The sequence below is a fragment of the Eutrigla gurnardus genome (genome assembly GCF_963514095.1).
Source record: "Eutrigla gurnardus genome assembly, chromosome: 19".
NCBI classification, from domain to species: domain Eukaryota; kingdom Metazoa; phylum Chordata; class Actinopteri; order Perciformes; family Triglidae; genus Eutrigla; species Eutrigla gurnardus.
In genome coordinates, this window is record NC_139930.1 from 318,041 (window position 1) to 426,746 (window position 108,706).

Consider the following 108,706-nt stretch of genomic DNA (forward strand, 5'->3'; position numbering starts at 1 on the left):
TGGTGGAGCGACGCTGTGTGTGTGATTGGGACAGGTGTGTTTGGTCGCTGTTCTCCCTCTCTGCCTCTGCTGTGCGGCGCGTTCGGTGAGCGGGCTGGCGTGCATGCCCGAGTCTCCCCGTCATATCACTAAGTGCTCGGAGCGGCGGTGAGCCGGAGGGAGCGAGCGGTTCTGGTGGGCGCGTGTTGGGTGCAGTAGAGCTCAGAGGTAGGCTGCTCTAATTGTCTGCTGTTGCAGTTTTACATCATTGCGCTAGTTGTGACACTGTCTCTCTCTTGCTTTACAGCGGGGCGCTGTAACCAGCAGCCCCCACTCTCCTAGTTCTGCACACTATCCTGCGTCCTGGTGTGTTCCGGTCATCGGCCACCATGATGTTTGCTGCTGTTTTGTTTGGCTCGATTACATGGTTTTGATTAAATGATTGTTGTTGCCGATGATAGTGACCTCGCCATTGATAATTGTTTAATTGTTTTCTTCCAATTTGTATTTGGATATTTTAAGAAGACTTTATTATGTTTAATTTGGTTTTGTATGATAAATAATCTCTAATTGTTTTTGGTGTGTGTGTGGGGAGGTCAGCTAGACTGCGGCCATCTTAATTTTTCCCTCTCTCCCTGTGGACAGGTGCTGTAGTCCAGCGCGGCGGCCCAATCCCTGGTGGTGGCTTCTTCACTTCTCCATTGCGTGTGTATGCAGTGTCACGGGTGATATTATTTTCTTGGTTTGTTTCTCCTTCCCCTTGGTTTGGTTTAGGGTCGCCGTGGCTGGCCCAGCCCGGTCCATTCCCCTTTCTTTGGCCCAGTCTTTTGTGAATGTGAAATATTTTGGCAACTATTGAAGTTTTATAGAAATAATATTGTGACAATAAATTATTATTCTTTTGATACCTGAACTCTCCCCTGTGGTGATTCGAGCCTGCGTGACCTTTTTCATTTTTATAAAAAAACAGTAACTATTTCCTGGGGCGAAACTCCCCAGGTGGCGTTGTTGGCAACCACACACCACTACTCACCACTCCACCTCGCCACATTTTGGCGTTGTCGACAGGATCACCACATTTAAAGGGGCAGGGACGTGTTTTTTTGTTGTGTTTGTTTTTTTTGTGTTTGTTTGTTTTTTTTTTTGCTATTGAGATTGATTTATTTTTATTTTTCATTGATATTATTGTTTCTAGTTACAGAGTCAAAACAGCAGCATCCATCCCAAGAACCAGACTTCGGTATCGTGAGTATTGGTGCTATTTCACAGCCATCATGGCGGATGAGGTACAGCGACTTAGGGATTTAGTGTCACAGCTAGAGGCAGACAATGAGCAGCTACAGCGGGAGCGCACTGCTTCCCGGGACGTGCCCGGTGGAGCTGTTGCAGGTCCCTCCGGTTCAGCTAGCTATGCCCCATCTAGTGCTGCTACTGTCACGGAGCGGTTGGTTGTGGTTCCCAGAGACCGTAAATGTCCTTTGTTTAAGGGGAAGACAGGTTTAGGGATAGCTGAGTGGACGGAGGAGATCGAGGCATGCATGCGGGTTCGCCACCTTTCCGCCGCCGACAAAGCCCTGTTCATTTTTGATCATTTAGATGGGGAAGCCTGAGAGGAGATCCGGTTTAGGCCCAGCACAGAGCGAGGAGATCCCGCTAAGATTTTTGCTATTCTGAGGGAACTGTATGGCTGTTTAATGGAGCAGGTTGAGCGGTGCGCACCCGACGGGATTCCTAATGCTGGGGATCTTTTGCGTGACCAATTTGTAGAGCATGTTCTTGACAGTTCTCTTCGTCGAACGCTTAAACAGTGCGTCCGTAGCAAGCCGACCGCTTCCTTGTTGGACGTACGCGCTGAGGCTATCAGATGGGAAAGGGAGGGCCAATCAAGTGGGTTTAGGGGGCGAAGCCATTCGTTACCATCAGCTTACGGTCTCCAGTATGGGGTGCAAAGCGACTCCCACCCACGTCATCCCGTTGCCCCTCCCAGGTCAGAGATGAGTGATTTAATGGAACTTTTGAAGCGTCAACAGGCCCAACTTGACCAGCTCACGCAGACTGTGGCTGCTCTGCAGGCCCCACGACCACCAGGGAATTTCTTTCGAAATGGTCCTTTAATTTGTCGAAGGTGTCAACAGCCAGGCCACATCGCACGGGAGTGCCGGGGCCCAACCGTACCCCCTCGTGCACGGGCCAACTCTTTTGGTGGTGCAAACCCTCAGGTTACCAGGGCGACCTCCTCGGCTCATCAGCCGGAAAACTGACACCCTCTGAGTCGGCGGGCCTCCGCTCAGATGGGGAAGTCAAGGGCCCACAGGAAGAGTTAGTTGCTGGTTTGATGTCGTCATGTCCAAAAATTGATGTTGTGTTTAGTGGTGTTCATGTCCCTTGTTTGGTCGACACTGGGTCTATGGTGTCCACCATTACTGAGAGCTTCTTTCAACAGCAGTTCTCATCTTGGGACCAGGATCGGCTTCGGTCGTGCAATTGGCTGCAGCTGCGTGCCGCTAACGGGTTAGAAATTCCCTATGTTGGTTACTTAGAGCTTAATGTTGTATTGTGTGGAAAGGTCATTCCTCGCTGTGGGGTGTTAGTCGTCAAGGACCCCCCCGGCACTGTGTCTTCCGTCCCTGGCATTTTGGGGATGAACGTCATTCGCAATTGTTACAGAGAGCTTTTTGGAACTCATGGTTCTTCCTTGTTTGCCTCGCCACCCGTGTCGCACGCTCCAGGTCCAATCTTTGAAGCGCTGCAGCAGTACCATAAGTCTTCAGTCAGCGAGCCAAACCCGTGCACAGGCACTGTGAGGGTCGGGGGTGAGTGGACGATACGAATACCTGGTGGGGTCCTTAGGCTTGTCGCCAGCACTTGTCCCGAGCAGGCCAGCGATCAGGCTGTGCTTTTCGAACCCTTGGAATCTGGTCTGCCATGTGGCTTGCTTGCTTCTCCCTGTCTTGTTCGTGTCATCCGAGGCACTGCTTACATCCCGGTGATCAATGTGGGGACGACAGATGTTCTTCTGTACCCTCGGACTCGTCTTGGCTCCCTCTGTGGGGCCCAGGTAATCAGTCTACCTCCGGGCGTGACTGAGGTTAAGTCGATCACCGCCAGTGTTTCTGCCCAGGGAGCAACCAGTGTAGCACAGGATGAGCTAGCATCTATTGACTTGGCTACAGTGTCTGATGAGGACCAGAGGGAGGTGAGATCATTATTGCAGCGGTACCGTTCTGTCTTTTCCACCCACGATGGTGACTTGGGTTGCTCAAATCTCATATCGCATAACATACCACTGCTGGATGATGCGCCAGTCCGGCAGCGTTACCGCCGCATCCCACCCTCTGAGTACGAAGAGGTGAAGTCTCATATCAACCAGCTTCTTGAGACCAAGATCATTAGGGAAAGTTGCAGTCCTTATGCGTCGCCGATTGTTTTGGTCAGAAAGAAGGACGGGAAACTTCGACTGTGTGTAGACTATCGTTTGTTGAACACCAAGACCCGGAAGGATGCGTTCCCTCTCCCTCGCATTGAGGAAAGTTTGGATTCTCTCTGTGGTGCTCGTTGGTTTTCCAAGTGCTACACACTACACCACCGTGCAGCCCGCAGAGACATATGATAACCTAATAAAAATGAACACCGCCACAGCAACAGGCGAATAGGTAAATGTAGGAGAACATAAGTGAATCCAGTCATATTATTCAGATTAATATCCACTGTTATCGAGGATGAGGAAGTGGAGTTACAGCTGTCTTCATTTTAAACCTATTAATCAACTCTAAACCAAAAATAAATCATCATTGGAAGCATTTCTTCTTTTGAAAATCACTACAGCCAGGTCTATTTGTTACAGTGTACCAGCTCCATGTTCTATTTCTGATTTCTCAGATATTTAATCAAGATTAGTTCCTAAAACAGATAAAGCAGTTGTTGTAGGTTATTTTAATATTCATGTGGACATTTATAATGATAGCCTCAGTGTCATGGCTGACGAGAGCTGGACCTACAATGTAGACAACAGGGCCCAAGAAATAGTTGCAAAAATAAAGTCTTTAATGATTGTGGAAAGTTTTAAGTTCTTGAGTTGGGAAGTGGTTCACTACAGCTCCGCCAAGCTCCAGACAAACACACACAAGGCAGGGAAAACAAGACAAGACACACGCCTACAAAAGGGAAGGGAAAACAAGGAAAATACTTGCAGTCGAATAGTCAAAAAATTAGGTCCTAACTCCTGTTCCTAATTCCTATTCCTTGACCTTTGGAGAAAATGTCACGGGGTTAAGGAAAGGCAATAGGAGAACTCAAAAGGATTTAGGAAAAGATGGCCGCGGTGCTCAGAAAATCCGACTGGACTTTCACTAAGCTATGTCATTATAATGCAGCCACTGATGATTGACAGCTGATGATCGCCACCGTTGATTGACGTGCGTCTGCACTGGAGAAACTACAATAATGGACTACAAAAAGCGCATCGTCCATTTCTCCCCATGTTGTTGGTTTTATAAGCAGCTGGTTCACTTGAAATAAATAAAAATATTCAATTATTATCACTGTCCACACACATTTATGACAATATGTCTGCATGAAAGTAGTTGTTGAATATGCAAATGCACATTATTGTTTGTTTTCATGAACTAATCGCCTGAATAGTCTTGCTCTGACTGAAGAAGTGACCCGGAAGTAAACAAGTGGCCGCCATGATTAGAGCCATTTGAATTCTCTAAATGTAAAGGAAAGGAGCTCCAATGCTTCCTTTCAGAACTCCTTTAGCATCGGATGCAACGGACCTTCCAATATGAAAGGAAAGGAGATCACGCCGACTTGGATCCTGATACTCAGTACTGCATTGACTTCATTATTGGAATCAATTAGCTTCTGTCGAACCATCTCACTGATTTGACCACATCCTCCACCTATATCGAACATATGGCATTGCAAATTATATAATAGTCTTTCCACAGAACCCTGTTTTTATTTTCATCATTTATAACTTGTTTGGCCTACACGCTTTTAGGCAAAAGTTTATAAGCGAAATATCAATCTGAAAGTGCTGGAGCTAAATTTAAAGAGGACTTGTTATCCTCCTTTTTTGGTACATACTTGTATTTTTGGTTATTACTCAAACAGGGTTACATGCTTTCATGCTCAAAATATGCTCCCTCCCAAAAAGCCCAGTCGGCTGTGATTGGTCAGTTCTGTTGTGATGGGTCAACTACTTACTGCGTTTATCTTGGACTTTGATCTTTTACATGAACAAAAAAACATTTTAACAAACATAATAGTTCCTCTTCATATGCTGTAAATAAGAAGTGGACGCGGTCATCGTTTTCCAACACGTTTCTGGACGGGGCCCAGTTTTTCAAAGAGTTTAATCTGGATAAGAATGAACTAGATTTGGACATCCCATTTTTTGGTATCCAGGATCAGGTTATCTGTTTTACTTTTGTGTTGGTTTTTCAAACCAACATTGGATTGGATCACGCTGATCCAGATTCAAAGATTTCAAGATTTCAAGATTACCAAATCCAGATAAGTGGTGCATTTTTTACAACCGTCACCCCCTGATGGCCAGTAGAGAGAATGCAAGTTTGAGAAGTTAGATTTGGCACCACATTTCAGCCGTGGTAGAAGAGGTGATAATTCTCTTTGGCTTGGTCACAAATGAATGACACCTTTCATTTCTCACACATTAATGTGATCTGCTCATTATTTAAAAATGTAACGGCCATCCATATCCATCCATCCATTGTCTACCGCTTATCCTGTATTCAGGGTCGCGGGGGGGCTGGAGCCGATCCCAGCTGTCATTGGCCGAATGCAGGGTACACCTGGACAGGTCACCAGTCTATTGCAGGGCTAACATATAGAGACAAACAACCATTCACGCTCACATTCACACCTACAGGCAATTTAGAGTCATCAATTAACCTGTCCCCATCCTGCATGTCTTTGGACTGTGGGAGGAAGCTGGAGAACCCAGAGAGAACCCACGCTTACACGGGGAGAACATGCAAACTCTACACAGAAGGAACCCGACCCCGGAATCAAACCCGGGACCCCCTCGCTGTGAGGCGACAGTGGTACCCACTACACCACCGTGCAGCCCATGGCCATCCATATGTCTATTGGAAAAAGCTCTTTATATCGCATCATGTCAAAAACAGACAGAGACATGTGTGGCTGAGACCTTTTCTATTGTTTGGATTATGACATTTAACTGTCTTTAGGAAATGTCATTTTGAAACAGGACAACAGATTGTAGGTGTAGTCATGCAGACCTGCTATCTCCACAGCACTGTGTCAGCATCAAAGAAAGATATGGCTGCACACATGATCATTCTGGTGAAGGGGAAAAACCCTCTGACTTGTTTGTATTTCCTCAGGATGCAGCAACGATGCCCTTGAACAATAGATAGGTCAGATAGAGATGGTAAGCCCTGCCCCTTCAGTGGAGCATCATGGGACCTTATTTCGGAAAAAATCTGTACAGTTGTCAATGGTGGGGGAGAAATAATTTTTACCGAGCCTGTTTGAATTGTTTCATGAGTTACAAATATGATATTTGTCAATTTAAAAGATAATTTTGCACATCGGGAGGTGTTCCAGGCATGCCCTACCGGGAGGAGACCCCGAGGAAGACCCAGGACACACTGGAGTGACTATGTCGCCCGGCTGGCCTGGGAACGTCTTGGGGTCCTCCCGGAGGAGCTAGGGGAAGTGTCCGGGGAGAGAGAAGTCTAGGCGTCCCTGCTCAGGCAGCTGCCTCCGCGACCCGGCCCTGGATAAGCGGAAGACAATGGATGGATGGATGGATGGATGGATGGATGGATGGATGGATGGATGGATGGATGGAATTTTGCACATCAAGAAGGTCACATTTTGTCATAAAACTGTTGAAATATAGAACTGTGAAAATACATAATAATGACTACACACCCAAAGTCGCGCAAGTGACCTGTCTCGCCGAAGCCACAATGCCTGCGTGTTCGGTACCAGGATATAAGATTACTCACACTAACAACAGGTCTCATCCTTTTGCTTCCTGGCTGATAAAAAGAGTCGCTGGATAAAACAAATCACGTCAAATAATGTTACATTGTGATGGAACATAGCTAAGTTAGCTAAACAGCTAGCAAGTCAAGCTAACAGCAGTATTGGTGATGTACATTGCAAGTAGTAGTTCAGTCAGGGGTTTCACACAAAAACTAAATGGGACAAAGCTACCAGCAAAATGTGACTTTCTTGATGTGCAAAATGATCTCTTAAATTGACAAATATAATATATGTAACCCCTGACACAATTCAAACAGAATAAAAAATGTTGTGCCTTTTGCGTTTGACGACAGCACATATTTTTTCAGAAATACAGTCCATGGTGGACAATGTGACTTAGCCTCTCTATGATGGAAGCGGCAGAGAATGCAAGTCGAAATAGGCAGCCAATGGCAGAGTCATACTCAAAGTCTACATCTGATGAGTAAGACTGCTTGCCGCGTAACAAGAGAACACTTTATTGTTGAACAATTATCCTACTATATTTCTGCATGTTTTTCCCCACTTGTTTTTATAAAATCACAAGTCGGCACAAAATGGCCTGCTCCAGGTTTTGTACAACATTAAGTCTACTGTAATACAAATCATCAGATATGTTTTTCAACTATTCACACATGCATCATTATGGGCGCTCTGAATGTTTCCTGGTTGCCAAGGAATACATGAAAAATATCATTCCAACTCTCGTGGTGTAAACCACCAGTCTGCATGTCACTGCCAGCTGGTGACAAACGCCTTTCAGACTCACCTGAGGCCGCAGGTCATAGAAGGACAAGCCTTTATACACTCCTGGTCCTCGCAGGCTGCTAATGGCGCTGCAGACAGGTGTCAGCCATCTTTAATGCTTATGACAGAGCTCTTTTTCCTGTGTGCTGCTGATGTCATCAGTAGCCTGCTGTTATGAATGGATAATGTCTGGTAGCGGGAGCTAAGGTTTCAGTCCAAGTTCAGGCCTAAAATGATTCCACGGCTTTAAATGATCGCAACAGAAAAGGAGCTCATTATAAAACAATAAACAAATCATCATGAATAGGCGAAACAACTCGCATAACACAGGGGCCTCATGCAATGACAGACTGTAAAACGGGGCCTTGACCTTTATCATGAAATATTTGGTTCATATAGTACAGCATTTTTTGCTTTGGAAATATGTTCTATATAAAATAACATTATGATACACAATCATCATTCATTAATCATTTAAAGTGGGAAAAAAGTTTTCTTCCGGGTTTCTTCAGATTGTCGTTATATGACTTGGAGTTTTCTATGTTATGAGAAGCCGCAGCCTCTGAGACTGGCCTCCAGAAGTTGAGACAAAGGCTGATTACATTACAAGCCATTGTAATTATGAAGGGAGCAAAGGAGGAAGTCAGGTCATGTTATTGCCGTACGTTCTGAAGGAGCCAACAGGACCACATCATATGCAAAATGTAGGGGTACATTTCTGAGGTCCCCAAACCGGACTCTCACCTCCATCTGTGCCTTGATATCCTGTTCATCAAAAGCGCAAACAGGATCAGAAGGTAACGAGGTACAACCCTGATGGAGGACGTCATCCACTGGGAACGTGTTTGACTTGATGCCAAAAATACAGACATAGTTCTCACTGTGGTTACAGAAGGGCTGGATGACTCATAGCAACGAACCTGGTACCTCATATTCCTTTAATACCCCCACAGGACTGGTGGACCAGTCAAAAAGCCTTCTCCAAGTCCACAAAATACATGTAGACTGGATGGGCAGGCTCCCATGTCCCCTCCATCAGACCTACAAAGGTAAAGAGCTGGTCCACTGTTCCACTGCCAGGATCAGTCTGTAACCAGTGTAGCGTTAAAAGATTAGCAGAGGTAGCTAACTAGCCAGCTGTCCACCAGGTAGCTAGCTTGTTAATTCTGCTACTTTTATGTTGCACGCTCAAGCTTCTGTACATTCTGAACATTTTGAAGATTGATTCATGCTCATTGTTATCATTGTCAGTCTCTTGAGTCAGAATGTCTGAATTGTGTCAAAGTTGAGTGGAGTGAAAGCAAGCAGCAGAGTATGATATGACGTGATTATATCTTCTCATCAAATAACATTGGGCGTGTCCTTGCAGGTTTGGGCATATCGGACAATAGTTTCACCTGAATTGTAATAAGTCAAGAGTAAAGTTCCACAAATCAAAAATACCCAAAGGTCCCCATCAAAGGATTAGTCGCAGTAGCCATTAGTGGCTGATATTTGACAAAGAAATGTGGAAAGAAATAGGACAAGTGAGATTGAAAAGTTGTTTTGGAGAATGCAGTCAGGGTCTTTTTGAAGTCTACCATATTCTACACACTTCAAAACAAAGAGGCAAAAGCAGTCAAACAAGAAATGCCTAAAGTGGCAGCACTGGTTCTAAAGAAGGGGGTGAAAACCGTCAAACATGGAGAGCGTGCACAACTACCGGCCTTCTGGCAGCCAATCATCCATCTCAGACTCAGACTCAATTAGTGTTTCTCTCCGAGGTGAGGAGAAGTATGGTAGTAATGTGACTGAGGGCAACAGGTTAGAGATCTGAGCAGCAAGTTCTTTACCAGATCCGCAGAGACCAAGGTGTCAGCCAATGACTCGGGGTCAGCCAATAGCAGGGCTGCTTTTAGACAGCTCAGGTATCCTCAGGGTAGAGCTGTATTGTGCCTGCGTGTAGCGGCTCAGCCAGATTGACTGCTCTGTTCCCTCACACCTGTGATGTCAGATTACCACAGTGATAAGATGCAAAGAAATGGCACATTGTCAGAAGCTGTCTCACAGCTCAGTGCAGCGAGTTCTGGGCGAACGCCCGGGGCAACCTGCGACAGACACTCTATTTATCTCATATTTACACGAGAGCACCAGAAATGTGGCATGTGTGAGGATTAGAATTCCTGTGAGATCAAACCTACAGATGTGTGAAGAGGCTTAACTGCCTTCACTCATGTTTAACAATCAAAGCTCACCTGTTCTTCACTGCAACTCACAGACCTGTCTGTTTGTTTCAAAAACTCTTCAACATGAATCTGATTCATTTCTGAGCTTAACTTCCAACTAAGATCAATTTAAAATTTGCTCCAACAAATGAACATTATATTTTGATGATGATGTTGACAATGTTACATGTGTGATGTGAATTTTAAATTTAGTGATGAGTTACACTGATGAGTGGCTTCGAACACCACAGACAAAGTTTGCCGTACGGAACAATGCTTCTCCGATGACACATCACTAACATCTGTATAAAAAGCCCTTCTCATGACTGAAGAATTGGTCAGACTCTTGAGGAGTCTGCCCCTATCTGGCCAGATAATTTCCTCTGAAGCTGTATGTTGGTGACGCGGCCCGCTTGGACACCCTGTTTGCAAGGGCAGGATAAATGCTACTGCATTTCAGCATCACCTGAAGCCAGGAGACTGGGTGCTCATCAAAGATCAAAGGAGAAAACACTGGAAGCAAAGACGCTACATGGGTCCCTTCCAAGTTCTCCTGACCACTGAGACAGCAGTGAAGGTGGATGGGAGGGCAACTTGGATTCATAATAATAATAATAATGGATTGGATTTATATGGCGCTTTTCTAGACACTCAAAGCGCTCTGACAGGGTTCCGGGTTCCATTCATTCACACACAGTCATACCGGTGGTAGTAAACTACGATAGTAGCCACAGCTGCCCTGGTGCAGACTGACGGAAGCGTGGCTGCCATTCAGCGCCTACGGCCCCTCCGACCCCCACCTCAAACATACAGCATTCATACACATTCACACGAGGCAAGCTGGGTGAAGTGTCTTGCCCAAGGACACAACGACCATGACACAGTGACAAGGGCGGGGATCGAACCGCCGACCCTCCGAACATTGGCCAACCCATTCTACCAACTGAGCCACAGTCTCTGCTCGTCTGTACGACGGCGTATCAGGGCCACTGTATGAAAACAATGGAGCCGAGCGAGGGGGACAATATTCCGGGGAAAAAAGTTGCAGATTTGCTACTTTTTTACGATGCTAACAAACAACCTCTAGCTAACTTTCCATGAATGTAGGCACTAGAATATGTACTACAGCGCGCGTTGTTTTCAGTGGATTCGTCTGGATGCAGATTTTTTCTTGAAACGACGCCAAGGTAAAACGGAGAAAAAAAGTTTGGTACATGTGGACGGCCAGGCAAGGGTGAAATAACGCCTTCCTCCACCAGTATCATGCCAAGCTCCGACAAGTGACAGCTGTGCTGAAGACCTCTGTCTCCACCGACAGTGAGTAGTCAATCACATCACCAGAACACCCTGGTGCTCAGGGAGGAGTGCAGATTGGGTTCTGCCCACACTCCGAGCTTCAATACACTTCAAGAAGGTGTGACAGTTGTGGTAGGAGACGTTCTCTGTCCAACAATGCAGCCATGGCACCCTTTCAGGTGGCATGGTTGGAGTTTTAGAGTGTTAGATCACTAACTAGTTATGGTACTTTTCCTCATTGAGTTCTGTGCAGGAGGGGATGTATATGGAGTCATGATAGAACTGGAGAGAGCCCTGACAGAGCCTCAGATCCGGGTGGTGTGTAATCAGACTCTGCAGGCCCTCGTCTACCTCCACGATGACAAAATCATCCACAGAGACCTGAAGGCTGGCAACATCCTCCTCACGCTAGATGGTGACAATGATGATGTGTTCCCAGAGGTGCCTCAGAGTAGAGAGTATCTTGTCAATGGCAGACAAAAGAACACAGGCAAACAAACAGAGGAGGAGAGATACTGTGAGTGCAGAAATCAATTATATGGCCAGATAGTGTGGTTATGAAACGGAGGAGGAGACCAGCAGTAAGGAGGAGTCTCCGCAGGTCAAGTCTTCCTGGTCGGAATCAATGAACCAGCTGATAAGGAAACTGGATTAGCTTAATCTAGACATAGAGTGGGCTCTGAGAGCAAACTCCTCCCCCTCCGACACGCCCTGCACCACCCACAAGAAACAGTGGGGTGCTGTTTCAAAGTCCACTTTACACCAAGCACTGAATGAGTGAGCTCTCCAAAGACCAGACAGAAGGAATCACCCTAGTGATGGTAATGAAGGTAGACATTTTTGCTGTATAGACACAACATTTGTGTCATTTGCATCATTTGAAAATGTACATATTTGTGCAACTTGAAAGCGAGAAATGTGTGCTGTGTCGCAAAAAGCCAATCAACATTGAGATTCTGCTCCCGTCGTCACTGAATCAGAAATTGAGGAAATAATGATTGTATCCATCCGTGGTCATCCATTGACAGTTTATGATAAACCATAAACTTGCCGTATTTATGTCTAGATTACTTTATTTTGAGTGTTGATGGGGCAGCTACAATGTTAGCATAGCATAGCACAGACCAAACTTCATTCAATAAAAAAACATTTTAAACTTTGTGTGCTTGTAGTCTTGCAGACAGACCGAATGAAGTGTGATTTCAGACTTTTTATAAATCAACATCATGTCGTTATTTCAGCCTACTTTTTATGGATATTGTAATTAAATCGTAACTAAATAAATTGAGCTGTAGAAAACCAGCTGACTTCTATTGCTAGCTGTCCCTCCTAGAGTAACATGAGGTGAATTTGCTTCAGCATTTGTTTTTATCGGTTGTGCTCAAACTAATTGCTGTTCATTGATCATGAAATCTTAAAACCTTATGATAAACATTTAAAATACATGTCATTTCTTTTGTCAGGTTTCTGATTAAAGCCCAGCGGGGAGTTCTGTGAGCAGGTTTTGTCACCTTGGCCTCTGAATCACCTGAGAAATGTTTGCCGGTAACACTGAGGCCAAACGTTGTTGGGCGGCAGGTTTCATCGTGCAGAAAGCCACTGACATCTGTCTCCCTCTGTATCTTCCACCTGACTTAACTCAAACCATGAGCACTCTTTGTGTGCTGCCGTATATATGCATCACTTTTTTATGATCAATTGTTTGGCAAAGAGGCAGCTGTTTGTCTTTCACCCAGCAGCTTGACGGGGCGGAACAAATGGAGTTATTCCACTCATGCACACTCACAGCTCATACAGAGGAGGAAGGGATTTGTTGCGCAGTATGTCAATATTGTTGCCGTCTGTCAGTCATGAAACTAAGTAAAGAGGTAGGTGTACTACATGTACATTTAGAGACCTATGTACGGCATGTGCATCTGCATGATTATTATTATTATTATTATTATTATTATTATTATTATTATTATTTTATATATTTTTTGCAAACAAACCACTGGCTTTGAAATGTATTCAAAAGCTAAACATCTTATTGACCCTTATTTGAGCCCATTAAAGAACCATATCACTGTTACTTGAAGACATTGTCCAATGACAACATTGGCCAACTAGTTTACATCAACCCCTACTTTGTTTGTTCGTTTTGACCATATTCAATGAATGTTACAGAATGTACATGAAAATGTTTGCCAATGTTAGTTAAAATCCTCCTTCTAGCTCAAATTGTCAAATTGACAGCTCAGAGGGCTGAAGCAAAGTAAAAAGGAGGTCAGCCATTGGCTGAAAGTTGGACATTGGCTTGTGTGAATTTCAGGCTTGTACAGATACGACTCAACATTCACCGTAAATTCTTGATTGTCTTCCTCATATTCATATTAGGACATGTAAGGAAGTTGTTCTCTGACCAGGATCTTCTTCTTGACATTGAATTGCAGATCTTACAAGCGTTGTTTATCTCACTGCTTCCTGGTTACAAAGTCCAATCAGAGCCAGCCAGAGAACTTTTGGCCAATGGGATGCACCCGGGGGAACATGTTGTCCTTGTGCCGAGAGGGTGTGCTTGTTATCGAGGTCGACGTAGGCTACTCTGAAATGAGACTCTCTTGAACTTGATATTACCAGCTAGCTCCACCCGGCCCGCTAAGGGGACAGTTCCCCTTAGGGAATGAGCCGGATATTTACAACAAGTGAAACCAGAACCTGCGTTAAGCTTCAAACGCAGATGTGATTTGATATCAATGCACACATTTAAATGGCTTTTATTAGAGTAATACAGAAATGTTTCATAAAATAAACAATGCAGTGATTTTGATTTTCACGAGGTTGAATTAGATAAACCCAGAAACTTAAGTCTTGAAGATTTTTTTTTTTACACACTGTTTCAAAATGAATAGAACAGAGGTTAAAACAGGCCGAGAATTAGACTGGGATGGTCCTTTAAACAGCAAACAATGAACTACCCTTCAAGTACAAAATAGAGACTCAGAGATTACAGAGATTATAGAGATTTGTTTGAGTAATTGATCATCGCTAAAAGTAGTTTTTCATTAAAAAAGAGAATTTTTTTTCAGAGCATGAATTTGAGTGTTTATTTGTCGATAAGAGGTGATTGATGATAGATGGATAGTTGCAGTCCCATTATTCCTTGTAAGAACCTCTGACATGTAAAGCTTTTAGACAATGAGAGGGAACATTAGTACAGACCATTCAAGGGCATAGAAAATTAATACATACAAATAAAATAATGTAAAATTAAGATCAGACGAGGGACTTGTGGACAATGTTCCAATGGTCCTTCAGGTACTTTAACAGGCCGCTCCTTTGTTTAGTAGGTCCATGTAGTCCTCCAGGCAGGACTCCTTAGAGAACAAGCTACTTTATGTTACTTCCACTTGAACAGAATATTGTTACTGGAGAGATATGCTCTGCTTTTTGGCCCAGCAGACATTCTATAGAGCAGCTAAGCCACGCCCCTTCCGAAGAACCTCATGGGACTTTATTTTGGGAAAAATATGTATGGTAGGCAATGGAAGTCACAAAATTTTGATCCCATCTTACAGTTTTTCTCCATTGGTTTGGCTCATTTCTTGAAACAGAAATTACATTCTCAAAACTCTAAGATCATTTGGCAAAACAGTCTTACAGTTCAGCACAACACCATGGTTCACCTGCAAAAGCTCATATCTCTCCCAAAACAGTTCGCTCATGTAAATTCCTTTCTCATATAAATAGTCAGTGCCCCCAAAATGCATTGTCCCTTTGGCATTGTGTAAGCACTGCAATTCAAAATGTTTAGATGTTTTGTCACTATGGCAGAGGACAATTGAAATATCCCTCATGTCCACCACTAAGTCTTAGCCCAGTCCTTCATTGACAATGGTTACTGTACTCGTTTTTTTTTTTTATCTAGCTAACAGAATACAATTGTGTGTAAAACTGAAAAAAAATAGTAAATAGGATTTTACGGTAAGAGTACCCACCCGTGCCAGGTTGTCGTTCAACATAGAATTCAAAGGACAACACTCCATTCGTAATGTATGTCTTATGTATTTCTTACAGAATGAGTTACCAATGAAATTGTATTGTTGCTTTACTTTTTACCACTATTCTAATGCATCACTGAACAGTGACTGGAATACTACTGTATCCCATTGAGGTACATTACTGCAGGGCTATAACACACACACACGCACACTAAATGAATAGGTAAATGCACATTTCTTGCTTTATGCACAGTGTCCAGTCCTACAGTATACAACATATAATTCAATTATTGACTGATATGAGTACATACCTGTTTTCCCTGCGAAAGGTTTGGATGATGGAGGAGACTGTAGAGCGAGGCACATTAGGCTGCACTCTGCGACCTGCCTCCACCATTGTGAGACGGTGGTTGACAACATGGTCTATAATTGTGGCCCGAATTTCATCCGGGACAACATGGTGTCTTCGTGCTACTCGGCCTCTTCCCCCTATTCCACCACCACACACCCTTACTCCTCTTCCTCTTCTTCTTCATGGAGCAGGCAGTTGCCCTTGTTCATTTGCTTGGCCAGGTGCCTCCATGTTCAGAAATGGTACTGGTCCTGGTCAACCTTTATATATACTGTATATGTTTGGCAGCATTCAAAATCATAGACAGCACCTGTCAGGTAACTAAACATACGGTTTGATTGGTCATCTGAGATGAGTGAAACTCCTCCTTCGTTAGTCAAGTTCTAGTTTCACCTGAATTACTGTACTCAATTTATCAAACGTTCCAAGAGATTCATATATGGTATTCATGGTATTATGTTCTTGACTAATTTTGACAATTGATCAGACTATTGTGCAAGTGATGACTTACACAATGAAATGATGCTGACATGTTTGGAAGAGAACAACCATTAGACTGAGAATCGACAATCAGTTTAGAGCAACAAGATCTATCCATCCATCCATCCATTTTCTACCGCTTATCCTGTATTTAGGGTCACGGGGAGCAACAAGATCTATTCACTTGGAAATTGTGCTAAATGTAGTCTACCTGTACTTAATCATTTGCAAAGATGTAATGAGATATTGAGACATGTACTAAGACAATTGCAATTTGATTAATGAATGAGAAATGCAATTCTGTTGTGGACAATTGGTTTGGAGATTTGTCCATGTTGTTTTGAGAATGTAATTTCTGTTTCAAGAAAAGAGCCAAACCAATGGAGAAAAACTGTAATTGCACCATGAATTTTACAATGTAAATTTAAAAGATCACTTTTCAACTCCGGGCTGCACGGTGGTGTAGTGGGTAGCACTCTCGCCTCACAGCAAGAGGGTCCAGGGTTCGATTCCCGGGTCGGCCCGGGCTCCTTCTGTGTGGAGTTTGCATGTTCTCCCCGTGTAAGCGTGGGTTCTCTCTGGGTTCTCTGGCTTCCTCCCACAGTCCAAAAGACATGCAGGATGGGGACAGGTTAATTGGTGACTCTAAATTGCCCGTAGGTGTGAATGTGAGCGTGAATGGTTGTTTGTCTCTACATGTCGGCCCTGTGATAGACTAGCGTCCTGTCCAGGGTGTACCCTGCCTTCGCCCAATGACAGCTGGGATCGGCTCCAGCCCCCCCATGACCCTGAATACAGGATAAGCGGTAGACAATGGATGGATGGATGGATTTTTCAACTCCAGAAAGTCTCAGTTTGTCGTAGGTTGGAGTATTGTTAAGTTTTGTGAGAAGTAGCTCAGTGAACTACACCTTTCGTCACACACAACGTATGTCAACAATGCAGCCGTTAGCTTGGCTTCGAGAGAGACTTCAGCCCTATGCGACTTTTGGATGTGACGTCTTTCTAATTATATATTCATAGAAATCTTGTACTTCAATTAGTTTATGTGACTTTCATGATGTGCAAAATTATCTTTTAAATTGACGAACATCATATGTGTAATTTTTGGCACAATTCAAATCAAAAAATGATTTGTCTCCAGCCATTGACTGCTTTTTAAAAAAATAAGGTATCATGGGGGGAACCCAATATTTTGATATGATGATAGTGCCTCTAACCAGAAGGACGGTCCCAAAGCAGGTGGAGTAATGACAAAAACAACAGTTAAAACAAAGTATAAATAAAAAATATTGATTTTGGATTAATAAAAACACCTCTGGCATGTAAAAGCCTTTACAGTAGTATTATGGCTTGCTGTAGGTTTAGTTAAGATCAGCATAATAATCAATCACCAATAAATGTGCTGCCTTCGGGGAGAAAAAGGAGAGCAAGAGAAAGGAGAAGGGGAGGATGAGTAATGGAAGTCACTCCTCCTTCGGGGTACTGAAGTGGTGGTAAAATAAGAAAAGAGGAACCGGTTCTGAGAAGCAGCTGCTTATCAGGATAGATCTCGGCATACGTCTGGGAGAAACGAGGTGCAGCACAAGAGTAAAGCTGATCTGCTGTCAGCATGATGGAGGAGCTGGCCAGGTGTTACCTAACATCTCACACCTCAGGCTAAAGTCTCACATAGTGATTCCTGTGAATTTCTCTCCTCTTCTATTTCTCTCCTCTTCTGTTCTCCCCACTCGTTGCACTGTGACTCTCTCCCTCCTTGTCGTTATCTCTGCCTCTCATCTCCTTTTTTTCCGTCTGCTTATTTAATTCCATCCCAGCTTGTGGGAAGCTTCACTCAAATTACATTTGAGACAGGATTCTGTGGTTGGTCTACCTAAGCATAGACTGTGGCCCCGTCCACACATACCAAAACAAACATTTTTTTCTCCATTTTTCCTGAAAATCCACTGAAAAGCGTGCTGTAGTACATATTCCAGGCCCTTATGTGGCGCTGTTTCTGCTGCAAAAGTACACCAAAAATGCAGAAGAGGAGACGGAGCTTAACCAGATGTTTGCCGTTGCTATGGCAACACGTAAACACTATGTCTACTATCCACCCGACCACCCGATCAATAAACACCCATAAGATGAAAATTTGGCCTGTATGAATAAAACCAACAATAAGCATCAACAGCCGTCAGCCTAAGGACGAGGTGTTGTCACACATTGGGATGTATTACAGTTTTTCTCCATTGGTTTGGCTCATTTCTTGAAACAGAAATGACATTCTCAAAACTCTAAGATCATTTGGCAAAACAGTCTTACAGTTCAGCACAACACCATAGTTCACTTGCAAAAGCTCATATCTCTCCCAAAACTGTTCACTCATGCTTCAAAACTAAATTCCTTTCCCATATAAATAGTCAGTGCCCCCAAAAGACAAAAGATCCTTCTCAATTGCTTTGGCTCATTTCTCGAAACAGACCGGACGTTCTCAACACTCTTGGTGCTTTTGCCAAAATAACCTGGATGGTTCAGCACAACACCATGGTTCACCTGCAAAAGCTCATATCTCTCCCAAAACAGTTCGCTCATGTGTCAAATCTAAATTCCTTTCTCATATAAATAGTCAGTGCCCCCAAAATGCATCATCCCTTTGGCATTGTGTAAGCACTGCAAGTCAAAATGTTTAGATGTTTTGTCACTATGGCAGAGGACAATTGAAATATCCCTCATGTCCACCACTAAGTCTTAGCCCAGTCCTTCATTGACAATGGTGTACTCGTTTTTTTGTCTAGCTAACAGAATACAATTGTGTGTAAAACTGAAAAAAAATAGTAAATAATAAAAATAATAAATAGGATTTTACGGTAAGAGTAGCCACCCGTGCCAGGTTGTCGTTCAACATAGAATTCAAAGGACAACACTCCATTCGTAATGTATGTCTTATGTATTTCTTACAGAATGAGTTACCAATGAAATTGTATTGTTTGCTTTTTACCACTATTCTAATGCATCACTGAACAGTGACTGGAATACTACTGTATCCCATTGAGGTACATTACTGCAGGGCTATAACACACACACACGCACACTAAATGAATAGGTAAATGCACATTTCTTGCTTTATGCACAGTGTCCTGTCCTACAGTATACAACATATAATTCAATTATTGACTGTTATGAGTACATACCTGTTTTCCCTGCGAAAGGTTTGGATGATGGAGGAGACTGTAGAGCGAGGCACATTAGGCTGCACTCTGCGACCTGCCTCCACCATTGTGAGACGGTGGTTGACAACATGGTCTATAATTGTGGCCCGAATTTCATCCGGGACAACATGGTGTCTTTGTGCTACTCGGCCTCTTCCCCCTATTCCACCACCATGCACCCTTACTCCTCTTCCTCTTCTTCTTCATGGAGCAGGCAGTTGCCCTTGTTCATTTGCTTGGCCAGGTGCCTCCATGTTCAGAAATGGTACTGGTCCTGGTCAACCTTTATATATACTGTATATGTTTGGCAGCATTCACAATCATAGACAGCACCTGTCAGGTAACTAAACATACGGTTTGATTGATCATCTGAGATGAGTGAAACTCCTCCTTCGTTAGTCAAGTTCTAGTTTCACCTGACTGTCAATGACTGTACTCAATTTATCAAATGTTCCAAGAGATTCATATATGGTATTCATGGTATTATGTTCTTGACTAATTTTGACAATTGATCAGACTATTGTGCAAGTGATGACTTACACAATGAAATTATGCTAACATGTTTTGAAGAGAACAACCATTAGACATAGGCCGTTTCTCAATACCCAGTACGCCAAGTTCGAACTCGTGAACTCCGGGAGTCTAGACTTGCGGAGTTCAGTTGGAAGAACGAACTCCCGGGGTACGGGAGGACGGGAGAACGGGAGGACGGTGTTTTTTCTGCATTTGGAACAGGAACGTACTTGATGACGTCATCGTTTTTGCCGGTTGACGGCGTTCAACTTCCGGTTATTTTCACTGGTGAAATGACATTCCCGCAAAAATACATAAAAACATTTATTCACCCCAAAACAGTAGAATTTCAAAACTTCTAACGTTAACTTACAATTGTGCGTCTTCTCCTCCGCCATTGCTTTATTGAAATGCATTCTGGGATACGTAACTGCCCAAAGTCCACACAAGTCTCCTCCGATGCATCCTCGGTGAAATGGGCGGGGCAAGAACACATCCGGGGTATTTGACCGTACTTGGCCAGATGCGAACTTTGAATTGGAACAGTACTCGGTCCGACGCTGATGACGTTTCTCAAGTCCACAAGAACAGAAGTACAGAGAAGAACGCATATTGAGAAACGGCCTGAGAATCGACAATCAGTTTAGATCAACAAGATCTATTCACTTGGAAATTGTGCTAAATGTAGGCTACCTGTACTTAAACATTTGCAAAGATGTAATGAGATATTGAGACATGTACTAAGACAATTGCAATTTGATTAATGAATGAGAAATGCAATTCTGTTGTGGACAATTGCCAAGTGGTTTGGAGATTTGTCCATGTTGTTTTGAGAATGTAATTTCTGTTTCAAGAAAAGAGCCAAACCAATGGAGAAAAACTGTAATTAGAACAATAAATGTCTACATTCATGGGAAGTTAGCTAGTGGTTGTTTGTTACCATCGTAATAAATTAGCATACCTGCAACTTTTTTCACGGAATATTGCACCCTCTCTCGGCTCCGTTGTTTTCATACAGTGGCCCAGATACACCGTCGTACAGACAAGCAGAATATCTGCTACGAGCACATAGGCCGCCGTTGTTTTTGTGGTTGTAATGAGACGTGGCGGGGAAGAAGTCAGGCTTGAGGGCCGAGGGGCGGGCTGATGATGTCATCATATTCGTTTTTGCCTTCTACATGAAATGAACATAAAACGGAGGGTTGCTGTTTTTTTCCTTTTCACCCTGAGAGCTGGTTTCAAAAAAGTGCTTTTTCAGGCAGCAAAAACGTATGAACGGCCAGCCGAAATGCACAAGATTTCTGAGTTTACGCACAAAACACATTTCCTTATGGACGGGGCCTGTATTTAAGAGTTCGGCATAGTCAGTGTGACGTCACCCATTGGTTTGCAACCAGTGAACGGAAGTGACCACATTTGAACTGGAGAGGAGCGGCAGGTGGATCTGATGAACAGAAGTGGCAGAGCAGCACCCAGTGGATTCTGGTGTGAATCTGCTAACAAAGTTATCTTTAGAATTCAAGGTCAAATTTACAGCTAAGTGTTAAAAGTCATATTAGTCGCTAATTTCAATGGTAGCGTGGTAGTGACCTGTCAATCAACAGGTAACCCCGCCCCAAAGCATCCCCTGTTTTATGGTTTATTTGACTGTAAATTGGACCATAATTTACTAAATGAACATCATGCTGTATAGAAGAGATTGGGACCATTAACTCATATTTACAATGTTTAGTGAGATAATATATCAAGTGATAAGTAGTTCTTTTGCAACGAGCAGGGTCTAATAAAAAACATTTTGTTTTGTTCGAACCTTTGTCAGATCATTTCCCTACCAATGTTCATAGAAAGTTTCTTGTGTAATTCAACAAATGAAGACAAGAATTCAAGAGAATGCTTTTTTTTAATTTCAAGTACCAACGCTTGGTAAGTTAGCAAATGTAAAATGCCCTCTTGATGATGTCCATATGATCTCAGAGGAAAAATAAATAACAAAGCAATTTACACACTAAACAATGCAAATACCATGATAAATAGCAGAATCAAATAATCAGTTAATAGGATGTATTTTTTTCTATTTTACAATGGGATCATATTGCCTTTTAAATAGATTTTTTTGCTTACCAGCACATTGGTGAGAAATAAATACATTGCTGTCTATCCAACATGCAAAAGTGGATTTTTTTGAAGAACAGTGATTAAATTTAAAACATTATATACATTTAGCAACAGGTATCAATCTGACTCACAGACTGCCCTATTTTACACCAGGAAACATTGGTAGTCAACTAAAATTACATCACTATATTTTCTTAATTACCCCATTAAAAAACAACATACACCACCATTACTGCACCTATTAAACTGTTTTACATACTGAGAAACATGTAGCAGAATGTATCTGTGACAGTGTTTGATTTGAACTAAAATTTTCCAACTTTTCATACCTCACCACAGCTATCGCTCCATTATATATACCCAGATGAAAAGTTGAATGCTTCGAACCTTCCTGCAGATGTGAAGTTTCAGTTTCAAGTTTTCCCTTTCCTTTGGCTGGTGGAGGTCAGTCAGGTATATTTGGTGGCTTCTGTCCTTTTCCCTGCTTACTGATTCAAGTCTGACATTGTTGTGTGCTCACCTGTCCATGTCCATGGACCATGACCTGGGATGTGGTGTGGTGGGTTGGGTGGTACAGACTGTCATAGTGTGTGTGTGTGTGTGTGTGTGTGTGTGTGTGTGTGTGTGTGTGTGGGGGGGGGGGGGGGGGGGGGGGTCTCAAGAGGCAAAGTATGAACTCTGCATGGAGTACAGGTGGTCGATGGGGTTCCCCGCCTGAGCCTGCAAGGAGCCTACATCTGGAGTGGCCATAAAGCAGTCACTTAGACTTGTCAGGGATGTGTCACTGTCAATGTCATGGAAGATGGAGTCAATGCCTGTGAAGAGCAGAGACGAGATGAGGAAGTCAACACAATCGCTGTGGTGTTGGATATGAAAATATATGATTCAGTAGCTTCTGGAAAGCTGTACAAAGCAACAGTTTTTAAGAAGTCCCTTAATGTCAATGGTTGGTGAAACGCAACAAAAGGCGAGTCAACTAAAAATAATGTCATGATCTTCACAGAGATGAGAGGTCCAAAAACACTGAATCCCATATTTCCCATAGCGAAACTGGATAGCAGCTGCAATCAACATATTTCACATCTAAATACACAATTCCCTACTATAGTGAGGTTGGTGGAACTGGTGGCTGCCTGGAAATATGAAAACTGCTCCACTGTAGGGAAACACTTTTGGACAGGTCTCCAGCTGGAGAACACTATTGGACAAGAGTGTCCCTGTCACATTAATAAGTGAGGAAACAAGAAGAATACAGGGAAAACACAGGTAGAGCCATTCCGGAGTGTGATGCTCACCGTAGGGGTTCATGTGGTCACCAGGCATCTGTGGTGGCGTTAGGCCCTGCTGGAAGGGGTCAGTGTTGTAGCCGCCATGATCCATGGTCACCAGAGGCTGCTGCTGGATAGGTAGATGCCCCGAGTACGAGCTGAGCAGGCCCTCCAGACACCCTGATATCACCTCTGTAGACGGAGGGTTATAATAAGTTTGGTCTCTCTGAATTCAGTGGACAGTTCCAATTTATACTAGTCATTTCAAGTGTCTTGTATCCAGATCATGGGATCTTCTAACCACATCACAATCTTGGTTTTCCCAGGCACATGAATCTAAGGAAATACCGAAGCTGTTGAATGAAGGATGGGTCATGGACTTGAGCTATGAGGAGCTGTGATGTTGGTCGATAACACTAGAAATAAAAGCTGGTGCCGGACCATAACGTTTTCATATGGAAAGGATTTGTTTAGGGTCATTAAGTAATGATCTTTTTCAATAAGTACAGTATTGTAGTTCTCACCCATATGACACTATCCCTGCGGACACCTCAGTGTCTAGAGGCTGCAATGCTCCCACAGAATAAATTAACTTCATTAATTGTGAAACCGGTCCGCTTCCGCTCCGGTCCCGCTCACACCACGAGTCTGAAACCCAAGCCCGACCCAGAATCCCGCTGTGTCCATACACAGTTATCAAAGGTATCTTCAGTCATAAAACAGCTCGATAGTGGGGTTGAACATGTCATGTCCACGTTGCCTACCCGTGTATGTGCTCGTGCATCTTTAAAGATTTCATACAGAATATGTTTTATTAAGTAGTTATTCCTTTGTAAGATGTTATTTAAAAAAAAAACTAATGTAACATTAACTTGATATTGGTATTACAAATGTTTTAATACATAATTCTGGTTTTGTTATGAATTAGGATGTTATGGTATTAATCTGAAAGGTAAAACCATCTCATTTTACTCAATGGCCTTTGTGCCCTGTTATGTGGCCCTAAAAAAATGAAAGTGAAGGCCAAATGGCCTTGCCCCTAAAATGATGAAATTCCAACCCTGGTGCGCTCACACCCACACAGATCTCTCAGTGGTTGGACTGATTAGGGATCAAATTAATACCACAATGGCACATTACATATGACAGTAGCCTATGGGTCACAATGAGTGACAGAAAACAAACAGAAAATTAAAAGACAGTGTAAAAATTCTAACGATTATCTATATGTCCTCAGATCATAAACCATCTCTTATGCTGTAACTGCATTTATTATTGTTAATTTATAATCAGATAGTTGTCCAGTCCAACCAAGCCACGTGTGGTCATCTGGAGTCTATATTCAAATGTATATCAAATAATGACTTTTATTTTAATATGAGACAGTTGAAATGACAATGGACTTTTGTTGCTGGGCTGTTTCTGACTGTTTTAACAGTCATCCATGGACATGAGCATTAAGCACCAAACATCACTATAGTTGTGAACACAGACACAAAATGTTCTTTCTGCAGACTATACATGCTGTACAGCAAATGCTTTTCAAGCATATACTGTAAATATATTGTCTAAAGTGATTGTTTGATCTTAGAGATATCTCAACAGTCATCCGTGAGGCTTCATCTCATCTTAACATCAATTTCAAACAACCCCCAGTTGCTGGTTTGCTTAGCTCATTTGGTTAACAACAGCAGTTTCCACTATAATAAACCCCGCTGCTATACCAATATTGACATGCTGGAAGTCCCTGAATAGATAGAGGCAGTGCTTGCCAAAGCACTGAGACACTTATCTAAACTGTCTGCTCATATAACGCTGTGAGACCACAGTGGCAATAAGCCTTCAGCGTAGATGAGCTGTGCTGCAACGAGGAATCATGGCTATGGCCCACACTTTATATCTCCGCCATCAGAAAACTATATATATATATATATCAATGGTGATGTCACTCTGACTTCAGAGGATGGGAATCATTCTAAAACCTACAAAACTATGGGCCCTAGTTTCGTAGACTAGGCGTAGTCAGCGCGCAGCGCACGTGCGCCACGCCAACGGGGTGTGTCCGCCTGGACTTTGCAAGTTTCGTGCACCGCGCAGGCTAGCGCAGGCACACCTCCCGTCACTCCCACCCCCGCAAGTGGGAAAGAGGGAGGAGAAGAAGGCGTGAGTGGGAGACGAGGAGGAGACGAGGCGTGGAATGGGATTAATACAGCCGATTCAGATCTTCACCAATCAAATGAGCTCCTCTCCTCACCTTTAATGCGTTAGGGGAGGTTCAGTGCAAGTTCCGTCACTTGACAACCCGATGACAGAAGCAGCGCCACCGCTCCCACTGCGCATCACGCGCTGTGCGTGCGTATCATAATATTAACAATGCCGATATTATAAAAAACAGGAGAGAGAGAGGGAGATGTTTTGGTCCAAGAGGCTGAGTTTCCGTTACGCGTGCCATCCGCCTTTGATCTGACGTCAGATGTGACGGGACAATCTATATAGATATAAATTCACGTGTTGATTCAATTAGTTGCATTAAATAGTGTTTGTTGTGATTATTTATTGCATTTAAATGTGCCTGGAACTGTGGAAACCTGCCTGTGAGGTCTCGGTGACATGTGCGCACTCCGCCAGCTGTAATTTGCCTTGAATGAATGGACTTTATTTGCGCCTTACGCCAAGAGTAGACTAGGTTGGAGATGGCGGGCTTTCAGCGCAGTCTCGGCGAGGCTTTTTGCCACGCAGCTTCCACTACGCCAAGCTGAATCTGTGATGCCTCCCGCTGCTGTGCCGCCACACCCATCTTGGTGCAGGCAATCCACCAAACTGCCAAACTGACCGTGCGCAAGGCTGCGCGGGTCGAAACTTGCATTACGCCGGCTCCGCCACCCTGCGAAACTAGGGCCCTATAAGTGTTTGCTGACTGACTCGATTCTGTTTATTGCTACCATAATTAATTTAATATCCCAAGCTTGTTCTCCAAATAATTCATAAAATAACCTAGCTCCAAGTAATCACTGTTATTAGAATTACATCTCGCAGAAGGACATTATTTTTTCTGTGAAAGCAGCTAACCAGTACAGTCAACCAACCCAGTCTCAGGGCAGCTTGTGGACCCAAAACAAAATGCTTCTTTTTTTTCTTGTGTTCAGGAGCACAAACTACCCACTTTTTCAGCAGAAAATCAATCTCAATGAAAATTCAATTGGGATCCGTTTTAGTGGTGAACACATGAATTAAACACATCCATGTGAATATGCAACATCCAGAGCTTGTGACATGGGATTAAATCTTGACAAAAAACACTCATGGTGGGGGGTGGGGGGTCCAACAACACAGGACATTCAACCATCAAACCGCTGTTCCACACCGTGTGTCCCAAAGTGAACACTTTACTTAACAACAACAGTTTTGTTGCCTAAATATAACTGTGTACTTATTTCAAGCCCAACCATGATGTGTTTTCCCGAGACCTAAGTTTTGTTGCCTCAACCTAAAGTTGTCTTTTTAGCCTCAACCTAAAGTTGTCTTTTTAGCCTCAACCTAAAGTTGTTTATTTAGCCTCAATCTAAAGTTGTTTTTAGTCTCAATCTAAAGTTATTTATTTAGCCTCATCCTAAAGTTGTTTATTTAGCGTCAACCTAAAGTTGTTTTTGTTGCCTAAATATAACTGTATGTAGTTATTTGAAGCCCGTCTATTACATGTTTCTTAAACCTAACTAAGTGGTTTTGTTGCCTAACCTAACGTTTGTTTTGTAGGTTGTTTGTTTTGTAGAGCCTTTGCCATTGTTGCCCCAACCCTCTGGAACTCCCTCCCTCCAAACATCCGCACCTCAGCCTCACACCACTTTTTTAAAACTCAACTCAAATCCCACCTCTGAGTATTTTATTTTCGTATTCTGTATTTGTATTTGTCCTGCATCTAATGTTAAGTGTCTTTGTCCCAAATAAACGCTATATAATTCCTTTGAATTATTATTATTATAATTATTAGTGAAAAGTCATTCCAACTGATGTCGTCGACTGACACGTGGTACAGGCATGACCAACACCTTCAATTTAAATACAAACGTTTTAAAGATGTGCTGAGCCATACAAAAAAAATATGGAAAATTCCTGTCCATTTAAACGAATCAGTAGATTTAAATTTTGGGACTATTTCTCAAACTGCCGTCGGACTGTGTTGGTCTGTGTTGTATATTCACACATAGCTGAGGATTCCTCACCTTGGCTGAGCCTTTGGCTGTTGTGTTGCTCCTGCTGTTGCTGTTGTCTGCGTGCTAACTTCTTCATCTGTGAACAGACAGAATAGATATATAGAAGAGTGAAGAGTTTGGTATGTTGCTGACAGTCAGAGAAATAGAAAGTTATGGACAACTGGACAAATATAGAGACATAAAATAACTTCATCAATAGAATGTTGTAAGGATGACGTATCTTTGAAGCAACAAAAATCCCATGGAATTTTATTCATTGGATTATTGCAGAACTTTCATATTTTGTTAAGAAAGATAATACTTACAAATTATTATTGAAGTGTAAATGCGTTTACCAGAAGTAAAAATCCTCAGAGTAAGCCAAAAATGCACTACACCACAGTCACATGACTTCACGTCACCTCCACGAAGCTTAAGGCTGATTATTGTTCTAGTGATGACATTTAGCCTCAGTTAGCCATTTTTAAGACATGAAGACCCTTTATAATATATAAGTGGAGCATGTACTGACAGATTTTATGGAGTAGAACAAAATCTGAAGCTTAGCCTTATTTCAGGCATCTAACCGAAGACCTCTTGATGAGGGAACTGGAAGTGAAGAAATGCTGACTCGTTTCTGGGTCTTAAGACTCTTTCCTGCAGCACTCTGTAGGGAAAAGCAGCCTATACATATGAGGTAACTGTGCTTAGGCCCGGTTGGACTGGGGATGGAGGTAAAACCCGGCGCAAGGCGAATTACAGCTGGCGCCGGGTGGCAGTTTGGCTCACCGGCGCGCAGTGCGCACACATCACCAAGACCTCCCAGGCAGGTTTCCACAGTTCCAGGCACATTATTGAAACTTGCAAAGTCCAGGTGGACACACCCCGTCGGTGCAGCGCAAGTGCGCTAAGCTCCGACTGCGCCTGGTGCACGAAACTAGGGCCCTTAGTATTTTCATTTACATAAAGGAGCCAACTGGAGGCATAAGGACTGTAACTTTATGTTGCCTATATATTGTATTTGACTATGTGACTTGAGTCAACAAGGAGTGTAATGATTATAGAATGATACCTGCAGTAAAAAGCCTATTGGATATTCAGATTTAGTCAAGTTTATCCTCCAAAATTCCACCAAGTCAAGCGCATCATAGATTATAAATTCTTGATCCACTGAAGCTTAACTGATGTAGAACTGGTTTTAGAACTAAGCACTTTCGGCAAAAGAGACAGCAAACCCCCGTTTTCACACCTGATCAAGATCTGGATAATGACATTGTGATCGTATACATATTACATATCATGTAGGCCGAGTTGGGGGACTTAACAGACATGTTGCTTCTTCAAGACAAAGGTTTACTCACCTTTGCTCTCTGGTTCTGAAACCAGACCTGGACCACGCGTACACTGAGTCCTGTCTCTGCAGCCAGGGTCTCTCTCACCTGAAAGTCACAGCACAGCCACACTCATCAGCCACTGTTGCACGCTAAAATCATGGGTTTCTCAAATGTCAAAAAGGTTTTCATTTAGTTTTTCTTTCTTTCTAATAAGGGACAATTTAATATGACATAAATTTAGGAAGTATCAGAAGGCCTTTTTACATAGACGATTCCGCCGTAATGGCGGAAAGGCGAGTCAAAATATGTCGCAAACACACCGTTGCTTTGCGGCGTAACACCGCAATGGTGTCTGCATTTACAAAGCATCCCGGTGTTGCTGAACCAGAGAGCGCTGCTGCCCGTGTGACGTCAATCCGATTCGCTCAAGCACATACAAACAACAATGAAAGGTGAACTTTTGCTCGTCTGGCATATTTACACGACTCTTCAACCGCAAGTGAAGTTGCTGTGCATCATAAACATGTCAATTCATACAACGGCAGCCTCGTATGAGCAACTACCAACGTTTTATCTTCAGATCTACGCTTTGAGCTTGTTAAATCCACCGGCGGCGCGTCGCCCTGGTAACACATCTTCACCATGTCACGTCTTTTCTGCCTCGCTTCACTTTGCCTCTGTGACGACCTCCGTTGCCGCCTCAGAGGCGTAATATAGTAGAGCGTTTGGCTGACAACCGCAAGATTGCCGGTTCGATCCCCGGCTCCTCCTAGCTGAGTGCCTGGTGTCCCTGAGCAAGACACCTCACCCTAATTGCTCCTGACGAGTTGGCTGTCGCCCTGCGTGGTTGACTCCGCCGCCGAGGTGTGTGAATGTGTATGAATGGGTGAATGTCAGTCATAACTGTAAAGCGCTTAGGAGAAAAGCGCTATATAAATGAGGCCATTTACCATTTTACCTTTTACACTGACGATGGGGTGGAAAAAAAAGGCTCTCTGTACTCCCAAAGCGAGAGGTGTGTTTGGGTACTCGGAGGAGGGTTTGCAGTTCGGTGTGCTGCGGATCGCATCGCTGCTTTTTGCAGATGATCTGGTCCTGCTGATATCATCAGTCTTTGACTTCCAGCACTCACTGGATCGATTTGCAACCGAATGTGAAGCGGTCGGGTAGTGAATGAGTCCTTACCCGCAAGTGAAGGAGTACCTCGGGGTCTTGTTCGCACGCGAAGGGACAATGGAACGTGAGATTGGCCGGAGAATTGGAGCAGCGGGGACGGTGTTGCATTCGCTGTACTGCTCCGTTGTGACGAAAAGAGCCGGAAGGCAAAGCTCTCGATCTACCGGTCAGTCTTCGTTCCTACCCTCACCTATGGTCATGAGGGATGGGTCATGACCGAAAGAACTAGATTGTGAGTACAAGCGGCCGAAATGAGTTTCCTCAGGAGGGTGGCTGGCGTCTCCCTTAGAGATCACCCGACACCGGATAAGCGGTAGACGATGAGATGAGACTATAAAAAAGTATGAATTCCTGGTTTAACAAAAGGAATGAAAGAACAGAAACAAGAGAGTGATGGTTCCAATTTGGCTACCAAGCAAACATTTATACTGGGATTTTCACGCACAACCATCTCTAGGGTTTACAGAGACTGGTCCGAATAAGAAAAAATATCCAGTGAGTGGCAGTTCTGTGGGCGCAAATGCCTTGTTGATGCCAGAGGTCAGAGGAGAATGGCCAGACTGGTTGGAGCTGATAGAAAAGCAACAGTAACTCAAATAACCACTTGTTACAACCGAGGTATGCAGAAGAGCATCTCTGAACGCACAGCACGTCGAACCTTGAGGCAGATGGGCTACAGCAGCAGAAGACCACACCGGGTGCCACTACTGTCAGCTAAGAACAGGAAACTGAGGCTACAATTCGCATAGGCTCACCAAAATTGGACAATAGAAGATTGGAAAAATGTTGCCTGGTCTGATGAGTCTTGATTTCTGCTGCGACATTCGGATGGTAGGGTCAGAATTTGGCGTCAACAACATGAAAGCATGGATCCATCCTGCCTTGTATCAACTGTTCAGGCTGGTGGTGGTGGTGTTATGGTGTGGGCGATAAAGGGGGGGGGGGGGGGGGGGGGGGGTGAACCTGGTACTAGCAAGGTGTGCCTAATAAAGTGGCCGGTGAGTGTACATGTAAATGTAAATGAGAAGTGGGCGTGGCTTACCTCCATGTGGCCACCAACAAGGTTTCATCCATCATAGCTGAAATAACCACTATAGCTGCTTTGTAAATGTTGTGAAGTAATGCTTTAAATGCTTTAGACATAAATACGGCAGCGACGTTGTTGTTTGTACCATAGACAGTCTCTGTTTTCTCCACATAGTCTGGTCTGGTCTATGGACTAATGTGAGCTATTATCTAGACCTCTGGGGGACCAGTGTTGTGAGTAACGCGTTACAATGTAACGCGTTAGAGTACTCTAATCACTTTTTTCGTGTAACGTAACGCGTTAGTTTCGTGCGTCAAGCAATCAGTAACTTCGCTATTTTTTTTTTAAAGTAATCCGTTATTTTAAGACTTTCTCCGAATATGGAAAGGAAAATCCCGACTGCAGCCTGCTTTTTGTTAGACACATTTTGCCACCTGCGGATGTGTCAGCGGAGGCGCAGCGCTGTGATGCATCTGTGCCCTGCTGCTGACCTACATTACCTGTGTCAGTGCTTCAATACCCCACCACCCTCCAGCGCACCCGTGGAGTCTCGTTCTTACTCACAGGAGAAATCGACTGTCGGACAGACGTTTCGAAAATCTTCTTCTGCTAGGTTTTAATCACTACTTTGAAGAGTAAATGTAAGTGGACGATGGTAGAGTGAATTTAGGCCTGTGACACTTGAATAGTATTTTAATTCGGCTATTAGGCTATTTGTCATTTGCCTGTGTGCCAGTGAGCGATTTTATTCGGCCTGTTATCCTTTTTGTTCGACATAGATCCAGCTGTTAAGATGTCTGTTAGATCGTTGACTGGTCGTTAATTTCTAAATGGATCTAAATCTGCTACCTGTTTACCTCAGATTGTGTTTACAAGTAAGCACACTTTCATAACTGCATTCGGGTTAAAAGTTAGTTTACCTAATCTTGTTTGGTGCTCATATATAGGCTACCTGGGCTGGGTAGATGTGAATTTTGATTCATATGTTGTGTGATCAAAAAAAAAACGAATTAATAAAGCGCTATGTGGCATATTGCTAACTGTCTTTATTGTTATCCTGCAGAGTTAATTTGGTTGGATGACTAACGTTATTCATCATTGTAACAACTTCTCGGTGCATTTAAAGGAGGCTGTGTGTGTCGGTTTAGTTGCAGCATGTGCGAGGCGCTGCAAACGGCTTTTAATTTTTGGTAACGCATGAGTACTCTTAACGCTTTTATTCACAGGTAACGCTGTAATGTAACTGATTACTTTTAATTGATGGTAACGTTTTAACCTAATTAACTACTTTCCAAAGTAACTATACCCAACACTGTGGGGGACCACAGACAGTCTCTGGTTACTCCACATAGTCTGGTCTGGTCTCTAGACTAATGTGAGGGGACCTCCATTTCTGATTCAGCATCAGTGACAACAGTAGGAGAGTCTCACCGCTGACAGGCTTTTTGCCACAGTGTGAATGACGTGAATTTCAGGTGTTTGCATCATTCGCATTGCATCATTGAATTTGCATCCATTCATGTCTTCCAATTGACTTTACGTGAAAAATTTGCTTCGTTTTTGGTGTGAACACAACATTAGAATGCCATTCTACCGTTTCATGAGTACATCATTTCAGCTTATTATATCACTTTACTCACTCTTCTCTGCTCACCTTTCTGCAGGGTTTGGAGGAGACCTCGAAGGAGGCCTTAAAGGCCCTCCTCTGCAGGGTGGTGAGTATGGTGCGGGGCCGTTTGGGCCGGCGAGGGTCTTTGCTGTCATTGCTGCCTTTTCCTGCTGTGTGGCACTTCTCTGACTTCACATCCAGATCCTCATCATCACTCTTATCTGTCACCACACAATAACAAACACAATTCCTCTATTTTATATCAGAGGTGGGTTATAAGATTCAGGGCTAGATTTACTAACAAATTTGCGCCCCCTTGAGGTCCAATTCCTTCGCAACTAGCGCATAAAAACATGAAACGGTATTTACAAACAGGGGCATAGATTGCGCTTTCTTTTTGTCTTTGCATGTTAGATACAAGCGGGCCCATTCATTGCTCTTTAAGAGGCGTGCTAATTACACTGGAGGGTGGACTGGTGGCTGTCAGGTTTGAAGGCAGGAACACACCGGCCCAACCGTTGGACGTCTGAAGCGTTTGGAGAGGCTCGGACGAGGTCGGGAACACATATGTTTGGTGTGTACAGCTGCGTCGGAAGCTTTCGGAGCCGCGCGGACGTTGTCTGATCAGACTGAGCATGCGAAGTCTGAGGAGGTGGGCTGTTGGACGTCTGAGCCATTGGATACTCTGATTGGCGGTGTGCTAGCGAATCAGAGTATCCAATGGCGGTGTGTGGGCGGGGCGGAAGTGACGATGGTAAACTCTGTATTACTCGTTCCCTACTGAGACGACGTCTTCGTAAAATAATGAGCCCGAGAGGACACAACGCGAGTGTCACCCTAGCCAGAGTCTTCTTTCCAGAAATGCCAAGTATTTAGTCCACAAAGGTCTTCTCGAGTCGAACGAATACTGAACCAAGACTGTGTGTGCATTGTTTTTATCTGCAGTCCGTTCCGTCATTTCCTGTTTTCCTGTTTTGGAGTACTGGCACGAGACTAGCGCCACCCGCTGTTAAGGAGGCTTATTGCATCTCGCGCAAGCGCAGAACGTACACGCTGCTGTGGTGTCGGAAGCACGTCGAAGCGGTGTGTACAACGCAACTTTTCTGCCGAACGGGTCAGACGAGAGGCAACAGAGTGGGCGGAGAGTGGTCGGATAAGGCAGTTGGACGTCTGGGCGGTGTGTGGGGGCCTTGATAAATACGATGCAAAATGAGGAAACACTGCGTGCGCTGTTTGCGAGCTCGCAATAACAAACGCAGCGCAAACTGCACCAGTCTTAGTAAATCTACCCCTCAGTGTTTCAACTGAATGTGGATCTTCCTTTCTCAACTACAAAGATGCTGATGAGGACCAATATTTTACTTTGAGATTAGGACATTAATTCACTGGATGGGTTTTCAGATTCAACAGCCTACGATACTATCGCGGGTAACGGTGTTACCTGAGTCAAAGTTGTCCGGACTGACTGCACTGAGCAGCTCCCGCTCCCTCTCATAGTCACTCTTGCACAGCAGCTGACCTTCTTTCAGAACAAACTCGTCCCCTTTGCACAGTTGGCGATCACAGACGCAGCAGCAGAAGCAACTGAGATGGTAAACGCTCTCCAGAGCTCGCATGACAAACTCGGTTGGTGCTATCATCTCCAGGCAGCCACTGCACTTGGTGGCAAACAACCTGAGGAAACACAGGAGAGAGAGTGTTAACAGTGATTAGGAGTAAGGCCAATAAGCCTTTTTACATATTAGTTAGGTGAATGCAAGTTTAGAAGTAACAAGTTACATTTAATCTCATTATTGCTTTGCTGCATTGCAGCCAGCAAGCAGTTACGAGAGCAGGTGTGTCCAGGCCGGGGAAAGCAGTTATAGAACAATATAAAAATAGCATTATTATGGATTAGCATTATTGCACATTCACATATCTAGCTCAGTTAATCACGAATTGATGCACCATATGGTGAGCACGCTATGTGACCCAAATCAAAGACACCCCCGATTTGACCAACAGGCGCATGCTAGGTCTGAGGAACATGCTACATTGCTCATGGTCGATCCTCCGTTGGTGACTTCTGGATTCACAGGGGAACTGGCTGAGTGGACTGGTTAAAGTGGGACAGAGAGGCTGGACGGACTGGTTATAGTGGGACAGAGATGCTGGGTGGACTGGTTATAGTGGGACAGAGAGGCTGGGTGGACTGGTTACAGTGGGACAGAGAGGCTGGGTGGACTGGTTATAGTGGGACAGAGAGGCTGGCTGGACTGGTTAAAGTGGGACAGAGAGGCTGGGTGGACTGGTTAAAGTGGGACAGAGAGGCTGGGTCGACTGGTTCTAGTGGGACAGAGATGCTGGGTGGCCTGGTTATAGTGGGACAGAGAGGCCCAGTGTGTGTTGTTAGGCTTGTTTAAGCCGGGCCAGCCCTGCATGCCTTTTAGTGCATGTTAGTGAATGTGAGCGTGCCCCATTGGCTAGCTCACAGTCTACACCAGGCATCCCCAAATGGCGGACCGCGGTCCAGGTCCGGACTGATTGATGGTTCACAGGTTGTGGTTAACACAATGGAAAACAGCTCAGCAGGACATTTGATGTTTAGAGAGAAAGGAACATGGTTGGGCTTAGACCTACATACATTTTAGGCTTATTCAACAAAGTGAAATGGAGAATTCTTGTCCCTGTATGAGAAACCAATTGTGACTATTTCATTACCTGCCATGAGACCGGGCTGGCTATTCAAGCATTTTTATCAGATGTGCACACTACAATTAAACCAGAGGTTTATATCGAGGGGCCGTTATTGTAAGTCACATGGTATAATAATGAGTATATCAAGTGAGTAAGCCCACAAAGTGCCAACACTGGGTGGTGTAAGGGTCATTACAAATTGTTGTGTGTTTCTACCAGTATGAGGCTGATATGAAACACATTCTTAAATTTCTGGTCCATCTCCATTGGACTCTTTGGGCCCTAGTTTTGTGGCGCAGCGCAGGGTGGCGCCAAGATGGGTGTGGCGGCGCAGCAGGGGGAGGCGTCACAGATTCAGCTTGGTGCAGCGGAAGTTTTCGTGGCAAAAAGCCTCGCCGAGACAGCTGGCGGAGTGGCAGTTTGGCTCACTGGCGCGCAGTGCGCACACGTCATCAAGACCTCACAGGCAGGTTTCCGCAGTTCCAGGCACATTTAAATGCATAAATAATCACAACAAACACTATTTAATGCAACTAATTGAATCAACACGTGAATTTATATTAGTGATGTCCAACTGAAGCTTCGTGAAGCATTTTCTTTATTTTCTAAGCCCAATAGATGGCGCTCTCTGTTCAACAAAGGGTTGAAGGCCGTGTTGGATGGGGAATCCGGTGCAGCTGTGGAGCGCAGATGATGAAGACGGTGATGATGATGATGAATGGCCCGGCCGGCTCGTGCAAGTACCGGGTTCTCGCCACTATTATGTCTACTGCTGTGCGCCCTGACCCTGCTTTGTGATAGACATGCCTAAAATGTGCCTACAATTTCTATAGTGATATAATATCGGCATTATAATTATTATGACTATACGCACGCACAGTGCGTGATGAGCATGGTGGGAGCGTGGTGGGAGCGGCAGCGCTGTTTCTGTCATTGGGTTGTCAAGTGACGAAACTTGCACTGCACCTCGCCTGGCGCACTAAAGGTGAGGAGCTCATTTGATTGGTGACGATCTGAATCGGCTGTGTTAATCCCACTCCATGCCTTGTCTCCTCCTCATCTCCCACTCACACCTTCTTCTCCTCCCTCTTTCCCACTTGCACGGGTCGGAGTGACGGGAGAAGTGCCTGCGCTAGCCAGCGCGGTGCCCGAAACTTGCAAAGCGTGCCGACTACGCCTGGTCTACGAAACTAGGGCCCTTTGTCCTCAGCCGTATTTTGGTATTTGGAAAATCAGCATAATAAAGGCTGAAAGTTGTCACTCCGGGCTGCACAAAGGCAAACATGCAGGGCGGACAAACTGAGATTGTCATGTTATTGTCTTCTCTGTTTCAGACCATCAATTTGAATGACATGTAGGTCTGCAGGACCCAACGTTGAGGTTTGGGAGGTGTGCGTGCAGGATCCTCTGTGAGCCTCTTTGATGCAGATATTAGAAACAAGAGTGGTTTTACAAGAGTTGACATGTTGATACAAAACACCATGAAAACTGAAAGCAGGGTTTCGATCTCATGATGCACCAATGTTTCATCTGGATAAGTTTTCATGCGCTGTTGTGGCCGGAGGAGGAAGACAGGTTTTAAATTTGAAAAAAAAAATGTGACTTTTTGTTTACCCGAAATGAGAAAAGTGATTAACTATATTGAGCAGGAAGATTACAACAAAGCAGAAGTAAACTAAAAATATAGCAAACTCCAATAACAGCAGAACTAAATAAACACCAGGCTCACATGATGGGAGCAAATTTGACTGGCCAACGAGAAAACACAATAACCACAAATACCTACAAACAACTCTAACTTATTGAGAACTAAACAAGCAAACTTGCAACATTATTGCCAGGGTTATAATGCAAACCTTGGCTTTGCTGTGATACTTTTCACATTGTTTTCATTTCCTGCATTAGTATTCATAGGAAAGTACTGATTTTAGCTGCTTTAAAGTCGAGTTGCAGCAGTATGGTGACATAATTGTGAGTGAAACAGGAAAGGGAGGTGGGACATAACTGGGAGGAATTTGATTTGATGTTGAAATGATTAGTTCACACCCTTATCTAGTTCTATGCTGCTAAAAGTTGCAGATTGGTTGATGGATGGATGTCATGATATTATCGGATGAAATTGGTTGCTACTAGCTGACGTAAGCATGTGTCATATTTTGGTTGCCAGGAAGAAAAATATATTGGATTTGAAACAATTTGTCATTAGGCATATATACCAGTGAATGGGTGCACAATATGACAATATGGGGATGTGATCTAAAAGGGTTAAATAAAAAAAATTCAGCTCGAGCTGTTTAAGTTTTAACACAATTATGTACATGTATGTAAAATATTTTGTTGATTTTCATTCATAATAAAGTTGAAACCTGTAAATTAGCAGTAACATTAAAGTGAAAATGATGAATTCAAACATTTTTCTGCTGGTGTTGTTTTGCAACCTGGTCTCTTCTATTCCCATATAAGGAACCGTTGATAGATGGGGCAAACAAACACAGGACTTTCACCCAGCAGACTGTTGTTCATCTTAGATGTGAAACCAAGTCACCATTATTTTAATTTATAGTTCATAAGTTATAAAACTTAACAAATGAGAAGGATGATGCATCTAACTGATAGTATGGTGAAGAACTTTTTAATGTTCATGGGTTCCAAAGTCTGACAACTATGATATATGACTCGTTTGACAATTCATTAGAATTTCAAGGAGAAAAATGTCTTGAATCACTTGTGTGTATGATTGATTCCGGCCCAGTGAGCCTGACCTCACCAGCAAAACAAAAGATTGATTTCTTCACTAACTAATCACCCTTATTTATGCTTATTCTGACGAAGTGTCCCGTTTCAAGGATAAACCTTTTGATTCTATGACCATTCCACAAATTTATAATTAATTATTATTAATAACAGCAACATTAGGATCCTGCAACACATGGGGGGCCTATGGGGGGGCCTACCGAAGCTTGCAGCTTCAAGGAGTTCATCCTCTGAAGAGGATAAACCTTCTGATTTTAAGGATCCCATAACCTTTTGTGGCAGACATAATATTGGAAACAGCAACATTTGGAATCTGCTGTTGCTTTGGTCCTACTGATGGGGGGCCACCGAAGCTCGAAGCTTCAAGGAGAAGTTAGCAATGATTTAGACTTCAACAAACAGCTTCTGCTGAGGCTCGAGACTTTTAGTCTTGTTTATTTGGTGCAGCTTTCAATGGGAGTGAACGTTTGTTCCAACAGAGGATTCATGAAAAGTCCTCAGTGGTTCCTCAGAGGACCTGGACCACCACTGCTAGGGGGGCAGCTCTTTGGAGGAGCCTCCTTGACCCCCTGGCCCTGTGCCCTATGCTTCCACACGGCTTCGGCGGCTTAACAAGCATAAAGAGGTACAGGATTAAAGAGGATAAGAGGAGTGGAGAAAGGATGAAGCAGTAAAAACAGACTGTGTGTGTTCCTTCACTGTTCCCTTGTTTGCTCTCCCTCCTCAGGGAGCTGGGTGACCTGAAGGAGGAGGCCGGGTGGGTGGGTGGCGGCTTCGGGTGGCAGCTTGTTGGGAGTTTTAATTAGTAGGCGGAATCAAAAGATGATTGTGGAGGAGGCAGGGGCAAATAAAGCCTGATTCAGAGAGTGGGGATGTACTGTTTGCTCAGCCAAAGCTCAAGAAGTCAGAGTAAGGCCTTGGGATTCTCTGGGGACTCACTTTAACATGTTTGTCACCAAGGGAATTATCTCATTTATTCACCTTCTGGAGGTTCAACTCAAAACAGTGGAAAAAGAAGTATTTGGTGACTTGAAGGTGTTTTTATAAACACTCCTTGTGTTGTCCATAGTGGACATGCACATAGCCAAAAGTATGTGGACACCCAACAAAATCGGTCAACTTCTCACATTCATGCCATGTGACAGTTGAACTTGTGATATGACTGTCGGCTTCAATGTGCTGCTAGAACTTTCATCACTCATTTTGGTTACAAGAACATTAGTGAGATCCAACAAACAGACCATTGCAACATTTTAAGAACACTATTGTCGGAAAAAAAATCAACCCTGTCTGTGAAAGAGTCAATAAATTGAAATCTAGTGAATCGTGACACAGATTTCCTTTTATTTTATGACAAAAACAATGCCAATGGAAAGTCAGTTCGGCTGGTTGTCGTGTTGGCCCCAAATTAAACAATCAACAACAGTGAAACAAAGGATTCTCTACCAAGAGTTCAGATTCTGTTTTCCGGAACATAACTAAGGGCTCGGGTCCACAATCTAATGTTTAGGTAAATGTAAAATATGTGTCCATATAAACATATCATTAGATTAAAATGTTGGGACTATTTCACACGGCTGTGAGACTGTGTTGGAAACATCTTCATGTCTGTGGAGATTTGGGAACTAGAGGGTCAGCGGTTGAAGCCCAGCTCGGCAATCGGAGCGTGAAATGGACCCTGGTCACTACCAAGGTGCCCTTGAGCAAGGCAATGAAGCCCCACTGATTGAGGCAGCCTCCCTGCTCTGACATCTCTCTAAACATTGAAGCATGTGTTAGTGGGTGCTGTTTGTGTATAAAATAACACATAAGAGTGAAAAGGAATGAATGAAGTGCCTTCTGCTTCTCCTAGTTTGTAATAATCTGTAGATCTAATTTGAGTTTGTTTAAATCATCTAATATTTAAAATTATGAAATTGAGTCCCAGTTAAAAAATATTAAGCATGTCTGATGGAAAGACTGGAAATCCATTTTTTATTTTTCAATATAATATCCCCCTTATGTAGACAAATATAATATATTGTATATTGAGAACAAAAAGTCAGCTCTCAAAATCAAGATGTAATACAATGGGGCAAAAATAATTATCTGCCATCAGTACAGGGTATTTAAAAAAAAAATACAACAGCTATCTTAAAACCAGGTGGTTACACTAAAAACAAATACATTTGTCTTAATACAAGACATTATTTAAAATGTCTTATCTCGATAGGAAAATGTGCTTGAATTGCCTTTTCAGAGCCAATATTGGCATAAAATATAAAACAAATATTAAAAATAAATAAATAAAAATCTATGCTGGTCCAGGATGCTTCAAGTGAGGGAGAGCTAAGTGAAAGGAACTGAAAACATCTCTGAGAAGCAGCATGGAACACACATTACACTTTCGACACATGATTGGTCGATGCCTTTTATTCATGGTGCAAACGGCTATTCTGATACTTCTAATTCTTTCTAAGGCTTAAGAGAATAAAAAGGTTGATCCGAGACTGTGTACATTAGTGCACAGGGACAGTGGGGAAATTGCATTATCGGAAAGGACAGGTTGACATGACAGCTGCTGGCAGGTTATGTGTTATTAAATCTGGGCTGTGATGGAGCGGTGGTGGACACCCCAAAAGAGACGGCTCAATTCTCAGTTCAATTTCAGTCCTCACGTCCTCATGATTCTGTATGCTGTACATTCATATTCATTCATGGTTCCTTGCATATTGTTTGTGCACACTTATTTAAGGTAAGAGACAGATTTGTTTCCTGCTCCAAGTCGTAGCAGAGTGCAGTGAGTGCATCAGCACATCAAACTGCCGTATCCATCACGTCTATTCTACGGTTACAGCAGAGCTGGATAGTGTTGTAAAGAGAACAGAGATGGAGCTGAATTTGGGATTGACTTCTCTTGGCAACAAAGCAGAACAAAATGTGATGCCAAGTCGCACACAGACTGAGTCAAAGACAGTGAAGAAGGGTGAGTCAATACCCGAGAGGACCTCGGGTATTGACTCAGAATAAGTCAGAATAAGTCAGAATATATGACAGTAGTACACACTTTGGTGATGGATGGCCAGCAATAACGAGTTGGGGTACATTGTCCTTAACTTTCTCCCTCTACTATATGATGGGACAGCAATACAGCAGAATTCTTGAACTTGACCGATATGTGAATGTTGCTCTCCTGATATGTCCTGTTGGTGTTTTTTTTCTTGTTGTTCATAAGAATGAACAAAGAAAGTGGGGAGAAATTAACACTTTTATGATAGTGTCAACGAAAACTGAAGATTCAAGGCATCATCATATACTTCCTGGCTGTTGTTGAACTGGATTACATTAGACTGTACAGGTGCACCTAACAGCCATGGACTGTCTGCTAGTCATAATGCATTTGAAGATATGAAAACCACAGGAAATTATTTTTGCATATATCATCAGAAAAAAAGCCTCTTATCCTGCATCAGCAAAATTATGTAGGATTCTGTAAAATCTTGTATTAAACCACATTACACATGATAAAATCAAACTGTGAAAGAACAGGACAATAGCATATACAGTCATTTAACTGCTGTGCAAGGCCAGCTCGCTCCTTGAAGCTCTATTGTCCTGAGCCTTGAATTGTTGTATTGTCTTAATGAGTGACTAATTACATATGTGTGTGTCTGTTAGGGACCAGGAGAAACATACCGGCAGGACAGAGACACAAACAAAGACAATAGAGAAAGACAAGTGCAGTTGCCATGACAACGGGCCGCACAGTAACAATGGTGACACTCCCCAAAACACAATTCTGTAACTTACTGACTGTGACTGTGTGCGTGTGTCTGCTCTGATTTGGACCCAGAATGCTGTCTAGACATCGCACCACAAGAGAAAAAAGCCCTCGAAGCAAACCACAGCAGAGGAGAGATGCTCGGTGAATCCTGCTGCAACATGCAGCTGCAATAGTGTTGTGTTCATCTCTATCTGGGGGATTTCTTGCCTCTTTCTATCTCTCTCTGTGTGTTTGTGGAGGTGATAGATTAAGAGCCTTGGGTCATTGATGATTTCATGTGCTATTGTTCAATTGTAATCTCTGGCATACACAGGTGCACCAGCTATCATCATCTGAGTGCTCGTGTTTCTTTACCTCTTACACTTCTTCACGTATCGCCTGTAAAATCGTGTTTCCACTCACAAAAAAATATGCGCATTACGCTTGAAGGAAAACATATTTTGTTATGGATTACATTTGCTCTTGACGATTAACAAATGGGTTTGAAATGAGACCGTGGAGGACGGGTCTAAATACACACCAGGAGACTGATGTTAGTGTACACACTCCCAGTGTTAGTGTTTTGGGCTGCTGAGGAGTGCTTCAAGCATTCTTTTTTTTTTTTATGTATCTATGACAACAATATCTAAACAATATATCACCACTCTTACCACTTTTTTATGATAGACTAGCATCGCTTCTTTGCTGTTTTAAATCTATTTTCACTATAATCTATTTGTTTGACTTCTTTTTCAATCTGATGGACGATCCAAAAAAGGCTGCATTTCTGGGCTTGGATAAGGGATTTATCCATGCGGGATGCCGCATTTGCTCTTCGAATTGAGCCTCCAAAGAAGGATGCTGATTTGGGACTGAGCTAATGTGGTCAAGGCAGCTCCTCATCATTGTGTCCTCAAGTTATGGCAGCCTCAGGCTCAATAACTGGTGTGCTGGAGCTCCAGCTGGCCTCCACAATTCATTTGTTTCCTGACACTCTGCTGTCCTTCACCGCACAATGCCTTCAATATCCCTGCCTTCAGGCTGCTAACCCCCCTCCCCTGAGGCCAACCTCTCACACATCAACAAGCCTTTGACTCATTCATCGCCACATGCCTTCCATAAACCTCACTAATATCTCATGAATTAACGGTATATGTATATGACATAGCAATGTCAGAGTGTCACTAACTCTCAGACATGTTTTGTCTTATTTGTATAACAATAAATGTCAATGAAACCTTGGGCCCTAGTTTCGTGGTGCAGTGCAGGGCGGCGCAGGGTGGCGGAGCCGGCGCAATGCAAGTTTCGACCCGCGCAGCCTTGCGCACGGTCAGTTTGGCAGTTTGGTGGATCGCCTGCGCCAAGATGGATGTGGCGCCGCAGCAGGTGGAGGCGTCACAGATTCAGCTTGGCGTAGCAGAAGTTTCATGGCAAAAAGCCTCGCCGAGACTGCGCTGAAAGCTCGCCAGCTCCGACCTGGTCTACTCTCGGCGCAAGGCGTAAATAAAGTCCATTCATTCAAGGCGAATTACAGCTGGCGCAGTGGAAGTTTGGCTGACGGCGCGCAGTGCGCACACGTCACCGAGATCTCACAGGCAGGTTTCCACAGTTCCAGGCACATTTAAATGCAATAAATAATCACTACAAACACTATTTAATGCAACTAATTGAATCAACAAGTGAATTTATTTATCTATATAGATTGTCCCGTCACATCTGACGTCAGATCAAAGTCGGATGGCACGCGTAACGGAAACTCAGCCTCTCGAGAAACATCTCCCTCTCTCTCTCCTGTTTTTTATAATATGGGCATTGTTATTATTATGATACGCACGCACAGCGCGTGATGCGCGTGGTGGGAGCGGCGGCGCTGCTTCTGTCATCAGGTTGTCAAGTGACGAATCTTGCACTGAACCTCCCCTAACGCATTAAAGGAGAGGAGAGGAGCTCATTTGATTGGTGAAGATCTGAATCGGCTGTATTAATCCCAGTCCACGCCTCGTCTCCTCCTCGTCTCCCACTCACACCTTCTTCTCCTCCCTCTTTCCCACTTGCGCGGGTGGGAGTGACGGGAGGTGTGCCTGCGAGCCTGCGCGAGCTGCGCGAGCCTGCGCAAGCCTGCGCGGTGCACGAAACTTGCAAAGTCCAGGCGGACACACCCCGTCGGCGTGGCGCAGGTGCGCTGAAAGCTGACTGCGCCTGGTCTACGAAACTAGGGCCCCTTGAGTCAAACCTTACTCTAATTTGTATCTAACTACAATCAGAATGTTCAACCTAAACCTTAAAGGGGACCTGTCCTGAGATATACGTCATGAGGAATATATCCTGTAACACTGATGAAAATATTATGTCAAATGTAGGCAGCAACCTCCAGTTCCCTACTTCTCACTTGATTTGAGATGACGTTTACTTTAAAAATGCCTTGAATTATGTAGCTAACTTTGTTAACAGCTTCACAATAGAAACCAGATGGATCCAGATCTAGTCAGGTTGCTGTAGGTAGGCAAGTAAGTAAGTAGGAAGTGAGGTAGGTAGGTAAGTAGGTAGGTATGTAAGTAGTGATGTTTAATCACTGTCAGGTAGGTAGGTAGGTAAATAAGTAAGTAAGTACATAGGTAGGTTAGTCAGTAGGTAGGTAACTACATAAATAGGTAGGTTAGTCGGTAAGTAGGTAGGTAAGTAAGTAAATATGTAGGTTAGTCAGTAAGTAGGTAGGTAGGTAGGTAGGTACGTAAGTAGTGATGTTTAATTACTGTCAGTGGAGAAAGAGTAGGTAGGTAGGTACAACTGATGGTCCCAGGATGGAGAATTATATACCATATGCATTGCGCTGAAAAATAATGACAGATGGATGAGAGCAGAGAGAGCAGCGCCATTGAGACAAATCCATGAACATATTATATTTAATGCGAGCAGAACTAGAATACAGAACTCATATAGAAAGGCTAGGTCCCGCCCCTTCTGGTGTTCCCTGTGGGAATTTATTTTGGAAAAAATATGTACGGTAGTCAATGGTAGACAAATGATTACTAGATCCCGTAAGACTTGTGTCACTTGTTTGTTAATTTAGAAGATCATTTTGCAAATCGAGAAAGTCACACTTTGTCACAGGTTTGTTAATTTTGTTTAGAAGGCCACTTCTGCATATTCTTCATGATGCCGGCTGTAAAAAGGTCTACTGGACAGACTTTCTATTATAGGATTGATTTTAAATATTACTCAAAATTCATTAACTCAAGACATGTTAAGAGTTTAGAGGATATATATTCAAGTCTGTGAGTGGAAAATACCATATGAGGAGATAATTTATGTGATTGAAAGTAGGTAGGTAGGTAGGTAAGTAAGTAAATAGGTAGGTTAGTCAGTAAGTAGGCAGGTAGGTAGGTAGGTAGGTAGGTAGGTAGGTAGGTACGTAAGTAGGGATGTTTAATCACTGTCAGTGGAGAAAGAGTAGGTAGGTAGGTAGGTAGGTTAGTCAGTAGGTAGGTAGGTAGGTAGGTAGGTAGGTAAGTACATAAATAGGTAGGTTAGTCAGTAAGTAGGTAGGTAAGTAAATAGGTAGGTTATTCAGTAGGTAGGTGGTGAAGAACACCAAGAGTTTAGTTTTTTATTAAAGGTGAATTAGGGCACACAAGGCCAACTTACCTTCTCAGTATCATATAACTGGTTGATGACAAACATGAACCATTTAAAAGGCTACTTTTTAAATGGAGTCTGGCACTGTGCTTCCTCCACATAAACACACCAGGGCGACGTTACATCACTTCATAGCAAACTTCACAGATAACAATGAGGATCTGCTTTAACTAAATATTCTCTGGTCTGGCTCACATAAAAACACAGGATCCGTCAGCAGGTTATTGTTATTGTTTATGACAACAAAATGACAGGTACAGTTATGATAAAATATTACATGTAAATAAGTTAGATGTACCAGTGAATGTAAACATCGTCAAATAGATTTTGTATAGAAAAAAATATCATAACCTCATTGTCAAATTGCCATGACATTAACTGGGCAGGTTCATTCTGTATGAACTTTGTTGACATTGAACGGACACATAAGGGTTTTCCATGGTTATTTGATTAGTACAAAAGAAAATGTTGCCCGTTGTCATGGTGACAACGCTGAAGTCACAGCTCACCAGGAAGAGAGAGGTCGGGAGATATCTGGCTAGTAAGCTAGGTAGCCTTCAGCTAGTTAACTCGCAGCTAGTAAAGAAGCTATCTTACTAATCCCACTACTTGCTACAGAACGTGTCACAGAAAATGAGCCAAACAGAGTTGTCACATGTGGGATGATAGCAAAGTGTGTGGATGAAGCATGAAGTTGTTAAATTTGACTCATGTCTGTCTGTCAATGCTTCAGACACATTAATCTATGTGTATTAGAGATAAGACATGATCTCCATTCAGCATGTCAGTCAGCTTGGACCTGCAACTAATAAACATCCTGGAGGGGATTTAACACCACTAATACCCTCATAAATAGACACAGAGATAAGGGGGGGGGGGGTTGTAGATGGAGGAAGACTTTATTTCCCAGAGGAGCCCCCATCCCTGGCCCCGACTTTTGTTTGAGGAAGAAAACATCACTGTATTCTTCCTCCCTCAACCCTCCACAGTCTTCTCCCAGGACCAGGCATAATTGACACACCACTGATACCTGACGGGGGCAAAGGAGGGATGACCTCCACTTTCATAAGCTGTGCTCTGTGCTGCTGCTGATGTTCGAGACAAAGAAGAATCACGAACATGTGGGGGAAATTACTTCTATTCTCCAAAATCACTCACTCCTCACTATATAGACGCCAATCTGATATAGGATTGATTTGAAATATTTCTCAAAATTCATTAACTCAATACATGTTAAGGGTTTAGAGGATATATATTCCAGTCTGTGAGTGGAAAATACCACATGAAGGAGATCATTCATGTGATTGAACTTTTTTGTTTTTGTTAAGTCGTTACATAATGTTTGGAGAAGTGTCTTTCTTCGACAGTATGTTTTTGTGAAACTGCTGCATAAAATGAACTCATGCCTTACTTTATGTCATCTTGTCACTCTTCACATCGTTCACTGGTCACCATGTAGTCTAGAACTGAATGGGGGGGGGGGGGGGGGGGGGCTAAAGGTTTCTTCAGTTGGGGAATTAGAAATGTATATTTTTCTAATATGGTGTTCATCAAATTCATCAAATATTTCTATCTGAAGCAAACACCTCATACACACATATCTACGCACACTAGACATAAATACACCCATTCTCACAACAAACACACTAACGTTTACATGCACACTCATGTTCACTATTATCTCAAACAATATTCTTAATTTGATCATGTTTGATCATGTTTACTGATTACGTTTATATATGCTGAATTAGGCCTAATTCCGAATGGAGCATTTTCAAATTAACACCTGTGTGATATGCTGATAATATTCCGGCTTTAGGAGCACTCTTTGGATATTTAAAGACTAAGGGCCCTAGTTTCGTGGCGCAGCGCAGGGTGGCGCAGGGTGGCGCAGGGTGGCGGAGCCAGTGCAATGCAAGTTTCGACTCGCGCAGCCTTGTGCACGGTCAGTTTGGCAGTTTGGTGGATCGCCTGCGCCAAGATGGGTGTGGCGGCGCAGCAGGGGGAGGCGTCACAGATTCAGCTTGGCTTAGCGGAAGTTTCGTGGCAAAAAGCTTCGCCGAGATTTCACCGAAAGCCCGCCAGCTCCAACCTAGTCTACTCTTGGCGTAAGGCGCAAGGCGCAAATAAAGTCCATTCATTCAAGGCGAATCACAGCTGGCGGAGTGGAAGTTTGGCTCACAGCGCGTAGTGCGCACACGTCACTGAGACTTCACAGGCAGGTTTCCACAGTTCCAGGCACATTTAAATGCAATAAATAATCACAAAAAACACTATTTAATGCAACTAATTGAATCAGCACGTGAATTTATATCTATATAGATTATCCCGTCTATATAGATTATCCCGCCACAGCTCGTAACAGGACAGTGCTAATGCTGCTAGCGTTAGCTGTGCTGCTAACGTTTGTTTCTATGATCGAAATGAATAACGTTGTTACTCGACAGTAACAAAGTATAGTTTCAAAGTATTCGAAATGTCCATCCCCATCAAGCTATGATGCTAACTTAGTTAGCCAAGCTCAACTTACCTGTCTAGGAGAAGAGTAGCCAATTATTTTTTAATGAGAAAGCCAAAATACTGCCAGACAAATGACCTGCATCCAGGCGGAGCGTCCTCAGTTTCAACCTCATTCGACTCCATTGTTCGGCGATTTGAGGGCAAGGTAGTTGGTGCTAATGTTGTAACAACACTGTTGTTGCAGCATGCGCTGTTACCTGACTGTGACCTGCACCGTTCCTCGGATGTAATTTCTTTTTCATTTAGTTTTCCGCTGCTTAACCAGCAGATGGTGCTGCCAGCCTGCCACCATAGACTGTATGCCTGCCGCACACATACACACAAACACACAAACACACACACTAAATTATTTATATACTACACAAATCATGTGGCAGTGCCATCTAGTCTTCATTTCGCGATCCATTTTTTTCAAACTCGATGCGTATCGTCACGTTTTGTATCGCGATATTTCGCCAAACGATATTTCGTACCATCCCTATTAGGTACACCTTGCTAGTACCGGGTTGGACCCCCTTTTGCCTTCAGAACTGCCTTAATCCTTCGTGGCATAGATTCAACAAGGTACTGGAAATATTCCTCAGAGAGTTTGGTCCATATTGACATGATAGCATCACGTAGTTGCTGCAGATTTGTCGGCTGCACATGTATGATGCGAATCTCCCGTTCCACCACATCCCAAAGGTGCTCTATTGGATTGAGATCTGGTGACTGTGGAGGCCATTTGAGTACAGTGAACTCATTGTCATGTTTAAGAAACCAGTCTGAGATGATTCGCGCTTTATGACATGCCGCGTTATCCTGCTGGAAGTAGCCATCAGAAGATGGGTACACTGTGGTCATAAAGGGATGGACATGGTCAGCAACAATACTCAGGTAGGCTGTGGCGTTAAGACAATGCGCAATTGGTACTAATGGGCCCAGAAAATATCCCCCACACCATTACACCACCACCACCAGCCTGAACCGTTGATACAAGGCAGGATGGATCCATGCTTTCATGTTGTTGACGCCAAATTCTGATCCTACCATCCGAATGTCGCAGCAGAAATCGAGACTCATCAGACCAGGCAACGTTTTTCCAATTTTCTATTGTCCAATTTTGGTGAGCCTGTGCGAATTGTAGCCTCAGTTTCCTGTTCTTAGCTGACAGGAGTGGCACCCGGTGTGGTCTTCTGCTGCTGTAGCCCATCCGCCTCAAGGTTCGACGTGTTGTGCGTTCAGAGATGCTCTTCTGCATACCTCGGTTGTAACGAGTGGTTATTTGAGTTACTGTTGCCTTTCTATTAGCTCGAACCAGTCTGGCCATTCTCCTCTTACCTCTGGCATCAACAAGGCATTTGCGCCCACAGAACTGCCGCTCACTGGATATTTTCTCTTTTTCTGACCATTCTCTGTAAACCCTAGAGATGGTTGTGTGTGAAAATCCCAGTAGATCAGCGGTTTCTGAAATACTCAGACCAGCCCGTTTGGCACCAACAACCATGCCACGTTCAAAGTCACTTAAATCACCTTTCTTCCCCATTCTGATGCTCGGTTTGAACTGCAGCGATCGTCTTGACCATGTCTACATGCCTAAATGCATTGAGTTGCTGCCATGTTATTGGCTGATTAGAAATTTGCGTTAATGAGCAGTTGGACAGGGGTACCTAATAAAGTGGCCGGTGAGTGTATGTACTTCACTTGAGTATTTATCTGTATTTGCTCACGTTTTACTTTTCCTCTGTACATTTAAAAAAATAAATCTGTACTTTCTACTCACATTTTTTGTGCCTTGCAAAAAATACAGTCCTGAACCTGTACTTTTCACATACTTGAGTAAAGACATTGAATCAGTACTTCTACTTTACCAGAGTTTTTTGGACACAAGTATCTGGACTTCTACTTGAGTACAGAATGTCTATACTTTTGAAGATGCTGGTAAGAATAAAAGACAAATAACCTTACTTTAATAGGAATATGAATGGCTGCGTGTTAACAGGAATATTAGGGGAATATTCATTTTAATTAGCCATCAAAACAGATTTGTAGGATTTTTTAGGAATAAGGGCAAATAAAGATTTTCCTGATGGAAAAACCCAGCAGATCCCATAACAATAAGGTGGCCTTTGCTCCCAGCAGCACATTGTGTCCTTCTGCTCTGAGCCTCATAAACCGCTGCTGTAGCTGAAACACCCACACTGTTGTTAAAAGACAGTACTCACACTCTTTTATGATTCCTGTCATTTAGGGCTGAAACTCTGCAGTTGGGGTTTGATGCTGTGAACTGGCCAGAAAACGTTCTCTGGTGCTTCAGCCGTGGTTTACAAGAACAGAACAAACAGGCAATGATGCTACAGGTTCTGGTGTGAAAACGCAACCGTGACATCTACAAAATGATGGTACAACTAAACTGCATTCTCAATAACATTCTGATGTATTTTCTCCTGGATTATGGTTGCAGTTTATTCTGTGTGATTAACGTTGTAAATTGAAACAAAATAAAAATGCCACAAAACCGCCTGGTCATGTTTAGCAAAACAGCATGGTTTGCCTTAAAATAAATCAATAACTTATTGAAGTTATGGACATATGTCAAACAAACAATGACTTCCTGGATAGTTTCTCATTTCCCCACCTGGTCCCCTAAATATTACATCAAACCATAATGTTTTTATCACAGAAAATGTGATAAAAACATTACTCTGCCGATCTCAAGCACTCATTTGGTGTTCTGGGGGAACGGCTTTGAGCAGCGGTCTGAACAACGGGGGCGGGACTTTTTTCTGGTTCGACAATGCGTTAAAAGTGAAAGTGTTTTGACCTCCTCTGCCTTTACATTTCTGAAAATGTTGTCAAGATGGATAAACAAAAATAAGATAAAAACTGATCTGCGTGAATGATACACACATGGCTTTACGTTGTTTACCAACGCGGACCAACCAGCGATGGCCAGTGGATTTTGGAGTGCAAGGACTGGTCCAGCTCCACTCACACCCCGAGTCTGAAATGAGGTCTGTAATAAGTCTGTAGCCTCAGTGGCTCCCATCACTGGTCTGTAATATGTCTGTAGCCTCAGTTTGTTATTGTGAGATCAGACACAGCGTACGCAGTGCTTCCTCATTTTGCGTCGTATTTATCAAACCTGACATCCACCGGGCAAACAGTGCATACTCCACCCTCAAGCGTAATTAAAGCGTCTCTAAAAGCAATGAATAGGCCCGCTTGTATCTAACACGGATCCTGAAATGACACAAAAGACAGCGCTAAAAAGCACATAACGAACCAAGGAAACTGTAGCGTACAACAGGGCACAGGCGAGGAGAACCGGTTCAGGTCCACCAGAAATTAATGTCTCGTAATGTGCAGCAAAACCGCGAAATGCGACGAAATAATGGGCATATACAATAACAGGTTTGTGTGTTAATGGAATGGCCAGAGCAGAAATCAAATGATGTCGCCACCAGCAGGAGATAAACGATCCCTCTGCAGCGATGCAGAGGACCTCCGATGTTCAATCCAGACCTGAGACATCCAGACCTGCACCATCCAAACCTGAGAAATCCAGACCTGAGACCTGAGACATCCAGACCTGAGACATCCAGACCCGAGACATGCAGACCTGAGACATCCAGACCTGAGACGTCCAGACCTGAGACATCCACGTCCACGACCACTCGTGTTCTCAGGAAAAGAAAAATAACTGAGCAAACAGTCTCAGATACACCATTCGCTTAAAAAATAAGAAAGAACACAAAAACGGAATTGTTCCAGTCTGTGTTGATTATTTATTTTCTCACTTTTATTTTCAATCAATTTCAACATAAAAATGTGGATCAAGTCCAGAACCTGTATTATTGCATGGCTTCTTCATCTGTAACGATGATTTCTGGTTCGTATGATGGATAAAGTATGATTTGTGTGGTGCTTCCTGGTTTAAACCTGCTTTTAGGAGGCAGAGAATTTCCGCCGCAAAAGGTGCGCTCTCACTCGCAGTTTTTGTAAATACCAGGGAATATATAATTAGGCGCACTTAACGTGTATCCTCCCACTTTCCCCATGACCCTCCCACAAGCGCAGATTGAAAGCGCAACTTGCCTCTTTCCACTCATGTGGCATGCAATCTGTGCTTTTACCCAAGTGCCCCGTTTCTTAATACCGTTTTTCCGTGCTAGTTGCGAACGGATTGCGCCTCAAGTGGGCACAAATGCGTGCGTAAATCTGGCCCTCTGTCTCCTCACCTGCACTTCGCTCCTCTACTTCAGCTGGCCGGCTGGTACCACCATCACTGAAATCAAATCAAATCAAATCATGTCGCTCAGCAAAGTCCCGACTCTTCTCTGTTCCGGCGCCTCAGTAGTGGAACAAACTCCCGAACAATGTCAGGACAGCAGTCACTTGCCATCTTCTGAAAAAGACTCAAGACTCACCTGTTCAGACTTCACCTTGATTCTGCATAGCATGACTCACTTCCACGAAAAAAAAAAAAGGAACTTCTATGTTCTTACCTGTAGCACTTTGATCATAGCATTGTACTTAAGGTATCCTTGCTGAACAGCTACTACTTTACTCAGATGAGTACCTAACACTTGTTTTTACTTTATCGGCAATGACATGTTGTGGTTCAACAAATGCTTTGGACAAAAGCATCTGCAAAATGTCCTAAATCTGTAGCCTCAGTGGGTCCCACTACTGTTCTGTAATAGGTCTGTGGCTTCAATGGGTCCCACCACTGGTCTGTAATAGGTCTGTAGCCTCAGTGGGTCCCACCCCCTATAGGCGATATGGCGATATTTCCGTCATCGAAGGCTCGTTATCAGAATAGAAATACGAAGATCTCCCGTCTCTGGGGAAAATGAGAGAATGATGCATGACCATTCAAAAATGTACCAGGTTTCTAATGATACAAAGCTTAATGCAAATAGTGAAGTATTCCTTTAATTCATGAATGAAATATGAGCTTTCAAAAAGCAAGACAGGCTCTTTTCTTGCTTATGTAGGCCCATCAGTCCTGCTCTGATAACGTCACTACTGCTATTTGAACAACCAGATCACAGAGCTCTGTAAATTCTTCGAGACTCTAACTGCATAATTGGATGACGCAGGGCCTAATAATCACTGCAGTGAACCTTTCTTTACCACTGTTCTGGGTCATATGTGTTTGGCCTAACAAATCACATATAACAGGCAGCAACCTCCAGTTCCGAAAATAGAAGCCAAGGCTGAAGTGCCTTTAACTTTAGAATTCTCTCTACTAACCATCAGGGGGTGAATCTGGTTGCAAAAATAAGTCTGGTTGTATAGAAGTCTATGAGAAAATCAGCCTACTTCTCTCTTGGTTTATTATCTCAGTAAACATTTTAAACATGAGTGTATGGTGTTCATTTAGTACATTATGGTCCATTTAGAGTCCAACAGACCAGAAAGCAGGCGATGCTTTAGGGCGGGGCTACCTTGTGGTTTACAGGTCGCTACCAAGCTACCAATACAGTTAGCTACTAGGATGACTTTAATACTAAGCTGCGACGTTGACCTTGAATTATGAAGCTAACTTTGTTAGCAGCTTCACACCAGAATCCAGATGGATCCAGATCCATTAAGGGTGCCTCTCTGCTGCTTGTGTTTGTCAGAGCCACCCGTCGCTCCTCCAAGTCCAAATATGGTCACTTCCTTCACTGGCTGTAAAAATTCCAAGATGGCAGCGACCAAAATGCCGAACCTGAACTCACTTCAAAACCGTTGTCCACAAACCAATGAGTGATGTCACCATGACTACGTCCACTTCTGATCCACAGTCTCTGGATAGAACAACGGTGACTCTAGCTGCATTTACATGAAGATATTGTAATGACATGAACACTTTCACACACAAACAATTGGCACAACAGCAGTGGAGAAATGTGCTGCCTCACCATTTCCAACCTCTGAAATGAGATCATTATACTGAGGCCCAACAATAAATTAGAACAGGGTGGGGGTGAGTGTGTTGTGCAGAACAGCAGCAGGACTGGTGGTTTCTTTGGCTCTTTGTTAAACTACTGCTTCTTGTGAGGGGGAGAAGAAATAAAAAAAACGCTGCTTCATGGCTCAGGCCGTCATCTGGTCGTAGCTACACTTACAAAAAGTATTGCAGTAAAACGGGTGTATAGCCCATGTGAGCGATTTCTATTTAATTCACGGAATCCGTATCCAGCAAAGATGATGAAAGAGCAACCAAGTATGTTTGTAGGATGGAGGTCCAGGTCTATGGGTGGAGGAAAAAACTCAGGATTTTCACACAGGAGACCACTGTTTGTGTCCCATGTGACACAAATTGACGCTACCTGAAGTCATCATTGAACAGGGTTGGACCTGAGCAGATGTCTCTTAGTTGGGTTCTGTAGTGGGTCAGTTTTCATAGTTTTATTTTTGTGGTGCTAAATAGAACATAAGGCCCAAATTCATTTTTTTTGCATCACAGATGGAAATTAAACATCAGAAAAGTGAAGAACTGCTGCTGAATTATATGTATGTGCGTGCCGGTGACATGTGCACACTGGAAAATAGGGCTCCCCTAAAGCCACTGTAATTAGAACCCTGACATACACAATCTGCTACCAGAGGAAGCCGTTGATGAGTCAGATGCTGCTTTTCCTGTGTCCCTCAACCTAACATGACTGTTCATACCTGCAAACTAGAGGTGTGTGGAAATTGTGATTTAAGACAAGAAGAAGCAATTTCTCACGTCGACAACGCAACGGCGTGTCATTTATTTTGTCACTCGAAACCGTTATAAACCAACATGGCGCTGCCCGCGATATCAACAAACCCGGTAGGCATCCTTAAAGAGACAGCGTCCCTAATACTGGGACGAGCTAACACATTAACATGTCACGCGGAACGCACGTCAGATCATAGTAAAACAACAGCGTAGCGAGGGAAATACATGTCAACATACATTATGGTGAATTATGTCAATATGTCCACTACACACGTCCCCCCAGAATTCACTATAACAGAGAAACAATTACGTCAGCGCCGAGGTGGGCGAACAATTCGGCCACAACGACTCCTCTGCACTGGAGCGTGGGTTGAGTTACCAGCGCACGGCGGTGGCGTCTCTGAGGCATTGAGGTGGGAGGGAGGGTCGTCGTGTGGGGAAAACCTAGGCGCCCACCTCAGGGACTTGGGCCGAACTGGAGGGCGCCCCCGTTTCGGAGGCTGGGCTAGCCCCACAGGTTTGTCCACATCCAGATGAGCCAGCTTAAGGCGGTCCACGGAAATGCGTTCTGCCCTACCGCCAATGTCTACCACAAACTGTTTTTCCCCTGTCTCCAAAACACGGAACGGGCCGTCGTAAGGAGGCTGTAGCGGCCCCCGGTGTGCGTCATGACGGATGAAAACGTATTCCGCTGCTGGCAAACGTGGGGGAGTGTAGGATTGTGGGAGGCTGTGCTGTGAAGTGGGTACCGGCGCAAAAAGCCTAGCCTTATCCTGAAGCACCGTCCGCTGATGGGCTGAGGACCAGGGAATTGTAGAGTCCGGAACGAAATCCCCTGGAACCCGAAATGGCTGGCCATACACCAGCTCCGCTGATGAGGACTGTAGGTCCTCCTTAGGGGCAGTCCTCAGGCCCAGCATGACCCAAGGGAGCCTGTCAACCCAGCCACTGTCCTTGAGGCTGGCCCGAAGAGAGGCCTTCATAGCACGATGAAAACGCTCACAAAGTCCGTTAGCCTGGGGGTGATATGCAGTGGTGCGGTGAAGTTTCACACCCAGACCGTTCGCAATGGCGTTCCAGAGCTCAGAGGTAAACTGTGAGCCCCGGTCCGAAGACAGGTCAGATGGGGTGCCAAACCGGGCAACCCAGGTCCCGATGAATGCCCGAGCTATCTCAGCAGTCGTCCCTGATGTCAATGGGACAGCCTCCGGCCATCGAGTGGTCCTATCCACCATGGTGAGGAGGTAAGTGAAACCCAGGGAGGAAGGAAGGGGACCCACCAGATCAACATTAACATGGTCGAATCTTCGCTCCGGCACCGGAAAGTGCGCCAGAGGAGCTTTGGTGTGGCGGTGAATTTTCGCACGCTGACACTCCACACAAGAGTCTGCCCAGTCCCGCACATCCTTCTTGAGGCCATGCCAGACAAACTTGGCTGCCACCAACCTCTGGGACGGTTTTCTACCCGGGTGGGAAAGGCTGTGCACAGCATCAAAAACACGTTGTCTCCATGCTGTGGGAACGATGGGCCGTGGCTGTCCAGTGGAGACGTCACAAAGCAGCCTGGTGCTGCCATCGCCAAAAGTGATCTCCGATAACTGCAGCCCAGTGGTAGCAGTCTTGAGTGCCTGTACATCCAAGTCAGTGGCCTGATCGGCTGCCATGTGGGCGTAGTCAAGCCCCAGGTGGACGGCCCCCACAATGGTGCGAGAGAGGCAGTTGGCGACTAGGTTGGCTTTGCCCGCAACGTGTTGTATGTCCGTGGTGAACTCAGAGATGTAAGAGAGTTGTCGCTGTTGGCGGGCAGACCACGGCTCAGACACCTTAGCCATGGCGAATGTTAGGGGTTTGTGGTCGACAAAAGCTGTAAACTGTCGACCCTCCAGCAGTGAACGGAAGTGTCGGATGGCAAGGTGAAGCGCAAGCAGCTCCCGGTCAAACGTGCTGTACTTACGTTCAGGTGGGCGTAGCTGGCGGCTAAAGAAAGCCAGCGGTTGCCAGGCACCATCACCCACTGCTCGTGCACACCGCCAACTGCATAGTCCGACGCGTCTGTCGTGATGGCAATGGGCGCATCAGGCGATGGGTGTGCCAGTATCGTCGCTTTGGCTAAAGCGGCCTTTGCATCTGTGAATGCTTTGTCCCCTCCGAGGACCAATCCACCGGTTGCTTTGGTGTTTTCCCCTTCAAGGCCTCATGCAGGGGGCACATGATTGCAGCAGCTCTGGGAATGAAGCGGTGGTAAAAGTTTACCATTCCCAGGAACTCCTGCAGGGACCTCACTGTGACGGGCCGTGGGAAGTTCGAGATCGCCTCAACCTTAGACGGGAGTGGTACGGCCCCGTCCTTAGTGACTCTATGTCCCAGGAAGTCGATGGTGGTCAACCCAAACTGGCACTTAGCTGGGTTGATATAAGTCCGTGCCGGCTGAGACGCTTGAAGAGGATCCGCAGGTGGGCCAGGTGTTCGGTTTTGGAGGTACTGGCCAAGAGGATGTCGTCCAGGTAAACAAACAGGAAAGGCAGATCACGTAGCACAGAGTCCATGAGGCGCTGGAATGACTGGGCGGAGTTTTTAAGGCCGAAAGGCATTATCAAGAACTCGAAAAGTCCAAAAGGGGTGATCACCGCTGTTTTGGGCACATCAAGCTGTATGACAGGAACCTGGTGGTATCCACGGACGAGGTCCACCTTAGAAAAGATACTTTTGCCAGCCAGGTGCGCTGAAAAATCCTGGATGTGTGGCACTGGATAGCGATCCGGCGTTGTAGCATCATTAAGTCTGCGGTAATCGCCGCAGGGGCGCCACCCGCCGGCAGGCTTGGGAACCATGTGGAGAGGTGAAGCCCACGGGCTGCTGGAGCGGCGGATGATGCCCAGGCGCTCCATGCTGTCAAACTCAGCCCTGGCAATGGCCAGCTTGGCTGGGTCTAGTCGTCGCGCCCGGGCGTAGACAGGCGGGCCAGTGGTGGCGATGTGGTGCTCGACTCCATGCTTGGCCGTAGATGACGAAAAGGTGGGCTCTGTGAGCGCTGGAAACTCTGCGAGCAGACGATGAAACTCGTCAGCCTGTGAGAGCACGCTAGACAGTCTGATGGAGTCCACACCACTGAGAGCGCAGGTGTATGAAGAAAACGTGGTGGCGTCAATCAAGCGACGGTTTTTGACATCCACCAGCAGCCCATAAGCACATAGAAAGTCCGCCCCCAGGAGGGGGACAGCCACTTTGGCTGTGATAAAGTCCCAGCTAAACCGCTGACCGCCAAAACACAGTTCAACGTGTCGAGTGCCATAAGTGCGTATGGGGCTGCCATTAGCAGCCTCCAGGGGGGGGCCAAATCCGCCCGCCAGGATGTCCAGTGTCAATGCAGGCAGAATGCTCCGCTGCGCGCCGGTGTCACACAGGAAACGGCGCCCGGAGATGGTGTCCTGGATGAACAGCAGCCTGCCAGTGCGGCCGACACTCAAGGCCACTACTGAGCGCCGGCCCTGGTGTTTCCCGTCCCCCTGAAGCTGCAAGGTGATTGGCATTGCTTGGCCCTGGAGCCGAATTTAGCGTGGTAAAAACACAGGCTTGTGTCAGAACGTTGCCGGTGTGAAGCTGTAGCAGTGAGCACTGAGTCACCAGGGAGTGGGGCGGCGGTGTGATAAGCTTGGGTCGAGTCGGTTGCCATGGCATAAGAAGGGTGGAGCGCAGCAGCAGTCATGCCAGGGTGTTGAACAGCCAGAAAAAATCGGTCGGCCTCCTCTGCCAGCGCGCAGCAGTCGGTGATGGCAGTGTTGGCCAAAGCAGCTCGTACCTGAGAAGGGAGTTGACGCAAGAAGAGCTGGACGAAAAGGAAATCCTGTATACTTATTCTCTGCAGGGGGATGTTTCAGGAGACCAACCACTCTTGTTGCTGTTGAACTGCCGAGGGCTGACACTACATAGTAGTATTTGGTGGTGTCCACGGTAATTTCACGCAGCGCGAACTGCGCCTCCGTCTGCGCGAACCAAGCAGAAGCCGACGACTCCCAGAACTCTGGGAGTTTCAAAGAAACAGCATTTGTCGCCATAGTTGTTCGGTGTGTCTCTGGAATGCGTCCAGCAGACAAACGTCGGGGTCACCAGTGTGGAAATTGTGATTTAAGACAAGAAGAAGCAATTTCTCACGTCGACAACGCAACGGCGTGTCATTTATTTTGTCACTCGAAACCGTTATAAACCAACATGGCGCTGCCCGCGATATCAACAAACCCGGTAGGCATCCTTAAAGAGACAGCGTCCCTAATACTGGGACGAGCTAACACATTAACATGTCACGCGGAACGCACGTCAGATCATAGTAAAACAACAGCGTAGCGAGGGAAATACATGTCAACATACATTATGGTGAATTATGTCAATATGTCCACTACAGGTGTAACAATTCATTCGATGAATCGATGAATCGATTGTCAGTCCTATCGATTTAACTTAATCGATCTGCTAAAAATAAATAAATAGAATGAATCGTTTTGGCTTCACCAATAATCTGGTGAAGAATCATGATTCTTATTTATGATTAATGTTTTAATACGTTTAAGACACTCTCTCCCCTGCCAGCATGTAGCCTATTGAAAAATGTTCAAAATAACTGAGAATTACATTTTTGTATTCAGCATAAAATATTATGCAGGACTACTTTTTTACAGAATAAATATGTTAAATAAGTAATTCTGTGGTCTGTTTATTTTTTCACCTTTCAGAAGAATACACAGTCTCACTCGCATTATTGCATGTTTATTTCATGGATATAGAATTTTGGTTACAAGTTACTGAATCAAATTGTGGTTTACAGAATCGAATAAAAAAAAAATTGTCCTTGAATCGAATCGCCAACTACTGTATCATTAATCGAATCGAAGTGAAGCCAAAGATTCACACCCCTACTGCAAACTAGTCACCTTTCGGCGAAATTCGCTGTTTTGAACCAAAAATAGGTCATATGAATCGTGTAGATGGTAAGAGGTTTTTTGTGGGGGGGGGGGGGACGTACCACTAGCTCCTTTTAGATAGACGACGGAAAGGCGAGTCAAAATATGTCACAAACTAGACCATTTGGATAGAACTTTGTGTGTCTGTGTTTAGATAGCATAGAACAAAATGAGACGTCCCACAGCGCGGCTGTGGTCTCTGGTCTATGGACTCGTCGGCCGTGTGACGTATTCAATGAGCGTCGGAAATCTGAATAGCGCGATGCATCAAAACACTACAAAAGGTTGCTTGTCTCGTTAAAACCATTTGAAAACTGGTATTAATAAATATGTTCTTTTTTTGCCTGAAGAAAATGTTGTCTTTATCCTTTATTTTCTTCTTGGAGTACACCAGAATGCTTAATTTACACGTTAATATCACAAAATTTGGCTAGTAGAGGATGCCCTCAGACCCCCCTTACGAAGGTTTAGTTTGTCACCTTTTTCAAACCTCATGGGTTTGCAGGTATGTGTGCTACATGCAAAATCATGGAGCATCGACTGGTGAAGTATAATTAATAATTACAGTCCGTCAACTGTCAGTGGGATTATAACAAATTGGAAGTGATTGGGAACGACAGCAACTCAGCCAAGAAGTGGTAGACCACGTAAAATGATGGAGCGGAGTCAGCGGATGCTGAGGCCTGAGGACTTTCTGCAGAGTTAATCACTACAGACCTCCAAACTTCATGTGGCCTTCAGATTAGCTCAAGAACAGCGTAGAGAGCTTCATGGAATGGGTTTCCACGGCGATCAGCTGCATCCAAGCCATACATCAGCAAGACGCAAAGCGTCGGATGCAGTGGTGTAAAGCACGCCGCCACTGGACTCTAGAGCAGTGGAGACGTTCTCTGGAGGGACCAATCACGCTTCTCCATCTGGCAATCTAATGGACGTGTCTGGGTTTGGTGGTTGCCAGGACAACGGTACTTGTCTGACTGCATTGTGCCAAGTGTAAAGTTTGGTGGAGGGGGATTATGGTGTGGGCTTGTTTTTCAGGAGCTGGGCTTGGCCTGTTAGTTCCAGTGAAAGGAACTCTGAATGCTTCAGCATACCAAGCGATGTTGGACACTTCATGCTCCCAACTTTGTGGAACAGTTTGGGGATGGCCCCTTCCTGTTCCAACCCAGCTGGCATTTGACTGACATTAAACGTTTAAATGTTGTTGAAATAATGTCAGTTTATGAAAAACCATTAATTCAATGTCAAAACAACGTTGAACACCAAACAGTTGAAGTGGTGTTGTTAACTCACTATGGATTCAACATTGAAATATCAACAATTTTTGAGTTGTATGTCAAATCAACATTATTTTTACAGCCATCACTTTTAAACATTTTGTTGAAATATATCAGTAGAAAAATAACGTTCCAACATCCAAACAATGCTGATCAATTAACTGTTGAAAAAGTGTTGATACATGAATAATGATACAATGTTGAAAGATCAACTCTGAATTAAACATTTGTTGAGTCGTGATAAAAGCGCTTTCGACATCTTCAGGCGTACTTTGAGAGCAACTCCAGTCTGATCGATCATTTTGGAACATCGTTCAATACAAGGGCTTGATTGGAGGGCGGCGGTTGTCCATCACACAAAGGCGGTGACTAGAACTGGATTGGCTCTGACGGTTCCAGACAACACCCGCTTGCACATGCGCGAAGTGGGTCTTTGTCGTTATCGTCAGGCGAAGCGGATTTTGACCTGGACCGATACGGACTGGTTGAGTTTAGCGGTAACAGCTACAACTCTAAAACGGTAAGAAAAGTTTTTGAAGTCACATTTTATAATAATCCCGTGACGTTGTGTACGCTTTGGTTAACGGTTAGTTTTGGGCATACAGCCAACAGCAGCATTCGCCAACGGGCTTACTAGAAGAGTGCATGCTTTCGAGCTCGATAGCACGTGCTAACATGTAGGCCTATATGCTGATGCTTTCACCTGTACAGGTATCTCACAAGCGTTACCTTTACCAATATTATTCATATAGACCTTGTAGTTGCAGAGATATATTATATTCATGTTGGGTATGTGTGGCATATTAAGCCTGTTGAAGCTCATTGAACAGCGTATTTCTTTAATTCAATTCATGTGAGAGGGAGTTTAAAAGCTTACTATATGTTTTGTATTTGTTTATAGAAAGACAGTCATTATTTTAACCTTAACCCTTCAAACTAAAAAAAACATTTACATTTTTGTAAAATTTAAGTACAGGTTGATGTGGAAGATATTGTAAAAAAAATGAGTACAGCCTACCTCATTTGATTGAATGTTTTTATGACTTATTTTCAAATTGAATGATTTTCTTTATAAAACATTTTGGCTGAAAAATTTAGTTTTTATTTTCACTCCCAGATGTATCACAAAAAATGGAGATGACATAATGCACAATTACGTGCATTGGTGGAGACTAGTGACTCAGATGAGAATCCAGGTCCCTCACATGAGAATCCAGGCCCCTCACATGAGAATCCAGGCCCCTCTTTTGCTGATAGCCCAACAGACACACAGGAGCAGTCTGATACAGGAGAAGACGAGTATCGAGATGATCACCACCCACCAGACAGTGATGGTGAAAGTGATTCAGAAATTGTAACTTTGTCCGAGGAGGAATCAAGTGATCTAAGAAGTGATTTGGCAAAATGGGCTGTAAAAAATAAGGCAACGCGCACATCGGTTGATGAGCTGCTCTTGGTGTTACGTAAACATGGCCACCGGCTGCCAAAAGATGCCAGAACCCTGTTAGGAACTCCACCTCAAATAGAAGTCAGGGATCTCTATGGTGGCCAGTTCCTCTACTTCGGTGTGGAGACGGGACTTTTGAAAATGTGCTCACAGTATGCCGATTTCTTTTCAACAGAAAATGAGATACTGCTAAATTTCAGTGTAGATGGTTTGCCATTGTTTAAATCATCCAATATACAAATTTGGCCCATTCTTTGTAGTGTGAAAAAGTTTGAGCCGTTTATCGTTGCACTATTTTGTGGAACTGCAAAGCCAAACAGCGTTACTGATTACATGTCTAGTTTTTTTTTTCACAGAACTGAAGGCACTCCAACAACATGGGGTTGAGTTCCAAAATGGAACATTAAATGTAAAAGTGAATGCTTTCATTTGTGATGCCCCAGCGAGAGCATTCCTAAAATGCATCATGTCCCACAATGCCTACAGCAGCTGTGAGCGGTGCACCATTGAAGGACATTATCTAAGTCACAGGGTTGTATTCAACTACCAGTCACAGGAGAAGATTGATGCAAGAACAGAAGATGACTTCAGTAAACAGGCATATCCCATCCACCAAACTGGTTGTTCACCCCTGATCACTGCAGGCTTGCAGTGCATAAAACCGTTTGTGCTGGACTATATGCATGTTGTCTGCCTAGGGGTTGTCAGACGATTGCTGAACTTTCTAAAACAGGGACCTAGAGAGTGTAGGCTGTCCCCAAGGCCAATTGGAGAAATTTCAGCAAAACTCTTGTCCCTCAGTGGAAAGCTGCCAAGAGAATTTGCCCGACAGCCACGAAGTCTAACTGATCTGGACAGATGGAAAGCGATGGAATTCAGAGTTTTTACTCTATGCTGGACCTGTTGTTCTCCGAGGCATTCTGCAAGACAGTTTTTACCATCACTTTTTGACACTGTCAGTTGCCATGTCTGTACTGTTGGACTCCAATGGCATTACACGGATGTCATCAATTGGCTACGCTGAAGAGCTTCTAGTATATTTTTATAGAACATCTACCAAGCTCTACAGCCCAATCTTTCCATCCTATAATGTCCATGCCCTGATCCACTTGGCTGAAGATGCAAGGCACTTTGAAACATCTTTGAATGACATCTCTGCCTTTCAGTTTGAGAACCACCTGCAAAAACTAAAAAAAAGTGTCAGAAATGCAAAAAACCCAATTGCACAACTATCGAAGAGGATAGCAGAAATGGACAATGCAAAAATTCATGTCTCACCAGCAGCACTTGGGACATTTGTGTCAACTAAGAAGAAGGACTCCTGTTTTTTTTGGGGACACGCCTTTGCCTTGGTAAAGGAAAGAAGGCCAGAAAAGACATGTGTGTGTGACGTGTACAGTCTCGCCGCTTTGGACAGTTTCTTCACCAGTCCATGCGACTCAAAACTGATTAACATTGCTGTTCTGCGCGATGAAAGAGGGAATCGAAAACGAGAGCTGATTGAGGAGAAAAAACTGAAGCACAAGGCAGTTTGTCAACCATACAAAAGTGGCTACGTATTTATGCCATTGCTTCATGGCAGTGAAAGGAACTAACCAGCCTTGGATAAGTGACAGAAGAAGATGCGAGTAAGTCCACTAATAGCTGTTAATCTTTTAATGTTAGAAGTATTTAGTTATAATGTAATGATGGTTATTCACTTTAACTGTTGGATAGCATTGTTCTGAGTTTTCTCTTTTGTTTTTTCTATAGACCAGAACAATGTGGACCAGAGCAGTTTGGAGAGAGGAGACCATGGAGATGGAGGAAGTGATACCATCATGTTGGGTTAAGAATGGTGGTGTGTTGTGGCCTACACAAGGAGCTGCGAGAGCGTTGAAGGCCTGCAAAGAACCAGAAGAGTCATGGACGAAATTCCCGTTAATAAAAATTAAGATTCAGTCAGGTATGTGTTTTGTAAGGCAAAGACTTATGTCATATATGAACGTAAGGCAAATTTCAAATTGTCAACACATACATATAGACATTTCTTAATTTTTCTCTTTTACATTAACTTTTAAGTATCTCTATCTGTCTCTTATGTATGTTTGGTAATTTCTAGCCTGCTATAATGTCAGTTTTGCTTGTGTGTGTATTTTGGGGAGACTGTTTTATTGTTTGGTTTTATCTCGAACAACAACAAATAACCATAAAATTAAAAGTAACTAAATGTCATAAGCACAACACAAATAAACAGTCTCATCCAGAAAAAAACAAGAACAAAATATATTGGAGAGGGAACAGGAGGAAGCAAAAAGCTTATTTAGTCCTGCCCCTTCCTCACAAAATCATATCGTATACAATAAAAAGAACAATATTGTCATTCAGTAGCCTTAGTTTATTGTTGACTGTTGGCATGCAGTTGCTGTTGTATGTTGTAAGACTTACTCATTTGTATGCTTTCAGATGACAAGAATGAATGCGAGAAGTATGATTTTACTACAACTGCTGAATTGAGTGGCTCAGAAGAGGAGTTACCGACGAAGAGGAGGCCCAAAAAAATTTTTTATCCCGACTACCAAATGGGTATGTAGTGCACTTTTACTACTTTGATCATTTGTAAGACTTTTTTTCAATGTTGTAGAATATTACATTTGTAATTGTCTATCAAACATTTATCGACTTTTTCCTTTTTTTAGATGAACCATCTGTCAATGAAGACAGTCAAAAAGAATCTTCTCAAGGTCTTATGATAAAGAGTACAGGTATGTAATGAATTAATTTTTTTTGTTTTCACATTTATTTTCATACCTCTGTCACAACAATGAGGTTGGAGTAGGGTTTTCTAACCTTTTTTGTCAATTCAAACTAAGACAGTCAACACAGCTATGCCTAATTGTTTGAAAGATGACTACTGTCTTACAGAATGCTTATTATTAATTTTAGGTGAAAAGGCTACCAAGAAGATTCGAAAATGTATTCCTTGTGAAGGTATGTGTTAATTTACAGGAACCAATGCACTGAAGGCAATGTCTACATGGCCCCAAGGCCTACATCATTGTAACATTGTATTTTTAGAGTAAAACAACAAAAGGATCTCCTTGTGCACAGCCAGTGTGATTGTTAGGTGGAGGTTGGTAGCAGGAACATTTAAAGTAAAACAGTGAAATAGACCACCGCATACTGAAAAACTTTACAGAATCTTTGTGAGCAAGCAACATGTTTCGCCTGTAGCTCCCTCTGATTGTTGCTCACTCAGAACAAAGACTCAGTAAAGTTTTTCAGTGTGCGGTGGTCAAATTTACCTGTTTTGCTTTCATTGTATTTTTAGAGTTTGTAATAACATAATAGTCTTTGTTGGAGCCACAATGGGTGCTTTTTGTTTTTGAACACTGGTTCATTTTGGGGTATGCCACACCAAAAGGGTGCAGTGACACTTTGGTGGTGGGTCATGTCACACAATCATGTCATATGAAGACACGGGTGGGCTCAGTATGTTTGAATCATAGGAGAGATGTAATGGTTCTTACTGCAAACTCACAACTAAGTCACACTTTTCGGTAAATATTGCACAACTACTAACACAATAAAAAGAAGCCACATCCTGCAAATACAAGTAATGAGAATCAAGCCAAGAAAAGAATAACAAAAGTTTAAGAACACATCATTGTAGCATTTCAATCACCACCGTGGCTATGTCAGTATCGGGCCAATTAGTCACTACAGTTTTGAAAGTACTTGACTGTTGACTATTTATTACAGATGACTTTGTTCTTCCAACTCCTCCCAAAATGACGAATGCACAGTCTGGTAAATATTGCACAACTACCAACACAATGAAAAGACGCCGCATCCTGCATCCTGCAAATACAAGTAATGAGAATCAAGCCAAGAAAAGACTAACAAAAAGTATGCACATCCAGAACACATCATTGTAGCATTTTAATCACCACCGTGGCTATGTCAGTATCGGGCCAATTAGTCACTACAGTTACTAGTTAAGTACTATTTTGTTTTATGACTGTCGATACAGATGACTTTGTTCTTCCAACTCCTCCCAAAATGACAGATGCACAGTTTGGTAGGTGGTTGTGTGAAACCAGTTTTGTCTTTGATTGGGCATCAAATATTTTGAAGTTTAGTATGCCATACCAGAACTGAAAGGTTACAACTTGAATTGAATGCCACAAAATATAAATTTCAATTGTCTTTTATGTTAATGTAAACTGTTAGTGTTGCTTATGTTGACTAACCAAATACGTGTAAAGTAATTTTGAATTATTGACATATTAACCCTTCCCAGTGTCTAAAACCGCAAAAAGAACCCAAATGGACATCCCCTCAAGCCCTCAATCTCGATCCTTGGCACACAGTGGTAGCAGGAGTCCCTCTGAGTCTCTTTCTAATGGTTGAAGGTTTTTAATTTAAATATGATCAAAAGTGCAATATTGCCAGTATAAATGAAGCACTGTTATTATTATTATTATTATTATTAGATTATAGCTGCAGTCTGAACTACAATCTTCCAGATGTAAGAAAATGTTTGTTGTACTGACCTCAGCAAATGTCACATGTTCATAATATTACTTTTTTTCTAGGAAAAATAGAAATTGCGACACAAAATGATCATTGCCACTAATTAGAATTATACTTCATTTGCAATACCTGCTGTAGCAATTTCCCTTCTTTATTTTATTTTTTTAAACCAGATCATTCAGCCCTGACCAACAGAGTCTGTCCAGATCCCTTTCTCAGAGACAGCGTGGGGGTTCCTCAGGGTCTTCCACTCATGGACGGAGGTATTTAATTTAAATATGATCAAAAGTACAATATTGTCAGTATAAATGAAGCACTGTAAAGCTGCAGAGTCTGAACTACACATCTTCCAGATGTAAGAAAATGTTTGTTGTACTGACCTCAACAAATGTCACATGAGATATATATATTTATATATAGATATATATATTTTTTTTAAATAAAACCTGCAATGCAAAATGATCATTCCCACTAATTTGAGAATTAGACTTCATTTGCAATAACGGTAGCATAGCAATTTCCTTTTTAATTTATGTATTTTTTTTTAACCATATAATTTAGCCGTAGCCGAAGGAGTAGGGGGCGGAGTTCCCCAGAGTCCTTCTCACGGCGTCAGAATGCTTCTGAACCCACAAGGAGCAGTAAGAGGTGAGGGTGTTGTTAGGAACATATTCTGGCATATGGGAAAAAAATACTGGAGCTCTTTAAGATACTTGTATCTGTCTTGGGTGTATGCTTGTTCATGACCGTTTCTCCATCAGTGACACCCCAAGAACGACTATCGACCGAAGCCTCAGGCAGCCTCCTGAGAAGTCTATGAGAGCTGAAAGGGATCCCCCAAATGCAGCCAAGGCGATGTCGACGCATGCACACTCAAACAAATTGAGGAAGGAAGACTTCCCGATGTCTGAAAAAAGTAATGTTATTCTTTTATTTTTGCTGACAAATAATTAGGGGTCTTCCAGTGTCCCTAGCTGTCCCCAAAGTTTCAGTTGAATCAGACTCAGCAGTTCAATATGACACTTTACTAATTCTTCAAACTAACCTGATTTTTCACATGAGCACATGGTAACACATGTAAGGTTTTTTTTTCATTATTACAAGCAAAAAAAAAAATGTTGCTCCACTGACAGATTTTTCTACTTATTTCAAGTGAAAATTTGCGTGATGCAAGTGAAATTTGTCTAAATACAAGTTACTTTTTAGGTGTCTTATTTTAAGTGTATGAGATTTATTTTGACTAGAAATTAGACATTTTGACTAGAAACATCACAAATATTCTTGGTAAAAATTTTGAGTTTTTGCAGTGCATTTTTATTGGGCAAATGAAAAAACAATGATTTTGTGGTGTAGAGCGTACTCACTAGATTATAAAAATAATAATCGGTCGCTTCTTTTTTTGGCTAGAATTCCAGAAGAGAGTTCTTCAGCTCCTTGTCGAAATCAAGGATACAATTCACGTTGCCACCTCATCTGCTGTAAAAAGTTATGAAGTGAAGCCGGCAAGCACTGAAGAAGAGCTCAAAGCTTTAGAGAATCGCCTGGAGGACAAGAATGAGGGAGCAGAACTGGTAAGTTTTAACCCTCAGGTGGTATTGGGGTCTGAGTATCAGGCTAGTGAAACATGGTTTCACAACTCTAATGTACATGGGGCTAATGTACAGGGTTTAAAGTTCTCAGGCACCATTCCTGATGTCAGGCAAAGAGCACTTTTAAATTAATTCAATACATTGTGCACATTTCCTCCTGGACAATTTTTCAGGCCTCAAATCTTTTCTTGCTTTAAGCCCTGAATTTCAATGCTAAAGATTTGTAGAGATATTCTTATGCCTCTCCCTGATTGGGTACAAGACAAAAAACACTCAAACTGATCTAATAAGTACAGCTTCATGGGGCATTTCACATTTTGATCAGGGACAACAGCAGAGACAGACAAGACGAAGAGGTGTGCACGTTTTATAGGTTTACAGGTTTTCATCCGGGTAATGTCTTTACAGCAGGAAGTGCCTTTTCCGGCTTCATGCATTTCTGAGGTGTGTGTGTTATGCTAGTAGTAGCTAATGTACCCCGGAGGACAACAAGTGCTATAAAAAAATTAAGACAACAAAAGGGTTAAATAATTAATCTTGTAAAGTGCTGGCAAAGTTTCATTATGACAATTGGCTTGTTCACCTTGGTGACCACTACAAACTCCTTGTCCTCATCATGTGCCTGCTTTGTGAAGGTCTGGACTCTACTGACCACTTTTTCTGGTTATATATTTAATTTCTTGTATCTCCTTTTCAGAGTAAACATCTGAAGAGGTTGGGAGGCGTTGATGCTGCAGACCATGTTAAGAAGTCAATGGCTGCGTAAGTAACTTTATGTTCCTTTTTTGCATTAGTTTATAGTGATTATGTTCCCTGTCATATACTGTCATGCACTCCCCCCCAGGGTTCCCGCGGGGTCTTAAAAAGTCTTAAAAGCATTGAATTTATGAATTTGGAAATAATACTTGAAAAAGTCTTGAATTTTGATATCTGGGTCTTAAATTTTGTGCTGTATGTAACTTCTCCGTATCGCATTTTTCGTCAAAAGTTTCATTTGTCAACCACTATTATTTTGATCAAATAACGTAAATAAAGAGCAGCGGAACCATAGACTGTATGGGCGGAACCAATAATTGCGAACGCAATGCAGCCCCGGAGAAATTGTTCAGAACACGACACTGAAGACCTCCGGCTACAGCACCACAGCACTGACACAGACCACAAACAACAAGGCAAGCAGTTGTTTTAACATTAGCTGGCTACTTAAAGTGTAAATGTTGCCAAAATGCAACCTCTGCTTATTTTGTGAATGAACACGAGTCAAACCTTCGTGTAAAAGTATAATTACGACGAAAAAGCCACTTTTAAGATTCACCGTAGTTTCGTTTCCAGGTCAAACTCATTTTCAATGGGGGTGCATGGGGCAACTTTTCGGTAGCATCAAAATCACTATTTTTAAAACACTACGAAAACTCGACACAACATGAAACTTTGCTCGTAGCATCACCAGGGTCTCTACACATGAACACGAGCATTGAGAACATCGTTTGTGTACACAAAGTTTGCTAAAAATAAGGTTTTTGAACAACTCACGTTAGCAGTAGCTGTAGCAGTCCTGCCAGTCGAGATGCGTCGATCCCCGATGTAACATTGAGCTTTCTCCTTCATGTTACGCCCGGTTACGCCGCACTCGGGGATCGACGCATCTCGACTGGCAGGACTGCTCATGCCAAATCGACCAAGCACATGAAGTATGTTCGAGGAAAGGAACAAACTCCTTCCATCACCGCCGGGTTTCCTCCAGCTAACGTTAGCCAGCTAGCTGCTCCTGCTGCCGCTCCTGCAGCCCCTCCTCCTACGACCGCAGCTAACGCTAGAGTCGATCTACGCACCTCTTTCGGGTCCACACCAACACTGAAAGCAGTGGTGTTGTGGACTCTTCACACCATCACCAAACACTGCCTTGGCGACAGCTAATGATTAAATTAATTAATTAATTAATGGGGGGCAAGGTGACACCCCCTCATCCCTTACATACCCACAGATTTCTGTATTTCTTTATTTATTTTATTTAACCAGTAAATCACATTGAGACATCTCTTTTGAGTACTGTGGACGTCTTTTGTTTGTTGAATAAATGAACACTCCGGGCCGTGAAATAGGCAGAGAAATAGGTATTAATTTTTGATATGAATGGTCTTATAAAGGTCTTAAAAAGTCTTAAATTTAACTTGAAGAAACCTTTAGGAACCCTGCCCCCCACACACCCACTTACTCGCTCTCTGCTAAATTTTCATAATGAACCTGATTGCACTATAATATTCTAATATAAATCTGTTTTACCATGGCAGAACTATGACAAATAAAATGATGGCCATAATGAGCCTCAGAGGAAGAAGTGGGAAGGTTGACTCATCTGTACAAGATAATCTGTGGTGAGTTTACTTTAACATAGTAGTTTTGTAACAATGTTTTAAATAATTGAATATAGTAAGCAGAATAATAATTCATGAGCAAAATCATTTTAGTTGGAGGACTCTACAGAGCATGCTCTAATATTATATATAATATTCCATTCTGGGCTCTAGACTAACTCTACCGGCAGCACTTGTACTACCAACTGCCTTTTGTTGGTCGCACAAGCACATGATAATCAATGACCTTGCACGCTGATAAATACTAATTTATATACTTGAAACATTGGCAATGCCACAAAAGTTGATATTTGCAACATATTTTAATTTGAGAGGTTAGCATTTGCTAATACTGATCTGTTTGTTTTTTTTCCCCCTCTTCAGACGCTGTCTTGAGCTCATTTGATACAACAATGACCAAAGTAGAAGAATATATGTCCAAATATTTGAAATATGCACCAGAGAGGATGGGTGGTGGTGGCAGAAAGAAGTAGTACAAGAAGGGAAGATTTAACCAAAGCCCTGCCGTGTTCAATGTTGCCCAATGTTTGGGCCGTTTTTCTCCAGGTTAAACTTCATCGACATGTGTTTTTCATAAAAATGAATGTTGAAAAAAGACTGCTTGTGTGTGAAATGTTGGCACACTTGATCATTCAGCCATGTCAGATAATAAAGCGTCAGTGAAATGTCTTTATTAATCTTCTTCCTGTTCTTACTGTGCGTGTTGTGAACATTTGAATGACTGTATTTGGTGCTTTCCATGTAATGTAGATGAGATCTCTTCAAGATGATTAGTAATCACACAAAGAGATTCTTATGATTGCTATGTCTTACTTGTCTAGTAAAGATAGAATTATGTCCAATAAGAGAGCCATGCACTTATAAACGGTGAGATTTAGTACATCAGTTGATAAAATTGTAAACTTGGGTCAAATACAAAACAAAGATTTTACAAATGACCACTTTGTTTAGGGTTTTTTGCACCGTGTTTCAGGACAATCGCAGATACAGCGTTCCGCAAACTTAGTGTTAATTAGGGCTGGGTAAAAAAATCGATTCAATCGATTTTGGATCGATTTCATTAAAATTTTGCAATATCGATTCATAGGGCATGAGATCGATTTTTCCCCATGAAGTTTACCCCTCGTGCGTGATGCAGCAGTGGCGCGTTTACGTCCGGTTGACGTTCGTTCATGCGCACAAGCGTGCAAGATGGCTCCTATAGGTGACGTTAGCGCCCTGGTTTGTGCCAATTTTGCAGAACAATGGCCGCATCAACATCGACAACAGCCACCGAGGAGCCCGGACTCGCGCTCCGTCCGGAGAACCGTAAACTCTAAGACGCGCCGCCCGGAATACTGCCCGGAAATAGGCAAACAAACACTGCCGAACAGTCGCCACTGACGGCCCAAATAATGTCCGAAAGCAGCCTGGAGCTCTCACCGACACCGGGCAGCACACGGCTCCGCGAGCCCACAATTACGCTCCGCGAGCCCGCACTCGCGCTCCGTCCTGAAAACCGTAAACTCTTAAGACGCACCGCCCGGAATACTGCCCGTAAATAGGCAAACAACAAACCCCGCCGACTGGCTTATTTAGCTTTATTTTGATGAAACCGAATGCATACACAGTCTGACCTTAAATAAATAAAGGTTCTGAAAACATGTTGCCTGCCTATTGACGTTGACTGATACACTGCCCTCTGGTGGACAAAACATATACAACTTAAGTACCATACCATACCATATAGGTCTTACTGAAGGCTTTTAATGGTCAAAAGATTATTAATAAATATTCGAATATATTCGAATATTAATATTAATAAACAAACGAACTTCGAATATGCTTTTTGGGCAAAAGTCAAGGCCCTAGTGCTCGATCCACACTACGTTATGGTGCAACGTAAACATCTGACTGAAACAGTTATCCCCATGATGTATACATGTGTGAAAGACGACATCCTAACGAAAATGCAGTCAGCAGAGAGTGTCGGCAGAACTTGTGTTGTTTATGGTGAAGAGCAAAAAATAAAGTACATCTGTATTTTGTAACACAGTTGAGCCATTTTCATTATGTAAGAGCCAATCGAATCGAATCGAATCGAATCGAATCGTGATTAATCGATTCAGGACCTTATGAATCGAAATCGAATCGATTTAGGAAATTGGCCACGATACCCAGCCCTAGTGTTAATATATCCATTTCAAGGTGTTTGGTGTTATTGGAGCTACTGTTGAACACATCAATACTTTAGTGAAAACAGTGTAACAAAAATATATAGTGTGTCAAACTATGTTGAAAAGCAGGACTTTATATGACGTTGAAATTTCAACGTTGATTGGATTTGCAAAATCTAAACTAAAATCAATATTGATTCAATGTTGGCGAATTCACCTATGTTGAGAAGCGTGACGTAGGAATGACGTTGCTATTTCAACGTTGATTAGATTTGCAAAATCAAAACAAAATTCGACGGTTATCCAACACTGGCACCTGACGTTGATTCAACAGTGACTCGACGTTAAAATGCCAGCTGGGAACATGACTGTGCACCAGTGCACAAAGCAAGGTCCATAAAGATATGGAGGAGAGAGTTTGGTGTGGATGAACTTGACTGGCCAGCACAGAGTCCTGACCTCAACCCGATAGAACACCTTTGGGATGAATTAGAGTGGAGACTGAGAGCCAGGCCTTCCCTCCAACATCAGTGTGACCTCACAAATACACTTCTGGAAGAATGGTCAAAAAGTCCCATAAACACACTCCTAAACCTTGTGGAAAGCCTTCCAGAAGAGTTGAAGCTGTTATAGCTGCAAAGGGTGGACTGACGTCATATTAAACCTTATGGATTAAGAATGGGATGTCACTTAAATTCATATGTGAGTCAAGGCAGGTGCAGGTAGTTGCACGGAGCTGGTGCTGTGACTGCACAGGATATGCTTCTGGTCTAGACAAACATTACAACAGTGTTCGAAGCAGACACCACTTTTATCAATGCTTCATATTGGCAGCTGGTAGCCACCACCATATACATTTTTGTCAATGTCAAGAAGCAAGTTTATAAACCATACAATTTCATAAATATTATTTTACACGCCTGAAACTGTTTAAAATGTAATTAATGCAGGATTGTATATACTGGAAATGTAACAAAGAAACAGGCATACATTCCCATGCTGTATGGGGCTGTCCCTGTACTGCCTTTTTGGAAGGGGGTACTGCAAAACCTAGAAGGGTGGCTCAGACGGATTTGATCAAAATCCCCCAATTCTGTCTACTAGGGGATAAAGCACTTATAGCAGCAGGCCTGACCGAAGCAGAGAACAGGCTACATCATTAACAAGTTTTATTGTGGCAGCAAAGCTTTTTTCTGCAAAACTGGAAGAGGCCACACACAGAGACCTCTGAAAATATCATTCAAAGTCCAAAACATTCCAAGCAAAACGGGACTGAAACTCTGAGAGGAGGTGGGGGATATTAGTGGATAAGGATCACATGTATGTATAGCATGTATAAGCATGTATACATGTATACTGTATTTATGTATGTTAATGTATATAGGTATGAGGGGTGTAATAGTCCACAAAATGTATGGTTCAGTTACAAACCTCGATTTTTGGGTGTCAGACAAAACAAATGCAGAAGAAAAACTTGTTTGTTTATTTATTTTGAAAATGATTAACATTTGCTCATTGGCATAATTCTTACTTTTATATTTAAGGCACTAAAATACTGTCATATTGTCAATGCAAAAAAATAAACAAAAATGGGGAGGTGGGTTTTTTTCTTAAATTATGTCAAATGTTTTAAATTATTTTTTACTGTCTATGAATCCTGTTTTTTAAATTGTATCTATGTTGTTAAATGATGTTAAAATGAATACAACTTTTGATGACAAAACATTTGTCATAATTGCTCTGCCTCATAAGCGATTTTTGCAGCGGCAGGTTGAAAATCAATGGGTTAGTCACGCTGGTGTCCCAGACTCTCTCTCTCTATGAAGAGAGACAGAAACAGAGAGACAGACAGCCCAGAGGCACTTAATGTATGCTGCACTGAAAGAGACCAACAAGATTACAGACATCTGTTTGTCCTCATTATTAAAAAAAACGGGGAAAGATTAATGTAAATGCTTCACAGCAGTGTAATTAGGCAAGGAATATGAATGAAGTAATTACTGTTACAGCGACAGTGGAGATGCTCTCTGACAACACACATCGTCTTCCTCTCAGGGAGAAGCAGAGAGAAAGGAAGTAGAGCAGGAGAGGAAACAACAGAGAACCATAAAGACGGAGTGAAGGAGTGTGTGATGGTGTTGCTGTGTGTGTGAATGGCTGATGTCTCCTCCGAGAGCAGGAAGCTAATAATGTGGACAGCTTGGAGCAGGCAGGTTTTGGATGAGCCCTTGGGGTCTTGAGTCGTCTCAGCCTGCTAAATGCCAGCCAGAGTCCCAGGAGAGGCTGGCAGCACTGATATAACGATTTAACAGGAGGAAAAGGGGAAAGCGGCGGGAGGGGAGCAAGAGACACGGCCAAGCATGTATCCTCAGTTAGCTCAGTGTGAGCTGATGCAGAAAGCAAGAAAAAGGGCTCAGTCATACCAGCTATAATAAAATCATTTTCTGACAGTTAGAAACAAATCTCCAAGTTCTTTGGACGGGAAAACAAAGGACAAGATGAGATTATTTTCTCTTGGCCCAACCAAGAAACACAGGGTCATCCAGCAAGCGTGATCAGGCAGGTGTCTGGTGCAATGCAACGTGACATCATCCGTCAAGGCCAATCAAATGCAAGATTATAATTTGAACGATGGAGCTTATAAACAGCTGATAGACATCCAAACTGCTGATTCTATTATTCAAACTGGCATTCTTGAATGTTATTTCATCATCTCATGCTACCTGAATAGCGGCCACTGCAAAGCGGTCCTCTATTTGATGGGGAAAAAAAACAATGTCCCCTTGCTGTGTCAGGGGTGGCATCCTTTGGATGACATGGCCTTTAAGGTCTACATCGGCTGGGTCCTTTGAAGACTGCAAAGGCTGAACCATACGGTCTCCGAAATTAGACAATCTGGTCTACAGGGTCTTGTATTGCCGAGCAACCAGCTGCGGTTGACAAGAAAGAGCATAGAGGAGGTAACAAATGCCAGACTATTCAAATGGATATTTATGATAATATTGGATAATAATGGAGGATATGCTTCATGATATATGTTGATGTTAATCATTGAGAAACGATTCTAAAAGATTAGAATATTGGGAAATTTCTTGGCTTGGGAATGGGACAGCTGCTGTGACACAGTGGGTCGACAAAATCAAGAAAATACTAAACAAAACAGTGGCCCTTGAGTGGAATATTTAACAGGTGCCTCCTGGTGTGTCCTGGACAATTATGCTTCTTCAACATGCATTCCCTAGAGCCACTCGGTTGTCTGAATGCTTGTGTTTTATGGAGTCATTGCAGTGATGTCTCATGTTGGTGAGTACAGTGTCATCATAATTCATAAATGATGGTCAAGTACAGAAAGAAGACCTGAGTTGAAATCCGTTCAGTGAGGAAGACTTTTACTCGATCAGCTGACTCTTTTCAGCTAAACGCATTTTTGCCATCTCTCTCTCTCTATCTCTGCCATGATCTTGGCTTGTGTTTAGTATTAACTAACCTACACTCAAAAATGATGACATCACAATGAGGTCTAATCACCGAAGATTCTTCCCTTTCTATAATCTTTGTGCACTATGTCACTAAATGTATTGTCTCTCTTTACTTGAACTGATGTTATCCTGAGTTGACATTTAATTGGTAGAAAATATGCCTGAAATCAGTCAATGTGTGAGGAGGAGGAAGTGGGCTGTGGGGGAGACCATTTCCTGTTGTGGGAAATCAACCTTAAGTAATAAACCAATCAGTAGTCTGGCCAAGTCTCGGGAGAAGACATGACATAGTGGGGGACGGATAAAACACACACTGATGTCTGTCTGTCACATATGAACTATTGTTGCGAGGGACAATAAGGATCTGGTTCTTATTTTCTCAATATTCAATTTTCTTCACTGCTAATAAAAAGAATGCATTCAGACGGCCTGTGCCCTCCACACACCCCTGTCTCCACCTCCACCCCCCGGTGGTTCGGCGGTTTGGCTCTGCTGCTGTGACTCATTCTTTGATCCGCAGACCCATTATGAATCTACTGCGTAACCGCTTTCATGTCAGAGAAGCAGTTAGGTCTTAGCACTTCTGGGCACTCAGACACGGCTGAAGTGCAGAGGTGGTGTCAGGCTGGAAACGTGAACAGTCACAGATAAAACCGTGAGTGGTAAAAATGTGGCGTGTCTGCTAGAAAGTAAAAACCCACAGGCTAGCCGCTATTTATTGGCTATTGACTTTCACTGAGGCCTGACAACACAAGGCCGGGGGAGTGCGCGTGATAATAAAAACAGCTGCATGATGTCAGATGGTTCCTGTGGTTGAAATTTCCCCTGAAGTAGGATTCACACTGGACGGGGAAGCGCAGCAAAGCGCCATGCTACATCAATTGCATTAATTTCAAAAACACACTCACAAACAGCCGTGGCACTGGCCAATGTTAATAATATAGTGGATGGATTTTGAAATGTGATCATGTGGGAGGGGAAAAGGGGAAATGGAACCAGACAAGAACAGCAAGGAGAGAGGGGAGGGAAGTTTAAAACTCGTGGGAGGGATATATGATTCATCAAAAAGAGATCATTTATATTATCTATAATATATCTTGTACACCATTTGTAGTAGATTATCAGAGTATCTTCTTTCCAGATCAAATACAACAAACGCCGAAGAAATGGCCGAAGATGGCAAGCCCACTGCAGATGGCGCGTACTGTCTGATCGGTTCAGTTGGTTTACACGTGCGCCAGAAGAACGCGGGCAGGTGGTGTTATTACATCATGTCACCAACGCACCGTAAGGAATCTAAGAAATGAAAATCAAGAATCTGTTCTTGTTCATGATTAACTTTAAAAAAAAATATTGTGAAATAAATAATATAAATGAATGAATAATATTAAACCATGAACAATAAATATATACATATATATATAAAAAATGTACATTGTATATAGTTCCCGTATACGCTGTTAATTTCTTAACATTAACAGGAATGTATATAAGAAAAAACGAAAGGAGGAAAAAGCTTAAGATAAATGTTTTTTTCTTTATTTAAATCTCAACACAAACAAGAAATCAAAATAACCTAAATTGTTTAAAAATAAACCTAAAATGCTCGTCTTTGGTGATATTATCAACACTGTTAAATGTTACTATCATATCCGACTACTCACTGCTCCGGTTTGTGGCTGCCTGACGCTGAGACGCTGCAACTGTGTGAATGCTTATGTTAATAGTCATATAATATGTCTGCCCCGTCATAAGAGCACTACTAGATCTGACTGATTAAATGAATGTGATAAGTGCGCTGATAACTCAGTGGTAGAGTTACTGCCCCATGTACTCAGCACTGTACTGCAGCGGTCCCGGGTTCGAATCCGCCCTGCAGCCCTCTTTTAAAGCATGTCGTCCCTCTCTCTCGCCCCTTTAACTCTCACACTGTCCCCCCACAATAAAAGGTTAAAAAATACAACTTTAAACAAATGAATGTATTGCTGAGATGTATTATTATTATATTTGAAATGTTATTGTTTTCATGACAAAAGCTGAGGACCCCCCCCCCCCCCCCCCCCCCCCCCCAAGACTAAAAATTGTTGGGTGCCCCACCCCTCAACAAAGAATTTAATTTTCCTCCGGTGGTCCATTCCATAAATACCAAACGGTCCCTTAGCAGTGAACACATGCCCTCGCTCTAAATCTCAGAAACTTTCCCCAAAAAAAGAAAATGAAGTTCCACGTGGTCATTCACGCCTCGTCCTGTCTCTAAACTTGAGTCGGTTCAAACAGCTCTGCTGCGTGATCAAGCCGTGATGGATGTGGTGGCATAAATGTTCAGATGCAGATTCATCACCATCCTCTCAGAGTGGCAAGAATTCATTAGAGATGGCCTGCAGCCCCTTAAAGATTTGTGGCTCTCTCAACTTTTAGAGTCTGTCCCAGTGTGGTGTGGTGGAGGAATGCCAAGCTGTTCTGGGGTCAGCAGGAAGAAACACAGATCACTTAAATGACTAAGGAAGAAACACAGATCACTTAAATGACTAACACCTAACCTTGTGTGATAAAAACAACAGAAAGCGGACTTTGTAAAGGGACAGTGTAGAGATGATCATTATATTTAAATTTAGTTTTTTTATTTGTGTTGTAGAATGTTGATTTTCACATTTCTAATTTTGAAATGAATTTAATTCCTGTAATTTCCTCCTTTCCTGATAATTCTCTATTTCCTGAGTCTTATTGTCAATATGAGATACAAAGATGCAATCACTTACTTATTTGATTAAAAAAGTAATAAAACTGTTTGAAATAAACGCCAACAATTAAAAAAAAAAAATCTAAAACAAATCTTCAATATATAATGAATATTATTACATTACACATTGTGAACAACAGCAGATGAATTATACTTCATGCTCTGACCTCTTTTCATTACGCCAAATTTATATATCACATTTCTATTTACTCAACTTTATTTCAATAGAAATTGGGATGATTGTGTGTTTCCCTCTGAAAGTAGCTGTGAGCTGTAAAGTCCCTGAATGCTACATCCACTGACTGTGCAACAGTCTCAACTCACATTGCCTCTGTTTGAAGTCAAGGTGGGGTCAGAGGACCAGTGGCATAAATCATGGTACTTAGATGATGTTGGAGACTGTGGAGGACAACCTGCAGCTGGCGGGCCAAGAGTCTAGAGAGGCAATGAAACCCAATCTGCAAAGTTGTTTTTCTAGTGCCGAGCTCGGCCGTTGATCAGCTGTAGTATCCAAACAGAACAGCGCTTTAAGGAGCTCCCGCTGGTTCCCACGTTGTTTCTTTGGGTTGACTTTGTGGAACTCCCCCACCTCTCTTCTTTTCTTTGCCCCCTGCTCCCAGGGGAGTGTATTTAGACTCCTGGACAGCCTGCTGTGTCTGGGTCCAGGATTTATTCCTGGATCCTCACCTGAAGGGGTCTCTGCTTTGATTAATGCTGAACACACCAGGTCCTCTGGTTTCTAATAAAATAAACCTGCTCAGTTTTACAATGACATATCCCACATGCGTTCTGGTTTCAAAATGAATGATGGAGGGCTCACACAACAGAGCAGGGAGCAAAGACATCAAAGACAAAACCTCTGAATCATCCAAACCTTAATCTTAACCTTAATAATAACAATAGTGATTTGCATGCACTGTACATTCTACTCAGAGTTGTTTCAGTTACATTACAAACAAAACATCACAAACACACAGCATAAGTCGCACATTAAACCAGGCTGACACCCTCAACCATCTCGGGAGAGTTTCACAACTTGCTGGTTAGCTTCTAGACGTGACCAGTGAGGTTGGTAATCCAGCATAGAGCTTAGTTCGGGCCCAGAAAATCAAGCCCGACCCTACCCGAGCCTGTGCGCGTTCTGTCCGAACCCTGACCGACACGACACATTAGCTGTATTTAAGAGCCCGATTTCAACCCGACAATTATTTTTCATGCATGAGGCTGTTGTGTGTGCATATCTGTGGGAAGTGGGGGTGCGGCTGCACCACTACTCAGTCACAAAAATATACAAATAATTTTATAGGCTACGTTAGTGCCGCGATTAGGATATGACTGGACAAAGCCGACACGTATGTTAACGCCTTCTCCCACTACTCACTTGAAATGATCCCGTACCTCGGACTTTCCGGATGACTTGCTCAACGTTAATTGTCCTGTTTTTAATTTATTCTTTATGTCTCCAAGTTCCATGTTGCACTTTAGCGTAACTCCTTTATTCTTTGATTTAGCTGCACAGAGCGGAACCGTTATGAATGATGCGTGCGCATGTGTAGCATCTTTGTTTTTTTTTGTTTTTTTACTTTGTGTAACTTTGTACACATTTCTTACGTAGACCTACTCTGCTAAACATATAACCAATAATATTTAATGTTTATGCCTAGCCTTCTCCTCAGATTAGGCCAATAGAGCAATGATAGAAAAAAAAAAAGAATGAACGAACACAAACGCTTGTTTAAAGGCCTAGCCCGACCCAGCCCGAGGGTAGTGGTGGGAAACTTCGGCCCAACGGGCCGGGTTCGGGTCGGGCTCGGGCAGAGAAGCTAAACTCTAATCCAGCATCTTTGACATGCTCAGAAACTCACTGTTACTTGACTGAAGGACAGCTAGCGGGGCTAGCTCCCGGCCGGTCCGGCTATGTAAACAAAGCACAGAGGAGCTTGGATTACAACACACAGATGGAGATTGACGTGCGCATTTTGCACAAACCATCCGGACGAGTTTGCAACTTTGAATACTAAATAGAAACTGTTAGCAACATCAACAGGTGTTTCAGTTTCACCAGTGACCGGATAAACTGGGGAATTTTAGCTGACTGTTGCTCGTAATCATTTACGTAAATCATAAACACAGATGTATTTTAAATAGATAGAAGGAACGCTCTGTTGGTGTTCCACAGCTGTCGTCACTACACGCAACTACATCCGCTACCTTCTGCAAAGAGTCGCCAGTCGCCTGCAAAGAGTTGCCAGACTGCCAACACAGTCGGCATCCTGGCTGCAAGCGATTCAACGATTTGGTGACCGCTGGACTGTTTGTAGCAGCCATTTTAAAACTCAATCCAAACAAATACATGTTCATATGTACCGATAATTATTTAATAATAAACCAATAATGAATGCATACTAACACATCAATGAGCAACATGTCCCACATGCACCATTCTACTGCCGCAAATAATCACTAGAGCACCAAAGTAGTCCCCAACAAAATGCACTACTTCGTCCTGTTTGAGTGAAATTTTATTAAACTACAACTGTTTTTAAAGGTTTAGGACTTTAGTAAGGAACTAATGGGCTTGGGGCCGAGACCACAGACAGGGAGGGGGAGTCAGGACGTATAGAGACGGATTAACACATTGTTGTTGTATCGTGAAACACAAGATAACCAGACATTCACTTTGACCAGGCGGCAACTTCTGGTTCTGAAAAGTGAAGCCAATTTTGAAAAGCCTTAAACTTGCATTAAGTTAAAACATGTGGATGTGTTTCAAAAACATATCTTTATATATCCATATGCTTTATAGGGAGTAAATTGTGTTCGTAGGTGCTTTGATACTACTGATAATATTTCTGTTTGTGTTGTTTTTTCTTTCCAGGTTGTAAAACACGTCCCTAACCCTAAAGAGAGATAACCTCCTCAAAGACTGATGCTGCGGGACTGAAGAGCTTTCATTAAACCCATGGTGTCTCTCTCTCTCTCTCTCTCTCTCTCTCTCTCACGCTCTCTCTCTCTCTCTCTGTCTCTCTCTCTCTCTCTCTCTTATTGCTGTTACGTCAATATTTCCCCCCCCTGAATGGCAAAAACACATCCAGGCAGTAGCCTGAGAGAAATCCTCCCTCACTAACGCTAAACCTTATCCTGAGCTGCACTTGATTAAAAACAACATTTAATAAGACGATGCCCCGGCAGTCAGTGTCCAGGAAGACTGCATCAGCACAACTAAAGTTGCAACAAAAGCACACACACACACACACACACACACACACAATGCCTTATTTTGGTCCCCCGGCGTGTTGTAGTAATTAATAGGATTTTGAACAGTTATTCCTAAAGATGACATCAATAATTTGGAAGAATTTCTTCCATTGTCTTTTATTTAACATTTCTATATTTGGAGGAGGGAGGGGTGGATCTGATGAACACAAGCAGCAGAGAGGCACCCTTTCTGGATCTGGATCCATCTGGATTCTGGTGTGAAGCTGTTCACAAAGTTAGCTTCATAATTCAAGGTCAACTTTACAGCTAAGTGTTAAAGTCATCTTAGCAGCTAACTGTATTGGTAGCATTGGTAGCGACCTGTAAATCACAAGGTAGCCCCGCCGTCTAAATGGACCATAATGTACTAAATGAATATCATGCTGGATTGAAGAAGACTTGAAACTAGAAATTGAGAACATAAACTCATGTTTACAATGTTTGCTGAGATAATACATCAAAACAGAAGTAGGGTCCAGAGGAATTGACCCCTGATGACCAGCAGAGAGAATGCAGCTATGGCTATCAGCATCCGTCTCTCCTTCATCTTCACATTCACTCAGTTGTTATATTTCATTGATAAAGTGTTACCATTTCACTTTCTCTCAGAAATTGTAGAATTATGTGACCTTCGTTATTAATGATGCCTTTTAAATGTATATTATTCTTAATATTAACCTGTGATATTTCTCTCACTGACTATCATATTCATATTAGTTTATTACATATGTATTGTATTTTGTCAGTATGCAGTCCAGGAACAACGTCATAGGCTTTATTGCCATTTACAGTCACACCAGCATCACAGCGGAATCTTCAACCTTGAAATTTTCTTTGAATATTGTTTTTTTGTTGTTGTTTTATTACTCATTTAAAATAGGCTAAAATAAAATACATTCCAAGGATTTGGGGCATTTTATCTTTTTCAAGACAGATAGGTAAGAGATGGGTTGTATGAACACATAATAGTATTCATTGCACAGAATCTGAGAAGCTCATGTTGAATATTTCCAAGCTACGTGTAAGATTAGAAAGTCCACATCCCCAAATGCAAATTAGCAGCAGCAGTGTTGGCGGTGTGTTGGCTTCCTCCTTCATAATATCTCCTCCTGCTGCTCTTTCTTTCCAGTTTGAAGTACTGCTGGCACTTAAAATGTATCTCTCAATGATTCCTTCCAGAAAACCTGACCTGCACACCTCCAGTCATACACTGTCTTTTAATTAGCGTTATGCTCATTTGAAACAATGAAGCATTGAGTAGAAACACACAGTTCAGACATAAACCCTTCAAAAGCATTAATGCAACTAATCAGACCACCATTCATTTTGGTTATTGTTTTTGCTCAGTTTCCAATGTCCCGTTGTAATAAAAGCAGATATTAATGTAAATGTATATTTCACTACTATGCTGGAGTCGTTTTCATTACAAACTTCATTCATTCAACTCAGCAGACAGATCTCTCAACTCTCAACATTTCAACTAGGGCTGAAACGATTCCTCGAGTTACTTGAGTAACTAGATTCTAAAAAATGCTCAAACTCATCCTGCTCAGCTGGGATCATTGTTCCACACGGACCGTTTCTGAGGAAGCCAGGGCTCCAGAGTGCGACCATGTTGGAAGCACATGGGACCAAAAATCAGTGAAGTGCGGCTAAATAGGCTTGTTGGAGATGAACTGCGCCTCGCCTGGAAAGCAGACGAGAGCAGGCGGAGCAGCAGGAGGCGGAGCCTAAAAGATGCGCTCCAGTCGGACAGTTTCCATCGGTCAAGAAGATTTGAAAGGAAAAAGTTACATCCTGTTAGACGCAATCTGTAGGCTATCTGTAGTTTGCGACCACATTCGCATTTTATTTATATTTGTTCATAAATATCTGTGGAAATCAGAAAGAATATTTTAGTAACCCCTCGCTAAATTGTACAGCTGCAGTTGCTACATAAGAGAAAGAGAAGCAAGTCAAAATAAGTATAAACATAAAGTATATATAAAAGTATTATATAATAATGCCACTAAATATATGTAATGTACAGTGATGCCACTAACGCACTACTTAGTAACGCGTTACTGTAGTCGGACTACTTTTTTCAGTGACGAGTAGCCTAACGCGCTACTATTGCCAAACCAGTAGTCAGATAAAAGTTATTTATCCAAATACGTAGGTGACGTAGGTTAGCCGACACCTTCACGGACGTCGCGTGTAGTCGGCTATACCGGCAGAAACGTAAACAATGGAGGGGGAGAGATACGCATTTTCCAGCTGGAAATACAAGCATTATTTCAACTTCATCTCAGCAAAAGATGGCAACATAAAGGTTCGTTGTACACTCTGTGTTAACAACAAAGTGTTGTCTACTTTCAAGAATACAACGTCAAACTTGAAAAAACATTTAGAGTCACAGCATGGCACAACCACATTAAAAGAGCAGGTCCCGCCCGGTGACGGTGAAAAGGCGCAGCGTGTGAATAAACAAGACGAGTTCTCGATTTCACGGAGCTCCTGCCAACTCAGTCTGTGCTGAAATGCGGGCGGAGTCTCTCTTGAGAGTGTTTACTGGAGAAATGTCTCGCTGCTTGCTGGCCCCGCCCCCTCCCTTCATCATCACGCCGCTCATACTTGAGGACTGTGCTCATTTGTTTCATAAAACCAATCCTTGCTGCTCTAATGCTGGTTCAATATTCTTAAAATGTTCATTCATGATGTTACTGCCATTACAATATGCAAACAATTATTTAAGTTAAGTGAAGAAAGACTGTCTTTATTTTTTTATATAAAAACATGTATTTTCTTTCAGGACATAGTTTCCAAGTGCAACTTCAAATGTCAGTGGATGCATTGTTGATGTTGATGTAAAAAAGCACATCAATAAAGTGAGTATTGGCAAAATCGGTAGTCGGCAGCTGTTGAATGTAACTAATAAAGTAACTTGTAATCTAACTTAGTTACTTTTAAAATCAAGTAGTCAGTAACTTAACTAAGTTACTTTTTAAAGGAGTAGTCAGTAGTCAGTAGTCAGATTACTTTTTCAAAGTAACTGTGGCAACACTGGTAATGTATGAATTAATGTATGTATATAAAACACAGTATAGTATACATATATGCTGTTGAGGTAGTAGTATCATAGAATCTAATGCACTTAAGTATTATTGCACATGACAGGTGTACTGTATTGTATTAAATGTGGGTGTATCTGTTTTTTATGTCTGCCTCTTAAAGCACACTGTAGGCTAATTTCTTGTTATAAGGTCTACATAAATAACCTCTTTTATTATTATTATCCATCCATCCATCCATTGTCTACCGCTTATCCTGTATTCAGGGTCGCGGGGGGGCTGGAGCCAATTCCAGCTGTCATTGGGCGAAGGCAGGGTACACCCTGGACAGGTCGCGAGTCTATCACAGGGCCAACATGTAGAGACAAACAACCATTCAAGCTCACATTCACACCTACAGGCAATTTAGAGTCATTATTATTATTATTATTATTATTATTATTATTATTATCAACCACATGAGTTATGTTTGTTAACAGACTGAACTTTTATTCCACAACATGAGACTAACAGCCCACAATCTAGCGTTAAATATTAGAAATTAGCATTTTCTACTAAACGTTCTGTTGGCTGTCAAAACTAAGAGCCAATCAGCTCTTAGATGAGACGAGAGCCAGGCGTTTCCCATCATGCCCCGGGGCTTGCAGTCGGTCGAGAGCAACTGTGGCGTCTGGATCATGAGATTATCGTTGCCCACGTGTTCATGACGTCAGAGCAAGTTGGGATCAAGTAGGACACAAAACTACCCAGCATGCATTGTGTGGTGATCGATTCTGCGCAGGCCTGGCTCATCTCCAATGAGCCTTTTAGGTTCCTTGGTCGCGCTGATGCTCCAGTAATGTTTTTTTCCCCACAGCATACAAAGATGAATCACCACGGTCTGAGCCAATCAGAGGCCGAGTAGGGGCCTAAGTCTCTGATTGGCTCTGACCCCACTGTCTTGTTAGCTGAATGTTGGAGGAAAAGTAATCAGGCGGGGTTACTTGAGCGTCAAAAATGAAGACAACTGTTGATGTTCGTACAGAAAGTTGCTGTGCCCGTAACACCTGTCTCCCCTCACACTGTAAGATACCGGTCCTGTCTCACTGTCTCCCCTCCCGTAAGATACCGGTCCTGTCTCACTGTCTCCCCTCCCATAAGATACTGGTCTCGTCTCATTCATTGCGTTCACATGGGCGAGCTTTATACGATACCCATCAAAACCGCATTGAATTCATGTGTACAGGAGAAGAAATGTGTAGGGATAGGATTTCTGAAGCCGATTGCAACCCCTGGCTTGAGTAGTTGTTAATCTGACTTGTGCTGCCTTGTGAACGAGATCGAATCGTGTTCGCGTCCTGCGCGAGAATTTTCGCAGGGGATTTCACCCTGAAGTGGAAGGAAGCGCCAACGCCGTCATAAATAGTAATGTTGTTGCCGGAACAGTCAAACGATACCATGGCTTCGAAGAAATCAACACCTAATTTCTGTCTGTCTGTATGCCACCAGATACTTTGTTATTGTTTTTAAGTAGCAGTGTACCGGAAGTAGTTCTAACACCCTCTTGTAGAAAGGGCTACAGCGCCATCCAAGGAAGCGGAGTCGGCCAGGTCACATTATCGGAATTATTCAACGGCATGTGATCAGGGATTTTAGAAGAGACCCCCTGTCGAGTGGCAACATATTTCTTGGAAACACCAATACGATCTTAGCATGTGACCGCACTGACTGTCTCTCCTCCCTTAAGATACCGGTGCTGTCTCACTGTCTCCCCTCGCACCGTCAGATACCGGTCCTGTCTCACTGTCTCCATCTGAGCCAATGTCGCGAACCGGGTGGTCCGGTCGGGCGTAGTTTTAAGAACTGGGCGGTCCAGTCGGGCGTAGTTTTAAAAACCGGCGGTCCGGTCGGGTGTTTTAAGAACCGGCGGTCCGGTCAGGTGTAGTTTTAAGAACCGGTGGTTTGATTCGGTCTCCGGTTCTCCGTGGGCGGGCCAACATCATGCAGTATGGCCAGAGCCAGGCTGGGAATGCTGACTTTACTGTCGGAGCGTCGTCGTTCAGAGTCATTAAAAAGCAGCAGAAACACAACCGGTACCGGGACAGGTGCGTGGTGGGCCTAGCAGCCCCCCACCCCCCGCAGCATCTCAGCATCAGGCAGCCACAAACGGAAGCAGAGAGGAGTCAGACATGATAGTGACATTTAACACTGTTTATAATATCACCAAAGAAGAGCATTTTAAGTTTATTTTTAAACAATTTAGGTTATTTTGATTTCTTGTTTGTGTTGAGATTTAAAGAAAGAAAAAAAACATTTATCTTCATCTTTTTTCTCCTTTCTTTTTTTCTTATCTTTATTCCTGTTCAAAGTAATTGACCGAATGTGTTAAGAAATTAACAGTGTATATGAGAACTATGTACAATGTTCATTTTTTATCCGATTACTCCGAAAAACCGTAAATATTGCCTGACTTGAAAAAGCTGCCAGCTCACCATCATGGTAGAGTTAAAAAAAGAGCCTTTTTTATAAAAAATATAGGATGTAAAAAATGTGTTAAAAAAAGATTTTCACAAGAAAATGTTTCTTAAGTAAATGTAAAGTGATTCCAATATGTTTAAGTGGCATTTTCATCGGGATATCGTGTTCATATAGTGTACTTACAAAAGGAGACTGGATCAAAAATAAATTAAAGTAACATTTTTTCAAAAAGTTCAATCTTGTATGTACCCACCCAGTTAAAGTGCATTTTATCTAATCTCATTTATTTATATTTGATCTAATTTGCACATCTTGATTTCATGAAGGTTGCAGGGTTTAATATTAAAGCGCTTTATTTCACTCATCCTTCTCTTCATCTTGATCATGTAACAATCCAATGATTCTCTTCCAGAAACACACCAGCAGAAGGATGGAATATATATATAAAATCCTGATAATCATCGAAATCAAAATATGCTTAAAAGTCTTAAAATGGCACTTATACGGGAACATACTGGTATCATTTTGCATTTTGTTAAGAAATAAATATTTCTATTGCATCACAGATAGAACATATTGTGACTGTTTTTTATTCCATTATATCTATTTTTCACTTCTCTCCCAGTACGCATTGATGATATTTCCGATAATCCTGATGCTGGAAATTCACCATGATCAATTTATTGCAAGTGTTTTTTTAACCTGATCCGCGATATAATCTCTTATCATCCCAACAAAGACACACTCCACAAGCCGGTATAACTGCCCTCTATTATGGTCAATATGTTTTCATGTGAAAATAAAGTAATCCAAAAATGCAATCTCATCAGTGAGTGCTTCTCTAAATTATTTTTAATCGCATTATTAGATTTCAGCTGCGTATTGGGGCTATTTACTCATATTCCACAGATAAAAATAAACTAATTAAATGAAATTGTATTTATATAGCCCCAAATCACAGACAAACAGCTTTGTTTCCTGGGGGCATTCAGACATTTGCCTGAACAACAAAATAGCAGTTAATACTTCATGAATGCCTGTTTTTAATGGAAAAAGGGGGCATTTTTTTAAATACATGAGTCAGAGGGCCACAGCACATGGTAGAGGAGAAGAAGAAGAAGAAGAAGAAGAAGAAGAAGAAGAAGAAGAAGAAGAAGAAGAAGAAGAAGAAGAAGAAGACGCCTTACTGCTGGTAGTCCGCCTTGCAGTACAGCCTCGTGTCTCTGAAGTAGCAGGTGGCGGTGAGCGGCTGCTGGCACGCGGCGCACTGCAGGCACTCCTCGTGCCAGGACGCGCCGTTGACCCGCATCAGGAAGCGGTCTGCGATGATCCGCGTGCAGCCCTCGCACACGGCCTGCTGGAGAGAGTCCCCGCCTGAGGGAGAGGAGGGCAGACGAATGAAACGTACACATATAGAGGGAGAGAGGGGAGAGTCAGGAGCCGAGTCATTTAGCGCGTTTCATCTCCCGTTGAATGGCGCTGTTTGAGCCTGAATGCGTCATATGAATAACTACACTCATTTGTTCCTGCGCTTCAATATAATATGAATAGCAAAGACAACACTACGCAGCCTTTCTGTCAAGGTGTCGTAAACCTGCTGGAGGCCTCCATCAATATCAGTGATGGTGATGCTAGAACCTCCACGACGACAATAAACCTCCGTCATGTGTTCATACATCTGAGCAGCGACTCTCCTCGTTCGGTTTGTTATGGGATAGATCAACATCGGCCTTTAAAATGCGTCGTGCGTATTAAATATTAAAAAGTGTGGTATAAAAAATTGCTGGTATTCATTCTTGATTCATAATTCATAAACTCATATAAAACATGACAAGAAAAACAGTGTAAATAAAAAGACTGAATGAAACTGATTAATGAAATTGTTCGATACAAAATCACACATCATTAAAATGAGTATAGGCCTACCTCTGTTTATTTTTATCCAGAATAGTCACACTGAGATTAAAAATCTAATTTCCGAGTATAGACGTGGATCGATATGAAAATTTCATATCACCATTATCCTGGCCCAAATAATTGATATATCCGATAAACATCAACATGTGTTTAAAATGCCACTTATACTGGAATCGCTTTCAATGGTGTGTGTCATAAGACACTTGTTTTAGTGAACATCCTTTTTCTTGTAAAACAATCAAGTAGGCTATTTTTTATAAGATGGCTATAAATCATAAGGTCTCCCTGCATAAATAAAGAATACATAATTGTATTTTTTAGTCTGTGTGTTTATTTTTTATTAATTAGCCTAGGCACTATTTTAGGATGGGACGATATACGTATATTTTGTGGATTGCGTTAAAAAATACTGGCAATAAGTTGATCGTGGTTAGATTTCATTATCGGGATAAATATCGTCACACGTGAATTGCTGTCTGGCTCACTTTCATAGTAAAGGCGTGAAAAATAGAGCCTGTTTTTAAAAATACGGGAAGTAGGCCTATAATGAGATCAGTTTTTGTATGTATTGTTTATTTATGCAGATACCTTATGAATTATGACGAAAATCCGTTTTCCAACGTGTCTTAACTGTGTTATTATAAACAATGTGTTTCTTAACCAGATATAAGGTGGTCCCAGTATGTTTTAGTGCCACTTAAATAGTTTTAAGCATGTTTTAATGATTATCAGAATATGTCGTGAATCTCAGGGCAATCATGACATAACATTTACATATTGTCCCATGTCTACTACCATGGCGGTGAACTGGGCAGCGTTTTAACGTCACTTATGGCGTTATTTACGACGATTCCAATAATGGAAATTCACCAAGATCAACTAATTGTGAGTGTTTTTTTAATCAAATATTTGTCCCGTCCCTGAGTCCTGTAGTTACAGATGCAAAATATCCCTCGGCCAGCACCAGACAGTAGCCACCGTGTAACTCACCAATCATAACGTCCAGAGATCCCGCATCGCTCCGCAGACGGTCCTCGATCTTAATGTCGTTCAGCATCTTCAACTGAGAAAGACTAATGGTGATCTCTCGGTCCCGGTCTTTCCTCTCACCCGTGAACTCCCTTCGGCCTCGGAAACCACAGCGTTGACTTGATCAAATCCGCAAACTTTACGTTCAAGCAGAAAAGCTCGGATCGTCAGTAAATCCAGAGGTGCGACAGGAAACGGCTCCGGCGGTCCCGAACTTCATGTGCCATCTTGAGCTCGAGTCTCTCTCTCTCAAAGAGGTTTAGCACGAGCTGGACCCCCCCTCCTCCTCCCCGGCCTCGCGGAGCGCGCTCTGCTCAGCGATGCTGCCCTATTGGTGCCCGGAGTCCTGATGGATCCGCCTCCCCGTCGGTGTGAGACCGGATCAACCCAGGCCTCCTCGTCTGAAACATATCACACTTCTACATCAAACATCGAATTACATGAGGGATGAAATGCTACGTCCACAGAAACATTTACATCCTGGTTTCTAGTCCCATTTGAATGAATTTGACAACGTTAAGGCCATTTTTTTTAAAAGGGAATCATATTTATACAAATGTATTACTTGCAGCATCTTAAGCAATATCTACGTGTGACCCACGTTATATTTTCGGTCACTTAAGTGACCGAAAATTTGACATCACAATGGCACCCGTGGCAGCCCCCCAATGTGATGTCAAAGTGACCGAAAATATAATTTAACATTTTAATATATGAATATTATGTTTGTCTGTTTTTGGAGGTGCGGTTAAGCAGTGAGCGGCAATGTCCACTATAATAGGCGAAATATATTATTGCTGAAATATTCAGGACCCAATAGGCCTATATTTTATGGTAGCATGATATGGAATTATTCGACGTTTTATACCCAATTCTCTGCGCATGTTACTGATGTTGTCTACAATCTGAATTTCTATTTATTAATTCCATTCATTTTAATTTATTGTAATTTAATGTTTAGGCCTACGTTTGTCAAAATCAATCCGCTCTGCTATTTTATTGGACCTCAGATTAAATCTGTGCATTGCAGAATTTGCATAATGACTCCCGCTGTTAAGGGCAACTTTTTCTCTCTCCCTCTCTCTCTGGTCTGCTTTCACAACACAGACTCATATTCACGTTTCAATGATGAAATATGACTCACAGATAAACATCGCGTTACTCCAAACGGGCCGATATGAAACGGAGACGATATCCTGCAAATAAACAATCCATTCCCGCCGCGGGTCTGAGATCAGCTGTGTGAAAAGCAATAAAAAGTCCTCAGCTGTCTGCTCTTTTGTCCGTGGCTCGCGCGCAGATAGAAATCGTCGTGATATATGAGCGGCAAGAGGAGGCTTTTATTAACGGGAAATGAAATATTGAAAGATAGGCGCGGGTCGGGTTCAAATAACGGGGGGCAGCTTTGTGCCTAATTTGGCTTTTATGGGATAACGAGTATTATTTCAGGGGGGCATTGAAATCGGCGAAATATGCAGCAAAGTCCATAGCATCCAATCAACGTTTCTAAAGGATTCTCTGATTTAGAATCGACTGTTGCGAGTCAAACACGGACGAGTGTTGTCGGGGGATTCTTCTGGAATGTACCAAAACGGAACAATACAAGTAGCCTAATATTTGTTTATTTAGTCGATTATTTATTAATGCAGAAAAGCTGCAGCTCCATTTGAAGAAGTTGGTACATTTTTAAATAATTTTAATCAGAAGTAAAATAAAAGCATTCATTTGGAACGAGGTGATGGTGTGAGGATAAAACATCAAATCAACATATTCCCATTGTAAAGGTGTGTGTGTGTGTGTGTGTGTGTGGGGGGGGGGGGGGGGGGGTCATCCTACTGAGAGTCCAATCCTGACGCCCTGTGGGCAAAAGATGAACATGAGGCTGGAGGTGAGAATGCTGGAGAGGAGAAAAAATATGTGAACTTAAATAAAGGAAAATACAATAGCATGGTTTTAAACGGTACAGTAGGGGAGGACGGGGTTGGTTGTCACACTTTTTACTTTCATTTGAATCCCTCGGAAAGAGTTCCTGTCATAGATCCATTTTAAAGAAGGTGTCAAGTCTTCTTCAATCCAGCAAGATGTCCATTCAGTGAATTATGGTCCATTTAGAGTCAAATAAAACAAGGGATACTTTAGGGTGGGGCTACCGTGACTGACAGGTCACTACTGCAGCAGTGGCTAGTCGGCATGGTCCCTGTTTTGTCTTCTTGAACCCTTTCAGCCTTCAATTGTACTTTACTGTCTTCCAGCTGAAAGGACTCTGGAGGTGTCATCTAACTCCAATTCTGAAAAGATGTCAGTAGCAAACATACATTTAACCTCACGAGGGAGGGGCATGGGAAACTGCAGGAGACCAGCAGGGGTGAAGTGAAAGGGGCTGAAATTCAAAAGTAATCAAATATATATTATCATTCATTAGAATGAAATCCTTCATATTTTAAATTATACATCATTTATATTATTATTATTATATATAATATATAATACATATATATATATATATATATATATATATATATATATATATATATATATATATATATATATATATATATATATAATAGTGTTATGTGTAGTGGGTAGCATTGTCGCCTCACAGCGAGAGGATCCCGGGTTCGATTCCTGTGTGCTGTGACTTACTCACGTTTAGTGAAACAGTTAAAGGATCCAAGATTTTCAAATCTATAGTCTCCATTCATCTGGATTATTGCTGCTAACACCAATAAAAAACAAAAACAGATCCCGAGCCATCCTAGCTGAGTGAATCCCTCAGTTTGAATAAAAGTTCTACTGTAGTTCAATTTACCAACCCAACATGTAGACTGACTGACTGAGTGAATCTGCTTCCTGAAGTCTTGAGAAAAGTTAAATACGCACAAACGGTAAACTCACAGTATATTAGCCTCAGGTTAAATGTATTGATTTGTAGTTGGAGACAGCAGGCTCATGTTTCACTGATAGGATTTCTATGCTCAGTGAAACTGACTCAAGTGAATCATAAACTTGAACCAGTTGTTGTGATTAACTCAGGAGTCCTAGAGTCAAGTTTAGCCTCTAGTGTTGGTGATGTGAACAGCCCCGTGGTTTACGTGGGCTGCATCACTTCCAGGTCCAGTCTGGGTGTTATTGGATCTGGATCCATCTGGATTCTGGTGTGAAGCTGTTAACAAAGTTAGCTTCATAATTCAGGGTCAACTTTACAGCTAAGTGGCAAATTCATCTTAGTAGCTAACCGCATTGGTAATGTGGTAGTGAAGGTTGCAATGCAGACGACCTGTCAATCACAATGTAGCCCCGCCCGAAAGCACTTGTTACAGATGGCTCAAACGCCAAACATAAAAATGGACACAACACCAGCAAGTGTTTACCAGATTATAGTATATTGGATTAAAAATGAAATAAATAACTGAGAATACCAAGAAACACAAGAGCTGCGGCAGCAGGATGAGGAGAGAAAAAGAGAGAGAGATGAAAATAGGGCCTGCATATAGTGTATTCAGATTCTCATCAGAGGGAATGACTTATCTGTGTCAGCGTACAGCCTACTGACCACTTTGAATTATGTCCAAATCTGAAGATCTTTTAATGCTGCAGCATGAGCCATTCCCCAGTGCGACACAGGAATGACTGAAGAGTCACTGTTTCTGTTGGCACTTATAATGCAGTTGAATTTACATATAGGTCTGACATCCTGCAGCCCCCGATCCAGGTGTCCCCAGAAGTTGTGTTTGATCAAAGGGTCATTGTCTGAGGCCCGTACACACGAAGCAAAACAAACTTTTTTTCTCCGTTTTGCCTTGGCGTCGTTTCAAGAAAATCTGCGTCCAGACGAATCCACTGAAAACGACTGAAAATGCAGAAGAAGACGGAGCGTGACCGTCCCCTCCCACTCCAGTGGCCTCCAGCGCCCCCTCCTCAAGTACCTCTCCCGCTCCAGGGGCTTCCAGCGCCCCCTCCTCAAGCGCCCCTCCCACTCCAGTGGCCTACAGCGCCCCCTTCTCAGCAAGTGCCTCTTCATTATCGATGGCCCCCAGTTCCTCCCCATCTCCAGTGGTTCCCAGCGCCCCCCCCAGTTGCAGCACCTCAAGATTCCTTAACACACCAACCCCCTCAGGTGCCTCTTGCTCTTCCAAGCTGGCCAACCCCTGATATGCAGCACCTGTACCCTACCCAAGCATATCGATATAACAGTAATGTTCCCAACTCATCATGGCCGCTTAATCAGCAACTGTACGCAGCCCCCCCACCTGGATACAAGTCACGTGTTGAGGGACCCACCTTCCCCAGCTTCAATAAAGAAGATCCTCACGAATACACAATGCTTAAGATGCTCACAAACCTCCTGCCTCCATATGAGACAGAAACGTATAAATATCATATTTTGTTAGATCACCTTAAGCTACCCTCAGCACGGTACATCGCATTGGCCTACGCCCATGACCCCCAGCCCTATACCAAGTCTTTAGCTGCTCTAGACCAGCAATATGGGCAACACGCTATGCAACCCCGCTACTCCGTATGCGCAATGCTCCAACCCTACAAGCACCCAAGGGTTAGGGTTAGAGCTGTCAGCTGCTCTGACAGGAGCGCAACTGTCCCAGTTGCTTAAGAGTGAGCTAACAATCCCTATTCACAAAACTGAGCGCTGGTCAGATTCCACTGTAGTCTTAACTTGGCTACAGTCAGAGTCATGTAGGTATAAAGTGTTTGTAGCAAACCGCATCACAGAAATCCTAGATCTAACCTCCCCTGACCAGTGGCGTTATGTTGAAACGCGTCACAACCCTGCTGACGATATTACTAGAGGCAAGAGACTAACAGAGTTGACAGAACCGTCTAGATGGAATAGAGGCCTAGAATTCCTAGCTATGCCTCCCGATCAATGGCCTATTCACCTACCAAACATTCAGGGCCCAGTCCCAGACCTAAGGAAGCCTTTGTTTTGTGGCCTTACACAGACCCAAAGGCACTCCGACCTACCAGACCCCAGTCAGTTCAGCACCTGGCAAGACCTCGTCGAGGCAACCCGCCAACGTCTGCTGGATACAGCCGACTACACCCCCACTGGAACCCCATCTTTCACCCAAGCAGAGGTTGAAACACTCCTTCTCTCAAAAGCCCAATCAGAAAGCTTCCCAGAGGATTTCCATGCCCTCAAGTCAAGTAAAGAACTCCCCACTAATAGTCGCCTCTCTTCCCTCGCTCCACAATTTGAGCACAAGCTAAACCTTATCAGAGTAGGAGGCAGACTGCGATTGGCAGAGGAACTTGAACCAGGAGCAATGTACCCCATTGTCCTAGACCCCAGACATACAGTAACCCGCCTGATTATAAAGGATTATAACACCCGCCTTCTGCATCCTGGTCCTGGGAGGGTCTATGCAGAGATCAGACGTTCATACTGGATTCTGAGAGGCCGGCAAGCTATTAAGAAACACCAGTGGACCTGTATCGAATGCAGGAAATGGAGATCTAAACCCATTATTCCCAAAATGGCCGACCTGCCCCCTTCTAGAGTCCGTTTGACCCAGCCTCCATTTTGGTCTACAGGCACTGACTGTTTCGGCCCATTGCTCATAAAAGCGGGTCGCAAAACAGATAACCGATGGGGGTTACTGTTCAAATGTCTTACAACTCACTGCCTCCATATAGAAATTCTCACAAGCCTGGACACAGACAGCTTTCTTATGGCCCTACGACGTTTCACAGCACGCCGAGGTCAACCCTTTGAACTCTTATCAGACTGTGGAACAAACTTTAAAGGAGGAGCAAGGGAACTCAATGATGCTTTTGAGGCCTTGAATCCAGTATTAAAGGAGCAGCTGGGTAAAAGGAAAATACAGCCCCCCACTTTGGCGGAATGTGGGAGAGGGAGGTGAGATCTATCAAGACAGCACTACGAGTGACGCTGGGGGCACAAACTGTCACAGAGGAAGTACTCAACACTGTTTTGATAGAAATTGAAGGTATCCTGAACTCAAAACCCCTGGGGTATGCGTCATCAGACCTGGCTGATCCCGACCCTGTGACCCCGAATTTGCTTCTCATGGGGCGGCGGGATGCTTCCCTTCCCCAGGCAGTGTATGGTGATTCAGACCTCATTGGTCGCAGAAGATGGAGACACAGCCAGATCCTGGCAGACCACTTCTGGAAACACTTCATTAAAGACTACTTACCTAGCCTTCAAACCCGACAGAAGTGGCAAAGGGATAATATCAATCTAGCCGTGTGGGATGTAGTCATGGTAATTGACCCACAGCTGCCCAGAGGACTCTGGCCTATTGGGAAGGTAACCCGCCTTATCCCCAGCGAAGACGGGCACATCCGTACAGTGGAGGTGAGCATCAAAGGGAAACTGTACATAAGACCTGTTGCAAAACTAATCCCCCTCCCCCTGATAGCGGACCCCGAAACCACTCAGTCTGGTAAAGACTAATGTTATTATCAAATACGTTACCATATTTGAGGGGCGGCTGTAGAAAACACTCCCACCTGCCCAGGTCTGGGTGGGCGGGGCTTACATGGCTCAACCTAACAGGCCTCACCTGAGGTGATAAACTCTCAATCAGCCTCTGCTCAGCCCCTCAGTCCGCTGGAGCACGCTGCATGGATGTGGAGCTGCCAGTCTCCCAGTCAATTGTCAACCTTGGATGCATTATTTTGAGTGAGTTTATCTTGTTTCCTTAGGCATTGAAGTAACTTATTTTAGAGAGATGATTTACCCTTGTATGTTGGCTAACTTATAACTTCTCTCCTTTATTTTTAGTAATCAAATCATCTGTGTAATACAATCGACTGAATGAAGGAATAAATGGCTGAAAGACACTTCTCTGGTCCTCATATTTTGACTGATATGCCAATGTAGAGGCTATATGCATAATCCATACCATCAGCAATCAAGTTTCTACAGGAGGGGTGCCGTTTTTTTCTTTCCCACCCTGAGAGCTGGTTCAAAAAAGTGCGTTTTCAGGGCACGAAAACGAAACACAAGACTTCTGCGTTTACGCACTGAAAACGTTTTCGTGTGGACAGGCCCTTCTTGTGCATCAAGGGGCTTGTCTGGCGACACCCCTGGTGACAAATGGTCCTGCAATACGCATTGAGGACAGACAGCCATTTGCCCACAGAAATACATGATTAAATAGGAATTTCCCTCACATGCTTTAAAAGAGGACCACAGGGCGGATTTCGAACCCGGGGCCGCTGCAGGAAGCCTCAGTACATGGAGCAATATCTCAACCACTGAGCTATCAGCACAATTCACGTGATGCTTTAATCAGTCAGGTCTACTAGTGCTCCTATGATACTACTTCTCCTAGAATTGCATCTAAATGATTCTTAGGTGGTGGGAAAGGAAATGAGGGAAACCGTTCTCTGGTGAAGCTACGAATCTGAAGAAATCTAAAATAATGCGATCTGGGTATATTGTGGTCATTTTCAAGTGTTTCAAATGAAATAAACACATCATCAGGGTACAAATCACAGAAGAATATCAGCCCATTTCTATGCCAATATTGAAATGCATTATCGAAACCAGATGGAAGAAAGAGGTAGTTATCTGCTACTGGGAAATACCTGCTATACTGCTTTAAATCAAAATGCCTCCTAAATTGTAACCATATCCTAAGTGAGGCTTTCACAACCGGGTTCGTGAACTTTGTACTACAGTTGTGTGGTAACAGCTATAAATGAAGAGATTAGTCTATCTAGCTGTTTAAATGTTTTCATAGGGATATATATGGGGACCATCTGAAACACATAAAGAAATCTAGGTAGGACCGTCATTTTAACTATGTTAATGCGACCTGCCAACGAAATTGGCAAAGCTGAAATAATCTTCGTCTGTGCCATCAATTGGAAAAAGCAGGCTCTTGGAGTAGTTCAATTTATAGCCTGAGAGATGTCTGAAGTTTTCTAGTATCGACAGTAGTTTTGGTACCGATACTGCCGGGTTGGATATATACAAAAGCAGGTCATCCGCGTATAGCGCCACCTTATGGACCTTGCCGCCAAGGGAGATACCGGTAATACCCTCTTCTGTTCTAAGGGCTATAGCAAGGGGTTCGACCGCCAGATCGAACAGATATGGGGAGAGGCCGCAGCCCTGTCTGCAAGACCTATGAAGGGGGAAATAGTCAGAGATAATGTTATTGGTCCGTACAGCCGCAGTAGGTGCGTCATATATTGGGCCCTAGTTTCGTGGCGCAGCGCAGGGCGGCGCAGGGTGGCGGAGCCGGCGCAATGCAAGTTTCGACCCGCGCAGCCTTGCGCACCGTCAGTTTGGCAGTTTGGTGGATCGCCTGGATTGCTCCCACCACGCTCATCACGCGCTGTGCGCGCGTATCATAATAATAACAATGCCCATATTATAAAAAACAGGAGAGAGAGAGGGAGATGTTTTGGTCCGAGAGGCTGAGTTTCCGTTACGCGTGCCATCCGCCTTTGATCTGACGTCAGATGTGACGGGACAATCTATATAGATATAAATTCACGTGTTGATTCAATTAGTTGCATTAAATAGTGTTTGTTGTGATTATTTATTGCATTTAAATGTGCCTGGAACTGTGGAAACCTGCCTGTGAGGTCTCGGTGACGTGTGCGCACTGCGCGCCATCAGCCAAACTTCCACTCCGCCAGCTGTGATTCACATTGAATGAATGGACTTTATTTACGCCTTGCGCCTTGCACCGAAAGTAGACCAGGGGTGCAGTCGAATAGTCAAAAAATAAGGTCCTAACCCCTATTCCTATCTCCTATTCCTCGACCTCTGGGGAAAACGTCACGGGGTTAGGGAAAGGCGATAGGAGAACTAAAAAGGACTTAGGAATAGTCTACCGCGGTGCTCAGAGAATCCGACCGGACTTTCACTAAGCTACGTCATTATAATGCGGCCGCTGATGATTGACAGCTGATGATCGGCACCGGCGATTGACGTGCGTCTGCGCTGGAGAAACTACAATAATGGACTACAAAAAGCGCGTCGTCCACTTCTCCACATGTTGGTTTTATAAACAGCTGGTTCACTGACTGGCTTCAGGTCCAGCAGCTCCTCATTCCTGTTTGACCGTTTGCTTTATTTACGTTTCATTTGTGGTTTTAGTTTCGTTTTTGTCAAACATTTGTAACATGATTGAAATAAATGAAAAAAAAACATTCAATTATTATCACTGTCCACACACATTTATCGACACTATTCCAATTAGGCTACTATCTCTGCATGAAAGTTAATGTTAAATATGCAAATGCACATATCGTTTGTTTTCATGAACGGCCGAGGTGTGCGGCACTTTAAATGTTGCTCTCGCAAAGAATTGTGGGTCGGCGTAATCTCCTTTCCTTTTGCATAGGAAGGTCCGTTGCATCCTATGCTAAAGGAGCTCTGAAAGGAAGCATTGGAGCTCCTTTCCTATGCATTTAGAGAATTCAAACAGCTCTTATCATGGCGGCCACTTGTTTACTTCCGGGTCACTTCTTCAGTTAGGAACCTTCCTAAGCAAAAAAGACTATTCGACTGCACCCCAGGTTGGAGCTGGCGAGCTTTCAGCGCTGTCTCGGCGAGGCTTTTTGCCACGAAACTTCCGCTACGCCAAGCTGAATCTGTGACGCCTCCCCCTGCTGCGCCGCCACACCCATCTTGGCGCAGGCGATCCACCAAACTGAGGCAAGGCTGCGCAGGTCGAAACTTGCATTGCGCCGGCTCCGCCACCCTGCGCCGCCCTGCTCTGCGCCACGAAACTAGGGCCCCTAGTCTCCATTGTCCAGTTGGTTGAATCAATTTACAGTGTCCTTGGGCTTCAAGTGTTTTTTAACATATTCCACCGCTGCCGCTGGATCTTCAAACCGCTTCTCCTGACCAGTCGAGTCGGTGATGCGGAGCACCGCGGGGAACCGCACACCAAACTTGACATTCTGGCAGCTCCGGAGTAGACGCTTAGCCTCGGCAAAGGCCGCCCTCTTCTTCGCCACTGCCACTGTGTAGTCTGGAAATATGCTCACTCTGTTGTCGTGTAGGGTCAGCGGCGCCGAGCGAGACGCTGCACGGAAGACCTCTTCCCGTTCCCGTAGGTAGTGTAATCTGATCACGATGACTCTGGGAGGGCCCCCCTCATTGGCACGCCGGGCTCCGCGATATGCTGCGTCCAGAGTTGGGGTGAACTCAAGGCCCAGCAGCTCCTGCAGAAGTTTAGCGATACTCACAATGGGCCGCCGTCCCTCACACAGTTCAAAACCTTCTTTTATCCCGACCAGGCGTGCACAAAACCGGCGATGTGCCCCATCGATTTCTTCCACTTTCTGGCGGAGTGATGTGACTTCCGCTTTTAGCATGGCGACCTCGTTTTCAGCATTAGCCATCTTGTCCGAGTATGTGTTTAGGCCGGACTCCAGCTCGCCCAGGCGGGTCTCTTGTTTCGCCACGTCGTCTCGGAGCGCGTCCATCTTAGTGTTCAAGTCAGCAGTACTTGAGTCTATCCGTGCCAGAATCCTGTTTTCACTTTTTGCAATTGCAGCCATGACAACAGATAGGTCTGTAATCTCTTCATCCGACGATTCCTCGTTCAGAGACGCGATTTCAGTGTAGTCCGAGGCTTTAGCAGAGGCCTGATTGGTGTGGCGTCTTCCTTTGGGCATTTTGTCGTTTAGTCATATATTATTAAAGGATGGAGTTATCTGTGTGACACGCTGGTGTTATCCAGTCGTAAGAGGCAAACATGGTCTGTCTGAAGCTGTTTTTAAAAATATTATTTTCAAAAAAAGGTTTGCTCCGGTCGGGAGCTCTGCACAAACACGTCCTCACATATCGCTGCTCGCTCCTCCCCCCCAACACTGCTTTTTAGCAATTTGTTTACCTTTTACCTAACCCTAACCCATTTCTCATGCATTTTTGCAAAAGCAGGTTTGACAGTAATGTTGAACTCGTTTCGTAGTAGAGGCCTCAGGTAACACCAAAATAAAACAGGACATAACATATTTTACAAGCAGAGGAGTCACCCCCTGATGGCCAGTAGAGAGTATGCAAGTTTAAGACACTTTTCAGAACCGGACGTTTCCCCTATAGCATATATTTTATACCTATAGGACTATACCAGACAATAAATGCTCAAGCTCATCCACAAGGCAATGGCATCAACATCTGTTTTCTTTGGATGATGTGCAAGTTATACGGGGGGAATAACTTGGCTCTCAAACATGTGACGAGACCCAACGTCCATGATCCTAATGTCCTTTTTACTCTGGTTTGGTCTCCACCAGCACTCACACACGATGTGCAAAACAGTTGTTCTCTACTTTGCAATATTTTAGATAAGAATAAATTATAAATGTGGTGTAATTTAAATTATATTCACGACAAAGGGATTTTGCAGTTCTCAACTTCACCTATATGTAATCTAAGTCATATCTGCATTACACTTGGGGTTATCTTTGGCCCATGCAGACCAGTGTTCCAGGCATGACGCCCAATATAACACACTCCCTCACATTTCATTCTGCTCATTTGCCAGCAGCTGTTGTATGAAACAGACACGAAGATAAGAGGTGGTTTGATGTTCTGCAGCATCGCGTGCTGCTGCCTGTTAATGCAATGCAGCACAAGAGGAGGAGAGTGTCAGAGCAGCGGCGGCTCTTTGATGACATATGCCCAACACATTGGCTTTCATCATTTTTTTAACAAGCAGCTTTTTGTCAAAGGGAGCTGTGTAAAGGTTCCTCAGGAAGTCATCGGCAGCTGATGTACTTGTCAACAGGTTTTTATAAGGAATTTTTTTTTGCTTTTGCACTTTTCATTACTTCAGCCAGAGTCCAGAGTTTTTGTTTCAGCCTTTTGTTGAGTTTCACCTGCCTGCCTCCTTTTTTGCATTTGAACAACCAACAAGGTCCGCTCTGGTCCCTTGATGCTGTTTAGGTTTGGACAAGTCCTTTGCCTCCTAAAATCCACCAGCGGCTCCTTAATCTTTGTGCTGATGAGATGCATGTAGGGATGTAATTCAGTTCACTCCAAACAACAGAAGCGTCCATCACACTCCGGAACTCAGGCTCGCCGGCTAATTCAGGTCTCTGTACCAATGGGATCCCTGCCCCCCCAGGCCAGTCTGCCTGCATTTATGTAAGAACAAGTCAGCGCTCCATTGATCATCAACTAAGTACTGTACCATTATCATTACAAGTATTCATCTTACAGTAATTGCTGACATGTTAATTATGCTTCATTATGAGAATCCATCTCCATCTGTCAGCAGCGAGGCGGCCCAGAGAGTGTGTTTAAGAGTGTACCCTCCATGCACACATGTTTATGCACATTGAAGTATTACATTAGAAAAGCTGAATGAAAATATTTTTGGGGGCTTGGCGAAAAGAGTGACTCTGATACAGCGAACATTTAAATCTTCTTCCCAGATCTTCCTCGATTGCTCGTCTCCAGAGCGGATGAATAATAGCTGACATGGAAAAAGAAGTGAAACAAATTCCATTCAACTCTTTTTCTCTCGTAGCAGGCCAAAGCAACCTCTTTCTCCTTCACCTCCGTTTACTGGTGGATTTCAGCCATGTTTGTCCTTTAAAGCCAACGTCTGAATAAACTACGTTGCAGCCTGTTAATTCACTCCACACTAGTTGATGGAAACACTCCGATTGTGCGTTCCGTGCCGGTGGAGGCTATTAACTGGCACTGACCTCAGTCAGACAAAGGATCAATGAGTTGGACTCGACAAAACTAAACATCCTCTCTTCCTCTGTGATCGCAGTGAAGCCGGGTGAAAAATAAAGATACTTTTGTGTATTTCAAACATCTTTACATTTTCAATAGTATATTGCAAATATACAACAAAAGATTTATGAATTAGTTGGAATAAGCCATTAGTATAATTGAGCATACTATTACTACACCAAATATATATTAATGGTATATTGCTTTTATACCATACACATTTTGATTGTACTCGTACCACAAACAAAGCAGTTTTCATTCATCAAATTTAATGAATCAAGCATGTATATTAGTAAGTGTACTAATTATACTACTATTACTGTAAGTTATTCCAGCAAGTTCTAGGAATCTTATTCCATTTTAGCACAAAAAAGTACACTAAATACACTTTTCTACTATTTAGATTCAACTTACACTGACACATGCAAAATGAGTAACTATTAACACACTATTAACACACAAAGTATACATATGATGAATATGTCTGGACGTACACTCAAGCATACTCAAAGTTAATATATGTATTAAATACATTTGTTTTGGACCACTCAAACTGCCTGTCAGTTAGATATCAGTTGTTTTCCAGAAGCACCTCACTGTTCTGCAGCGTGCTGGTAAGTGAACTGCCGTACCGCCAGCCACCACGCATTAGCCGGCCTGGCTAGGTCGGCTGATGCCACCGCTGTCAAGCACGACACCTCCGCTGTCAACTTCGGACTGTTGAACATCCGCTCACTCACGAGCAAAGGACACCTCGTCCAAGATCTCCTCACAGACCGTAACAGAAACCTGGCAACAGCCTAAAGACTTCTCCACACTCAATGAATCCACTCCTCCCGGTTTTGCTTATATCTGCCGTCCCCGTGGCAACGGCCGTGGAGGAGGTCTCGTGGTAATCCATCGCGAGAAGTGGAAAGTCCTGTCCGTCTCTGTCCCTGCATTCAGCTCATTTGAATGCCTTGTTTTTAAGCTTCCTGGACCCTCACCAACCATCATTGCCACAGTTTACCGCCCCCCCCAAGCCACACAGTCATTTTATCAGCGAATTTTCCACCCTACTCACTCATATATCCACTCTGTCACCTAATTTAATTGTGCTGGGGGACTTCAATATACACATGGACAACACCACCTGCCTCTCACCAGAGATTTTGCATCCTGTCTGGACAGTTTTGGATTACAACCTCTCATAGATTTCCCCACCCACACTAAAGGATACACACTGGACTTAGTTTGCTGCTCTGGTCTCACCCCCTCCAAGCCTACTGCTGATGTTTTCCCTGTAACGGACCACTTTCTCCTTACTTTTAATGCTGTACTCCACCTTTCCACTATCAAATTACCCCGTCTCATTTCATTACGTAATATCAAGGACATTAACACCGACACTCTCTGCTTTAATATTGACAGTCTTCAGATCCCGGACTCTTTCTCCACCCCCGATGAACTGGCACTCTGTATAACACCTTCCTCACCAACACTCTCACCTCACTTGCCCCCCTGAAAACCCGGTCTGTGTCCTTCTCTGCATCTGCCACCTGGTTTACCCCCGAGCTCAGGTCCATGAAAACCAAAAACCGTCAGCTTGAGCGACTCTACAAAAGAACTGGTCTCACCATCCACAAGGACATGTACACAACCCATATTTCACGCTATAAGGACCTAATTTCTCAAACCAAAACCAGCTACTACTCCGGCCTCATCCTCTCCAACCAAGGAAACTCAAAAACCCTCTTCTCTGTCATGAATAAAATCCTCCAGCCCCCAAATTCTCTACCCCTCCACCTGTACTCCACGGAAACCTGTAACTCCATTATGGACTTCTTTAACCAGAAAATCCATAACATCCATCAGCAGCTACATCTCAACTCGTCACCTCTCTCCCCACCTGAACCTCCTCCACCCTGTCATCTCTTCTCCAGTTTTCTTCTTCCCACTATCTCTGAAATCTCTGACCTTATACACAGATCAAAGCCCACCACATGTCAGCTCGACCCCCTCCCCACAACCCTAGTCAAATCCTGCTCCTCCTCCCTGTTCCCCTTCATATCAGCTATTATCCACTCTTCACTTTCATCTGAAACAGTCCCTTCACTTTTCAAAACTGCCGCTGTCACCCCCATATTAAAGAAACCAGGTTCAGACCCCAACAACTCCGCCCCATTTCTAACTTACCTTTCATTTCCAAAATTCTAGAAAAAAGTGTTGCCACCCAACTTCACTCTCACTTATCCCTCCACTCACTCTACAAGCCTTTCCAGTCCGGTTTCCGCCCCCGTCACAGCACAGAAACCGCCTTACTCAAAATCACCAACGACCTCCTCATTGCAGCTGACTCTGGTTCTGTCTCCATCCTCATCCTCCTTGATCTGAGTGCTGCCTTTGACACCATCTCACACCCCATCCTCCTCAGTAGACTCTCCTCCATCGGCCTCTCCCACACTCCCCTTAGCTGGTTCCACTCTTACCTCACAGGCCGCACTCAGTTTGTACAGTTCAAATCCTTCACTTCAGAACCCTCCCCAGTCACTGCAGGTGTGCCCCAGGGATCAGTCCTGGGGCCCCTTCTCTTCATCATCTATCTCCTCCCCATCGGTCACCTCCTCCGTAAATTCAATATCCAGTTTCACTGCTACGCGGATGACACCCAGCTCTACCTTTCCTGTAAACCATATCCCCATTACCACCCCCCTCCCTCACCTCTTGTCTCTCCGAATTAAAAACCTGGTTCACCTCAAACTTCCTTAAATTAAACTGCAGTAAAACTGAAATCCTCCTCCTCGGCACTAAATCCACCCTTTCTAAAGTTAACAGCTTCTCTCTCACCATCGACAGCTCCTCAGTCTCCCCCTCCCCTCAGGTAAAGAGTCTGGGTGTCATCCTCGACAGCACACTCTCCTTTCACTCTCACATCAACATCACCACCCGCACCGCCTACTTCCATCTCCGCAACATCAAAAGACTCCGCCCCTCCCTCACCCCCCACTCCACCGCTGTCCTTGTCCACAGCCTCGTCACCTCCCGTCTCGATTATTGCTATTCTCTCCTGTTCGGCCCCCCTCAAAAGACTCTTCATAAAATCCAACTGGTCCAAAACTCAGCCGCCCGTATCATCACAAAGACCCCCACATACCACCACATCACCCCTGTCCTCCAGCACCTCCACTGGCTTCCTGTAAAATTTCGTATCAATTACAAACTCCTCCTGTACACATTCATGGCCATTCACAACCTCGCCCCTCCCTACCTCTCTGACCTCCTGCATGTCATCATCCCCACCCGTTCCCTCAGATCCTCCTCCTCCACCCACCTTTCTGTGCCCCCTGCCCGCCTCAGCACTATGGGGGGTAGGGCCTTCAGCCGCTCTGCTCCTCAGCTCTGGAACACCCTCCCACCCGACCTCCGTAACTGTGACTCTCTCCCCATCTTCAAAACAAGACTCAAAACTCACCTGTTCCGGACTGCCTACTCCCTCTAACTCCCTGCCTTTACCGTCACTGCCTATTTTACTGTGTTGATTTTGTGTTTTTTATCTACTTTTGTTTAACTAATTGTATGATTTTAACCCAGTCTGTTTTGTAAAGTGTCCTTGAGTGACCTGAAAGGCGCTATTAAATTAAATGTATTATTATTATTATTATTATTATTAAAGTACTCTGTTGGTATTGGTATCACTTTACAGGTACTGGAAGCGGTGTGTGACACAGATACAGGAATCCGACTCTCAGTGGGGGGTCTTGTTTCTGAAGTGTGTCTGGCGATACCCGGCCCCAACATCCACTGATGTCAGGAGTAAATTCTGTTAAATACTCCAATCTAACAAATCAGACATGGTCTGGAAAGGGGAAGGTACAAGTTCCTCAAGTAAAAATACAATAGAGCAGTACCTCCAACAATGCATCATAAAGATGTTGAGGTATCTGTCTCCACCCCAGTCCAATGGAGACGAATGGGATTTCATTTGTGGCGCTCACAGCATGGAAGATAACATTCAAAACATTCAACATCAAATTATCTGTTCCATGATAATCTGGTTTGTTTATATTTGTTACTTTACTTCAACCTTTGTTTAATGATAATATTAATTTGATTATTAATTTGACCTTGAATTTAAGTTGAATTGCTTGTTGATATATTTGTTTGGAATTGTCTAAATTATCTGAGCACTGGAAATGATTTGAATCTTTGTTTAACTTAAAAGAAGAGTCAATCCCTGAATTGATCCTGTTTTTTTCTTGTGGTGTTGATTTTAGTGAGACAATAGCTGGGTCTCTTTCTTACCTCTCCTACTCTCTATATAAATATAACATTTAAGTTATCTTTCTGACAGTGTGAGTAACCTCCTGTCTGGTGGCCAACGTTAATATTTTGTGTGTTTGGAAAGGCGTCACTGCTACAGTAAATATTGTCACAAGCCACTTGAAAAAGCTGTCGAGATAGCTCAACTAAAAAATACAGGATACAAAAATAAAATGAGAATAATTCATAGGAGTTCATAGGACTATATATATATATATATATATATATATATATAGCCTATACAGTATATACATAGTACTTTTTTAGGTTCTCAAAACAATTTACATTCGATGCTGGAAAAATACAAATACATTTTAAAAAATACATTTTTGAAAATGAATTTATCCTTTATTTATGCAAGGACACCTTTTGAAATATGGTCATTTTTTAAAATAGAATTGTATTGTTTTTCACAAAATAAGTGTCTTATCTGTGACGCAATACACATGTTTGTTTCTTTTATGTATGTTTAAGTTCCATTTTAAAAGTGTTCCGCATATTTGATGATTATTGGGATATTGTGAATTGCAATTATTTTGTCAGGATAACCATCACCATGTCTCCTCTGGAAGACCCACACACCTCACTGTCAATGGTCTCATTGCAACTTCCCCGGCCAGAGAATGATCATGTCAGAATGATCAAAGTTTGTCTTTGATTCTTATGATTTCCATGTCGAGCTCCTCACACGGACTGGAAGAGGGGTCACTGTGATTGAGAACAAGAACACTTGAAGACTTTTTCCACTAGTGCTGTCTGTGGTTGTTCAGATGTGATTTACTCGGCTCTATAAAGCTCCTGGTTGGAGAAAGCCACATGTTTGCTGGGGAGCTAATTGATTCATGTTTGTGAGTAAACCATTGAGAAGAAAAAACACAGAGAGATGAAACGCTGCAGGAGCAATGACAGACAACCACACTGAGAGGCCGATGTCGGCTTTGAAGCTTTAATGGGATGGCGAAAAGT

The 108,706-nt window shown here is 43.2% G+C and overlaps 1 protein-coding gene across 1 annotated transcript; it reads right to left on the reverse strand.

Moving 5' to 3' along the window:
• Positions 1-22,531: 22,531 nt before the first annotated feature.
• On the reverse strand, positions 22,532-90,817 carry LOC311029347 (LIM/homeobox protein LMX-1.2-like). The gene is made up of 8 exons (XM_084034446.1): positions 90,697-90,817; positions 88,977-89,163; positions 33,926-34,158; positions 32,530-32,705; positions 28,700-28,777; positions 27,369-27,435; positions 23,176-23,340; positions 22,532-22,695 (listed from the first exon to the last, which is right to left on the reverse strand). The coding sequence occupies exons 1-8, from the start codon at positions 90,761-90,763 to the stop codon at positions 22,538-22,540; spliced, it is 1,131 nt and encodes a 376-aa protein (XP_083890572.1). The 5' UTR covers positions 90,764-90,817; the 3' UTR covers positions 22,532-22,537.
• Positions 90,818-108,706: the final 17,889 nt, after the last annotated feature.

Bases quoted from the DNA above. Each gene is read 5' to 3' on its own strand.
- LOC311029347 (XM_084034446.1), bottom strand. From the start codon at position 90,763: ATGCTGAACGACATTAAGATCGAGGACCGTCTGCGGAGCGATGCGGGA. The intron at 34,159-88,976 runs GTAAGGCGTCTT...GTGTTTCCTCAG, and splicing joins TGCAAGGCGGACTACCAGCA to GTTGTTTGCCACCAAGTGCA. The intron at 32,706-33,925 runs GTAACACCGTTA...GTGTGGTGACAG, and splicing joins TCCGGACAACTTTGACTCAG to ATAAGAGTGATGATGAGGAT.